The sequence below is a fragment of the Micropterus salmoides genome, unplaced genomic scaffold (genome assembly GCF_014851395.1).
Source record: "Micropterus salmoides isolate LMB-PRFRI ecotype aquatic unplaced genomic scaffold, ASM1485139v1 Ms_hic_scaffold_9, whole genome shotgun sequence".
NCBI classification, from domain to species: domain Eukaryota; kingdom Metazoa; phylum Chordata; class Actinopteri; order Centrarchiformes; family Centrarchidae; genus Micropterus; species Micropterus salmoides.
The window spans coordinates 31,444,251-31,581,532 of record NW_024044681.1 but is presented as its reverse complement, the minus strand read 5'-3'; the positions used below and the strand labels follow the sequence as shown (position 1 = coordinate 31,581,532).

General features: G+C 40.8%; 6 protein-coding genes across 10 annotated transcripts; 4 read left to right on the top strand and 2 right to left on the bottom strand.

The window, feature by feature from the left end:
• Positions 1-17,102: 17,102 nt before the first annotated feature.
• pdzd3b (PDZ domain containing 3b) lies at positions 17,103-24,964 on the top strand. Of its 3 annotated transcripts, XM_038708159.1 has the most exons (12): positions 17,103-17,252; positions 19,195-19,341; positions 19,563-19,587; positions 20,076-20,140; positions 20,243-20,454; positions 20,554-20,758; positions 20,839-20,975; positions 22,311-22,515; positions 22,605-22,801; positions 23,048-23,257; positions 23,353-23,559; positions 23,653-24,964. In XM_038708159.1, exons 3-12 carry the CDS (start codon positions 19,568-19,570, stop codon positions 23,686-23,688), a joined length of 1,494 nt encoding a protein of 497 aa, XP_038564087.1. In that variant the 5' UTR covers positions 17,103-17,252; positions 19,195-19,341; positions 19,563-19,567; the 3' UTR covers positions 23,689-24,964. The 3 variants fall into 3 exon arrangements, with proteins under 3 accessions (XP_038564087.1, XP_038564086.1, XP_038564088.1); XM_038708158.1 differs by lacking the exon at positions 19,195-19,341 and having other exon boundaries at positions 17,119-17,252; XM_038708160.1 differs by lacking the exon at positions 17,103-17,252 and having other exon boundaries at positions 18,680-19,341.
• Positions 24,965-25,285: 321 nt separating this feature from the next.
• Positions 25,286-27,133, top strand: atp5l (ATP synthase, H+ transporting, mitochondrial F0 complex, subunit g). The gene is made up of 3 exons (XM_038708161.1): positions 25,286-25,443; positions 25,842-26,002; positions 26,929-27,133. Exons 1-3 carry the CDS (start codon positions 25,392-25,394, stop codon positions 27,025-27,027), a joined length of 312 nt encoding a protein of 103 aa, XP_038564089.1. The 5' UTR covers positions 25,286-25,391; the 3' UTR covers positions 27,028-27,133.
• A 4,155-nt stretch (positions 27,134-31,288) lies between these two features.
• Positions 31,289-36,085, bottom strand: ftr82 (finTRIM family, member 82). Its single transcript, XM_038708605.1, has 7 exons — positions 35,374-36,085; positions 33,875-33,970; positions 33,464-33,697; positions 33,204-33,363; positions 33,058-33,114; positions 32,797-32,862; positions 31,289-32,695 (listed from the first exon to the last, which is right to left on the bottom strand). Exons 1-7 carry the CDS (start codon positions 35,962-35,964, stop codon positions 32,175-32,177), a joined length of 1,725 nt encoding a protein of 574 aa, XP_038564533.1. The 5' UTR covers positions 35,965-36,085; the 3' UTR covers positions 31,289-32,174.
• A 3,699-nt stretch (positions 36,086-39,784) lies between these two features.
• On the top strand, positions 39,785-45,119 carry ftr83 (finTRIM family, member 83). Of its 2 annotated transcripts, XM_038709321.1 has the most exons (8): positions 39,785-40,484; positions 40,973-41,068; positions 41,255-41,488; positions 41,833-41,992; positions 42,143-42,199; positions 42,969-43,037; positions 43,733-43,811; positions 44,240-44,373. In XM_038709321.1, exons 1-7 carry the CDS (start codon positions 39,909-39,911, stop codon positions 43,783-43,785), a joined length of 1,245 nt encoding a protein of 414 aa, XP_038565249.1. In that variant the 5' UTR covers positions 39,785-39,908; the 3' UTR covers positions 43,786-43,811; positions 44,240-44,373. The 2 variants fall into 2 exon arrangements, with proteins under 2 accessions (XP_038565249.1, XP_038565247.1); XM_038709319.1 differs by lacking the exon at positions 43,733-43,811 and having other exon boundaries at positions 39,791-40,484; positions 44,240-45,119.
• A 2,836-nt stretch (positions 45,120-47,955) lies between these two features.
• Positions 47,956-55,964, top strand: ruvbl2 (RuvB-like AAA ATPase 2). The gene is made up of 14 exons (XM_038709311.1): positions 47,956-48,067; positions 49,174-49,228; positions 49,386-49,441; positions 50,163-50,304; positions 50,486-50,615; positions 50,700-50,766; positions 50,994-51,100; positions 51,196-51,289; positions 51,483-51,701; positions 52,372-52,490; positions 52,806-52,925; positions 53,018-53,147; positions 53,328-53,442; positions 55,590-55,964. Exons 2-14 carry the CDS (start codon positions 49,174-49,176, stop codon positions 55,613-55,615), a joined length of 1,380 nt encoding a protein of 459 aa, XP_038565239.1. The 5' UTR covers positions 47,956-48,067; the 3' UTR covers positions 55,616-55,964.
• An 11,878-nt stretch (positions 55,965-67,842) lies between these two features.
• On the bottom strand, positions 67,843-130,077 carry spns2 (spinster homolog 2 (Drosophila)). 2 transcript variants are annotated; one of them, XM_038707736.1, is made up of 13 exons: positions 129,626-130,077; positions 110,525-110,590; positions 95,995-96,131; positions 92,309-92,460; positions 90,235-90,301; positions 87,347-87,483; positions 86,280-86,432; positions 85,790-85,979; positions 83,441-83,506; positions 82,789-82,887; positions 79,248-79,411; positions 76,457-76,493; positions 67,843-71,294 (listed from the first exon to the last, which is right to left on the bottom strand). In XM_038707736.1, exons 1-13 carry the CDS (start codon positions 129,855-129,857, stop codon positions 71,280-71,282), a joined length of 1,515 nt encoding a protein of 504 aa, XP_038563664.1. In that variant the 5' UTR covers positions 129,858-130,077; the 3' UTR covers positions 67,843-71,279. The 2 variants fall into 2 exon arrangements, with proteins under 2 accessions (XP_038563664.1, XP_038563665.1); XM_038707737.1 differs by having other exon boundaries at positions 76,447-76,493; positions 129,626-130,076.
• Between the last annotated feature and the right edge of the window lie 7,205 nt (positions 130,078-137,282).

Sequence of the window (137,282 nt, the reverse complement as noted above, 5' to 3'; positions counted from 1 at the left end):
TGACATAATGTCCATTTCCCATAGGCCTTACCAGACTCAATCACAAGTCATATGATTATACCATGAACATTTATTTACACAAAAAAGGAATAAATCTGCATGAATACATTTATTTAGTTGGAGACACTTTGCCGTCATTAAGTATTTTCCTCTCAATAGTTAGCTACCAGTAAAATGTCCTCCCATCAAGACTGCAAGGAGGGTGGTTTTTTAACAGTGAATAATCAACTTGTTTAAATTATTATTACAGCAACACAGCAGCATTAAGTTGTGTTTACAGCTGCAGAAATCTAAATTGAGACCAAATCTGACAAAACATCTCTATAATACGCAGCTGTACTTGGATGTCTCCCCATGGTCATGAATAACTGATAACTCTATAATAAAATTACATAAAGACTTTAGCTAATGGCATTAGCTGAACAGCGAAATGTTAAATTTACATTTGAATGACCTGTGTTCTGTAATTTAATGAGAGGTATTAATGACCAGCTATAGAGCCAACAAGCATAATTTGTGGCCCTCTAATTTAATTTTTCCAAATGTCAAGTAGTTTTGTGAAACTAATTGAGTCTACTAGCCTAACCAGCCACAGATACATTTTACACATGTTTGGTGACCAGTGCTCATTTCAAGGCTTGCTAATATGTGTAGCTCCACTGTCAGCAATTTGCCATAACTGAGTCCTAGCAAACACAAACCACAGTTTCAGGAATTGCTCAACAAAACCCTTTTATCAATGACAGGACACACCCTCTACCCCCAGCCCTGCCCCACCCACATTCTTTCACTAGTGTAAAAGAATGGTTCCCTTTCAATGACATTGCGATAAATTACCTTACAGAACAAGTGTTACTACTGGCTATGAGGAAAGAACTGAAAACTAGTCGGGAGCAAGCTTTCGCCATAGTGGGTGACATCATACAGTAACGTCATTGTAACTCCCATGCCTCTTATCACAGCCATTGTCCAGTACGGGAGCCTTGTTTATTCAAACACCAGACAAAGGGAAAGAGCCTGCAGGGAGAATATACTTGTTCCTTGACACTGAAAAAAAATCTGCTTTAAGTAATGAGTAGCAATAGTTTGCCCTAGGGTTGGACAATTAATCGAAATATTATCCTAATCACAATGCAATATCCAAATCACAGAAGCTTTAATTTCTTGATAAAGATAAAATGTGTCACAGCAATACCATTTTAAATGTAGCATTGTGCCCCGTCCTACAAATCATGTTCATAATCACCAAACGCACAAACTACCATTCCCAATAAAATCGTAACTCATCTCGCAACATCTGTTCAAATAATCGCAATTTCATTAAATATCGTATAGCATATCGTTAAGCTCTAGTTTGCTCTATCAGAACACTGTAAAAACTGTCGTCTTCCTTGAAATGGACTTGCTAAACATGATTTAATTGTCTGAATTTCATTAAATCATCTCTCTAATCTCTGAAAACCCTATTTACGTCTTCAGCACAAGAGGAAGGTCATCCTTTCTTATTACACAATAGTTTTCTAGACAGATTTACGTGCTCACTCTCTAACATCTGCCATCTATTCTGGGATCAGCAGGAAGCCCTTTGATTCACATGAAAAGCATTCGTAAAACAGCAAAGAGCAACGCAGCCTAATCACAATAAATATGGTACTACTGTCTGTTTACTATGGAAACCTCATAGTAAAACACTACTGTGATATCAATGAGCAGGAAATTGGGTGAAAGCAGGTCAAACCAGTGGAGTTACTACCAATATGGAAAATCATTTAGTCTAGCCTGCCATTGCCTTGGTGCTGCTGCTTTTAGCTTAACTGTTAGCACAAGCTTTTACGGGCAGATGCTAGCCCAAAACCTTTCAATACGTCAACGGCTACTTTGAAACTCAGTAGTGAGAGGAGAGCACAAGAGAGACTGGATAGCAATCTAAGGGAGTGAGAAGGAAAGTATCATGTACATTCTAGCATGAAAATCAAGTGAAAATCTGGTGAGTGAGTTTGATAGTTCACAAAGGAAATACTAATGAAAACAAGAAGAAGCAATGTCTAAAACTTTGAAAGGATGAGGAAAGTATATGGAATAAAACTTAATAGAGAGAAAATAGGACAGTAGGAATAATCACTATACGAGTACCTGAATGCTAATGTTGCCAAGACTAGAACAGCGAGCCAGTGCAATGGCAGCAACAAATTGCAAGCAACAGGCCTAGTGACTCACTATTACAATGTATTACTATCATTAGTGCCTTGACAAACCATTAACTCCACCTCTCTGCCTCAATCCATTCTAATCATTTCCAGAACTGCACCTTCAATGACCTGCCATTACAGTAGGGCATGTCCCAAATTAGTGTCTCCACAAGGCAAAATGTTTGCACCAGAGAAAGCAAAAGTGCCACACAAATAAGTAAAACTATGTGAGCCTCACTGAAACCTCCAGCCAGCTAGGTGACCTGAACATTTTGTAAAGATAGTGGCAGGAAATGAGTAACATTTATTGCTAACTCACTGGATGTTTTATTGAAGATTTACAGTCAAGTCAGCATGATGAAAAACTACTGCTTTGCGGAAATTACTTGACATACTGTATGCCACCGTTACTGATAAAGTATGTCCTAACTGACATTTCTGTACGTGTTATCAAAGTCTACATAATAAAATTCAAAAAGCCAATGAGAAAAAAAAATCAGTTGCTGTAACACATTCTTCTTTGCCACCAGAAAAAATACAGTGGCCAAGCGTACAAACAGTCACAGCCCTGATCTATGTCATACATGGACTTGGTGTAATAAACATTCACTTTGAGGGCACAGCAGGAGCCCAGATCATAGGGCAGGACATTCTGAAATGAGCTCCATTCACAGTGTGATCAAGTGCACTGCAGAGAAGAACCAAAACACAGCTTAAGTACACACAAAGCCCAACCTTCATCAGGAAATAAGAATGAATGGGAAAATAAGGCAATGAACATCCCCACTCACATACATATTTAATCGGGGGCTAGGCTTATACCAGCGAATACAGCACCACCATGTTTCTTGTTTGCTGTGACTATAATACTAAGAAAACAAAACAACGTTTAAACAAATGATAGTTTATTGGTACGTGTTCTGATTTATTACTAAACAATGTTTCCTAGTGTCTGAAACAATGTAAGGGAAACCTAAGTACTACGACTAAAATGTGAAAACATTTACTTTGACAAAATAATTTGAACATATTATTTTTCTTTAGCATGAGCATAGTTGAGTAAATGCCGCAATCTCAGGCCTACATTTAATATAGGTTCCAAAATCCCAAAACATTGTTTATGCAACTCTTGCTCAATACAAATAACTGATACATCATGCAGACCAAATGATAATATTTTCTTGCGCATTTGCTGATCCATAGCAGACATCCATCTCAGAGGGCACTCTCTCGTGAGGACGCCAAGTCAAACAGTCCCGTTAAAAGCCATAAAACTGAGCTGATTGTTGCTACTGGATCTCTGAGGTAAGGAATCAGCTGCCAGATTTAAACTTTTACTAATGACCCCAAGGAGTCCCATCTGTTGATTTAACCTGTATGCTCTTCCTTCTAAGGAAAGCTGCATTTTGCTCAGCAGAAAAAAAGACCTGTGTGTGCCCCGCACATGTACAGTTCAAGGCAGTGCAGGGAAGGATGTGCTATGTAATGTGCTGAGGCTTGCAGCACTTCATGGCAATGCTCCACAACAGGAAACCAGGGACCCATTGTGTACCAGGACTGAAACAACAGGCCTGCCCAGTGCTGCCTCCTCCACCACCATGTGACACTGGTGGGGGACATGTGACCAGCACTGGGGTGAGGAGCAAGAGGGCCGCCTCTACAGTTAGATAAAGAGATAAAGGGTGTGGGGTGGGGGTGCATGGGTTTCTGGAGCTTGTCCATCTCCACTCTGAGCCAGTTCTGCTGAGATGGTTTCTGGAAATGCAGTTTCCTTTTCCCCCTAAATGCACGCCTTATTATCTTACATTTAGGCTGCAGAATGTCAAGTGTTCAGCATATCTGTATCCTCCCCAGCCTGTCACGAGATATCAGCTTGTTACAAGCACAGTTCAAAGTGCAACGTGCAAGGGCATATTTAAAGAGCATGGCAAAATGAACGAACAGTGGGGATGTAATGGCAGAGGCATATCCCTCAAATTACATTTTTTTATCAAACACCACTGAAAATTTGAATTATATGGATTTAATAACAGTACAGCCAGATTTCAAGTCCCATCTTTTCGGGGCATTCAGGGAACTGAATTATTTATTTTTCTTAGGACTAGACGATATGGCCATAATGTCATCACGATAAAAAGTTTCATATATTTCGATATCGATAATTATCAGAATAAGTATCAAATCGTTATTTCTTTCGAGTTTAAAGGCTGATTTACAAATTGCCCAGAACTTTCACTTTCCTGAGTGAAAGTTGAAGAAACCTGATGGTTAAATGTGGTTTTAACTCTTCTTTATGCCAAACCATGGATCACTTCACAAATATGAGGTAAAACATTTAAAACAATTATTATAAAATCTTTGTTAACAAATAAGTAAAAGCTTCTTCAGAGCTTTTTCCTCAACAAAATATCTTAATAAAAGAATGAAGTCCTAATTCGTGAATGTGAAGTGAATAAATAAAAAATGTATTGAATATTTATTGAACATTTGTTATATTGTTATTGAAAAACATTAAATCGCAATAATTGTTATTGTTTTATTGTCCAGCCCTACACTTTAGCTCATATTCATTCACATTCTGGGCAATTTGTAAATTTTGCTCACAGCTTTCCTTAGACAATGAAACAATGGTGCTGCAATCATACATAGCTCATCATAATCATCATCAACTACATTCCAAAACATGGTGTTTGAGAAAATGTATTTTCTGAGGATGTCACAATACTGTGTCCACTAAATGAAAGTATTGGATGTTTGCAATCCAAAGATAGGATAATCATTTTATATTTGCCTTTGCCATCAAAAAGTTCTGATAACTTTGGGTTTATCGACAACCTCTCTGATTATCTGCTTATGGGGCTAACACTGTTGGATGAAGTAAAATGTTTTCTTAACAGAAAGACAGCCTACAATAAAAAAAGGAAAACTCCTGTAAATGGCTCTCATCATGAAATCTCGTAGCCTTTACAAAATACAAACTTTGTGTATGATACCCCACCATTGCTAGACGTTACGGGAGACTCTAAATGTGAACTACATATTGTACATTTAATAAAAAGGTTCTTGGTGGGTGTTTTGTAACTGGTTTAGTCAAGAGTGTTAATCGATAACATGTTTTGTAGTCACAGCATATTATTGTGTATACTATACAAAACATCCATAGATGCAGAGAAAGTAAATCCACAGTAACATGTCATTATGGACTCGTATGTGAAATACTGTGCTGACTTAACAGTATTTGATAAGCTAAAGCTTTTCCCTCCTCAAATCATCTATTTGGCACAAGAAAGGAAACCTGGCTTGTCAAACTCTGCTTACTAAATACTATTTGCAAAGGAAGCCTTTGTCAACAAAGAATGGGCACCATGTTGTCATTACATAAAAAGGATCCAAGAGCCACTTTTAATGATTACAGACAGCCAACTCCCAGGTACGGATGGATATCGAGGACAAGTCTTAAAGTGATACTGGTTCCTGATTAGGGACGGGGATCGTTAATTTTTATTGACACTCTTATTGAGACTGCTTAACGATCTGATTCTTTATCAATACCACTATCGATACTTTACTGTTATTTAGTGATGGTTATTTGGTAAGACCAGACCCAATGGGGATGAGGTAGGCCTGCATGATATGAGGAAAATATTCAATGTGCGATAACATTATATATTGACATGAAATACCACTTGCGATAAATAAACATATGTTGAAGTACATTAATTCCCTGGTTGTTTTTAATTTAATATTTTAAATACAGCTAAATTTTGTTTCTAGAGCAGCAACATTAATGTTTACAACAGCAAAGTAACTCAATAACTTTATCTGACATCACAAGTAGTGAGTGACGTTTAGAAAGAACAACATCAGCCTGTATCAGTTCTTCCTCTCTCGCTGGCTGCAGGTAACGTTACTAGGTAGAAGGAGGAGCGGCTGAGTTTTTAAGACTACAGACCAGTCTGTGCTCCAGACAGACAGCTTTCTATTTGGCTTGTTTTTAACATTTGGCTAATGCCAAGCTAGCATTAGCTATGCTTGTAATAAAACATACAGGATGAGATACTGAGGACCGAGATGATTAAATTAACCCTTTCTACATGTTTAACATTACCTTACAGACAAGTATCGTCTTTTTACTTGCAAAGGTTTAATTGCACGTACTTACATTAACGAGCGTAGCTGTCATCAACTAACGCTACAGTAGTTTGGAGCCAACGTTAACTTACACTCACCGTATTCCACCGCAACGCCGCAGCCTCTCGCACTGCCGCCGCAGTCTATGGTAGGAGCCGACAGTGAGCAGGCAGAGACTGCAGCCTGATGATTTCCTTATCCATTGAGTTTCAAATTAAATCAGATTTGACACTCAAGACATAACGTCACATCATAGGACCAGCAAGTCTCGGTAGCAGTATCGATAAGCTCGAACCTTATTGATTTTCAGGTTTTGAGAAATTGTGGAACCGGGTCCTTTTGGAACCGGGTCTCGATCCCCATCCCTGATTGATCAGAACTGTAGCACTTATAAGTTCCTTGGCAGTATTAGGTGCTGCCATTCGTATTTGAACGTCATTCATTTAACATTACATATTTTTGGTTTGACTGGATAGGAGTCTCCCTGATTTTGAATCATTGATATCATATTTATCATAAAAATCAGGGAGACTAATTATTTCCTGTAATGTGAAAGGAACAGCAACGAAATATTGAGCAGAAACCCGTAATAGCCAATGAGATGTGAGCTGACCGGGAAGCGTCACCAACCGTATGTTGTGTACTTGCTCGCACTATAGAATGTATAACCCATGCTGACTTAGTCTTCTCAGCCACGAGTTCATCCATAGATTGAGTCTTCTTTTTTGTTTGTTTTGCTGTGCAAAATATGGCAAACACAAGTACAAGTGTCTATGTTTGTTGATTTCTGAAATCACATTGATTATGCGAGTTCCTGTAAGAAAGTCCCTGGAAGCGCCAAGTGTGGGGTCCTGCATCCTCACAGAATCATCTAGTGTAAGAGTTTTTACTATTAAAATAATAAGTAATCTGATACATGGTATTCCACGTTTTAAAATTCTGTTAAGATTTGTAATTCCGCTAATGTGCACCAGGCATGTTACAGATATTTTACTTCAGTTCAGTTACTAAAGTTCCTTAACTGGAGTCTACAATATACTATATAAATAGATGATGTATAAAATGCAAGCTATGCAAGTTGACCGGATGACAGACACACAATTGCAGTTGCAATTTGAGGGGGGGGGGGGGGGGGTTGAGTGAAAGCACAGAACAAGGTAAATGCTTGCTTCTAAGCTGCCAAAGCCAGCTGGCTCTGTATATTAGCGCCCTACACTAGATCCAGAGAAATCTAATACTGAAATGTCAATTAGATAATCATATGTGTAAGCTTTATCTTCAAACTGTGGATACGGTAAATGATTAATGTGACTCTACTATAGCAATAAGCTAGGAGAACTTCCTTCCTGCTTCCTGGGAGCTCTTGTGAGGAGCCATGCCAGCATCTTATAGTACCTGACAAACTGACAGCCCATGAGATTAATGGATAGACATCTCCTCAGCACAAACCAATCAGAAAATACATTTGTGATTCTCACAATTTATCCTGATGTAGATTTTAGGTCATTTCTGCCAGCTCTAATATTCTGCATGATCTGCTCAAGGGATGCATTCTGTGAAACATGTATGAAACAGCATATGCAGGTCGTGCATTAGTGATATGTGCAGGAAATCCCTTGGGAGTTGATTAGTCACACAAAATGACCTTGTGACGTGCCAATGACATAAATCAGGGAAAGCACACTTCAGTCACAGCCTGGCAGTTAATATCACTGACAACTACAGTGCGGTACTGTAAGTAATCTGAATAAAATGCTACAAGTTATTATGCGAAAAGTGTACATAAAATTAGAAAATATCAACAAGTGTGAAGGTCAACAAGCTACTAGTATAATTTCACTGCAAAGATCTAGTGTCTGGGCTTGCTTGCACAACCCTTTCCCTTGGCTGAAGATAAAATATTAGTTGAATATTAATGCACAGTACCCACAGTAATTCACCACTTGTATTTTGCTCTCCTTTCACTCCCACTCCGGCAATCAAAGGGACTTAACAAAAGGAGTCAAAAATAATTCCATAATCATTTTATTGTAACTGTATGCACAAAAGACCTCTGCATAGCTTTGTGAAGCTCAATCTCCATACAATCTCTTAGGCCTACACATATTAACTCATCAACTGCTGTCACATAAACTAAGATGGCAATAACAGACTGCTGTGTTACATTGTGACTTTGGTGAATTGTTGCACATGTCTATTGTTTTAACATTATGGACAGCACTTTTTGAACAAGAAGTAGTACCATACAAGTACCTTACTCAACCTCACTATTCTAGAGGATTTGTAAGAAGGGTGATAGTTTCGTAGTAGCAGGAGTAAGATATAACATCAAAAGGCATGGGTTCAAATATTCACTCTGCTGAGCTGTCACTGAGCAAGATACTGAAAGTCACAGTCAACTCCAATGGTACTGACCCTGACCTATGACCCCTCATCAGATCAGTGTCAAAACACTATTACTTATTCTAAGTGTTGAGACAGAGCCTCATATCAATGAAGGAAAACTACATAAACAATATGAAAAGCCTGAAAGACAAATAATTTCTCTACAATTTGTCCAAAGTAATCAATGTCATAACATTGTGAGGCCCAAAGCTTTATGTTTTTTGCCTGGGCTAGAAAAAAAAAAGTAAAAATGACTGATGATGAATAAATTATTCTCTTGAGGCATCCCGAACAAATTTCTCATTTGAAGCTAGACTGCAACACAAAAAGTCATTATAATTTATTCATTACATCTTGAAAGCCAGAATTACAGAATCCACAAGCTTAGAGAGCAATGAATGTTTCCACTTCCTCAACCTGACCAAATGGCAGTTTTATTGGGGTTGTACTGAAGGTGTGGCCATTTAAACCAAGAAGTGAGCACAGAATAGATAGTACATAGAGCAGGACAATCAAGGAAAACACCTTGTCTAGTTTAAGGAAATTGTAATACCAGCTTTAGTACCGTATCAAAGGGAGATTTTGCGCGACAATAGAAATAAAAGTCATTCTCAGTAAATGTCTGAGCCTCAGAGAACTTTGGAAAAGTCATTCAACATGGGTCGGACCAACACACCACATGACCGTTTCTACAACCATCCAACGTGATATGCTGCTGGCGTCTGATAATCACTTTCAAAGTTATAGGACGACGCATATTTTACAACCTGTCAAAGCAACATCAATAAGTAACCTGTAAAAGTAAAATTATTATTTTCACTTTTCCATTAAGCAGTCACATTACTACGCGATGACACGTGACCTACAGAATGCGACTCAGTAGAGGCAATAAGATAATGAATAACTTATTACATTTACAGCTATTCTAATAATCATCCTCGTTGCAGTATTGACATGGCAGTGAGCATTTGTGTGTACGTTAACGTTGCTCCGGGAAAACAAATACTTTTTCAGAGAGAAATTTGTTCACGGTCGATACACGAGGAAGGATTATGTTAACACAACGTTTCTGATTACGAGTTAATAGCAATATGTAAAGTATATACATTCTGTTTGTGTATTGCAGACTATCGTCATTTATATCATGAACAAGGGTGGCTAGCGTTAGCAAGAAGGCTAGATGCTAACTAAGATAAACGTCATCCACCCTGCCAAGCTAGTTAGCATAGCTCGCTTAAGCTAACTTAGCTTGTTAGCAATCCTTAACTTGTGTTTGAAAAGTCTCTGGAGACACTGAGAATCTCGTAGTGATTGCCACTTCAAGTCTAACTTTACCTAACAATCTAACCGTTCATTCATCCGTACCTGCAGGTGCTCCTGAAAGCGAATAGGCAGGATCTGAGCCATGGCGGTTCCTCTCTCTCTCCTCCGGGTTCTACTAATGCTAACAAACTACGGCTTCTTCTCTCAGATCCTAGCCGGACAGCCAGGGAGCCTCTGGTCTAAAGTCCAAATGAATTTTTTCTAAGCTTTGTGTAAAACGTACTGTCCGTGTGATAGTACTTTTTTATTCGTCCCTAAACTGTTTACTTGCGGGCTTTCCCTGGCTAACGACTGACTGCCACTACACCGACTCCCTGGACCTGCAATGGCGGTGGAGGTTGGTCAGCAGAGAAAACATCCCGGAAATGGAAGTGCATTCAATAAGGCGGATGAATATGCAGTCTAACTTTTTTTTTAAAGTGCATTATGGCTTGTATAATTACTATTTAATTGGTAAATCTACAGTGTATGATATCCTCTTTCAAATACAAAACAGCGTCACTAGACTTCAACATACAAGTCTATAAGAACAAGTGTAAAACTGGAACTATTTCTTTCTATTCGCCCTTTGATTTTTGCCACATCATTCGTCTTTCTAAATTCACGTCAGTCCTACGTGTTGTACACTTGTTCCTCTCAGCCAATCAGAACACTCTGAACCCAAGCCAGAAATTCAACGTTATGTTGCGCTCAATAACATCTAGGCCCATTCAACATTAATAGTTGTATATAAATTAAATTTCATATGCTCTCAGTCAGCATGCCTCGCATTCGCTCTTATCATATCATAATAAATCTTGCTAAACCTTGATTTATTTGCCTTTCGTTAAAGATTACTGGTAACCATCCATAATTCACTTAAAGGAATGAACTTTCACCCATAGTGATGATTTGGACCCACATTGCTGTCAAAATGTAAATGACAAACCTTTTCTATGTACATAAACATGTGCATGCAGTATGTATGTGGTAGTGTCCCACTACACATAATTTACCATTTATTACACAGGAAGACAAGCAGGCAGCTTTTTTATGCTGACATAGTTGTCCTACGCCCACTAACATTGTCATGGCCCCAGCTTCCAATCAAAGCAAAATATGCATTTTTTGAGAACCAAATGTATCTTCTTACACCAAAAATATAACTTCAAATGTTCGAAATAAGAATCAGTTCATGTCATTCTCTCAAGAAAATCAGAGAATAAAACTATAGGCTATAAAATAATGATCTTCATTGAAGTGTGTAAGCAGGATTTGTGTGTTTTGGTCAGACACATGCAATATCTGCTGGGTGGAGTGTGCACCCAAGTGATCATTTCCCTTTTTTACAACCACAATTTCTGTTGGCAGAGGATGTAACCTTATTGCTCAATGTAAAACTGAATGCTGGGAAAACCATGCCTCATACTAGCTGACCTTTTAGCAGAGATGTCATTCTGTTGAGCCAGCAATTATGGCCTCTGAAGAAAAGAGTGGTCTAAGGAAAATTAGCACATGATATTTGTTGATCTCTGTAATAGTTGGGGAGCGTAAAACTACAAACCAGAATACTATACTATAGCAGTTTCATTGTGTTAATATCTACTGGATAATAACAGTAAAATTAAGTCATTCTAAAAACATTGGTACAGAGATGCCAGACACATGAAAGAATCAGATCAGTACCAAATATCTACTAGCAGTGCAGACATATGTTTTATGTTACAGGTGTCTAATTGAGATTAATAATCTATTTTATAAGAGTGTCCTGGCCAAGACAAGCAGCAGCACAATTATCAGGGTTGCAGACATAAAAACATTCATACAACAATTTACAATGAAAATAAATAATAAATTACAGGACAAACATTTTCGTCAATATTCGTCACAAGTCATCACCATCAGGGATCAGTCAAAACATCTACAGCCAGATGTGCCTACCAAGTCATTTTACTTTAAATGCATCCAGTGGGACCAGCTCCCAAGATTCAGGCAATTTAGTACAGACTTTAGGGACAGAAAGTAGGAGAAAGTTGTGGAACCAAAAAGACAGGATCTTCCCATGCTTTTCTCATGGATGTAGATCTTTAGGTAAGATGGAAGGAGACCAAAAACAGCCTTATAAATAAAAGTATGCTAGTGGTCAAGTCTATGGGTGGACAATGCAGACTATAAATGGTGCAATGGTGAGTAAGGGCTTTAAAATATGTGATAAACCTCAGTGCTCCATGGTAGACAGTGTCAAACGCGTGTACGCTTTGCTTGGATGCATGCATGTATATAACATTGCCATAGTCCAACACAGACATAAGCAACTAGTCTCCTTTTGGCCTCAAAGGAAAAACATAACTTGTTTCTAAAATAAAAATCCAATTTCAACTTCAGCTTTTTCACAAAATTGCTAGAGGCGAACAAGTACATCAGGTCTAAACACTCAAAAGTGTAACATCAGTCTTGTGCATTTAGATACTTTCACTGCAGATCCATTAACAGACAACAAATCAAGTTAGTTTTAAAAACATAAGTGAAATGTCATCAAATTGGGCTAAGAATTGTGTTATTACTTTGTTATTCTGTGGTGTCATAATAATGAATTCTCCAAAGAGCATCTGTCCAAGATCATCACAGTCAAACTAGACAACATCTGTTCTGATTGTGATTGTGATTCACCCAGATGGATCCTCTGGTCAAAACTGCTCAAACAAAAAAGCCACATTTCACAATCAAATGTGAGGAAGTGTTGGGGGTTGGATGTGTAAGTTGCAAAAACATTCAAGAAAGAATTCCTGCATCGTAAACGGAACCTTATTCATGTTAAAGGAATACAGAGTGTTCAATTATCAATTATTGTGTGTTTTATCATTTAAAACACACATTTATCACCAATGTTTTTGCTACAAATCTTAGCCCACTACATTCAAAAATAGAGGATTCCCCCCTCTAAAAAGCTGACACAAAAACTGGCCTTAGCACCAAATGTATAAATAAACCACCTGCAAATAATGTCTGAACAAGCAATCATGAATCAATAACCAAATAACTGGTTTCACACTCCAGAACATAAATGAATGAATTTCAGAGGAGACAAGTCTGAGATGCTGAGATGACAGAGGATTGCATGGAGCAGTTTCCCTGTTCTTTTTCCTCTGAGACTAAATTGTTGAGATTTGTTTTCCACTTGGGACCAAGCCTCATAAACCTGGACCAAACCAACTGTACAATTTGTTTGCTGATATATAGTTTCAGAGGCAGAGGGTGTGGTGGAGGCAATCCTGAATAGACCATTCACGCTCCTGTTGCCATGGATTCACAGACCGAGGAAACACAAGACACAGACACTAACAGAGAAGCCATGTGTGTGTCACGATAAAAGAGTGGCCTTTGGACTCTCTGCAAGGATGTTACACAGGCCCACATGAGGCTGAGATTAGCCTGAGGCTCCATGCAGTACGAAGGGCAGTGTTGGTAGTTCTGCAGCATTTGCTCTGGTCTTTCCTCACAGACTGTCTATCAGGAAGTCCTCATCTGTATTTAATGCATCTCATCTCCGGTAGCTCCAACAAGGAGTCAAGTGAGGTCCACAGAAGAGCAGCCATGCTTGGACTTGAGAGATGTGGGATCAGGCTTACAAAAAGGTAACTGTCTCCATTACAGATTTTTGACCGTTAGTACACTCCAGTGCTTTGGCAAGGATTTAGGCACAGATGGGAGCTCTGTGTCTTCCTGTGGCTGGGAGGATCCCAATAGGGATGACTGAGCGGGACTGAAACTTGGATCCAGAACCAGGATTGAAAAGTCCCATAGAAGTCCTCTCTCTCTCTCTCTCTCTCTCTCTCTCTTCCTTTCTCTTTCCTTCTCCTCTCTGTCATTCTCCACTTTAAGAAGGTGGAGGTCAGGGGAGTGCCATCACACAAACATACTGTGCACAAATACACTTTCTATTATTTCTCTCTCTTTTTGTTAGTCATTTAGCAGGTTCAAGTTCATTCAGCTTCCTCTCTCATTGTCAGGTAATACCACTATTGTAAACTTGTAAACAACATTTTGTCTATGCGCTAAATTTAACTGTAAGACATGCTGGGGATTTTTTTAAGGATTCTTTAAGGATTTAAATCCACTACAGCTCTCAACATTATCAGTACTCATCATCATCATCATCATTATTTATTTATTTATTTTAACACACTCAAAAACACACTTTTACTGTTTTATTTACTTTATTTAATAAACTGTATAAAATGAATTGTTCTTTTGTATTTGTTTTATAGCTTTGGCAATATTGTTGTTTGACATTCATGCCAATAAAGCTGAATTGAATTGAATTGAATTATTACTATTATTTATTCATCATCACACTTCTGTCACATACTGTAGTATACTTTACATAGTTCTACAAACTTTTATTTTTATGTTACTACATTTTCTATTTATATTGTTATTATTTGTATTCTATTTCTTGAATGTCTTGTCACATGAGCAAATGTAACAAAACAAATATGCCCTTGGGGATCAATGAGGTATTTCTGATTCTGATTCTGTATAATGCTTGCAGAAATCGTCTTCAGTCACATATTTTCATTTCTTTTTCACAAAATCACAGCATATTGTATCCTAACCTTTGAACATCAGTTGCGGTGAAGTTACTAATTGACTGTGTGTGGGCCTTTGCACGTTGCAAGAATAGTTTTTCATGGGTTACAAATACCAACCTAAGGAGGGACCTGTTGCTGTCTTTGCAATTTGGTTACATGTATGTATGAGTCAGCTGCCCTCATCATAGTAAAAATCACAATTCAAAACCAGTAGGGTACAGTAGGGAGGTCAAACCTGTTCTCCCAAATAATAAACACACAAGAGATTTAGAGCTTGTGACTGACTTAGCTTGATACCAGTTTTAGAACATGATCAAGTAACAATAAATACATGTTCCTTAGCATGTTTAATTGAAAATATATATAATTTCAACTGAAATGGTTAGAACTGTTTTCAGTGTAGGTTTTATTTAGATTTTGTTGCCATCTAGTGGAATGAGGCTTCAATTAGATATTGTTGACTTTAATCAGATACTGTTTTGATTTGCTGAAGTCTTGCATTTATTCTCACATTCAAATGAATGATTCTATCATAGGAACTGTATGTTTTTGGTGCAGTTGAATTTGTACAGCACTTGTAAGCATGATGATAAACTGCATATCTAATTCCTGAAATATACAATAGTACCGTGTGCTCAACAGGTGGCACTGAATGTCTAGAATACTCTACTGTCAGAATCTTGGTGAACTGACGACTAGTAAGCGTCTCACCTTCTGTGGCTTTGTGACCTAATCAATGCACACAGTGCTTTCCTAACAACATCTGAATACTTGCCATGCTCAGAGGCAGAAGTGCCAGTTCTGTACAAGCCTATCTAGTTTATCCTGAATTGCAGCAAGTTCTCCTCTCCAAAACACCTAACTGCCTTGTAAAGGAATCGCATATTGTTAATAATCAAGCAACCAAATGTTCCAATCAGAGGTGTATTTTTAAAACATCATCAAATATAACCTGTAATTTGAATCAAACCAAAAAGGTTTTCTGGACACCAAATTAATTACTGCAATCACATTCATAACCTGAAGGAAAGGGGGCGCAAATTAGCTTTAGCCAGAAACCCTTTATGCTACAAATTTGTCCCAAGTTATTGTAACCTGTTACAATGTGTTTCTTTTGCAATGTCCCTGACAAATAAAAAAAGAAGAAGAACAATTCAGGTTTGTGACACTTTGGTGACACTTGGCATGGTGGATCTACACACACATGCACACACAGCCATACACTCACAGTCCTGGGTGGAATGTTATTGAAACTGATCAAATAAACCATAATGGGTGCTGGGATTGTATTAAAAGATAATCTCTCCACATAAAACCTTTTTGTTCGGACAGAGGTGCACATACTGTCGCTGCCTAAGTTCATGGGAGACACTCTCAGTAGGTGAGAGGTCATGCCATGAGCATGTGTGTGCAGTGGGAGGCGCAGTTTATGGTATTTGAGTTGTATTTGGTCAGACATTATTAATAGTTACGGCTAAAATCTGGGGCAGATATTCCAATTTTCATGTTAAAACTATGGTGTTTACCAGGAATGTTGATCTTTTACTGTTGTCTTTTTCGAGGTTTTAGCACACAGGAAAGCAGATCGGAGTTGAGGGTCTTGACTCATTATCATTTCTGAAAACCTGAGCTCATATAAACGTTCAAGATGCTGGAAGTCATCACATCCATCTCCTCATATCTCCTGTAACGATGTTTTCCAGAGAAATGTGAGCAACGATGCTGACAAAGAAGCATCGCAATCAATTTAGTTAAAAAATGGGAGAAAAATGTGATGAAATGGCCTACTTAATGACAGCTTTATTGTCATTTCCGCATATGTATAGTCAGGGGAACGAAATTTCATGTCACATGGACTACAGTGCTAAATAGAACAATAAACAATAATCAGTAAAAACGCACAGGGAAAACACTGGGTGGGGAGCTTGTGCAGTGAAATATAAAATGCACTTCACAGTATAAAAAAGCAGATGTACAAAATTATACAGGAGTGCAGACATGCTATCGAGCAGACACTATTGTACATATTAGAATTATAAACACCACTGTACACCTTAGACAAAACTATGAATCCATTTAATAGCTCCTCTCTCCAATACCTTCAAGTGAAATAGACATGACTTATTTGATTTCTCATCACTCTCCGTCATCCTTCTTTTATCTGTATTTCCAGTATATCAGTTCTTAGTCATGCTCACCATGTGCATTGGCAACAATTACCTCTGCTGAACTGCAAATCACTACTCTGTTATTTTTATTGGAATGTTGATCTGTTTGTGCAATTTGTCACTGAGTGTTTGACCTTGGCGCCGACAGTCAGGCTTGTATGTGACTCTCATGGGAACAGGCACAGATAGTTTTTTTCAGAATAACAAGATGCAAGTCATTCATTGAGATAGCACTGTAAGGAACAGTCTTTTCATGCATTTCATACTCTTAGTCAACGGTACGATACAAAGCAGAAATTACACACAGGTATGTGTGCTTCAAATTTCACACAGATTAAACATTAAGCCTGGTGTCCCTCAAAGGGAGGAGTCTCTCTGGGGTCAGAATACATTTTTGAGTGTTCAGTACTCCCGCGGTTGTCACTCTGTGTGGTGTGTGACTGATGAGCTGATGGGTAAGAGACACAACATGAGATCAAATACAGGTAACACATTCAAACCTTTCACAATGTCCTGATTTTTGTTTTCCAGCTATCTTATTTGAGCTGCCTCATCCATGTTGTCCTTCTTGTCTGTGTATTTTACTGTATTTCTACATTTTGTTTTGATATTTTGAACTCTCAGTGTATTTCTCATGCCTGTGCCCTCTTTTTTATTCTGCTGCATTTAGGATCAAATTTAAATCACGTCATTGTCTATGTCTTTGTGTCTAATGACATTTTGAATGGAACACTTTACTTGGTTTCTATACTTGTTGAACAAGTAGACTGTTTGAACAGCACTTCCAAGTACTTAAAAATGTATTTAAAAATGCTGTTTTCCAGTTGTGATCACCATTTACACCCACAAATTCTCATCTTTATGAAGTAAGGTTGTGATTATTCAGCAGACCCGGTTGAAATTCACCAGCTTGTTGTTTGTTTATTTAGGACAACTATGCCCGAGTACATTTAAAACAAGATTTATGGTGGGGAAAAGCAAACAGTGATCCATTAGCACACCAAAGTGCCTGTGGTATAAGCTATTCAGGAGAGGGGCTGCTTAGCCGTGTAGATATGATGTGTTACGTTATTGCAAACAACGGTTTGTTTTTATTTTAGTGTTTGAGACATTTTCAGTCCTTCTAATGGCCATTGTGGTAGGATGACAACCAGGAACAAGTTATTTTTGTTATTTATTTTTATTCAACTTTTATTTATACAGGGTAGGTTGGCTGAGCAAATACATGCTCTTTTATGGCAAAGCCCTGTCGTCAGTTAATAGAAACATAATAACAAAGACAGACAGAGTCAACAAACACACAGAGAGGTAGGAAGGTGTGTTTTTGATTTTTGATTTTTTTTTTCATGAAACATGATTCCATGAGGACACTGCACTAACAGCAAAGGCAGGTTTTCCAGGATTGGCTGTGGTTCAAGGCTGCTGGAACATCAATCAATCACTGGAGCAGCTAATAACAGGCCACTGTGCCAGAACAGCAAGGATGATATATGGCAATTTAGCAACTAGGGAGATAAATAAGTGCCACTAGTTATTATTTCTCTCAGAGTTGGAAGGCCAACCAACTTTATCATACAAAGTGCAGTGGTGAGTGCAGTAATGAACCTGAGAGCAGAGAGGTAAATGGAGTCTTTAGCCTTGAGTCAAGGCAGCAGCCTGATGACATCCCCACAATCTGAGAGGAAAACTGCTTCAACAATCGTTTCACCAGCTAAAATGGAAGCTGCTTCTGTGTCTGTACACTAAGCTAATTTTCAGTCACAGTTTATGGTTTACTATATGATGTTTCAATGTTAATTTCTCATGAAGCCAGATGCACAGATATTGGCATTCTGTGACTCTAAAAATAGGAAATATGTATGTTACTGTAATCTGTATCTTTGCATCTAGAGAATTGCATAATTGTGTTTTATTTTCATTAACGCTAATTTAATATTAGTATGTGCATCTTGTAGTGCATTAAAGTGCATAAATTTCTGTATGGCTAATTGGAGAGACAGAGTCAGCAACACAATATAAAGCAATGTCATCTGCGCAAATGGGAATTGCACACTCAACTCAGATATATATGATTAAAGCGTTCAAATAATGATTCAGCCCTTCATGTAAGAGGAATGTTTTGGAAAACTTTGAGGTGTCAAGAACTGACTATTTTGCTTGAACAGCATTTAAATTGTTCTTGCCCTTGATTGACGCTTGCTCAGTGCATGATTGCACAAGGGTCAGCGCTGTGTGTATCAGAATGTTTTTTATCAGAAGGCTCAAGTGTATTTTTCCACAGCCAATGTATCATTATCTCAGCTATCCTGGTGTAATAATGTAGCCACCAACCACAAAGAAACAAAAGTTTTGATTATCTGTCACATATTCATCAGACTTTTGCAACTTTAAGGTTTTTTAATGTTCCTTAATCCCCTCCCTGTTTAGAGAGGACAAAGACTAAAGATAATCACAAAAGTCAAGCCCTGTTTTATGGTGCCTCTGCTGGTATTCAGCACATATGTCATCCAAGGCTCAAATAAGCTGGTACCTCACAAGTTTAGCAGACAGAACCACGCAGACGTTCACAGAGCTGTAAGTTCAAATCAATATATCATAATGCAAATGAAAGTTAATGTTGATGATGTCTGTTTTGTGCTGCTGCGTCGAACATTGTTATCTGTTGAAAATGAATATGGTAACCACATCACACTATTCTACCAAATATGGTAAATATGTATGGAAATGTGTGAAGTTCACTACCTAAATATTATGCTCCGACAGCCATTACATTTATTTGATCTCTGTTTTTTAAGGTTTGATGGAAATAGGTACAACAGAGTAAGTACGCTTTTCATCTAATTGCTTACAACAGTGTTCATACATTCTGAAATAGCCTTGTCATTTTTTCAAAGTCAGGTCAAACTGAAATGTCAACACTATACAGCTACCAATAAAAATAAAGTTAGAGACATTTAGCCTGAACAGAATTACAGCATTCACGTACCCCCCAAACCATATAACATTAATGTTTAGTATATGCTGCTTTGCAATTATAAATGACATGGCTTGACATGCCAGTGAGTAATCTTTAAGATTACTAAGATAAGATAAGGCCTACTATGCACAGATAGATTTATGCCGTTGTTATTGTAATAATAATACTAACAGGTGAGGTTATGCAATTAATCTGCACTAAAAATTGTAATGTAATTGTAATTGATGCAAATTATTGATTATGTTGGTTGAAAATTAGAAAAAAATATATACTGCAAGTCAGTAGTTTTACCGAACACTTATGTCAAATGTCTCTACTACTCCTTTTGCAGGAAATTTACATTTAATCCTAAAGAGGGAATAGACAACCCAGTGATGGTCATCACAGACGACGCAGGTATCTTGCACACACATTTCTCATGATCTTCTGTGTTTCAGACCTCATGATCTGAAAAAGTTTCTAAAGTTTGACAGCACTTTTCTGTCTCTTCCTGCTCAGACTCTATGTCGACACCCAGCCCACATCTGTGTGTTCTTAAACGAGAGGAAGGGGAGTCCTATGGCTTCCATCTGCGAGTGGAGAGGGGACACCAGGGTCACATAATCAGAAATGTTGTGTCAGGAGGGGTGGCAGGACGCAGTGGACTTAAAGATGGAGACAGGCTTCTGGAAGTCAACAACTGCTTTGTTGACGATGTTCTTCACTCAGAGGTAAAATGACCTCCCTGCATTATTGAATTGTCAGAGGCATCTCCAAAGAACTGATGGGAATCTAACAGCAACTACTGTATTTCCCTTTTTATGAATCAGGTGGCTAGGAAGATAACGCTAAGCAGACACCAGTTATGTTTATTAGTGTTGGATGGGAAGAAGTATGAGCAGGCTGTGTCCCGTGGTGAAGACCTCCGAGGTCTAGTCATGGCGTATAAGTGCGAGGGCTACAAGCCACCCAGACTCTGCCACATCATCAGGGATCCTGTGACAGGTCTGGGCATCAACTTCACACCAATGGAAGGTAATCACGAGTTCAAGGTACGAGATTAATTGATGTCGGTGCAGTGTTAGTCAGTTGCTCCTCGTGTTTCTGCTCTGCAGGAGAGAAAGGTCACTACTCTGTGAGCCTGGTTGCAGGAGGTGCAGCTGAAAAGGCAGGGGTGTGTAAAGGAGATCACCTGGTGTGGATGAATGGAGCAGCAGTGTCTGATCTCACACACTCTGCACTCAGCAAGATGGTATGAAGTCTTTTTATTAATAATTATTAATTTGCTGACATTTACTCTAAAACTGGTTATTAAACAGGGACGTCACTAGGATTGAACGGGGAGGGGAGGCTTGCAAAATCTTTGCGCTCGCATCTTTTGTTACTGTCTACTGTCTTTGTTACTGAAGAAGCCAAGATGTTAAGTAAAAAGCAACAGCCATATTCTCCTTTTCCAATTCCTCTCTATTTAACAAAAATGACTTAAATGCTATCTGTCTGCTCATGCAAATGTGTGATAATGTAATGACATATCTAATTCCTCTCTCTATTAGATAAGTTGCATGTCTGAAAAATGCTATTAAATTACACTAATTACTGTTACTGCACTGTAGATTGGTTTAATCAGAGTGTGATTTTGCTCTGTAGTTTGGCTTGCATACAAATACTTTATCATGTAAGCTGTTGATAAGGATCCTATTTAGTGTGGCTACTGTCGGAATTTAATGACCTGATGGCGGAAGGTATAAAAGATTTGGAGTATGTATGCATGATTGCTTTCATTTTATTATATTATTTTATTATGTTATATTATATTAATCTGTGTGTTTGTATATCTGTGGGTATATGATCATGTATAGCCTAGTCTACATTTACATCTACATATTTATTTAATTTATTAAAGCCAATAAATGCAGAAATTTAAGTGGATCAGAAGATATCATATAATAAATATTATAAAATAATTTAGTTTAGGATATGCCTTGGTATCTAGACCTGCCAACTGCGGCCTACTGTTAGAAGAAAAAAACAACAACGCACATTTCCTTAGATCTGTAGACCACTGCTGACCTCAGAATCAGCTGCCCTGCCAATGTTCTCTCTCTCTCTCTCTCTCTCTCTCTCTAAATAGCTTCCAATATCTGGTCAATAAATTGAAGGATATACTGGTACAACGGCATTAACAGGGACACTATGACATTTACTGTAGTTTTCACTGACAACAACATTGTTAGGCTATATAGATAGGTTTTATCAATGGCGTTCACGCTACCTAGTGTTTTCCATAGTCAACTAAAATATCCTTTCCTTTCTTATCCCTTTCCATTACATCAAGTAAATGTAGCTAAAGTTAACCAAGCAATAGTCAATAACAACTTACAATTTCACTCTGTATCACTCATTTGTTGAATCAATCTTCCTTCACTGTGTGTGTGTGTGTGTGTGTAGCTGTGTGCATGTTTGTAGTAAGTGTAACGTAGCTTGGCAGCTCAGCAGCTTGGCAGATACAAACAATAGGTCCACTAAGAATTACCAGATTGATGTTCTCCAGCCTTGTCTGGCTGTAACAAATAATGTTTTGCTGCAGATGAAAAAAAGTGGCAATCACATCACCATCCTAGTGATTGACAGTGAGAGTGAGAAGACCTACATGCGACAGGGGATGCCCATCTTGCCCACCATGGCTGTTCCACACAACCTGCCATATAGAGCCAGAAAACTCCACCTGGTCTCTGGGCCTGAGGGCTACGGCTTCCTGCTTCGGCTGGAAAAGGCGCCATCAGGACGCACATGTGAGAGGACAAACAGAGCGTAAAACTCAAACACAAGCATTCCAGACTCTAGTCTTCGACTAAAATATCTGTGTATTTTCCAATAATAGTTAATGTTCTGCGTAAGATGGAAAGTGGCAGTCCAGCAGAGAGGGCAGGTATGCACGATGGAGAGCTGCTGCTGGAAGTCAATGGACAGTCAGTGGAATCACTGTCACATGAGGAGATTGTAGAGAGAGTGAGACTGAGTGGACAACAAGTCTCCCTCACCACCATCACTCCCCAGGGGATGGAGTTTTACACCCAGGTAGGCATCACTTTCCACATGCATGGAAACACAATTTTATTTAGATTTTATTTATCCAAATGCTTGAGATGTGGCTCACCCCAACATTGTCCAAGCTAAACAAAAAATGATTTATCAGATGTTTCTTTAAACAGTGGAGATGAAGATATTAACATCAGTAATATATTTGGAAGCTACATCTAAACGCAATTCATATCAGATAAGAGTCAGGGTTTACGGTTTCTTTCCTTATTTTTGTTTCTACAGTTGGGTCTATCGCCTCTTCTTTTCTGTGAGGATGATGCTGATGAGAGAGAAAAGGAGAGCAGCGAACCAGCCTCTGCAGCACAGCAGTCCCCACAAAAAGAAGTAGATGGCTCTTGCAAGCCTAGGCACTGTTCTCTTCAAAAAGGCCCCGTGGGGTTTGGCTTTAACCTGGGCTGTGTCCCAAAGCGTGCTGGGACCTTCATTAGCCAGGTGGGGATGAAGTGCTGTATTGCACTCGGTGAACATTACCTCGTTACTGGAAATTTTTGTCGAATGTGTTGGTAGATTTGTTTTTTCTCCTGTAGGTGGCATTTGGGGGCTCTGGGTACAAAACAGGATTACAAGTGGGTGATGTGGTGATGGAAGTCAATGGACAAAATGTGGAAGAAAAATATCTGGAAGATGTGATTATGCTTGTGAAGGAAGGAGGACATTTTCTTACCTTACTAGTCATGGATAAAACTAGCTACAACAAGTTGAAGCAGACTAGCTCACCTACCAAAGATTTAACAGTGAGTGAAGTAAAAAAACAACCTAGTACATAATCTATGTTTCAATTAATCAGTGAACATAATCTTTACCTCATTTTCTTGTTTGTATCTTAGCAGGAGGATGAAAATTATGAGATTACATTCCTGTAAGCAACAAAGATGCTCACACAATTCTGAAGACATTCTTCCAGACCAGACTGCCAACACAAGAGACTTCAGACTGAGTTGAACAAGAAAACTCAACTTTTGTTGTTGTTCTTATATTGGCTGTGGAGGTCTAATCTAATCTAATCTAATCCCGGGGTTTCACAAAGGAATCCACGTGATGAAACAGATAAAATAGTGTCAACTCACAAAGACATTTTGTAGTGTGATATGAAAATGTCTTTTGGTTCAGTTTTATAAATCTATAGATGTAGAACGTTTAGTTTTAAACAAAAATTGCCACACATGATCACAATCAGATAAAATACTGAATAAATAAAATGTTCCACAGTGTAAAGGACCATAATATCTATAAACCAAATTTCTTATTGGACTGAGATGAATAGAACCCAGTGCCTGTGTGAAAGAAGAAACACATTCGACACCAAACACATTTTCATTTTGAAAGTGTTCAGCAGTTATGTTAAGTACTAATGATAATTAAGGAAAAACACAGGTATGGCCCTTTAATTTTACATAAAAAGTGTAAATTGTATTGTTTTGGATGTGAGTGGAGGATTATGTGTATGTGTTTTAAGAATTGAGAATATAACTCAAATGTAGCTAAAATAATATGAATATGAATATTCAGAACTGTTTGCCATGTTGAACTCCCATAAATGACATAAACACCTAAACACATATTACAAACACACAAAATGGCAATGTGAAAAATTAATTGAAACATGACATGATACAAGTTTTAAACAATTGTGAAAGTGCTGATGTGAAGTGTTAAAGCACAACGTATGTAATCAAGATTTTCATGTAACTGATCTGACCATATACACTAGACATCTGATTGTCCATGACATCATTTGGTGGAGTTGGGCTCTTGGCTGAGATGTGATCTGATGGACAGATCATGCTCTGGGGTGATGACCTTGTCCCTCCCAAGTATAGTCTGTGTGCTGTTACTTTCATCAATTTCCCAGTTATTTAGCCTGGAAAGGTATAGCCTACTAGACCCAGAATGGATCTCATAAATTTCCTTAATATGATACGTCATTGTTTCTTGTTGAATAGCCAATGTTTAAAGGGTATTATGATATTATAGTATACTACATTATAAAATGTTTGCATATGCAGTCTGTATAAGCCGATGAAAACTAGTCTGTGGCTAACTCAGGAGCATTTACATTTTGTTTGGATGTTGATTAATGTACATGATCCCTTCTGAAATAAAGAACAAAATAAATTTATAAATACACTTTAACCCCTATTTACATGTCTAATTAATGTCCTTTTGAATTATCTTTATCTAATGTATTTAAATACTGTTTATGATCCACCATAACAATACAGATTACTGCGCCCTCTAGAGGCCATTTGGCAAAATGTAACTTGTGCATTGACTCATAATGGATTATCTAACTTAACTATAAGGCTAAACACTGTGAGGAGAGTGGGAATATAATTATGTTGAAATCTGGGCGTCCAAATGTTGTATGACAAATAAACATGTCATCATATAATGTAAACTACAATTATACAAGAAGAGTATATTTCTTAACAAATGTTAGCACCGCAGGCTCTTTCTGTACAGGCACTTCTGTGGTCAGCTGCAGTCGCGGGTCCTGGTCCTGGAGGTGACATTCACTCGGCTAGCAGGAGCCGGGGAAGCAGTTAGCATCGACAAACACGTCAACATGGCACAAGCAGTGCAAAAGCTGGTCGCTAAAGTACCTACTCTAGTCGGCGGTAAGTTGATTTGGTGGCTATTAAGTTACAACATGTATCCAATAATGGGGAACTTAAGTGAAGGTAGGATCATCCTTATTGACAACATCTAACGTCACCTCGGCCGACGTTGTCAATTACACCCGACACCCAGCCATCAATTGAATGAAGAGTCTATAACGTTAGCTAGTGCTATTCGGTGCAGACAACACTGAAATGAGATTTCACGTTGTTTTATTTGCTCTGTCTACGTTCCTTTTCTGCTAGCTGGCACGCGTTATTTGTATTGTTTACACTCAATTAGCATACGCCCTAAAGCTAAGTGGCTAACGCCACTAATCAGCATGCAAGGGAGCTCTGCTGCTCAAAGCTAACTTAGTTGCAACAGAGTCGTAATTGCAATGTTTGTTCTCTCTTAGCCGCTGTCACCTACTCCAAACCCCGGCTAGCAACCTTCTGGCACTATGCCCGTGTTGAACTTGTCCCCCCTTCCCCTGCCGAGATCCCCAAGGCCATCGAGGGGGCCACAAACCTCATCAAGGGTGTCCAGACAGGACGTCTCGGTCAGACAACAGTAAAGGTGCGTGTGCTATTACGACCTTGTTGTGTTTGATTGTTTTCTGCGTGTATAAAGAGAACTTATGTACATCTCCAGTGATTGGTTAAAAATATGCCATGCCATATCATTAGAAAACACAAGCATCTAAATTATGTTTTTTTTTATGTCCCATACCGACTTCAGAGCTGGTTCTCAAGACATGTCTCCTACATTCATACAGAACACTAGACTGTAATATCTGTAGGGAACATTCAAACTAATGAGAAGTGGATACTTTATGATATCCCGAAGACTCTGTTGCCATGAAGGTTTCACTACCATGGTGAACTGTAAACCAGTGTGCAGTATTCTTCAATTGTAAATGTCATTCATCTCAAAGGTTTACAAAAAATATTATATTCTTAATCCTTGTAGAATCAATGGAGGTGAATAGAATGTTTCAGCATTAAAATATACCATGTTGTGAAAGAATACCTTGGTCACTCAGGAGACATCTCTGAGAACTGTTTTCTTTAAAAGAAAAAAAAAAAAACTTATATCAGAAAACATTTTCTTATGAAAATGGTGGAGACCAAAATCTCAGCTGTGCAGCTCACAAAACCTTGGCAAATCAGCTAATGTGATCTACAGTACATAGATCACATCAGTCTATAGAAAAAAGATTTTGACTATAATGTACTATGGGTTTAGAGGTTTTATAGAGTGGAACTTGAGGGGATGTTCTGCAATCTGAAACACTTGATCACTGTCAGTGATTAAGGACACATGAGAATTTATTATGTCATTTTTCTGTTTTCTTTGGTAAAGTCTGCTGTATGAAATGAAAACATGATTTAATCAATTCTCCAGAAAAACAATGACAGGAAGATCATCTGTGGCTAATCTTAGATTTAGCTTGATGCATTTCTCCAGAAGCAAATCTAATTCAATGTTTTGTTTCCTCACAGGATGCTTTCAGGAATGGACTGGTGGCCACTGAAGTGTTGATGTGGTTCTACATTGGAGAGTGCATTGGCAAAGGAGGCATCATTGGCTATGATGTCTAAATTTAGGACTGTCGAGCTTCTTTTTTTTTTCTCTTGAGCATTGTATGCTCAACTTCTTGCAAGAATCCTGGGAACCAATAAACAGATGTCTATTGTCCAAAAAACATCTTGTTTTGTGACTCCTTGCATTTAATGACATGCATTTATTTAACAAATGAGTGTGACAAAAATACAAAAGTGTTTTTGGTATTCATAGAGTGGACGATGGCTGGATTCCATTTAGCTGCTTTAGTTTCAGGGGTTTGGTATAGTACATGCTGGCTCACTGTCGGACAACGGAGATATCATTATTTGTATTGGTAACATCTGTGTCTGCTGTGAAAATGACATCATGGGATGACTGTGATTAGACAAACTGAGTCTGTTACAAGGACCCTCCTGTGGGTTTTACTTTATAATCACATTCTTGTGGAAAATTGTCTGCTGAGAAAACCAGGAGACACATATACACACATAAAATAAAGGGAACACTTAAACAACACAATGTAACTCCAAGTCAATCACACTCTTAAATCAAACTGTCCACTTAGGAAGCAACACTGATTGACAATCAATTTCACATGCTGTTGTGCAAATGGAATAGACAACAGGTGGAAATTATAGGCAATTAGCAAGACACCCCCAATAAAGGAGTGGTTCTGCAGGTGGTGACCACAGACCACTTCTCAGTTCCTATGCTTCCTGGCTGATGTTTTGGTCACTTTTGAATGCTGGTGGTGCTTTCACTCTAGTGGTAGCATGAGACGGAGTCTACAACCCACACAAGTAGCTCAGGTAGTGCAGCTCATCCAGGATGGCACATCAATGCGAGCTGTGGCAAGAAGGTTTGCTGTGTCTGCCAGCATAGTGTCCAGAGCACGGAGGCGCTACCAGGAGACAGGCCAGTACATCAGGAGACGTGGAGGAGGCCGTAGGAGGGCAACAACCCAGCAGCAGGACCGCTACCTCCGCCTTTGTGCAAGGAGGAGCAGGAGGAGCACTGCCAGAGCCCTGCAAAATGACCTCCAGCAGGCCACAAATGTGCATGTGTCTGCTCAAACGGTCAGAAACAGACTCCATGAGGGTGGTATGAGGGCCCGACGTCCACAGGTGGGGGTTGTGCTTACAGCCTAACACCGTGCAGGACGTTTGGCATTTGCCAGAGAACACAAAGATTGGCAAATTCGCCACTGGCGCCCTGTGCTCTTCACAGATGAAAGCAGGTTCATACTGAGCACATGTGACAGACGTGACAGAGTTTGGAGACGCCGTGGAGAACGTTCTGCTGCCTGCAACATCCTCCAGCATGACCGGTTTGGCGGTGGGTCAGTAATGGTGTGGGGTGGCATTTCTTTGGGGGGCCGCACAGCCCTCCATGTGCTCGCCAGAGGTAGCCTGACTGCCATTAGGTACCGAGATGAGATCCTAAGACCCCTTGTGAGACTATATGCTGGTGCGGTTGGCCCTGGGTCCCTCCTAATGCAAGACAATGCTAGACCTCATGTGGCTGGAGTGTGTCAGCAGTTCCTGCAAGAGGAAGGCATTGATGCTATGGACCAGCCCGCCCGTTCCCCAGACCTGAATCCAACTGAACACATCTGGGACATCATGTCTCGCTCCATCCACCAACGCCATGTTGCACCACAGACTGTCCAGGATGCTTTAGTCCAGGTCTGGGAGGAGATCCCTCAGGAGACCATCCGCCACCTCATCAGGAGCATGCCCAGGCGTTGTAGGGAGGTCATACAGGCATGTGGAGGCCGCACACACTACTGAGCCTCATTTTGACTCCATGGGTTGATAAATTTGATTTCCATTGATAATTTTTGTGTGATTTTGTTGTCAACACATTCAACTATGTAAAGAAAGGAGTATTTAATGAGATTATTTCATTCATTCAGATATAGGATGTGTTATTTTAGTGTTCCCTTTATTTTTTTTGAGCAGTGTATATAACTAAACAAAATTCTGTCCTTCCACTCACTTAACTGTTGCACACCCCATCTCCTCCTTAACAAATGCATTGGATTTGCATTTGTCTTGTTTATGCAGTTAAAAGCCATCTAGATATTTACCTATCTATATGTTGACCCAAGTAGCTAATCAGCAAATGAAATGGCAGCAACTCAATGCATAGACATGTAGACGTGTTCAAGACAACTTGCTGAAGTTCAAACCAGGCAACACAATGGGGAAGAAAGGGGATGTAAGTGACTTTGAACGTGGCATGGTTGGTGGTGCCAGACAGGCTGGTCTGAGTATTTCAGAAACTGCTGATCTACTGGGATTTAAATGCACAACCAACTCTAGGGTTTACAGAGGACCATCTGAAAAGGAGAAAGCATCCACTGAGCTGCAGCTGTGTGGACAAAAATGCCTTGTCGATGTTAGAGGTCAGAGGAGAATGGGCAGAGTGGTTCGAGGTGACAGAAAGGCAACAGTAATAACCACTTGTAACAACCGAGCATCCGTCTATACGTGACAGCCTACCTGAGTATTGTTACTGACCATGCCCATCCCTTTATTACCACAGTGTACCCATCTTCTGATGGCTTCTTCCAGCAGGATAATGCACCATGTCACAAAGCTCAAATCACCTCAAACTGGTTTCTTGAACACGACAATGAGTTCTCTGCACTCCAGTGGCCTCCACAGTCACCAGATCTCAATCCACCGTGGGATGTGGTGGAACGGATGATTCATATCATGGAAGTGCAGCCGACAAATCTGCAGCAACTGTGTGATGCTATCATGTCAATATGGACCAAAAGTCTCTGAGGAATGTTTCCAACACGTTGAAAGTATGTAAGAATTAAGGCAGTTCTGAAGGCAAAAGAGGGTCCAACCCGGTACTAGCAAGGTGTACCTAATAAAGTGGCCAGTAAGTGTATATGTACAGGTGCATTTCAGAAAATTAGAATGTTGTGGAAAAGTTCATTTCCCTCCCATATTTTAAGTCAAAAAGTGAAATATATCAGGCCTGTTTTGGTTTTAATCTTGATGATTACAGTTTATAGCTCATGGAAATCCATATCTCAAAATATTAGAATAAAGAATGATTAATACAGAAATGTTGACCTTCTTAAAAGTTAAAAAATTCTGAAAAAGCTTAATTTATGCACTCAGTACTTGGTCGGGGCTCCTTTTGCACAAATTACTGCATTAATGCGGCGTGGCATGGAGACAATCAGCCTGTGGCTCTGGTGAGATGTTATGGAGGCCCAGGTTACTTTGATAGTTGCCTTCAGCTCATCTGTGTTGTTGGTCTGGTGTCTCTCACTTTCCTCTTAACAAAACCACATAGATTCCCTATGGAGTTTGGGTCAGGCGAGTTGACTGGCCAATCAAGCTAAGTAATACCATAGTCAGCAAACCGGTAGGTGGTTTTGGACCTGTGGGCAGGTGCCAAGTCCTGCAGGAAAAGGAAATCAGCTTCTCCATAAAGCTTGTCAGCAGATGGGAGCGTGAAATGCTCTAAAACCTCCTGGCAGATGCTGCATTGACTCTGGACTTACTAAAACACAGTGGACCAACACCAGCAGATAACATTGCCCCCCAAATCATCACAGACTGTGGAAACTTTAAACTGGACTTGGATTCTGTGCCTCTCCACTCATCCTCTAGACTCTGGGACTATTCCAAATGAAAAGCAAAATTTACTTTCATCTGTCATCCCTGTTGCTTGTGCACCTTTTCCTACCACACTTTTTAACCTTCCTGTCAACTTTCCATGAATATGCTTTGACACAGCCAGCCCTTTCAGCAATGACCTTCTGTGGCTTACCCTCCATTTCTGTATTCTATATTATTTATTGGAATATTTTAAGATGGATTTTTGATTTCCGTGAGCTGTAAGCCGAAATCATCAGGATTTAAAAAAACAACCCTGAAATATTTCACTTTGTGTAATCAATTTAGAACATATGAAAGTTTAACTTTTTAAATAAAATTATGTAAAAAAATGAACCTTTCCATAATACTTAAATTTTCTAAAATGCACCTGTATATTTTATACAGTACATACATTATATCATAGTAACGGTGGTCATTACAATTTTATTTCGGTTCAATTCCTGTAAGCAACCGATAGAGGGAGCTGTCAGTATTGTCACTACTCAGGTAGCGTTAGTACTGAAAGTAGAGAGCGGTTCTATTTTCTCATTTAAATCCACATTTAACAGATCTATCATTTCTAATCCAATGAGACATTTCATTTGGCAGTGTAGATGTAGTAACATTTAATCCATATGTTTCTATGTATAGATAAATAATAAAAAAAATCACAAAATTCATGTAGCTCTTTATTTAGAACTTGCAATGAATAATTTTGTTACAAAACAAGTCTTTTCTTGGTATCAATTATACTCTGGTTGTCCATTATACAAGTAAATATACATCAAATTAAATAGGGGTTAGTTCAAGTGAAGTAAAAAAACTAAAACTGTAAAGACTCTCAGCAACTATCAGATGATATCAAAACATGACAGTGAAATGACGATGAAATATTCTTCTGGATGTGTTGGAACCATAATAATACCTGTAAAAGCACCAATATAAAGCTTGTTGTATTAATCATACCGATCGTAAGAGTGTAATATATTTGAAATGAATTATGCAATAATATTGGCCAACAATGTAATGACCTATCATAAAAAAAAAAAACAGGTTAACTTACTGTACACTCACTGTGCTTTATAATTACATCATCACTTGAAATATGTCACACCCTTTGTGAAGTAATATGTAGTGTAAAAATGTATTCTGTGCATGTAACATTAACACGTTTAGCTCACTGAGAGGCGAGCACATGCGTGCAGACATGTTAATATGTAATATTATCAAGCAGTTATTATTATATGCAAAAAAAGGATAACACTTGTATTTATATTGTGTTTGTGGGATTATGTAGTAATTATGTATTTTGATAATGTCTTGTAAATGTGATTTAACAGCAAAAATGCAAAACATTGTATAATGTAAAAAGTAAAAAAAGTAAAAAAAAACAGTATATACCGCATTTAAGAGGGATATTTTTCTTAAATAATAATGTAGTTTGGTACAGTTTCCAAATTTTCAAAAATACGTATTACGAAAAGCATTGCTGTATATTATGAGAAGCACATGGAAAATATGTTCAGATTTTCAGATAAGAGCTCAGATATCAGTGTTCATTTGATGTTGCAGATCTTGACTGAGGTTCCAACTCCAAAGCCTGGATAGAGGGGCTCAACAAATTTGGTCTCAAACCTGTGCAGGAGGGTCATGGTGCTGCCAATGCTATAAAATGCCAGCACACCCGCAGTGTGGTCCAGGTACACGCCTATCCTGGGGGAGTGGGGGGCGTTGATGGCTTTGTCCACCCGGTTATGCCAGGCGGAGTAACCTGTGTCAGAACACAGGAGACTCCAGGATTTGTCGTTGTAGCCCAGCAGACACAGTGAGCCTTTGCCCTTCCGACTAAGGCTCTTGTAGGCCACTCCAACGGAGAACTCCCCACTCCATTCGATCTCCCAGTAGAAGCGACCTCCGGACAGGGCCTCCCGGCACAGCACCTGGGCAAAGCTGTCAAACCTCTCCGTGTTGTCTCCGTAGGGCTGCAGGTCCCTGGTGCGGATGACTTTTCTGTTGTTTTCAGAGATGTAAAGCTCCTTGTAGGCTGTGCTAGGGTCCAGTTTCAGCTGGCAGAAGTCTGAAGGAGAAGAAGCAATACATTTTTATAATATTTATTTGGTAACTGAATTGTGTTAGTCATCAACTGACATATTTCAGGTAAATACACCAGATACTTACATTTCACAAAATCTGCTCTGCCCTTTGGCTCTGGAGGAGGAGCGTTGTCCACTGCCATTTCTTTGCCTGAACATGAACAATCACTGTGTTAGGTCAATGTGAACTGCATACACCCACACACATGCCTTTAATTCTTTTGTTGATGCGTTTTTGCAATTTTATCATTTATAATTGCTTTGTGGTTTTTCCTCCAATAATATATGGCGACTACATTATCAACCTAAATAATAATTAACTTCCTACAGACGTGACAGCGCTCACCTCTGCTCCTTCTGTCCAATGTTCGACTTTCTGTAGTGTACACTGGGACCTCAGTCACTGTAAGACAGAACACATTGATAGTTAGCAAGTTTGTTGCTTTCTGGCCATCATGTAGAAGTATTGTGTTTCTGCTGTTAAAGTCAGACCTGACTTGGAGATCTTAAGCAGCTCCTCTCTGCCAAACTCCTCGAGGCGTTCCTTGATCTCAGCCACAGCTTTCCTGACAGCCCCGAAGGAGAAGTCAGGGTTCACCGTCACTCTGGGTATGAAGCTGTCATCAGTGGGGGTGCAGAGGTAGTTGAAGTTCTGATGAGAAAAGAAAAGCAAGTGTTGTGAGTTAACACCATCAAATGGCAACTCCAGATGTATTTCTTAAATGTATAGTTGCTCTAAAGCTGTATGTTACCTGCAAAAAATGGATGTGGTCATCGGTGCTGTACAGCTGCTTGAGGCCGGACTCTTTTTTCTTAAGTTCATCAATCTCTTGTTCCAGCCGCTCGATCAAAGCCTCAGCCTGGTTGAAAGCAGCCTTCTCATTGATACCAATCAGCTTGGTCACCTCTGACCTCATCCTCTCAATGGCGCGGATCATGTCCTCAAACATCTTCTGGCTCTCCACCATGGCTCTGTGGGCCGAGTTCTGGACGGAACAGCCGAGATGTCAGTGTTTTACAGAAGACACTGCAATAGTAAACATCTTACAGCAATTTCTTGCATGGAAATACATGAAATTTACTGGTTGAAATATTAATAATTAAGAAAGTTGGTTGGTGGAAAGATATAGTATATCTATGGATTATCAACACATAATCCTCACCTTCAGTGAATCTGCAGCAGTCTTCAGTTCCTCCAGCTCCTTCATCCTCTCCTGGCATTTTTGTCTAATCTCAGCTTGGGAAACTCCCAAGAGTTTCTGTAAAATGAAGGTATGTTACACAGCCATCTATTTCACTGTTTTGTTAAGCATGAACTCTACTATGCTGTCTGGCTTTAATAGCTTCCTTTAATTTAATATGCAGATTTTGCATACTTCTTCAAAAGCTGCATTCAATTCAAATTATAACATGTAGTCGAACGTCATGCTGTTTAATTGTGTGAGATGTAAAGCCACATGTTGGTTCAATGAAAACATTCTTTCTCATCAAGGAATATCTGGGGAGGCCCTTTGGCATGTCTACTAAACCCTACTCAAAGAATCTTCTTAATAAGGCCAGCTTTTATCTCAGAGGAAGAGGTGGGGGGGAAATCTGTAATGGAATTCTGGCCATGTGAGGAATGTGAATCTACCGCTGCCTGACTTTTAAAAAGATGTTTCAAGGTGCACACAGCACTGACATGCAGAATAGACGGCTTCTAATTCAGCTTTTACTCGAGCCCACCAACCCATTCTTCAAGATAAGCTTGAGGAATGTGGGGAATCTAGGGAGGGTGGGGTGAACATGAGAGGGGGAGGGGAGAGAGCGGGAGACGGAGTGAGATGTGTGAAACTCAGGTTGTAAATCGCTGTATGAGAGAAACCAGAGTCCCTATGTTGTACAGAAAACAGCGGGGTGAATTATTACCTCATCATACCCTAAAAACTCTTTAGCCCAAATTCCTGGCTACCATAAAAACACATAAAATCTATAGTTCTCTGAACACTGCAGCTTTGTACTACAGTATCTGTTGACATCCTTATCTACTCTACATTGTTTTGGGCAGTGTGACTGGTGAGTCATTTGAATGTGCATTGCTGCGGCTACAAACACTGTGATTGGTTGAGCATGAGGTGTTGAAGGCCTTGACTCCCTGACATTCCAGTATCATTAGATGCACTCCCACAGGTGGGAACCAATGGAGCAGAAGGAAGTCTGCAGTTTCTGTGTATCTATCCCACAGATGGAACTTTCAGAAAAAGCAGCTTTCAGAGAGCTGGATTTGTTTTGCCAGTGAATGCCAGTTTAGCTGATAGCATTGACGAAATGGGTCAAAGTACAACTGCCAGTCGTAGTGCAGGGGCAGGAGTTGGGAAAAACACCCTGTTTGCTTTCACTCAAAATACTCAAATCACTATATATTTCCTATGGGTCAAGGTTGTGCCTCTTTTAAAAGGTTCATCTGTCTGAAAAACACACTAGAATTGTATTAAGAGGTGAGTTTCATCTTGTGTTTTCTCTTATTAAATAGTACACTGCTCATCTTTCTGACATAATACTTTCATTCTCTGAGAAGCTGATTGAATGTGACTTTTCTAATAGGTGTACAATATTGTTCTTGTGCCTTTGAGAATTTAGTCCATTAAAAGGAGCCATCAACAGAGACAGGAGGATTTCTTACCTGTTTCTCGCCCCTCTCTGCCTCAGCAGAGACAATGTCATGGCCCCTGTGTTCACTGACTGTGCAGATAGCACAGATACACATCTGGTCTGTTCGACAGAAGAGCTCCAGGGACTTCTGGTGTTGCGGGCAAATCTTCCTGTCCAGGTTTCCCAGCTCATCCACCAGCTTGTGCCTTTTGAATGTGGCTGATTCATAGTGTGGCTTCAGGTGCTTCTCGCAGTAGGACGCCAGACAGTTAAGACAGGACTTCACAGCCTTTAATTTCTTTCCAGAGCAGAAGTCACAGGGGACATCACTTGGTCCAGCATAGAGGTTCCCCTGGGACGTGTTGAGGTTGAGGGTCAGACCGCTCTTCTTGATCTTCTCAGCCACCATGCTCAGAGTGGCATTTGGTCGCAGTACCGGCCTCTGGGTGAATGTGATCTTACACTGGGGACAAATGTAAATCCCCGTGTAGTCAGCTTCATTCCAGTAGCCACTGATGCAGTCCATACAAAAACTGTGGCCACAGGGGATAGCCACAGGGTCCCTTAGGAGGTTTAGACACAGAGAACAGCTGAAGTAATCTGGAGTAGTGTGATCAGCCATTGTAATGGACTCAAAACACTGTCGGAAACAGACAGAGAATGCCAGGAGCAGTTAGAAATTTTGTCGAGTGTGCCTAGGAGCCCGCCCTCAAGAGTGTGGAACAACCTGCCAGAAACACGACCTACTTGTATTTCTGAATTCCAGAGGTTATTGATTGAAAGCAGACAAGGCCCTCCCCCTGTGTTGAGAGTATATCGAGCCCTGCCCAGTTCAGATAAGCAGGTTGAGCAAAGAGGGAGAGGGAGAGGGAGAGGGAGAGGGAGAGGGAAAGGGAGAGGGAGAGGGCGGGCAGACAGGAGAGGTGAGAAAGAGAAAGGACAGAAAGGAGCGAAAGAAAAAGAATGAATAAAAGGTGCAAGAAGTTGCAACAAATGTGCTAGAAAAAGCTCCCATTTTCCTCATGGTATCCTTTTTTCCCGAAGTTCTCATGTGGCTCATCTGTGGATGTATTGTGCACACACTTCTCGGCAGCTGTATTTCCACCTATTGTTGTCAGACAGAATTGCCATTGTCTTAAACCGGTTATAGTCCGACAAACATAAATGTAGCCTAAGGTACTGTAGGAATTTAAGGGACCACCCAATAATCAAACAAAGACGCTGTGAGCTCAAGCAGAGTTTCAAAATCATATCAAACATCCCGGTTTGCTCCTTTTATCATCACAAACTTGTTCAGGGTTGCAGTATTTGCACTTTGTCCAGTCAAACCAGTCGATTCAGTTTTACTGAATCGACTGGTTTACTGACATTTTTTTTCCACGTTTGTGCAACAGAAGGAATATATTCATGGTTGGGTTGAGACACCAAACGGAAACACACGTGCACAGTGCGTGTACACATGCAGAACATTCCTTTCAGGTGCAGGGGTGTCATTGCAATGCATAATGTACATATTTGTGTGCGTGCTTCACTAGAAGTTAACTTGCATTATTTAATTCCTAGAAATGTCTCACTCATAGTTACCTAATGTAACCCTGTGACCCCTGACTCATTCTGCAACTTGAAGTGCCTGCTGACATCATAGACTCTGATTAGCATTTCAATTAGGCCTAGTCTATTGGTGTCTACCAGTAATCCACAGTATTTCTGCAGTGTTTTTCTATCTTTTGTTCAACATCAAAGTCCCTAATGTGCAGGAATTCTTGCTTGAAATAAAATTTGTGCAATGTATTTTGCATTTACTGTCTGATGCATAATCATGTAACAAAAAAGAAAGTGTATTTAAGGTTGTAAAAAGTACATTGGCTGCACCTTCACTTGTGGTGAAACTACACTAGGTAGTTTCACCACTCCATATTTGGTCCGGTTTCTGATAAGCCAGTATTTCCTTCCTTCCTCCAGAGTAAAGAGGGCACTCTGTGCTTACAGATTAACTACCTGTTGGTGGCAAAGACCACCGCCAAGGGACAAGACTTTGAATATATCTTGGATTTATTTTGGAGTTTCTAACTCATGATAGAGGACTATACAGTGCATATATGACCAAAACCTCTATTTATTTGAGAATTTATGATTTAACAACAAGCCTCGCTAAAGGAGTAGCAAGTTCCAGTGTTCTTTGATGAAGCAGACAGAAACTTCAAAATCATGGATAGCTCAGTCTACGTTTAAGGAGAAAGGTCACCCTTCATCAAAGTTCAGTGTGCGTGCTCACTGCAAGGCGAGTGCAGGAGAACACAAATGGCTATTTGATCAAAGGAAATAGGGACCCACATTACTGAGTGTGAGTAATAAAAACAGGAAGACACAATATTTAAGTGTGTTTTGGGAAATCAGTTGACACATTTGTTGATGCTGGCACATACACAAGAGTACTGAAACAATGTCCTACTAAAAACCGGACTACTGCAAAAATAGTGGTCCTGTTATTTTTAAGGTATCGTGACAACAATTACCAGATTTGACATAAAATACAAAATGGCATGGTAAGATTTTGTGTGCATTGTTTGTGGCTTGTTTTACCTAACCACTGGACTACGAGTCCTTGTCCTACAAACCTGCAACATGAGGAAGTTCAGGGAAAGCATATTTGCATTTTGTATCACATGCTTTTAAGTTGAGCTAGGGTCATATGTAAATAATGCACGCTTGACAGATGTTCATTTAATGTTTGTTCTCATAAGCCTATGAAACAGATTCTTAGGTGAAAGAAATGTTGAGTTGGTGCAGCAGAAGTCAAGGAGAACCGTTGGTGGCTCAGATAACAAGGCGAACAAACTAAAAAAAATAAAAAATAAAAACATAAAAATGTGCAAAGAGAGGAAAATGCTTTTCAAGACAATAATAAAATGTCTTACTCGAGATCAGTTTTGAGGCCTGTTGAAATGCAATTTAAATACTGTTGATATGATTAAGACAATAAACTTAGATAAGCAGACAAGTCACTAAAACTCTGGAGAGTGACTAAGCTCAACCACATACCCCTATAACTGATATTATTTTGTTGAATTTGTCAGTGTCATTGGAAATAGAATAAGACTTATTGAGTTCACATGTAAAGTAGGTGCAATGAATATTAAATATGACTATTAACTTTGTAACTTTGTATGTAATCATAATATAATTCTCTATTCTTACCTTTTGAAGGTAAAAATTATTATTTGAAATTAAAATCAGTAATTTGGATCTGGAGGACTATGACCCCTGTCAGTGGAATCTTTTGTCAAATAACATGCTACATTTAGTCTTTCATGTCAGCCGTGGGCACTGTTGTTGACGGACAACAGACCCTATAATGCCTGGCACTGGAGCTCGGGCCCTGCTGGCTCTAATACAATGGAATCTTTTAAGTAGGCTTTCTTGGCCCTCCCGTTATCTGGGCTATCAAGTGTAGTTGCATTCCTATCTCCATTTCAACAGCCCCGAAACTCCATCTTGGCTGGGAGGTGTGTTCACTGTATGATGAAATCTACAGAGCAACATACTTAGCTAAGAAAAGTAAACATTCTTATAACTGCTTTGGTTTCAAGCGACATATTTTCTTATTTTAGACAGTATTACAGCTGACTTGCGTAAAGTGCGTGTGTCCTTTCAAACATCATAATAAAGCAGCGTAGTGCAAAGTTGATAATTAACTGGCTATAGGTGAGGTGAAGGTTAGGGAAATCTCACTGGCTGGCCAAAGGAATTGAATTAACTAAGGCCAACAAAGCGGTTAATTTGGCATTACTACACTTCATCCAGTGAGCATACATCACAATGAAAAGAGTCACTGTTAATGCTGCTACTGACAAGACACGACAGCTGACCACCAGAAAAGGGGTTGTATTATTATTAGTCAAAGTGCAGAAAATAATCTCTTTAGCTTGAGGTCAGTTTGTACTGCGACTTGAGTGGGTATCCTCACATGCCCAAAGGAACAGTCTGTCTCCAGGCAATCTCTAACACTCAGCAATTAGAGTACACTCAGCTGTAGAGAGCGTGACACACCTGTGGTTTCTTCACGCACTATTGTTTCATAGAGGCCTACTTTTGAATGTATTTCTGGGATGAAAATACTCATTGATGGCATACTCAACATTGTTGTATAACTGTACTTTTAATGTTGTTTTCAGCCCTTTCCTGCTCAAAAATGTATTAAAACCTTAAGGCCTATATTGTCCTTTTATTTTATTTTATTTTTTACAGTGTTCTAAATAAAATAAAATAAAACATTTAGAAATGACATACATACATACCATGGCCAAAACTTGTATCTTACGGTCACACATTCGATTCGTTCTGCTTTCATTCTGTAACCAGTGGAGGCATTTACTGTGTACTTTTCTGGCCCCACCCTTGTTTTATTGGTTTCGGCTTAACCAGTTTAGCCTCCCTCTCTGTTTACTCTATATAACTTGCGTCCGTTGCACCTGTGAGCTCACTTTGCCACTGTGCTGACACAGGTCACTGCCTGTCTTCGCGGCATCTTCACTGCATTAGAGGGAACAGCACTAAACTGTCTCCATGTCGTTTGAGCAGGACACCTGCTACCTGTGTAAGGAATACCTCAGGGATGCCGTGTCAATCCCGTGTGGCCACATCTTCTGCTCCATTTGCCTGAAGACATACTGGGACCATGCTGACCACACGGGCTCGTACCTCTGCCCACAGTGCAAGGTCAGCTACAGCAAGCGGCCCACCCCGAGGCGCATGGGAGGCTCCCGGCAGTCCACCATCCAACGAAACAGCGACTCCTTTCCACCTCCACCTCCGTCCCCTGACTACAACTACGCAGGACCCCAGGACGTAGGTTGTGACATCTGCGTTGGCAAGAAGCACAAAGCCATCAAGTCCTGCCTGATGTGTCTGGCCCACTACTGCGAGAAACATCTCAAGCCCCACTTTGAGTCAGCCACTTTTAAAAGGCACAAGCTGGTGGATGAAATCGGCCACCTGGACAGACAAATCTGCCCCCAGCATCAGAAGGGTCTGGAGCTGTTCTGTCGCACTGACCAGATGTGTATCTGCGTGCTGTGTACGGTGAAAGAGCACAAAGGTCACGATATGGTGTCTGCTGAGCAGGAGAGGTCAGAGGAACAAGTAAGTAACGCTTCAAACGCTTCAAATTCAGAGTGACGGCGCAGGTTTTGCAGACTGTCACAAGCTGAGCAACAAGCGTCGTAAGAATGTTAAAATGTGGTTTGCTCAGCATGACAAATATTGTTTAACGTTCTCGAAACCTTTGTCTTTTGTGAGTCTATGGTGACACATACATATCAAGGTTCTTTACCTAGTGTCATGGTGGCAGGTGCATGACAGAGCCGTTTACAATAGATGAAACAAGCCCTTAAGCCAACCCCTCAAGCACCCGCCCATATGAAAACAAGACTGCTATCAGCAAGTACAGCTTCCAGTGTCAACTTTGACCCTTACATTATTATTATTAAGTTATCTTGATGTTTTTTATGTTATCTTGTTACCTACAAAGGCATCAAGTAAATCTTGATTAGACTATTTTGTCAGTCTGAGTTTCTGTATCTTGGAATTGCTGTCATTACCATTAACAATGTCCGTTGTGTTACTCGTAGCAAAGGCTGGGCGCCACCCAGGCTGAGATCCAGGAAAAGATTCACGACCGACTCAAGCAGATGGAGGAACTAAAACAAGCAGTGGACTCACTCAAGGTTTGTGCAACCATCATCCATTAGACAGATAAGACCAGACCAACCCATACGGATTGAATGAAAAGTTAATGTTAACTACAGAGACAACATTCCTTCATGTAGGAGTGACGACAGCTGCTCTCGGCGTGCTGGTATAACCAGTGTGACGCCGTTGATTAATGGCACATGTGCGTGTTTCCTGTGCAGAGTTCAGCCCAGAGAGCACTGCAGGAATGCGAGAAGATGTTTGGCGACATGATGCGCTCCATTGAGAGGATGCAGCAAGAGATGACCAAGCTGATCTCCTCCAACAAGCGAGCCGCACTCAACAGTGCAGAGGGCCACATGGAGCGTCTGGGCCATGAGATTGCGGACCTGAAGAGGAGAGACAATGAGATCACCCAGCTGTCCCGCACTGAGGACCACATCCACTTCATCCAGGTAACTGACAGCCTCTCAAAAGAGTCAGTGCCACCATCTCAATATGATAAAAGCACAATAGCACCATCCAGCTGACCTGCGCAGGGTGGCAGAGGGCTAGCGCCTATCCTATCAAGTTTAGACCTGGACGGGTCACCAGTTAATCGCTTGTGTTGCAAAAAACATCATATGTAGTACACCATATAAAATATAGTCCGATTCTGCATCTCACTGCTAATTTCAAGTGTAAATGTGTACCAGTTAATGTACCATGCATTACACCACAAATGTACTGCATGGTGCACAACAAAAACTAATTTAAAGTTTCCCTCTTCATAGCTGCATTGCTGTTTTTTCCTTATTAGAGCTACCACATGCTGATAGCCCAGAATGAGGCTGAGGAGTTGCCTTCAGTGACCGTCAACCCTTACTTCAACTTTGGCCCGGTCAATAAGGCCGTCTCTGAGATGAAACAGCACTTGAATGAATTCAGCAATGAGGAACTGGTTAAGGTAGCCAAGACAGGTGAGTGGAGAGCCAGCATCAAGAACGTGCTGTTCAAAAACACAGAAAAACACAAAATGATTTTGAATTGTTCCTCTGGTATCAATCTGAACATGTTATAAACATATACAGCTGTAACCATGTCAACTCATTCATCTTGTATTTTTGCAGTTAACAAAATGACCTTCTGTCAACTGGATGAATCCAAGAAGAGACGGTCAATTAAAAGTGAGTAATAATAGTACTAATTCTGTCAGACAATCCATAAAGCCAACACAGCTACAGCATTTAGAAATGCTTTTGACCCAAAATGAAAGTTAAGCATAATTTGACCGGGAAAAGTTAAATGTCCTTTGTCCTCAACAGGGCTTTGTGCAATCCTGTTTAGTGCTTGGTCATGGCTGGAGCATAATATTCATTAAAGCATAGCCTGAGGTCACTCAGCTGCCACATGGTTAAATGTTTACTTTGATTAGGATGTCAAACTGCCAGCGAGTTCACATTAGCACACTCGTCTAAAGTAGAAGTTGCATGTTCTGCTCTGGTCAGTCCGGATCAGGATTTCGAGATTTTATGTACAGTCACAGTATTTGGGTTAATATAACAATAATATCACCACTGCCCACTTCACACCGGTTTTCTACACTTACAAGAAAGTACTATTAAAAATAGTTATTGAACTTGCGGTGTTTACTCAGAAATGTTGAGCCACACTAGGTTACTTTGAATCAAACGGTTTTCAGTTGGATCAACTATGCAATAGATTTTAATGGTAGTGGTTTTTTTTTAGTGTCTTTACAAGTTAGTGGTTCTGTTTGGGTTGACAGTGTATTAGTCTTCATAGGGGTAATCCATGTATTGAGCAGTTATTTTTGATTCATTTTCTGTGATTAATAAACAGCACAATGTACTAGAAAGTAATTCTAGATCGTTCAAAGCATTATAATGCATTACGTCACTGGCACTATTTCTGATATGATTGTCTTTACTTTCAAAGGTGAGGAAGCTGTCATGTACAAGTCTCTACCAGTCCAGGAACCTCAGCACAGGGACGATTTCCTGAAATGTGAGTCTCAGCTTCTCTGATTCTGTTTTCTTGTTTTCTGCACTGACACCAATCCCACAAATCCCTAATGATTTTACTGTATGAGGAAAATTAGGCTCTGATGAGGTTCTCTGTCAGACCCTGTGGCAGACCGCAAAATCTGATATTTGGACCTACTGTATATATGTGCTACAGTGTTGACAGAGACTGTGATTGACTTATATATATCATATATGAGCTGGCACGTACACAGCTTTGTGATTTTACTTCAGTTCACAGTTCACAAGTGCTCCCTCGATGTTTAAACTGAGTGCGTGAAAAAGCTGATGTTCAATAACTAGTCACATTAGAACCAAAGCAATTAACAAAAACTTCAATATACATTAAAATATAATTATTGTCATTCAGAACAATCATTGTATTTCACTTTCACTCTGAGTGATCATCCTTTGAAAATGCATGATATTTTTTTTCTACTATTATAAGAATATTAATATAATATAATATAATATAGTTTTAGTCAAATTGTCTGGTGCCAGTTTTCACTAATATCTAACAAAAAACAAACAAACAGCTTTTAGTCTTTAAGGTCACCAGAGTTGGGGTTCAAAGGATTTGAGTCACACCTTTCAGTTACAGTTAAAAATGCACTTTATTAGATGGACTTCTGTTTGGGGTAAAACTCACAAACAGTGTTGATACCTCTGGCATTCCAGATAATAGGCCGGGCAGATCTAGCCGAGGCCACCGGGTGTCCCACCAACTGTGACCCGTAGAGGTGGAGGCATACAGCAGGCAGGTGATATCTAACCCCTGGGATCATTGTGATGTGTGAGGTGGTGGTGGAGCAGTGGATAAGGCACATACCTTTGATGTGAGAGACCTGGGTTCAATTCCCACTGTGACACATCCACCAATGTGTCCCTGAGCAAGACACTTAACCCCTAGTGTTCTTCAGAGGCGTGTGACCTCTGACATATATAGCAATTGTAAATTGCTGTGGATGAATGTAACGTTTGTTTCCAGTCAGAGGCTCTCCCATTTTACTTTCAAATCTTGTTATAGCAGAATTTAGTTAAAATGGTGGTGTAATGGTGAGGGGTGCTTTCAAATGCTGTTAAACGGAGACTTTGTCCATTTTGGGTTTCCTCATTTACATTTATCCCAAACAAATTTAGTAAATGCTTCCTCTTGTGAAGTAAATGTTCGACCTTTCCTCCTAGATGCTTGCCAGCTGACTCTGGACCCAAACACAGCCTACAGACAGCTCTACGTGTCTCGAGGGAATAGGAAAGCTGCCCTAAAGAGAGACCCCCAGTCCTACGGTGACAACCCTGCCAGGTTCGACTCCCTGCCCCAGGTCCTGTGTATGGAGGCTCTCTCTGGAGGAGCTTACTACTGGGAGGTTGACTGGAGCGGTGAGGGGGCTGCTATCGGAGTCACCTACAAAGGCATCAAAAGGACGGGCTACGGAGACACCTGCCGCATTGGCTACAACCGCAAGTCTTGGAGCCTCTTCTGCTCTGATTCCAGCTATTCAGCCCGCCACAACAAAGACCAGATCGAGATCAAAGCACCCTACGCATCACGTATAGGGGTTTTCCTAGACCACACCGGGGGTACCCTCTCTTTCTACAGTGTAGGGAAGAACATGTCTCTCATTCATCGCTTCAAGGCCTCCTTTAGTGAGGCTGTCTATCCAGGCTTCTGGGTTTGGTACGAGTCAGCCATCACCCTCATCCAGCTGTAATCATATAACACGCCTGCAATGATCAACTGTGATTCAGTTTTGTAATTGATATACAGAACAAAAACATTACTTCACATTATCTTACTCCTACATTATAATTCTCTGTTATAATTCTTTTATAAGATTTGATACTTTGTTGTTTGTTTTTGGACTATATCCAGCATGTGTTGAGTATCAGGGGAACTGTTCTTGATGACTGTGAACATTCTGCAAATTGACTTCAATCAGGTGTTCAAAGTGAATGAGCATTTACATTATCATGTGAAATAATGAAGACTTTACTTGATTGAAATGTGCCATTTGATCATTTATATGACTTATTTAATCAATAAACATTTTATAACAAGGATGAACTGTGATATGCTGTTACATTTTTACTTCATACTGCTGCAAACTTTGTCTCCACAGGCTAATAACCTCTCAGCCTGCGTGCCGCACACTAACATTTGAAGCTTGGGATGGAAGAAAACAGTTCATTCATTCATTCAAGCTTTACCTAATCAGATGCAATGCTATCCTCTAAAAAGAAAAACTGAAGGCAGTCACAAGCAATTAGGTTTATAGAATGCATGACAGCTTTAACAGCAGTTAAGAACTCTATGTTCCAGTTTGCTGGTCAGTAAGATCCCAAACCACATGTACCATGCATGCCTCAAGACCAATAAAATGTGTTTGCATTTGTAATACCACCAACATTCAAAATAACTTAAACAAAATGCATCTGTTGTGAGACAGTTCAAGAATGAGAGAATAAATTAATCTGGCTTTGTCTGTGAACAGCAGTGTTGGTTTTGTGGAGGTCTGAGAGGTTTGGAAGGAGCTATGCAGGAGTAGGTGAGGTGTGACTGATGGGTTCACAGATGGTTGGACCTCATCTAGCTGCAGTTTTAAATGTTTGTGGAATGCTGAACTAAGTCCGGCTCTAAAGATCTTTATCATTGTGTTACTCATTAAACGTCTGGACTCAGACAGTTACAGTATTTACTGAGGCATTAGTGAGTTTGCATTTTTTTTTCTTTACAGAAATAGCTGTAAAAGTGGTTCCACTTGATTACTGTAGGAGAAGAAACTAATTTCACTGGCAGAATATTAGAGGTCTGGAACTAGAATAATGACAAAGCATGTTTTTTATGTGTGTTGTCAGTGACATTTTCCCATATCTGACCCTTTTAACCATAATCTCCTTTAGTTTCTACTTGATATTAACAGTTCAACCAAAACTTGCCATGAACATCAAACAGCTCACTTATATAGGACAGAACACAAAATGCAAGCCAATGATTAGACACCAGGAAACATCACAGCTGGTGACACTGACAAACAAAGGCTCTGTAACTTTCAGTATCCTTCTCTTGTGAAGTGAGTTTGTGGAATCCTAAAACTGCAGCCTCAAGGGAACACTTTGAAGATAAAGTAGAGAGGATATGAAAAACTCCTCCAGAATCCTTAAGGTTATGGTCAGCTAGTCAGGTTTGACATTGTTCAATGACATTTAATCTCTGGAATTACATTTTCCACAATTTCTCTGAACAAAGGGGGCGCTCTGAAAGACAGGTTTCAGACATGCATTACAAAGGTACAAGGTAGATTAATTTATCATTTTACAACACAAGGTTATATAACAAGATTATGTTGAAGTTCCCTTTATGCTACTCACAAAACAAACTGTATATCCAAATATGATATACAGTAGATGAGTGAACATTTTAAACCCTAGAAATAAAACTATTTGAAAGGTGGAGCTGTGCTGAGGATGAACTGAGGAGTACCACAGCCTTATGGAAGAAGCTGCTCTGTAGTCTGGTGGTATGACAGTAAATGCTTCTGTATATCTTTCCAGAGCTTTCTACACCAGCGTGGAGATTTTAGATGACCGTGCCAGGTTCTCTATGCTAATTCTCAGAAACCGAAAACTGTTCACCTGCTCCACCTCAGCTCTACTGATGTAGACAGGAGTGTGCGTCTTCTCCTTCTTTTTCCTAAAATCATAGATCAGCTCCTTGGTTTTGCTGACGTTGAGCAGTAGGCTGTTCTCTGTGCACCACTCGGTGTGATTGTCGATCTCCTCCCAATATATATCTCATCATTGTTCAAAATCCGGCCGATGATGGTGATGTCAACTGCAAACTTCACAACAAATTTCTCTCCATGTCGGGGGATGTAGTTGGTGGTGTACAGCACGAACAGGAGGGGGCTGAGCACATAGCCCTGAGGAGCTCTGGTGTTGAGCACTAGAGTGGAGAAGGTGATCGGCAATCTGAACTATTTGGGGTATGTTAGTGAGGAAGTCCAAAATCCAATTGCAGAGTGTTGTCCATTAATCCAACCTTTCTGCTTAGGTAAGGATTTTATTGTCTTAGAGATCACCACATCATCAACACATTTGCTGATGTATGATGTTACGTTTTTTTTTTATTTTACATTTTTATATATAAAATATTTATATTTTATAAAATATTTATATTTTATATATTTAAAAGAATGTACTGCTGGCAAAATGCAGAATATTAATTCCCTAAATTGTCCAGGTGTATCTGGTGACCAGTCAGGCGTCAGGGTCAATTTGCTGTAACTTTGGCTGTTGCAGCTGTTTTGCACAGAAATTCTTAAATCTGTAAAATCACCTGTGAGCCTTGCGACCTCTAGTGGGGAAATGTAAACAGCACCGCACTCTGCACTCTGGAAAAACATATACAGTATATCCCCTTGTATCCCCCTGTATGTTCATTGGCTAGACAGTACTGGTCCAGTTTACCTAGACTAAGTAGGCTTAGACATCGCAAACACAGACCAGAGGCTACTGATTGTAGGATTGGTTACTTAAAATAACAAGTCACGCTATTACCTATATCTCTGTAGGGTATATGTTTTGTAAGTTTTATGTCAAGTGATTGCATACGCTGTCATTTTGCACCACCAAGAATTAAAGGAAACCCTTCATATAGGCTACTTAATGACATATTTTATTTAGTTTTTAGATACAGTTATTTTTAATTTGGACAACGGGAGACATGGTCTGTTCGAATGAAGAAGTTAAATACAGGTACATACACTTCTTCGGGAAATCTACACAATTAACGTTAGTAGTTGTAATTTCATAAACACACACACACACACACACACACACACACACACACACACACACACACACACACACTTACCAACCATGGAACGTTAGAGGGCAGTCAACCTCAAAGCTTATATCGAAAAAGAAGGACTTGTTTCACACGGACACAATTACCCTGCGCACCATCAGAAAGAAGCGCCGCATTCTCACATTTTCACAAGTGTGGCTGCACAGGTGAGTTTTGGTTCATACGATAACTGTCATAAATACTTTAGACCTTGGTCTTTCACACCCTGATATCGTAGCATGTTTACTATCGTTTGAATTATTGCTATTAGCTCTAGTATCAGATCTTCGCCGGTGTAACGTTATAATAGCTGTTGCTAAAGACAGAAAACCAATGAATGGTGCTAGCTAGTTTGCTAACATAACATTAGCTAGCGTTAGCATTATACTTTGCTGTGCTAGCGCTGTCGAGAAGATAGCTGGTAAGATTTGTGGATCCCGCATGCCATTTGACTTTAACTCATGCCCAACTGTGATGAGTGTTTTATAAAAAAAAGACATATATGACGAACTAAAAGCCACAAAAAAGTGGTAAACGCTCGCCCATTGTGTTGTGGGTTGCGTTGCAGCTGTCACTATGACAACCGACTGTTAGTTAAATTTAAGCTCCAGCTTGTTTAACACTGTAACTACGGGTGAAACCTGACCTTTACAAGGACATAACGTTAGCCCTGGCCTAAGGCACTGACAATTTACGTTCAGAATCTGGATTAACGAATTGCAGAATTCGGTGACATTTAATTTGATTGATAATCAGTGAACTGAAGATCTCAAACTTTATCAGTGTACTGTTTGGATCACTTAATAAATGCTTCTGAGCTGCTTTAAGCCCTGCTATAAGAGCATCTCTCTGTACTGTTGAAGCAGAAGCCTGGTTCTCTTTGCCTGGCTCCAGACCTGCAAATCTACCAAATCCACTGCGTTGACAGTTCAGTCTGATATCAGGCAGTTGTGGCTTGAAATCAGGTGCATTAAGCCTTCGGTTGCACAGAGCAGAGATCCTTATGAACCTCCCATGATGACTGCTGACTTAAATTTTTTGTGTCCCATGAGGGTTAGAAAGACTTTACCTTCAAAGATTTGAGTCTTTGTTGGAATGGTCATCAACTTCTGTATTTCTTTGTTACACTGTGATTACATTTTCCAATAGCACCTCCTTCACCTCAGACAAAGGTATTTTTCCAATAATGAGGGAAAGAAAAGCTGGGAGGAGTATTGATTGTTTGTAACTTTCTTTTTATATTAAAGATAGTTCTGCTTTTACCTAAATACAGATGGCGACAACAAAGGTTCCAGAGGTTCGTGACATCACACGGATCGAGAGAATCGGTAAGCATCCACATTTACACTGGGACCCTGTCTGTTCATGGATACAAGTTAAAGATTGCTAAACGTGTTTTGTGATAGATCTGCCTTAATGTATGTTGATGCATGTGGTACCTGGTCTTTACTCCCTCTTCTAAATGTGTGTTTATGTTGTGTTTAGGAGCACACTCTCACATTCGTGGCCTTGGTTTGGATGATGCTTTGGAGCCAAGACAGGTAGCGTTAAGTCTTCATTGGCATTCATTTTCTAAAGGGTTGTTTATAGATGTATTCAGAGTACAACTCTGTGAGGAAACCCTGTTTACTTGGATTCCAGTATACGCTGTAAGGCTAGTTTAGGATTATAAGCAGAAATGTTGTGAATTCAACAGATATATAGGATTACAGCCCAGAATGATGTGTGTGTGTGTGTGTGTGTGTGTATGTGTATGTATGTGTGTGTGTGTGTGTGTGTGTGTATATATATATATATATATATATATATGTGTGAGGAAAATAAGTATTTGAACACCCTGCTATTTTGCAAGTTCTCCCACTTAGAAATCATGGAGGGGTCTGAAATTCTTAGAGAATAATAAATATAAAAATAAATAAATAGTTAAAAAATCATACATTGTGATTTCTGGATTCTCTCACAGTGGACATGCACCTACGATGACAATTTCAGACCCCTCCATGATTTCTAAGTGGGAGAACTTGCAAAATAGCAGGGTGTTCAAATACTTATTTTCCTCACTGTATATATATATATGTGTGTGTGTGTGTGTGTATGTATGTATGTATGTATGTATTTATATATATACACATACATACATACACACATATATAATATATATGTGTGTGTGTGTGTGTGTGTGTGTGTGTGTGTGTGTGTGTGTGTGTGTGTGTGTGTATCAATATGTGTTGAATTTTGCTTCAAGTTTCTATTCACCTGCAGGTGTCTCAGGGGATGGTTGGCCAGCTGGCCTCCCGTCGGGCAGCAGGGGTCATTCTGGAGATGATTAAAGATGGCCACATTGCTGGCAGAGCAGTACTGATCGCTGGCCAACCTGGCACAGGAAAGACTGCCATCGCTATGGGTAAGGGCCACATTGGAAGCTTTCCAGAACACAATATCATTTAATCATCCTACCCTGGAAGTCCTATTGTTACCTGGATTGATGTAATTTGCTCAAGTTATATTTTTGTTAAAGCAAGAGTTCCTGCTCCCAGATTCACTTGCTGAGTTTATGTTCAGCTGAGATTTTGTTTTCTTTGCAGGCATCGCCCAGTCTCTTGGCCCTGATACACCCTTCACAGCGCTGGCCGGTAGTGAGATCTTCTCCCTGGAGATGAGCAAGACCGAGGCGCTCAGTCAAGCTTTTAGAAAAGCCATCGGAGTGAGGATCAAGTGAGTGAGCAAACACGCTAATTGTGTTTTGTAATTCTCACTGTTTGAAATGAATGACTATTCACAGCGGGGTTTCTTTTACAGAGAAGAGACAGAGATAATTGAAGGAGAGGTGGTGGAAATCCAGATTGATAGACCAGCCACTGGAACGGTAGGCTGCTCACCTCACATGCTACAAGTAGACTCATAACTTACAGTCTTACTTCCTTATTAATTCAATGCCTTTTAAAATATCTTAACAGAACACACTATTTGAGTTGTGAGAAGGCAGTAAATGCTTATATTACAGGAAAAAGGACATTAAAGCAAGAGTAAAACAATGCACACACACTACTATCATTAAAGACACATTTATGCATATTTGTCTTTGTGTCTCAGGGTGCCAAGGTGGGCAAGCTCACTCTAAAGACTACTGAGATGGAGACAATATATGACTTGGGCAACAAGATGATTGACAGTCTCAGTAAAGAGAAGGTTCAAGCAGGGTGAGTTCACCTCTTGTTTGTTGATCTTCACATATCAGGATCTCTCGAGATAGCCACACGTGATCTAAACTGTCTTTCTCTATGTTTTCTCTCAGAGATGTTATTACCATTGACAAAGCCACTGGAAAGATCAGCAAGTTGGGCCGCTCCTTCACCAGAGCCAGAGACTATGATGCCATGGGAGCTCAGGTATCCTGTCACATCAGTACAATTTGACAGCTGGAGTCATTGGACTTGTGGAATCACGAAATACATTAGCCTGAGCTTATTTAAAATTAATTATCTAATATAGCCATAATCCTTTTGTAGAGCAGTAATCTATTTAATAGGACAGTTTAAAAAAAAAAAAAAAAAAAGTTATTGTATTTCTTTATCCTTGTAGACGCAGTTTGTACAGTGTCCAGAGGGAGAGCTGCAGAAGAGGAAAGAGGTGGTCCACACAGTGTCCCTACATGAGATTGACGTCATCAACAGCCGCACACAAGGCTTCCTGGCTCTCTTCTCCGGAGACACTGGGGAGATCAAGTCTGAAGTCCGCGAGCAGATCAATGCCAAAGTCTGTGAGTGGAGGGAAGAAGGCAAAGCAGAGATCATTCCTGGGGTAGGTTCAGCTGTGTGTGTTTGTGTGTGTGTGTTTTAGGGATGTCGGCTGTCCCCGACTAAGGATTTACATAGTTGAATCAGAATCGTTGAGGCCTATAGTCGAATCAACTATATGCACGTTGCGGTTCCCCGCTGGTCTATTTCATGTAGCCGGCTATTTAAAAACAATATAATATTCTTTGTGTCATCAACTGTGATAAATTATCTGAAAGTCCCGCACAACACCAGTGAAGCTGGAGCTCTGTCTCTTCAGCAAGTGTTAACACACACATACACGCTACACCTACACATGCGCACTGACGACCCAGGGTTAGGGTTAAAATTTTGGATTTATTCACGCACTTTATAAACATTTATTGAAAGTTTTATTCTTTTTACATGTTTATTTACAGCATTAAACATTGAAATGTATATTGTAATAGGCTGTATATTAAGTTATTGGGAGAAAACTGGTAGTTCTATGTAAAATCTGACGCTGAGCTCCCCCATATCGCCAAAATGGCATGATCCTTGTTTCACTGCGAAGCTTCAACTGTGAGATTGACAGTTGAATCAGGCTCCGCCCATTGACGCATTGAATCTTCGACTATTAGGGGTCATCCCTAGTGTGTTTATATTTGCTTTGTCTGTGATTTTACTTCAGTAATTTTCTATGTTTGTGGTTCCAGGTATTATTTATCGACGAGGTCCATATGCTGGACATGGAGTGCTTCTCCTTCCTGAACCGTGCCCTGGAGAGTGACTTGTCCCCAGTTCTCATTATGGCCACCAACAGAGGCATCACTCGGTACTATTTAAATCTGCATTTTTCCTCCCATCGGATCATTTGAGTCGTCTTATTTTGCAAAACCCCAATATGGAATTTTAATGTCTGATACAATTTTTGGGGCAATTTTAATTTCTTACAACCTGTATATGTGCCTTTTCTGACTCGTTAAAACTATTGACTTAAAATACTATGCATAATAATTAATTCTTCAAATCTCTGAATAGTCTTTTGTAACTTTTCATCCTAAATAAACATTAAGAATAATCAGAAATCATATCATATTTACCAGAATATTAAATATATAACTAAGTATCAAGTTTTTTTGTGTCTCAGTATCCGTGGCACAAACTATCAGAGCCCTCATGGCATCCCCATCGACCTGCTGGATCGCCTGCTCATCATCGCCACCTCCCCATACTCCGAAAAAGAAACGAAGCAGATCCTCAAGATCCGGTGAGAGTCTGCGTTTATTGTCTGGCAGAAAACTATGTTTGCTTCTTCCCAGCTTTGTAAAAGGGAAGTAAAGCTGTGTTATTTTATTTCAGGTGTGAGGAGGAGGATGTGGATCTGAGCGAAGAGGCTCACACCGTCCTGACTCGCATCGGCATGGAGACGTCGCTGCGCTATGCCATCCAGCTGATCAGCACTGCTGGACTGGTGTGTCGCAAACGCAAGGTAGGCTCTGTCTGATGAAGCAGATTGTACTGCTGTAGCTCTAACACATGAAAAAGTTACTGTTATCAGCTTATATAAGCAAGTTTTTAAAAATCCGTGTATGGATTATATTTCAGTAGTTTAGTCATGAATTCCTGTCGCCTCAGTGTTGATGTCATCTGTGTGTTTTGGCTTCCTCAGGGGACAGAAGTTCAGGTGGAAGACATTAAAAGGGTTTACTCTTTGTTCCTGGATGAGGCCAGATCCTCTCAGTACATGAAGGAGTACCAGGATTCCTTCCTCTTCAATGAAACAAGTGAGTTTGCTGTTCATCCTCTCTGTCCCCGTTAGTGGTTGAATTCCTTTTCATCCCACGCTGCAACAGTTCACACGGATGCTGCTTTCACACAAACACAAGTTAAATCAAAGTCAAACATTGCATCAAAATGATGTCGCCGACTCCTACCCTGGGGCACCTGCTGTAAATTGCTGCAGTCATTAGAGATGATTTCAGTTTTGACATGCTTAGTAAAACTGCTCTCCATGGTGCTGTTTGGTTCTGTAGTTCCACAGTAAAGTAGAGAAGCGAGAGAGAAAAGGGAAAATAGTAAATGATAATGAACAAATTCCAACTCTTGCACTAGTAGGCTCTATCATGTCATTCCTAAAAATAAATAAAAAAAGGCCTTCTTGCAAATGCAAAACAGGATGTTATATCTACAGACGGGGGACAATTTTAAAGATTTAAAAAAACCTGAATAAAAGAGTGCAGTAAGTATCACATACAGATGCCTCTGTGCACCAGGGCTTATTGAATAGTTTGGTTCGGTAAGTATGAAAAGATGTGAATGAAATGCTGCTGCCTTAACAGTCATTAGATTTCAACTGTCATTTAGATTCCCTGATTAAATAAAGGTTTTATATTAGTGCTGGGTAGTGTTGTAGACCACCCAGACCGAGACCGAGTCAAGACCAAGACCAGTTCCCCACATTACATGACACACAATAAAATGTGGAACGAGATCATCTCAAATTGATCTGAAAGATCCACATTCCCATTAAAACACCCACATACAAACACTAAGAACTGAAATCAACGTAAGCATCTTTATTCAACACTCGTTTTCCACGCTTACCATCGCAGAGAGGGGTGATCATTAACGGTAACAACATATTTTTATTTAGGGTTATTGGTTGCATTTAAAGCAATACTTTTTACATCCAATCAAAGTTAAGATGTTAACAAATATATCAGACAATACAAACGCAATTTATTGATATTCCCAAAGTTATGGTCTTGAAATATAATCCCGAGTCCTCAATGTCCAAGACCGAGACAAGGCCGAGTACAAATGCAGACGAGACCAAGACCATCAAAAAGTGGTCTTAAGAACAGTCTCGAGTACTACAACACTAGTGCTGTGTAACGATTGGAATTTTTAATCGTGATTAATCGCATGATTTTCTTGAGATTAATTGCATAGTTACGCACACAATTGAATAATGAATTCTAAAGTAGTGTATTATGCACTTTATTACAATTTAAATGTACTGCTACATACACAAAACTGCAATATCATGTGGTTTGTAAACACTTTAAACAAATAAGGTGCTTTTTACCAGCATTCCCTTTTATACAGTAACTATAAAATATTTCTAATAAATCTCAACCTAAACATTAATGTAATCAAATCCAATATTAAACCAAAGCTTTTGCTCCTGCCGAGGCATTACCTTTTATAGCTTGGTAAAACAAGTTACCATCAGAGTTGGACTGTGAATAGTCATTCATTTCAAACAGTGAGAATTACAAAACACAATTAGCGTGTTTGCTCACTCACTTGATCCTCACTCCGATGGCTTTTCTAAAGTCTTGACTGAGCGCCTCGGTCTTCTGAACAGGTATGAGCAGGCATCTTATCAGGAAGCAGCATAAACACTATGATTTCTACATTGAAACGAGGCAGTCGTCTTATGTCATGTGTTCACTCGGTTAAAAACATGAAATGACGTTACAGGTCGTGGTGGATATTTTACAAGCACGGACCAGGTTACGTGAAAGCAGCATTGAACACACAGGGTGCAGATGTTGGTTTTGGTTGTTTGATAGGCTGCATCATTAACAAGCATGCGGCTCACCTGCTGACGTGATAACGGGTCGCGGGTTGAAAAAATACGGGAAAAAGATGACAGCGACGCAATAATAATGCGTTAACGTGCCCAGCCCTATTTTATATAGAAATGAGGGGATGGTGTTCCACAGACTGGGCAAGGAGCACTGAAGCTGTTCTGGAGGCTCGTGGTGGCCTGCCCTCCCCACTAAGACACTTCGTGTCGGTTTTACCCTTTCATTTGTCACCCATCTATACATTTTTAAAGGAGGTGAATGATTTATCTATGCAATATATACATATCCTACATTACATGCTGAATAAGCAAGATGTATCTGTTCTTATATTTCAGAAACAACTCAAATGGACACCTCATAATGAAGATGGCTGCATTGTTTTCTTACGTTCTTACTTAGGTTTTTATGTTGTCGATCGCCCTCTGGGGCTGGAGTCAATGGGAACTGGATTACTTCTGCATTGAATTACATCAAAAGAATTCAGATGTATTAAATTCACTGAATTTCCTTACATTTGTTGACCTTTAATGCGACATTGTTTGAATTCAAATTTATTTACTGAAATTTGACTTGACTGTATTTACCATTGTCCTGTTCATCGCTGAGGCCTTGTGGCGGGAATATTCATTCCTATACTGTTCTTTTGTTTGTTAACTTCACATGGTTTATTTTTATGAAAATTATTAAACAGGCTTTTCTAAGCACCCTGAGATCATTAGTCGTCTTATGTGTCTCTGTCTCAAATGCTATAAAACTGATTTTATTTTTGAGAAAACATTAATTGAAACATCATAACACAAATCCTTTTATTTAAAATTATTTGACATGACATGAGGTGTTGAGAACTATATCAAACCCAGACTATTGCTTGCATAGTATACTGGCCCATATACACAGTGATCCCTAGAATCTAAGAATTAAACATTTCTGGAATTAATTTGTGTGGAAAGCTAAGTAATGAGCAAAAATTAAATCATTACCTAAGTAATTGCTGCAATTTTGCCCCATTTTTCTGTTATTAGAAAAAACTCTTTGAACAGTGGCATGCTACATGTGATTCGAGCAACGGTCATTTATCAAACGTGACACTGCCGCCATCTGCAATCTGCATGTAAGCGGTGCCTGCGAATGGCTTATGTGGAATGAGCCCCAGGGTGTGAAGTACTCCCTTCCTAGTGCGATGCCAATGCAACACATGAGGGATAAATCCCAGTCCTTCAGCAGTTTGAGTTTAACAAACCCAATGGGTGTCTTCCAAAGCCAAGTCATTTTAGTGTGAGCTGCAATGGAGTGATACTAACACAAAGATGAGGTTCATCCTAAAATGACTTTTTGGAAGCTCCCCACTTGATTTGTCTTATGCAAACTACTGAAGCCTAATTTTAGCCTCAGCTCAACTTAAAGAGTATCTTAACACCAGGCTGAAAAGCAGTGTTTCACTACCAGCCGCACTGTAACCACACCCAAGTACACCTCTACATCACTGCAGTAAGGTGGTGAGTTAAAACACTGGAGGTCAGCACAAATAAGATTTTTAGGAGGTGTTAAGTTACTCTTTAAGAATGCATTTTTGATCAGTGGATGTTGTGCCCCACCTCTTCCAGTGGAATTGTGTTATAGGGATTTCTTCACTGTCAGTATGGACAGTAGGATGGATTACAGAGACCAAAATCAATTTAATGTACATAATTGGCATGTGAATATTATTTTCAAACAGACTGAAAAAAATGTGCAACAAATGTCTAAGCTCCGGGCTCAATGTTTTAGGCTGTTAGTCTTTGTTCTTTAAATTAATTTGGCTTATGAGACTGGAGACAACTTTGAAACACCTCTTCTCTAGAGAAACGGGTCAAAATACCTGACATGATGAAAAACTGACTGAGAGTCAAGGTTAACGGAGCATGCTGAATATGACAAGTGAGCTAGGTGGAGAAGTTTGTAGTAGTTTGAAATTGCTGCCACAAGGTGGAGCTCAAAGATCTCTCTTGTTGAGGTCTTTTCTACAAACAATAAAAAGCGCAAACTGCTGAGATAAATGTGACCCTTGACCATACATTTCACTAAGCAAGTCAAACAGCATTGCAGACAGTCTATAAATACCTTCCTGCAGCATCATTGTTTGTATTAAAGCCGCCTTACTGTATGACGGATGCAAGCTCATACTGGAAATGATTGCAGCTAGTCCACACCTCAATCTCACACCCAGTCTCATACATTGTATGTGCTGCACTGACACACACACACTGGAAAAGACTTCCTCACACCAAGATTCTTCTGAATTTAGATAATCAGATGCTTAGGAAATCCCGTCATACCAACCTTGTTTATAGTGTTATTACATTCTGTTTATTTTTCTATAAGTACATAATTTTTATATATATATAGTGTATGTGTGTGTGTGTGTGTGTATATATATATATATATATATATATATATATATAAATATAAATAAAATCTGTTTAATCATCTGAAAATGGTTGCCTTTTCAATTCAGATTGAAAAATTGTTCATAGGTACTGTACTTTGCAAATGACATTTAGGTAAATTTACTTTTACTTTCAATTAATCTGCATTTCTATTAAAACAACAGCCTTACTCCCTGACATGAATATTACCTACGGTCCTTAAGAAGCTTCTTTTCACTCATAACCAATTAGCAAATTAATCACATTAACCTGCGTATGGTATGAGTACAGCGCAGACTTTCTCCTGTGTGGAAATGCATATTTAATGTTGCTGGGGGGAGAGAGTTCTGTGTGGGTTACCCTGCTGCCTACATCCCATAAAATCCCCTCAGTCCCACGAGTCTGCTGTTGGCTGCTGCCTGCCACCGCATCTGATGGATTCACTGCTTGGATTAAAGCTGGGAGAAACTTCATGAGGGTTCAGTTGTTTGTATGTAAAACAGGGTGTGTGTGTGTGTGTGTGCGTGCGTGTGTGTGTGTGAAACCCATTTAGTGACTGTGACTACCATACACAATTGTTAAAATCTTAATCAGAATGTAGAGAGCCGATACTGCCCCTGTCCCCTAATACCTCTCAGCAGGATTACACCAGTCCCCATGTATTTAATATCTGTTCAAATTAACATGACCTGAAGACATATCTTTTTCTTCCGTGTCACTGAGAATCCACATCATTGTTTACAGATCACATTCAGCTCAGACCCTCTGGCTGTGAGCAGGTTTTCTTGGATTGGTTCCCACTTCTTTGTCTACACACCACTGTCCACAGGCCCACAAGGCTGCGCAGCATGCTAACGTGTTGTGGCATTTTGCCAGCTGCACAGAATTGGGTGACCTTTCTCAACCACTGTCAGGCCATGCTAGCATTCTGCAAGTGTCCCCATCACAGAACCTGGCCCTTCCATCTCTTACAGTTTTTCTCCATTGCTTAAACACTATAACCAGGTGATTGAACTAAAATTTCAAAACCATAACTCCATTTTTCAAAAAGAACACCCATTTCTCTAAACTCTACACACAAATCCCTTCATTTCTCATTGCCTACACCATGCGGTCATTGAGAAAGCACTGACATATAATATTGTTCAACTTCCCAGGTAGAAACACAGTCATAATTGATCTCACACATATTAGAACCTTCAATAGATTATCTATCTATAAATAATATAAATGGCGAGAGTCAGTTCATTCAGTTTTGGAACAATGGATCCAGAGAAATCTAAAGGAAGAGGTGCAGTACACCAGAGAGGAGGAGGAAGAGGTGGAGGAAGAGGAACAGTAGGAGTTGGAAGAGGAGATAGCATAGGAGGAAGATGAGGAGTAGGATGAGGCGCAGCGGGAGTAGGGCAGAGGAGGAGGTGGAGAGGGAGGTAGAGGAGGGAGGAGGTGGAGAACAAGAATCTGTCCCAGACCAAAGACAGGATGGTGGGGCTGAATAATTTGTTGTTTGGTGTATTGTAAAATAAAACATGTGCAAATGTTTACATTTGTTGTTCCTTTTGTTGTGTTCATCATGTGAAAATGTTTTTAAGGGGGAGAGCCACAAGCCACATTACTAATAACCAGTTTTTGAAGTATTGTTATGAATTGACCTCACCAGTGTGTCAGACTGCATTGTAGTGTGTGTGTTTTTGAGGACTTGTGTGTTATGTCTGAAGGCAAAGTTTATTTTTTCAGCGAGACGGAATGGTTTTGAGTGGAGAGCTTCATTTTGACCTGAAAATAGGATGTTGGGGGAATTGGGTGAGAAGCTGTGGATTTGTGTTTAGAGTTCTGAGAAAAAGAGGCATCATTTCAAGAAATGTGTCCAAGCAATGGAGAAAAACTGTACTGAGAAACACTGAGATTTGTTATCACCAGCCAATTTAGTTCTATAGGAAACACAGAAATCAGTGAAGGACCTTTAACACACATCCAGTAGTGATATGTTTGATGATTTTCACCTGGGTCACAGTGACAGGCAGGAATGCTCTCCACACTATTGCCTGTGTCAGAGGTCATTGGACATTCTCGTGGTCTCATGAGCCTCCCAGTATGAATGTCATTAGCTTAATGGATCCATATCAAAATCAATTCCATCACTCATGAAATGAACTGACGTGATCAATTTAACTGATTTACGAAATTGTCAGCCAAAGCTAGGATCAACACATACGTTCACTCGTCATCCTGGATTTGAGCAAATGAGAGTTGTTTTGAAATTCATTATTGTCACAATACCAGAATCAAAAATGTTGCCTATATCTGTAGGATCTAATCATTTTTTTTCATGATTTAATGATTTTTTTTTGTTCATATAATAAAAACTAAACACAGTCCCAGTTTACTGTTAGTGTATGTGGTTACAAGTATTCAGGTGTTTTACAATGTGACTGGGAACCTAGAACTGGCGATATTCCCTGCTGAAAGGCAACTTAGCATGGAAAGTGATTACACTAGAACTTGTGCTGATTCCCACTTTCCTGTTGTCTTTACTTATCTGGGGTTTTAAGTTACACTTGACTCTTGACTCTACACTTGTCTCAAGCACCTCTCGGATATGTGTTTATGCAGAGGTTGACTTCTCAAAGCAGATGTGACTTAAGTGTCAAGTGAAGTCACATTAGCTTTCAGTGCAAAAAGACTGAGAAACCCAATTAATGGACACTTAATATAAGAACAGTATATATTCATCTGGTACCAGCACCTTTTCTTTGCTCCTATCCTATATTTATTATTGCTTCTCTCTTGCAACATTTTCTCTTTTGATGTCACGTTCCTTAAATAGGATTTTAGGATTTAAACACAGTTTGGAATGTGGTGCTCATGAATGGATAGAATTCATGTCCATTTCCTGAGGTTTCCAAGAAAAAATAAATCTTTGTCCTCTCTCCGTTACTGCCATATGTGAAAGAGCTCGGCGCTTTGTGTGTGATTCCTGTGGTAAAGTTACGGAATGAGGTCAATGGAAGTGCCTCATTCTGTTTATGCTTTCACATATGGTTGTTAATGTGTATGTTCTTTGATGTGAGAAGAAACAGGGTTAAGTGACACAATGTATTGATGCTACATTAGAATGTATACAAAGTAAATTCACGAATTATTTGAAAATAAAATACTTGAATAGAATGCATAAAATTGAATATAAATACATCATGCATGTTGAAATTAGAAAATTGGATTGACACTTTTGCCAACAGTCTTCATGTTCTTCTTTTCTTGTGATAGGCCTATTCTTCTTTAAGGTATGAATTCACAAGTCATTCCAGTTTGATCCGAACGTTTTCAGACTTTATTAACCATTTTGCAGCACAACTTTTCTGGGTGGACTGATCTGAAGGGCATGCAGGCAGTTTCACCATCATTGTCTGACAGAATGCAGTGCCTGGTAGGTCACCTACCATCATGAATAATCTATTGACCTCATTTATCACTTATTCGAGTGCTCCGTCAATGACATTCATTCATTTGTGGTTAACAGCTCCCTGCTCTCATTCCTCTGGTTGTATAAGAGGTGAGGAAAGTGAGAGAAAACAGCTGAGCATGACAGAAGCCTGAGAGGGGCAAATCAACTTAGTTCAACTAAGGGTTTGGAAAGAGTAATGCTTGGATAATATGTGATTTAAATAAAATTCAAAAGACAGATAGACAGTGTATATGTTTATTCATGTAATGAGAGAGGAACTAAAAAAGGAAGACAATGCTGGTCCTGGATTTATTTTGTTGCTCGATGCTTTACTAGTTGATGACAGAGGCCCTGATTCATGAGGCGTGTGAGGGAAAATTTTATGATATTCACTCATCTGCACTAGACAAGAGCAGATTAAGGTGTTAAGATCTTGTTAAAAGGTACTTTTAACCAATCTGGAATAACATTCACCCTCTTAGTTTAGTGTGTTAGCATGCTAAAATTTGCCAATTATCAAATACAAAGTACAGCTAAGGCTGATGGGAATGTCATTAGTTTTGCACATATGCGGTCATGAACCAAAGTATTGAACAAATTAATTTTGTCCTGATGATGGTGCAACGTGATAATCTGCAAACTTAAGATATTGCCAAAGTGATTACAATTCATCCCGAGGAGGACAAGAATGTCTGGAACAAATTTCATGGCAATCCATCCAATAGTTGTCAAAACCACAAACGTCAACTTCACGATCGCGGTAAAGGAAAAGTCGGGGTAATCCTAGTCATCCCATGAGAACCATAAATGTTTGTACAAAATTGCATGCCAATCCAGCCAGTATATGTTGAGATATTTCACTGGATAAGACTCACCAGATACATTAGAATTTACCCTCTGGACACAATAATTGTCAGTAGAACATTGTATTGATTCAGCCATTTATGAATTATTATTGCAATTCATCCAATAGTTGTCAAGACATTTCACAAAAATCTCAAAATGTCAACCTAGGACATAGGACCGTGAATATGTGTACCAAATTTCATGCCACAGAGGTCATGCCTACCGACAAACAGACAGATGTAAAATGTGTTTTTCTGACATGTGGGTCTGATGCTTGTCTGACTTGTCTGTTTAAGCACAGAGAGGCTTTGCTGTAATGATTCACTGGTTTAAAGAATGGGAATTTGTGCATTGTAGGTATTTAGCTTAGCTAAGCTGCAAAGTATTAGAGCAGAACTGATTCAGCCCAGTTGGACTGCACTTAATTACCCAGGGAAGTGCAATATTAGCTGTATGTGTAATGTATTCCTGCATGGAAGCACTTTTAATTACACAGCACAAAATAACACAGTACCCTGAATTAATGTCTTTATCTATCCCTATTTAATGACGAGAAAAGCTGAAATTAAGTCACTCGACTGCTTGTTCTGTTGCAGAAGAGGGGTTGCATGTGTGTGCATCTAAAATTCTGTTAGTGTGTGTGTTCTTGTTCTTTTTGTGTGTCTACATACTGTAGGTCTAAAATGTAATTTGCTCTTCTGCTTCCATTCACACAGAGCTGTTGCCATTCATTGCCTCAGCCTGCACTCAAACACAAGTCATTCACAAACCTGCATCTCTGCCTTTGCTTCATGTGTTGGACACATGAATGCAGATGGTGCTGTGCACACGTGGCCGCATGCATAAATAGACTATGGAAGTTTTTCTGAATCAGTTTCTGCTGCAGTGGAAACAGAAGTTCTAAATATGGAACCATGTGAGCTAAAAACAGCAACTAAAGCCAAGTAACATCATTCACTCTTTGCCGAGTCAAGCGTAAACTCATGATTAATTCAAAAAACTCTGATATTCATAACTCAAACTTGCTGCACCCGTGACACAGAGCCCGCCGTGGCACATAACAAGTGCAGTTGCGGTAACACTATTCCACTGTCAATTTACATTACATCCTCGTTAGTAAGCACGCAAATCCAATTAATTCCTCTTCGCGTTGGGGACCTCGCTGGCACAGTTTTAAATGAAGCCACTGCTTGAAGGCCTGATGGGAGATGAGGAGTGATCATTATAACTGGCTGTAGGGTAATGACATCTTCTGCTAGCGTGGCTCCTATGACAGCAGGGCTGACCATTACTTGCCACTCATGTCTTCTCGAGTGGTTCGCGTTGGTTCCTTCATTGACATTGCTCAGCCCACCATGAAGCACATCTCTTATTCATTCCACATGGGCAGACAGCAAAGAGGAGGAGGACGTGTTCCTCTGGAACATGCCAGTCTTTTTAATGACACAGTAGAGCCATGCATTAATGCAGAGTTTGACAGCTGAAGGTTAGCTGGCTCCTCTGCTGACCATCCAAGTGATGCTCAACAGTGGGAAAGGAAGACAAGGAGGAAAATCTCTCTGCTGGACGATGTTCAATACATTTACTGATCAGTCAGTTCAACTTGTGTTTGTTTTTCTAAAACAGCTGATAATGACCACCATGTACTTTCTATTAGTTATACTGTTCTGCCAATTTCACTACTCAAGATGTACCTCAGCTGTATACGTTTATAAACAAGAGCATCAACAAATGTTTAGAGGCTTAAAATTTGGGCAATAAATATTATCATCCCTCAGATAAGTCAGTAAATGAACCTTTAATATGATATTTTATTCATCATTATGAATTCAACATTTCCATTTCTAAAAAACACCAGAACACACTCGAAGTAAGAATAACATGTAATCAGCCCCAGCTCATAGTTAAAATTTTGCTTTTGATCTGAAAGCATTACAAATCTAACGTATCTTGAACTGAAAGTTGACTTTATCCTTAATGAGCTCATCAAATTTTAAAACAACAGGCGACTGTGAGTCAAAATGCACGGTAACATTTCAAAAATGCATGGTCTATACCTCCAACTCATAGGAAGGTTTGAAACTCTCGCACGTCATTTGGTGAGCAAGGCACACGGTGGGTTTCACAAAAAGGGAGAATGACACAACAAAATGTCAAAAAACTAAACCGCAGTTTTGAGTCAAAAGTTGGCAGCAACAACAGACACTCACTTATGTGTTTACAGAGCAGTCAGCATATTTTGGGCATTCGTCATTTTGTCCACAAACAGTTTCTGGCAAACATGTTCTCCTTGTCTTCATGTGTAATTATATATAAAAGAAAAGCATCTTGATTTGACTCATAGGATATAAATGCAATAAAAACACTACATACTGTAATATGAAATAGAAATATATTTCTTTCTGTGTCTGCTATTTACATTTTCCTGGTTTCCCACAATGCAGATGTGGTGTTTTATTGCCATCTGTGTTTGTGGTGTGCAGGGTGTCAGCTCCATCGTGTCTTCTTGTAATGACAGTGGTTGAAAACTTGGGCACGTCCCTGCCTCAAGTGAACCTTTAATGAAGCAAAGAGTTATTTTTGCCTTTTCCCCTCAATTGCACTAACAGCCTGGAGAGTCATTTGTTGTTTTCTTTTCTCTGTTTCTCCCTTTAATCTCTTGTGTTCAAGCCCATTGGCAGCAAGGAATAAGTGCTCCACGGGCCAGTGAATATCTTAGTTTGTCACTTTGCATCTTTCTCTTCACACGGTACAGTGTGTACTGAAGTCTTTGCTCATTTCATCAATGTTTCATCCCTGTTTTTTTCTTCTGTAGAATACAAAAACCAAAACAAACAAGAAATGCTCTGTGAACTCAAAAACAAAAAAAATTATATTCAAACGGTTAGTGTAATAGGTTCTCACATTCACCTACAGATGACACTATTTTACATCAACTGACTCTGGCAACATGACATGAACGCCTCACCAGGTGCGACCGGGGACTTCTATAAAGTTTCCACCACACTTCCTTTAGTGAAGGTTACTGTGTTTCTACAGTTGGGAGCGGGCTGCAAATGTCGGTGGGTGTCAGCAGAGAGAGGTGAGAGATTCACAGAGGAGGTGTGATACTGCAGACTGCAGATACCTCCTTTTCATGGGTACAGTCTTTTCTGTTTGAGATGAATTATCCTGTCTCCCTTTCTCACCCCGACCTCTATTTGTGCTGTGCTGGTAACTCTGCATTAATCATCCGGTCAGTCTAGTTACACGAACGCCTCTGCATGCAACCACCTCTAAAAACACAGACAGTCCTACAGAGAGTATGGCAGCGATGACATCTGTCTGAAATCCCTTATTCCAGCTCAGGAGGGAGGGACATATCAGGAAGCCACACATGTATCAAGTACTTCTTGTTGAATGTACAGATTCACTGAAGAATGGTGTGTTGTGGGTGATGTTTCTTGACAGACTGTTATTTTAAAATCACAGAGTGATTAAATATGATTGTGGTTGTCACCGCAACATAAACTTATTGTGTTCTAATTTTATAATGAAGAGCTTCCAAGATGAGTCAGTTTCAAGTTTTGCTTTGTGATAGAAACCATTTTAGGTCTTTAATTTAAGCCGTTACATGTTTTTAACTCGTTTACACCCATCACCCTGTTAGGCAGGGTCTGCCTAAAATGAACTGACTATTTCTGATCACTTGATGAAGTAGAACATAAAGTGTTTAAGGATTTATTATGTTGTTGGGCTGCCAGAATGCTTTGAAGGTTGGAAAACAAAAAAGCTGGATTGTTCTTTTTAAAAACGAACACAATAACCAAAAAGATGACAGTTTAATCTCTTGAGACATATATTACATCTCCTTACTCATGTAAGTTTTAAACGTAGTGGCAATCCATCAAAGTCATACATCACAAAACACATGATCACATTCAGTATTCAAGTATTTTCAGTTTTATTATTTTATGATCTGAAAGCTGACTTTATTCTTTATGAGCTGAGTAAATGTCAAAACAACAGTGCCACTGTGATTGAAAATGCACGGTAACATTTAGAAAATGGATGGCCTAAGTAATGCTACTTTTAAACTCCAAACAATCTGACATTTTAAAGCTTCACATCCACACCGGCGGCTATTTTTCAACCTAAATTTGCCCTGCGTGTTGTACAAAATTTGTCCTCTGTGGGTTTAAGTGGCAAAGGGCAAATGGAAATTCCAGTGCTCGCTAGAATGGCTCCCCTTTTCCTGTCTACGCCCCAGTGTTTCCTGCCTGCTGCATGACTAGGTGTGTTGACTTTGAGATTGGAACGCCTGACTTTGGGGTACGTACTGGTCTGACTGTGAGAAAGGGTGTTTCTCTGGGTCATCCATCGACCAAGCACTAATTCTCCACTTTGAGCTTCCTATGGCTCCTATATAATCTTCCCCTCTTCAAACTGAGGGCATGTCGGATACAAGGATCTGTTTGACATGTAGCTCTGCCTAATTAAAGGCCTCACAGCCAACATCTCAAGTCTTCTTTTGTCACAAATGCAGAGTATACTTACTCTTTGTGTTTGTACAGCCCTGTCATAGACAAATCCATTAGTGCTATTTGCTGCCATGTAAGGTAATTCTGCCTTTTTTAATGAACGTCAGCACACAGAGGGCCTTTAACTGTGGACTTCCTAACTTCCTGCAAACGTAAATATTATGTTATTTTTCACTGCATCCACAGCACGGATGGAGCCCTGTGTCATGTCTGTGATGTGTCTGTAAACCACTCTGGGGACTGCAAGATTACTTTACAAACCGAGCCTCACAGAGGCCTGCTTGACTGCACCTGAACAATACAGTAGTTCATTCATGGACTAACTCCGGCCTTCTCTCAGTGTGATAAAAAACAAGTCTTTGTAAGTCTCTGGAATGACGAGGAGAGGAGGAAAAAGTGGTGTGCATTTTAAAATAAAAGAGTCTATGCATTTATGTAATACCTTTGACCTGACTCATCTGCACCTCTTCACTGCAGTGAATAAACTCAGTTCTCAGACAATAGATAACTTTACAATAAGTACACAAAATACCGGAGGCAACCTTTACTTGCAATATTACCTCAGGAACTGAGAATACTACTCACCAAAGGTCCTGGTGTAGATGGTTTTACTCACTGCTGTCCACAGGAACAACCATCAACTGTCAAAATTGTGATTTTCATCCAAAGAATCTCCTATCTCAAAATGTTTTTCCAATGTAAAGATCTTTATGGGTTTAAATGCTTTACGCTAAATCTAGTTTGCCTGCAGAAGGCCATAAGAACAGACTTGGACATACTAGGTTAATGAAAGATTAATTCATGATTAGTTTATTGATATTTGTGTATCAACACATTGACCACTTTCTTCACAAGTTCCTCCTGATTAACTTGAAATAGCTGCTGAGCTGGAAATGAACATGACCCTGAACACTGAACTAAACCTACTCATGAATCACAGTTCTTTGACTGTAGTGAAAGAGAAAAACCTGCACCTGAAACGGGACCTTGGAAAACAAAGAAAGAAAAGTGCTGTCTATTTTTCAGGTATCAGCAACAGATGGATGGACTATGGACTATGGTTGTGAATATTAACTAATATGTGCTCGGAAAATGATGAGAACAGGAACTTAAGGAACTTACATGTTGGCATAGCACCAACATTTGTGGTATGTGGTGCACAACAGCATATCCCTAAATATAACACTATATATAAGATACTTCTGTAGTGTGAAAACTAACATGTTTTCAAATTACCACTGGCCAGACTTGTTTATGCTCAGAAATGTCTCCTAAAATAGATCAGGGTCCAAAAGACTTCTCTTAATGGGGACACATTTGAATGTGATGCATCTCTGACAGACTGAAGAGAAACAGAGACAACACGGTGGTATGAAGTGATTAAATAGGTTTATTTCATTTACAGACATGTACATTTTCTATCAACCCCCAAAGGGAGTGTCACAGTTCAGTTCTAGAATAATATCCTTTGATTTCTCTGACACTTCTCTTGTATTGACTTGCTCTAAAAATAAAAATAACCTCTGATTTCTGCTCAACATCAGAAAAAGGTTGCTTTATACATGATTCTTGTATGACAAGAAATAGCACATTCTCAATACATCACTTCAGTGATTATTAACATATAATTACTCAATACACTGGACTTATACTCCTAAAGGATTGGTGCTAAATAAACTAAATTTGGCAAAGTGAAACTTAATTCATGACCCATCTGACCAGAGCCAATGTCCCTTCTGACAATAGATGACAACATGTCAGCACTCACTACAAGCATGAAGGGACAGTCCTCCATGGCAGAGGCTGTTAAGTTGATGCTAGGCTATGGTTCAAATAAATCCCTGAACATTAAGTGTGCAAAATGGTTTGATCAGTTGTTCTTAAAAAAGAGAAAAACATTTACAAGAGCTACAAAAATTAATGCAAAAGTATTGCACCCTAAACATGAGACCAATACGTTGTCTTCTTAAAACCATCACATTGCGGCTCCTTTTGTGTGTAGTATGTGTGAGACGTCCAATTTATGATCACAGTAAGCAGGATGAACCTTAGTGATGTAGAAAGGTATTGTGTTGTTTCATTGTGATACAAAACGATGAACAAACAGGCATTTCTAAAACCCAATGACACATAGCAAAGTGTAGTATACTCAAACATTAAACTTCCCTTTATAGATTATTCTTCATTATGGTAACAAACAAATAAATACATTGCATCCAAGCCATCATTTACAATATATTAAAGTTGCTGCGTTATATAGCTATATATATATATCTATAGAAGTTATTTAAAAAAGGACTCATTTGGTAACATATAAAAAAAAAAAGAAAATCAATAAAAGGAAGGTAAGAAGCTTAGTTCATTAAGAAGATGTAGGTGTGTAAACACGTCAGGTTGGACAGAATCACATTCAGAAAGCTCCACGCAGTTGGAGGGAAGCTAAAGCTAATGATCTGGCAACAAGGACACAGCCCACTCAGCACCCCACACACAGCCAGTGAGTCATACTCACACATCAATGCTACAAGAACCACCTCAATGTTTCCCTTTATTCCTCCACTAAGGTCAATCCATCCTTCTTCTGTGTTTTCTTGGAGGTCTGCAAAGTGCTTTTTTGCCCTTTATGCACACATTTTAAAACCTTTGACTCCTTAAGTGGCTTCAAGGTTTCAGAAAAATTGTATCCACCAGGTAATATACAACAAAACGGTCCTTCAATGTAGTTTCTAATTAAGATTTTGCCTAAAGCTTTGTATATACAAGCAACTATAGCAGACTTTTTCCTTCCCTGTGGGAGTTTGCATTCAATTTGCATAATTACAAACACGACACTGTAATTAATGCAGAGTGTGATGAAATCAAATCCAGGTTTTGTTTATTGTGTACGCCTGGTTCTTGTGTTGTTTTCTGGGGCAGGTATTGAAGGGGATTCTGTTGTCTGCTCCTGCAGAGACATCTGAGGACATACTTGTCTGGTTTCAAAGGGAGATTCCTCGCTTATCTTCCTAATCAACGATAAGAGCTCGCAATCAGTCTAACCTGGGCCCGAAGGATTTCTTTTTCCTGTCTGGGATTTTGATTTCCCTCAGTAATAACCTGATGACTGTGACTCCAGCTCTTCTCAAATGTCCTTTCTTCTAATCGTGGAATGGGATATCTACAATTGCAAGGGGGAAAGGTCTCTTTTCACAATGTCTGTTATTGTAACCAGTGTGGACTGGACTGGACTCCATCATTAAAAGGGACTCCCTCTCTGAGTGGGTGTTGTGTCCAGAAATTCAAAACCAACCATCAGAGAGCTATGACATTAAAGGGAAACCTAGCTCACTGATAAGGCAGTGTGGATAAAAAGGTTGGTTTCCTTAAAAATATCTGTATTGCTTCTCATGTCCACAAAAAAAAATAAAATAACAACAACACAGGTGTTACTCCCTCAAAGTCAAAAGAGTAGCATATCATTTAGTTTTGGGAAAAGCATGTACATTATAAATTATAAAATATATAATCCAGTGTCCGCTTTAAATTGCCCGAGTGCATCATCATCCTTCTGAAACAATCATAGGCAGGAACCTCCAGTTTTAAATCCAACATCACTCATAAAGAAAAAAAATCTTAAAAATCAAAAGAAACCTTGTGAAAAATAATGTGCATAAATCTCTAACCTCTGTCATGTTCTCTGGCCCTGTCTGCACTGACCTAAGTGCTAAAAGTTAAAAATAAAAAACATGTGGGGGTCAAAACAAACAGCTGTTGATGTGAAAGCTCCATTTTTTTAAGGCTGATTCACTGACCTTTGGACAGTAACACTTTTTGGCTCTTGGTTGATGGCTATATTTACATGCACAGCCAAATTGTGCTGAATACTGCAATCCTCATGTAAACACTGTGTTTATGTTAGAAGTTCATGTTGTTAAAACTGTGATTAAGATGTGCAGAGTAATCTGACATTAGTCACATTATTGGAGGCATGTTTGAACAGATACACAACACTGTGAGAATGACATTCCTGCAGTACATTTTAACGAGTTGCATCACTTGCCCCTCATAACTTGAATTTTACAGCTTCTGTCCGTTTACAGGCTCCAAGTGTTGAAAGCAAGGGCAGATTGAATTGTGAAAAATTTGCGTTGGAGCAACAGAAACACCAATGGAGCATTATGACTGCAGTTTACAAATGATGCTCCTTCTATTGTCTAGCAAATAGAAACAGCATATTTCTAATTTCATAGCTAAAGGCTGAATTATAGTGTGCATGTAAACATAGTCAGTAACGGTCATGACGTTTGATGGGGGGTCAGTGCAAAGTCTGAAGGAATGTAATGACACTATGGCACTTGGTGCAGATTAACAGCCGATGTAGCAGACACACACATAAGAGACAGACCGCTGGACAGACAGACAGGCAGACAGACAGGGCAGGTTCATGGTCAGCATTCAGTAGTATGGCATCAGGAGTTGGAGGGGTCAGGGGAATTTTGCCACCCCACCTTCTCCCTGGAAGGTTCAGTGGATCCTCACAGACAGAGGCGATTGGGACACCAGCTGCCGGTCAGCCGGCTTCTCACTAGCCTGTGATTTAGAGACATTTCAAGAAGGGGCAAGACGCTCCCTTGTTCCAGTTCTGAGCAGCCTCTATGAGCGTGTAAAAAGGAAGAGCAGCAGGAGTCAGGAGGAGGAGGAGGAGGATCGTTGTGGTGACGACAGTGAAGAGAACATGGGCGTGGTTTAAAAGAAATGGATCAGCTGCCCTCGCCTTTTATCTCCATTTTGTCATCCTTATTGAGTTTGGTTGCTCCTTTAGATGGCTTCTCATTTGGTTGTCACCTGAAAGAGAGAGAGAGAGAGAGAGAGAGGGGAAGAAATAGTGTGGTTAGAGTCCGGCTTCACCACAGGACATTCTCATGTAATTAATGTCGAGGTTGAAAGCTCCTGGGCCATCTGTTAGGACCTCCCTGATAACGCCTGCACACCAGGACCAGCCTGTGACCTAATTATTTTCCTGCACACAGCATACCAACACATAACGGTTTGTTTAATGCAGACTCCTTCCCGCACTCTATACAACAGTAAGCTATAAGCAGCAGTCACACACCACTGTCTCTCCAGATGTGCAGATTGGGGCTTTACATTAGATGTTGATGTTACTGTGTTTCTGCCTCAGTGTATATACCAAATATGTTACTGAGCATATACACAAAGATTAATCAAGGAAAGGTTTTGCGATGTAAAATAATGTTTCTGAGAGTTTCAGCAAGCATTTCCGAGAATACAGGATGCATAAAATGATTTTAATAAATACTACACCACTGACAGAAAATGTTAAATTATGTCTATCTAATTTATTGATATAAAAGTGCTATTGTTATTGCAATGTGCCAGTGGTGGAAGTGCTATTCAGATCTTCAGATCAAGTAAGAGTAGAAATACAGAAATGTAAAAATACTCCATTAGAAATGGAAGCAGTGCAAGTCCTGCATTCAAACTTTTAAGTACTCAAAAGTACAGATGTAGTATCAACAAAATGTACTCAAAGAGTACTCATTATTCAGTGAGTGTGTGCCCTCAGTGTTCCTATATTTTATGTATGTAATATTAATATTCAAAGGAAAGAGTTAACTATATGTGTGAAGTACATTTTGTGTAAAGGAGTAAAAAGTACAATATTTCACTCCAAATTGTAGAAGTATAAAGTAGCATAAAGGTAACGTAAAGTAATTCTAGTATCAGGAGGCGTAACAGCCAAAGACTGCAGTTGATACAAAACCTGCCCTTGACTGGTTATCTGTGAGTTTTAGAATTGATTTTAAGATTGCACTGCTTGTTTATAAAGCTTTGAAGGGTCTGGCTCCTGCCTATATCTGTGATTAAATAACTCCCTATGAGCCTGATCGCTGCTTGAGATTGTCTGGCAGAGGTGACCGGATTTGTTGCTGTCTAGACCCCTCAGCTGTGGAGACCTGGCGATCTCAGGCAGTCAACTCACTTTGTTTTGACTCAGCTTTTTTTTTTACTTATGGTATGTGTTGTAGTTATTTAAATTATTTTATCATGTTTATTTCTTAAATTCTGGCTCTTACTTCCTTTATGTGTCTCTTTTGTGGACAAAATGTGGAGGGGAGGGGGAAACTACACTCCAGTTGGAGATTAGGCCATTAAGCGTTGACGGTGCCAGGCTTGTGATCTCTTTAGACTGGATGAGAGATATGGCAGTGCGTCCCACTGTTTGTTGTGGTCTGTCATTACGGTGCCATGGATGCTCCAGTACACAAACTGCTACTACAGTAAGATCAGTGCAGGGAGCTCGGCGGTGCAGTGTTCCGAGCTAGTGTCGCACACTCTCAAACACACATATGCACACCTACAGACCCACAGAGACGTGCATACATAGACATATACATAAACACATGTGCATATATATACATGCAGACACACTGATGTGTTCCAGAAAAACAACAGCAACACATAACAAACAAAGGTAATAGCTTAAACAGGACCATTCTCAAAAACAAGGGGTTTTGGTTCCGTAGATGCAGATCCAGTCCTCTCTGGGATGGACCATTTTCCTCAATTATTGGTGTCAGTTGTTGCTGTAAACACTGTGAATTGTTTATGAGCCAAATTTGAAATTAAAACCTTCAAATGCCAGCGTGACATAGAGATATTTAGAGTTGTCTTTGATATGTGCAAGACTGGCCTGCCTCCTCACTATTACTGTATGTACACTGTTGGCTTCTCAAGCAAAGGGGAGGTCTGATTGGTCTGGCAGGCAAATACGCTCTAATCAAACCGACGTGTAGTGGTTTTTGGCTGGGAAGACACAAATCATGACGGCCCGGATGACATAGCTGTGGATCTGACTGGCTTCTCATTTGAGGATGGATGGAGAAAGCAGTAAATTGTCTGGTAAATGACACCAAAGACACATTTCTGTAAACAAAGCACTGCTTGTGTTCTCCTTTTCCACGTACTCATTAGATTATGAAGTAGGAAGTTCTGAGAGCTGGTGAAAAGGTCACTGCAGAACCTGGCTGTATACTGTGTCTATATGTGTGTGTGTGTGTGTGTGGTCACCGCCCTACCCAGCACCATGTACCCACTCAGCACCGCTGACGGAGGACTCATTGCTTTTGCTGAATGATAAGAGAGTGAAGACGGAAAGCATGTGCCGGCAGCTGTACAAACACTTTTAACAGATAAAGTTTGGACAGCGGTGACTAAATCAGACTTTTGCCTTGTGATGTGAATTTCCTCCCGGAGTAATATGGGGATTGTGGTTACTGAATAAATGAGTGTGAAGCTCCACTGTCAGATCTCACGCTGATCTTTTGACAGCCCCCAGCTTGGGAATGTCCTCTAGTTATGGTGCGGTGCGGGGTGAATCTGGTCAGCAGAGGCCGATTCCTCCTGCAGAGGAAGTTAATTGGATCTCAGTGTATCTGATCTCCGTCTGGGATTGCATCACAGGAGATTAATAGCTTGCGATGTATAACAGCTTAGGTGATAACTGCTTCTCTTCATCCTCATTTATTCAGTCGTGTGTCTTGTCTCTCCTGCTCTAAATTCCTCTCCTTCACTTCCACTACTTGTCATATTCCAACACTTCTTCTGTAATATAAATTTTCCCCTTAATCTACTACTGCACATCACAGTGGCACCATATACCTTCTGGCACCTCCCTATGTTTCTTTCTTAATTGTTTCTCAGAGCAGCATGTTGTACCACTGGGAAAAGTGGTCAGAGTGAGTGCGAAGGGTGAACACTTGTCATCGGAGAACAGCTGAACTGTGAACTGTATTGATCTGAGAGTCAGACCCAAGGGGGGAAACATTGCCTGTCACTGATTGGATTATCCTCCACAACAAATGTTCAGAATCAATCACCATAGAGCGCCTCTGTGGTTCAATTTAGAATAGAAATGATCAGTTTGCAGGCACATTGAACTCTGGCCTCATGTAGCAGTAATCACTGTTCTCTATAATTAGCCCCTTTTGACAGCAGCGAGAACATGCTTTAGCTGCTGTGTGTGACAGTGAATGGATGAAACCGTGGGGCCGAGAGTACAAACTGCCACTGAAACCTGATATATTTGGCAGCCATGTGTGAGCCTTTCATGTCACCTGTCATTAGTGCATGCTAATGTCACCCTGCCACTGGTAATGACATTGCAGTACTGACAGTAAAAGAGCATACTGTCAGTTTTGCATAATTGTGGCCCATTAACAACAAATTATGTATCCTTGACATTTCTGCCAAATATTTTCCAAAGCACACGGCAACTTTTTAGATTGATTTCTTGCCTTCAAGACTGCCATTGCCTCCTATTCATCAGTGCACAATGCAAATAAACTTGCAGAGTTTCTGAGTTGCTTGTGATGGGTAATCCATCATACTATTACTCTAGAGTTCTGCCAAAGTTAGGCTATGTACAAAGTGCACACTCAAGGACACTTTTTGGCACCGATTTGAAATTTGAGACAAACTTCACCCTATCCTTTTCACAGTATCCATTTTTCCTATTGTTTGTCTTCTAAGCAACATATATTCTGAATTATTATCTACATTCTGAATTATTGTACAGAGTAGTTTTTAATCTTTGTTTTTATTTTGTCGCCTAAAATGTGTGGCATGGGAGGGGAGGCTAGCACTGCATTTCATTGTCCAATTCCATACTGTAATACAATACAGCACAGCACAATGAGACAATGAAGTATTAACTGATTTATAATAGATCGACAGACCACCAGGATGCCTCTGAAAGTACATTTTTTTATTTACATCTATTTATTCTATTTTTTAGAATAATATTTTTTATTTTATATATAGTAAAGCGGATGTAACTAAATTATCATTTCCTTCGCCTGCAGGAATCTGCTCCAGTTTTTCCACCAAATAGACTGCCTTCTGCAGGGAGATCGCACTGCTTCCTGAATGGAACTCTAACCATTCTGTAAGAAATCCTACACTCCTCGATTTCCTCGTTTTCACAAGTTGCTGCAATTTTATCATGAGAAACTCTAATTAGAGCACTTGTCAGCAAGCTTTGTTTTGACATATTTTATGCCTTGCACACCAAGAAATAAACTAATTTGCATTTTTTAGGAACGCCACCACAAAATACGAAAGGAAGTGATTTGTTTGTCATAAAGTCATCACTCTTTTTGTGCTCTTCTCCATTTCACATTGAAGAAACACATAGAGCATTATTGGGATGTGAGGATAAATCAAGCCAGCTGTATAAACATTCATGACCTATTTTTGTGTACATATAGTATTTTGATAAATATTTAGAGGACAAATAAGCCCAGACAGGGTTACAAAGAAATGATTAGGAAGGGGTAAAACCTTGACCTTTTGGCTAGACATGATAACCTTTACAAATAAGTCACAACAGATTCCTTGTTTTCTAATCAGGGAGTCAAAGTTTAATCTTGTTATTCTGTACAGGCAACTACAGTAGCTCCCCATTGTCCTACAGTTCAGAGTTGGCTGGTGCGCTGCCAATTGTCGTGTCTTTTCTTTGCTCAGTTAATAATTAGAGAGGTTTTGCACCATGTGTGTGAGTCTGATAAAGGCAGGAAGGAGGGAAGGCAGCCCAAGTCTTGATAAGATGCCAGATAGTTGGTCAAATAACCACCACTCCAAGAATGCCTTGACACTCCCTGAGTACAATGGGATAGGAAATGTATCACAGATCAATCATTTGGGTATCATCTTGTGTATCGCCTCCAGTGTTTCCACTGTCACAAAGCTTTGGATAGCCTCAGCTCAATGTCCCGAAAAAGCTTGTTTTCAGATCTCTGTGCCTCCTAATGAAAGGAGCTCTAAATTATGCCAGATAATGAAGATGAAGAGAGCCCTATAAATGCTAATGTTCCAAGACTGTCTTTCTGTTATCAACCACTTAAACCGCTTGCAGAACTCCTGATGTGAGAAGCATTAAAGTGTAAAAGCATCTTTAGGACAAAAGGCAATTTACCTGGTCATACCTTGACTGAGGAGAGTGTTCGTGCCGATTGGCTCAACCTGAGGAAAGAGGGATAGTTTTAGAAATTAAGGCTGCACAAAGAACTTCCACACAGATCTTCTCAAACTACAGTCAACTTTTTTTATTCTGTTTTTCCGAATACACTCTCTTTTTTCCCACCATTTTATTCCCAATTTTTCCTAGGTCTTCCAATCATCACTATCTGCTTCTCTGATCCTTCAGGCTGCAGTGCTCAGCCTGCCTTGGCCTGCAGTGAATCTGTACTCTCAAGATGCACTGGCGCGGCAGATGAGACAGTTCTGCTGTCACAGATCCCAAGTGTAAATGTGGACTGGGTGAATGTGTAGGGGGGGCAAGCTATAAATGGCAACCCTGCAGCCAAATAAAGCTAACAACCTAGAAATAATAAAGCACTCTTTAAGGCTGAAAATAGAAAGGTGCGCTCCAGTGAGTAACTCATTCGGCTCTGCATCTTTTATAAATAGCACTAAGTATCTGAAGACAAACTCAAAGGAGGGGGGAAAAGCAGCAAAGCTCTCTGTAAAGGGAATTTATAAATTGTGGGCTTTATAGCGTGAATGAATATATAAATATCACAGTCATGAAACAACCCTAGTTGTGGATGTTGTCATCTTTCTTGGTCCCCAGTGTGCTGTTTGCAGCATTTTAAATAAGAGCGGCAGCTGTTTAAGTCTGAGTGTTTTCTTCATTGGGATGTTCAGTACAAATCTGTACAGCTATGTAGAGGCCTCCAGAATACTATGTGATGTATGCAACAGTATGTTTGCCTTGGATGTCATTTGACATGCTGGTGTATGATTAACCCATCTGTAGGTAGAGGCATGCAAGCAGAGGTGAGAGTGCACAAGGAGAAGTTGAACTATTCTGACAGGACAGTTCTTGGTAGATACAGAAGTAGGAGAATTATGCTTTTGATGTTAAATAAGGTAGTATAAAGTGTATTCCCTGTGCAATGTCCTGACATTAAATATCATACACTGGATACCTGAGTGTAGTTTAGGAAAAGGTTTGATAAATTTATTAACAATTATAACTGCGGACTTAGTGTTTATTACAATGTATTAATGACTTATTAACATTTATAACTGCAGACTTAGTGTTTATTACAATGTATTAATGACTTATTAACATTTATAACTGCAGACTTGCCTGCCTGTTAGAAAGTGGCAAATGTTTTCCCTTTATTAATAGATTAATGACTTCATTAAAGACTCAATAGCCAGAGAGATTTCACACCCTGGCAACCCAAAATGTGGTCTTATTAATGACTTATAATTGACAATAATAACTTAAATAAAGCATTAGTAAATGATTTATTACTGATAAAGGAAGCCACTAGCTAAAACATATAAACCCTCCATAAAAGGTAATTTATCATAAAGCCGTACCAAAAGTTTAGATGCTTTGAAATGTAGTAGCCACTGTAAAACATCATTACTCAAAAGCTTCACACTTCTATCTTAAGGATCCTATTTGTGAAAAGGGTCATACAGGAGCAACCTAAAATGCCTTCAAGTGTCTCTGTTTCATATCTGAGACTTTTTTTTAACTCCATATATTAGCTTTGCCCTACAGTATGTAGTGTGAAAGTCAAGGGGTTGTGGTTAGATATAGTTTGAGTGAACATGTGCCATCTGCTAACACAGAGTAATTATGTGGTTAGATAACTTGAACCACATATTGGACCACAAACTAGTATCTATTACTGGCACGACGGCAAGAGTGTGACTTTTCTTTTAGTCACTGTTCCGTATTTCTTTTTTCCCCCCTGGACCAGATCCAACAGAAGCCACAGCACAGCTTAGTGGTGCCTTTACAAAGACCCCTTTAAAACTGTATATTCACATTACACAGAGGAAATATTAACGGCTTGGAAGCTTGACCCCGGGATTATAAAATGCAATAAATCCAGTGAAACGTTAAGTTGGCAGTTTAGGCTGTCCTCAGTACATATGATTAAAAACAGGCTTATTCTGGATAACTTTTACTAAAATTTCACATCTCTCTATATGAGGGGTTGTGGCGTGGGAACGACCAGCAACTTCACAGGGTGAAAGTAACGCGACTACAGACAGGCGTCAGACATCAGACTGTCATCCTGTCCCTCATCTCCAACAGGAAGGAACTAATTTCTGAGAGCGTTGGCACCATGGGAGTAAGTTTGTGTGATAAAAAGTAGGAAGAAATTGTCAGAAAGAAACAAGAAGTCATGTCTCACCCTCTGAAAGAGGATGCGTGTGTTTGTTTTAGCCTTTTAAGGCCATGACCAGCTACCGTGCCTTTGGTCTTTAGTGTTTGAAGGAGGAAAATATGAATGCATCAATAAGAGGGGCGGCAGCTGGTAAAAAGTCTAAGTACGTACACTTTAACAAATTGATGGCTAGAACAGCTTGTGTCAGCTCTGGAGCACTTTTAGCTGACTGGGACTTTCTATTGGCTCAGGGGCCTTTCTGACTCTTGCAAGGTTGGCACCATTGTTGGCATCGCTTGTCCCTGACACACAGCGAACCCCAGCATCAGGTTTAAAGAGCATAGCATTGTTCACACAAGTGTTTAACCTCTCTGTGTCTGTCCAACACTCAGAATAAAGTCAATATTGTTGCTGCTTCTTCATCCTCTTGCACTGAGGTGGTGTGTTCGGATATTTGGACCTCTTACTCAGAACGTCAGTGGAGGACATCTCAAGCCAAGTATTAAATATTTAAAGAATGAATGACTAAATAATAAATGAAATAATGATGAGTTATTCAAACAATGTCTGAGTCACTTACTGTTTCTCTGCCTTCTCCCTGTCATCCAGGAAAAACAGCGCAGTGGCCAAGAAAAACATGCCCCCCAGGACGATGATAAAGGGACAGAGCATGAGGGCATAGCCCAGACTGAGGAACCGCCACAACGCTGACGTAGCGTAGCTCTGCTGAAGGGCGTCGGAGATCTGCAGCCAGGCACGCCAGCACAAATACACATTGACAAACACACACCCACATCACCAAAACCACCGCACGCACGCACGCACACAGACAAACACAAGAGAAGAGAGATTTTATTCGGATTAATCATCCAGCAAGTATTTAATATATCCTGCCATGCTCTGCAACACTACTTGACCCTATGCTGCTCGTACACTCACACTTTACCAGAGCAACTTCTGCACGTTTCATCACAGCAACAGATAAAACGCACAGCATGATGTAAGACACCCTGTTTTTGTTTGAAGCGAGGATTTCACAGCTAATAGCTCATATTGCTGTTGACGGCTTGTGTTACATTGGCATTCAGTCTGCCATGCGTGGCGCTGAGGAAAACAGCAGCTGTAAAATAGTGGGTGTGAAGTGACCATTTCTGCCTCCCAGTGTTGCTCATAAGGCGGCTCTCAAACACACATACATCACCGTACTGACGATCGTGACGGAGGGGAACGCTGCTGACAGTAGCTTTAAGCAGATTGTGTGGAACAAGTGGGGGCTCCTCCTCTGTGTGTGAGTGAGAGTGTGAGCGGCCATGGGTCTCCCTGGCACAAGCACATTGATTATATGTTAGCGTCAGCAGAATGAGATGCTCTACGGGGAGAGCTTGAGAACTGCTGACAGGAGGATGTTGGAGGGAAATACCGTGTGTACAGTATGTGTTCATATGTGCATGTATAATACAGAGAGAGAACATTAGGAGTGATCAGAGAAAGAGAGAGGACGGTGGAAGAAAACAACTGAAATACACGTGTGACAAAATCTGGTGCACGTCCAGCAGCTGTGTGTGTGGCCAGTGCAGTTGTATTTTGTCAGGTACAGTAAATTGCCTGCAACTTGCACCGTACAGCTTAGCTAAAAATACAGAGCAAACTGCTGCATGTCTAATTGTCAAGCTGGCAGGCATGTCTTGAGAGATTGCTGAGAGATTGTTCCTGGCGTTCCCTTGCCACCCACTCTGCCTTCAGCCGTGTCCCACTCCGGCACACCACAGTATAGGAGAAGTCCATTATGTGTTTCTCTGGGGGATTTGAATGTGACAACAGCCTTGGTCTACGTGCTGATGGAGGGGGATCTTGGCTCAAGCTCAGGAGAATTTCAGACGCACTAAAGCACTCTCCACAACAGGAAGTGGCAGTTATGTGGCATTTGGGCACCGATACCTGCAGGCGTTCCCACAAAAGGCAACTATGGTGCTCTGGGAACACCACATTGGTTGGTAGAGTTGAGTACATCCTCTGCAGATCTGTTTGGTGCACATGTCAATACCCAATTGTGAACCAAAAGGACCGACTCACCCGCTCACTTTCTCCTGTGGTTGCTTAGCAATAACCACCAGTCTGTTTTTCTTGATATTCCCTACTTTGCTCATTCACAGGACTTGTGCCAGTCTGCATGGATGAGTGTATATCTACCCGCACTCAGCATGTGTCACGACAAGTCCATCACACTCGCGTGCTAAACCTCAGGAACTGAGGCACTGAGTGGTGACGCACTTGGAGCATTCTGGTCCTTGTTGATCAGGGGTGTGTGGAGAAATGAGAAACCCCCGAACATTCAGTACGTCACTAAGAGGAGAGTCGTGACCCCAAAGGCTTGATGGAGAACCTGGGTGACTGGCTTCCTGTGGGGCCATCTCTGGGTAACTCTGGCTGGCAGTGTATGTGTGTGTATGTGTGGGCTGCATTATTCTGACATTTGGATCTTGCTGGAATATAACCAGAGCAATTGTATTGATGTTCCACATAATATGCTGTATGTTGAAACTGAAGGTGGAGCTAACCATTATTGTCATTATCAATTCATCATTTCATTTTCAGCTAATTTATTTGTTTAGTCTATGAAATCAAGTCATCAAAAGTTGTGAGAGTCCACAGTGACATCTTTCCATTGCTTGTTTTGTCCGATAAACAATCAGAAACCCAAAGCTGTTTAATTAATGATATGAACCAGCTCTACGAAGCAACAAATCCTCAAATTTGAGAAGTTAAAAAAAACAAATGTTTATGATTTTTGTTTGATTAATGACTTAAATGCCAAATCAGTTCTCATAATGGCTGTCAATTATTTTTCTGTGGATCGAATAATAATCCATTAATCAACTACTCTTTTCAGGACTGGCTGCAATATTTACATATAAAATTATAGTAATCCAGACTCAGTCTTTTAAAGTGCCGTATCTCTGACATAAATGTGTCAAAAAGAAGTTTGTACAATATAAGATGACACTGTGTTTTATTTGATCTGCAGAAACTTTACATCGCCAGTAAAGCCGGATTCTGTTTCTCAGAATTTGGATTGTTTTTAATCCCAGTTTTATTTTGTCTTTTGAAGAGCTTGTCAGTACTTGTAGATAACTTACTGCTCCTTTTATCTGGCTTTGAAAAGAGTTTAACATTTCCATTTAGGGGAAAAAAAGACACTTTCAATGCAGCTCGACGGACAGCTGTGTCTGTTGCCAGCCTGCCAGGCCCTGACAGCGGATCCAGAGGATCAGTTTGATTCACTAATCAAAGACTTCCACTTTGCCTTTGTAAACATGACCGAGGCTGTGAGCCAGCGGCACAACAATGAACAGCAATGTAAACGCATGACACTAGGGCAGTCACTTCTCTCCCAGCGATTTACAGGCACAAGTACATCACAAATACTGATTCAAAAAGTTAAACATTAGCACTGCAGCTTGTTTTTGTGTGTTGTCTATGCAAAATAACCCATTTTACCTTTCTTCTTGTATGCTCAATGAGGCTTAGAAAATGTTTACCTCCATGGAGTTACTGTTTAACTTAATCCTATCTGTTTGGAATGAGAGGAACGCAGCTAGACAGTCTGAGGTGGATCCTGTTTCACACTCCATTGAGTAGCGAGCAGCACTTGTATTCTGGCCTCCTGGATGCTATTCTTTGGATGTATGCGCGCAGTCTGGATGGTGGGGGGGGGGGGGGGGGGGGGGGGGGGGGAGTGTGACTCTGACCTTGAGGGGCCTAGTAAGAACCACTCTCTCCTCTCCTTACCAATCAAATACAGTAACACTGGCCCTTCCGTCGAACCTTCAGATTTACAAGAAAACACCACTGACAGCCTGACGAGCAGTGGTGAAATCACAACTCTGTTCACCAGGCCTCCTGAGACGTGCGCTAAAAGCTCCTCTTATACCTCACTTTGCCTGGCCCACTTAAAGCAATAGCTGAACTGGTATCTGAATGCATCATGTGTACGAACGGGGCGCTCACAGATACGCTGAAGCTGTACGGTCCAGCTGGGATTTACAACCTGGGGTAAATCTTAAATATATTCCCCCTCTCACTCTGATCACCACACAGAACTGCTTCTGGGAGAGTCTTACCAGGCCTATCAGGTAAGGACTTCCTGCGTCACCCAGGAGATGAGAGGTGAAGCTCTGAAAGGCGACCGCCGTTGCTCTCCGTGTGGGGATAACGACAAACTGCGCGGAGACAGAGAGAAACGAAGGGTGAAAAACACATGACATCGTTTAAAGTAATGAAGAGACAGAGGTAGAAAGATTCACTCAGCCATGTTAAAACAACTCCTGCAGTCTTCAGTTATATAGGCAGAGCCTAGCTCATCGGATCAGAACACCCCATGCAGACCTGTCAGTCACAGTAAAAATGTCACTAATGGCCTGCTCTGTCCCTACATACTCACCGCAGTCTCCATCCTAATTACAAATTAAAGAGCTGGTACACCCACCCTTACTGTGAGTCTAATTTCATTTGGCTCACTCGACCACCTCTTTTCACTTTTAGATACCAAAACTATATCAGAGAAAAGGCTCCCCTCCATTTGTTTCCATGAAGAGATGAGTGATGAATCAATCTTGTTAAAGACAGTAATTATCAGCTCTAGCCAACAAGGTACAACAAGGAGTCCACTCACACATTTCACAACTCAAAACTGTGTCTAATTCGATGATCGCCGTTTGGTCTAGCTGCAGGAATTTCCAGTGACCCAGTGGATAAGTATAGGTTAGTACTTACCATTAAAATGTCTGCTGTTATGGCCCAGTTCAGGAACAGCAGCGTCTCTCCGATAAAGATGCAAACCTAAATAAAGAAGAAAACAATTGTTTATTTAGTGGCGCTAATTAAGATCAGCCAATTTCCACTGCACAAAAGACTGGTAACCCGACGTGAAGCCAAAAGAGGAGGCTGCAGATATTGCTACCGTGTGTGGGAATCCACTGCTGAAGAAAAGTGCTTCGGTCGCTGTGGTTTAAAAACGTGTTATTATGCTGTGTCCAATTATACGTGGAGGTGGAGGCCTTCATTTTGGTGCCACTGAGCCATGTATTTAGCCTACAAACTGAAAAACAGCGCAGGATGATAAGGATTGCTAATTCTTTTCCCAGTTGTATATTCAGTGTGTGGAAACATTTTAACACTTTGCTAAGTTTTACATTTATTACCTACTTCTGAATGGGAGTAACAGAAAATGTAAACTTGAAATAACATGGTGGAGTTCACATACAGTGTACTATGTGTACATGTAGGCTACTGTATGTACACGGGCTGGTAGCAGCTGGTGTTGCTATTAAGCCACTTTCTTAAAAACAAACCCAGAGGGATTTGGTTGCAGTGGAATCTCATGTATCTGTACTGGTTGGTTTAGTTTGGCACGGTTTTACATGACTGTATGTTTCCTGCTAGGGAATAACCCCTCAGCCAGTGTGCCGGGGCCTACAGTGCAGTACAGAGAGCTACACAGGATGCCTGACAGCGGAGATGTAAACAAGTCTGTTCTGCTGTTCTGTTGAGCAGCGAACCAGACACCGTGACCGACATGTTGCCTCTTAGAAGACAGAAGCCCAGCCTTTCCTCACATTAGCTGCGTGTTGACGAGACAACAGCTGCGAGGGGTCAATCGGCCTCGACAGAGTAGCACCGACTGTTACTGCCATGTCACGCCTCATAATATGACACATCTGTCAGTGCTTCTCCATGAAACCTGAGCTGATCACTTACAACTGCTGCTGTCCTGTACGATGATTTAATATTGTACAGTAGAGTAGAAGTGAAGTCATATGTTTGAAGTTACAGCCTGTTCTGCTGAAAGCACTATTACTGTAAACTATTACTATTACTGTAAACTGTATGTTTTAAACAACAAAATACTTTATTCTTTGGTAAGATGTAAAACGTCTGAGAACATCAACCACCTGCACCTTTGTGAACCAATACAAAGATAGAAATCTGGTGTCGCTCAAGGGCATCAGCAGAAGCCCTTTCTGTCACACGGCATTTGTCTAAAATTGAGTTAGACAGATCTGTAATCACGTAATTAATATGGATACTTGTGCACTTCAGGTCTAATTGGCTGAGTCATGGCTCTGTCAAACACCTGATAAATGTGAGCCTTTGACCTCAAGGGAGTTCATATAAATTTGAATTCATTAAATTAAAATCACCACTTACAGAAGTAATTATTTGTCATTTAGTAACAGCTGATGAAAACTACACTATGAGCATGGAGCAGTTAACTAACAAGGTTATCATTTACTATTGAAGTGGTTAGTTATTGTTTGAAAATGTTTGAAAAAACATCCTGAACAGACAAACAAGCGTACATACCTCAACACCTCTCATATACTGTATATGGTAAAAAAAATCAAAGTCAGAGGCCAGACATGTCAAGGTCAGCCAAGGTCACATATTTACGATACGGAAGCCTGGTTGTTATGTTCCCTTACAAGCATGGGAAATATTTTCCATCTATTCTAGCTTTCCAGTATTATTACTGCCCAACTTGTTGAGAGCCAGTTCCTATTCCTTTGTCTCCGATAAGAGTGAGAAATGTGTGTTTGGTGAGTCCAGCAGCCCCAGAGTGCATTGTTTCAGTTGCACCCTTTCCTGTTTCACAAAGCAATTAGACACACAAGAGCTCTGTACATTTGCCTGAGATTCTAAACTTTTGGCCAGGCGAGGTATGAGCCTCAGCTACCTGCAGCAGCTCCAGAGGCCATGTCCATCTAACCTGCAATTTTGGCTTTTCATCATGAGGAGCAACGCCCACTCACTGCCTCTGGGCTTGAAAGGAACTGGCATCAAGCAAGGTGTCCTCTTGCTGCTTTATTCTCGATTCATGCATTAACCCCACCCGATGAGCTTTTGCTAAGCCTTCTCTTGTTAGATTGGTTGCCCTTTTAATTCTCAGCTCCTAAGGCTAATCCACATTCAACATACTAATATTACTTTTTGTCAGAGGGACATTTTTCACTAGGGACCTGTCGATTCTTTGAAGTAGGGAAGCTACAACTCCATTCGCAGTTCAATTAAACTTCCGCTGCTGCATATATATATATAAAAAGAGTTACAGGAAATGAGTCTTACATAAGCTCCTACGATGCTCTTCTTGGCAACCACGAAGATGAGGCAGATGAAGATAGCCGAGCCCAGCATGCTGACAGCGCACACAAGAGGGTCGGCTCGCTCTGTTTTCTTGCGGCACAGGCGTGTGGTGGCCGCCCCGATGACCACGCCTAACAGACCCGTCACACAGGTGATTGCCCCGAAGATTAGGCTAAACAGGAGAGCAGAGACAAGAGGAAATAACTATTATGTGAAATATATATCTTGCAAGTTTTTAGTTTCAGCTAGGATATTTGGATTAAAAAATAAGCATGACTTATTACAACATTTGAATACTTCCAAAAATAAATAGAGCTATAATACATAATGGTGTAAGTCCACTTAAACCCAGTTCATCCAGCATTTTACTTGTGGTACATAAAAGGATGCTGGTATCTTTATCTTTTACAAGGTTTCAGATTACGCCACTGGTTGAAAACCCGCTACCTGTGTTTAGTCATTGACCTCTCACCTGTCTGTGCTACTGCAGATTTCTTTTGTGCAGGCCTCTGCTGTCTTCTGCACCACCTGGGCTCTGGCCAGGTACAGAGGGATCCACATGCCAAACGCACCTGTGGCAAAGGACACCGCCGCGGACGCCAGGGAGGAGAACACGTAGCTCCGGCTAACCACGAAGAAACACACGCACACACACAAAATCAGATGATTATCTGGGGAAAATAAACAAGCTACTGTTTTGTTTTTGTCGCACAATCTCAAACATCTCTCTCGCTCTGACTCTCTTTGTAAAAACCCATCTAATAACAACAGCAAACAGATAATAAAGGAAAACAACAAGAGCTTAGGAGATGGTTGGACAAGATTTGCATATCTCAAAGGTGAGAAAATGAGAACTTGGAGCAGCTCTGGTGTTAAATGGTAAGTAAACTGAAATGATATACAGTTAAGGCTGACAGTTTTATGTAGGAGACAAAAATAACCCTATTTAATGCTTTCATGTTTCCATAGGTGGTGAATGTGGGAGACTGTGTAGGCTACAGCTCAAAGTCACAGGGGTTGTAGGTGATGAATATGTGGTTGCTCTCCTTAAAAAAAGTCCCCGTAAACCTGCATGGCTACATTGCAACAGGTATATAGAGAGCATACATTTTTCTTTTTTAAATGTAGCCCACAGGTCATATAATAACAAGGGCCCACAGTGTCCATGGATGCAAAGCTCCCTTTACAGTTCAACAGTATTGTAGAGTGGTGAGTGAATGATTCTGCTTCACTGTGTCTTGTGTTGACATTTTCATGCCTCTAATGGATACTATAGGCTAACATGAATGTATGTGAATGAGTGTATATGTTCATATCTAAGATAATATTCATTATCTATGAATCTGCTATTTTCTTGATTGATCGCTGATTGGTCTCTAAAATATCAAAGAAATGTGAAGAATGTCAATTACAATCTCCTACAGCCCAAGTTGATTTTGTCAAATGACGATTTTGGGTCCTATACTCTTCACTGAAGAGGCACACAGGTCAGTCTCCTTAAACCTGGTGTGTTCCCTAAAGCCTATAGGAGGGCCTTACTTCTTGGCGAGCGCCTTCATGTCACAGAACCAGGAAGTGCTCCTCCGGACTCCTATCTGGTCCGCGCTGCCTCTCTTTGGCTCAGGCACGAAGACGAGTATCAGAGATCCCGCAGTGATCCCTAAAACAGGGGACACCTACCGGGGCAAGAAAGACCTATGAGACCTGAGATTGTGTTAACTCATCACACTGGCATGATATTCAGAGTGGGCGGGGCTCGGAGGGGTTGCAGACATGAGATGCAGGACAAAGAACAGTGTGTTTACAATCTGAATAGACGGCCACTGTGTTTGCCGATACGCCTGACATCCTATACAAGCCTTCTGGAGCAAAGAACATTCCCTCTGCTTACTCTGTTGGCACTGCGTGTGTGTGGGCTTACCTATGTGAATGAGCATACAGGACTCAAAAAGAGCGTTTTGGCTTTGAGTGCTGCTTTGTGAGCTCTGCACCAAAGTGAAAACCTCATAAGAGCCCATCTGTTTTTATGCTCACTATCATCTTTTATGGGTTATGAGGTTGTGCATGTTCGTGCATGTGTGTGTCTGTGTCGGGGAGACTTACACAAAAGGCAGGATGTGATGTGTGGGAGAGGATCTGTACGAGTAATACAAATTGCACACAAAAGCAAAACCAATTTCATCTGTCAGGGAAAATCCATCATATTATATTTTGGAGACCATTTATATTCACAAGTACTGTGAAACTTGTATGTGTGTATATTTGTATGTGTGTAAGTGTGTCCTCAAGTTTTTCCACTGGGGGAGTAATTCTGATGTGCCTGATGTGGCTCATAATGGGGCTGATAATGCAGCTGAACACAGTAGTTATGGTCTCCAAGGTGTGAGGATTACACCAACAGTAATAATTTCCTTTCCTATATTGTGTTTTTTTTTTCCAATCTTCTTCTGCTTGTGTGGAGCAACTTAATTGGATCGGCATCTACATCAGTATCTTATAATGTTCTGTGAGAGGTAGCTTAACCGAAGATGCAGAGCTCATCTCAAAGAAAATAAATATTAGCTTTTTTGCACTCAAGTCCCCTCGTAATTTCTCAACAAGACACCAGGATTCTGTGACCTCTGACCTTGGCTCCCGCAGGGCCCATTGGACACTTCCTGTATGGACGGTTGGCAGTCAAACAAATTAACTACTACCCTCTCCTGCTCCTCAGTTCTATGCACTGCCCTCTGTTCCTTCTCAGCGTCCACCTTTTTGCTAAACAAGGAATGGATTTGGAACACTGGTGGGCAAAAACAAGCGGAAGCGCTGCTGTGTTTTTTCCTTAAAGCAGGATACTGCTGCACAGAACCCGTTTCATGTCTTGTTATTTGTTTTCCTCTGCGTGCCACACCGGTGATTAATTGGCTTTGAGACTGTTTTATTGGAATGTCATTGTGACTGCTGTGGAACAAACTGCCCCACTCTTTGTGATTTTTTTTTTTTAATGTTCCAGCAAGGCAAGACGAAACTGACATCCTGTTTCCTCAAACCAAGTGAGCTGTCATGTCCAGGAATCTCTTCCACCACGACATGCTGACAGAATGTTTAATGTCTTCCTTTAAATGTCAGTCGGTTCATAAGAGGAGTCAGGTCATTATTTGTCTTAAGGATTTTAAAAGCTGAGCCTGAAGTGAGCGGCTCATGGGGAGTCCTGTTAAGACCGTTCATTGGTCCTCTCCATTACTGCTGGTATGCCTTATAGAGATGTTCACTTCTAAACGTTTTGTCTCAAGTACTCAGTGCAGTCCCCATAAAAATGTGCTATGACAATAGTGATTTATGCCCCTGATTTAACACCTCTGTCTGCTCAGTGTGCTACTGCAACAAAACCCACTCCAGTAAGGATTCTTTCTTGAAGCAATACCCTGTCAAGGTGGGACATCTCAGCAAATTTCTACAGATATATTTCTCCTGAGACTTGAAATTAGCCTTTAATTAAAAGGGATCCAGCTTAATGCTCTTGGAGCACCTTTCGGGGCATTTTGTGAGCCAGTACGTTACAAATGTGTCTGCCAGGTCAAATTGAAACCTGTTCTGCTCTCTATCACTGCCCCGCAAAGAGGCTTAGTGCCTTCTCTGGTACACGTTTTGATTTCTTACAGGGGATTTTTGCCTTCTCTGAGCAGCATCTTCTCCTCAAATACTTATCAGAGCTTGGCCGTCACTATTTCCCGTCCGTGCACTTTCCTTTGTTCAACATTGTTTAAAACAGACATTGTTGTTGTTGAAAATGCAGTAGTAAGCTTGAGGTGAATGTACATGCGTTTCTATATGTGTCCTGGACACGGCCAAAATGTACCTTTCCCCAGAGTGAGCAGCTAACAATACCAAACGCTATGTTTCATTAAGTTCCTGCACTAAAAAAGTCTTGGGGGCACTGACACCTTGTTTTTTCACAGACACTGACCCTGCTTCACCGGGGACGACCTCGGCAGGAAGTGTAATGAAAGATAAATGTGTTTACATCGACTGAGAAAGAAAAAGCTAGCATCAGCCTTGATCTCTAACAAAAATTCACTTCCCGTGTAGCCATCGGATCAGAACTGAACCACCGAGACATACGGCTGGAACGCATCTCAGAAGATGTTGAGTGAGTTGGATTTTTAGAAACATTTTTAGGAAGGGTTCTGTGGGAGGCTGGAGGCAGCACTACTGATGTGGATGTGTGCGAGAGCCTTTAGCTCTCTCTGCTTTGTCACTTCCCTACAATGTCAGGGACCGGACCACTTGTTCAGCCATGTGTGTCCCCTCTAGTGCTTCTGCCACCACTGACCCCACTGACCCCAGATCCATGACAGGCCTTGTCATGAAGCCCTGCAGGAGGGGCTCTTCATCTGTCTTTGAGTGCATGTTTGTGTGAATGATGATGATGATGATGCCCTTACCCTCAGTGCCCAGTGCCAGTCTCCTGCAGCCACCTTGGCGCTGGAGCCCAGTATGTAACCCAACCCGCTGCAGAGAGACAGAAAAACTGCGTATTAACAACATAAAACCTTTTATACATTACTCTGAACCTGCTCCACGGAGCTTTGTCAGTCTGTTATATATTAATAAAGTATTAGTCAGTGTCCTGAGCTAGCCATTTTTATCACTTAAGCTTACACCTACACTACACACATCCTGTTGGTAGTGTGATTAAAGCTGTGTTGAGTGGGTACTGTGTGTGTTTGGGTACTTGACAGCTTATGACAGTGTAACTGATCAAAGCACCCATAGCAACTTGGCTAGTTGGTCTATTTGTAGATGTGTGATTTGAGCATGTAGTCACGTCAGACGCAAACAGAGCTCAGTACTGACCTGGTTGTCTGGCCGAAGGCTGTGTGTCTCAGTGTAATGGAATTTCACGCATTTTACCTGAATAAAAGGGTGTTTTGTGTGTCATAAAGGGAAAAAACAGTGAAATGCTTTGAGGGAAATGTCGCTATATCTGATCAGATCAGATAAAGGTGCCCCTATGCTGTGATAAGCCTCTGCTGCTAGATAGCATCAGCATGTAAAGGACAGAAAGGATTCAAATAGTAAACTGAAGGTGTGAGTGGCAGAAGACTGATAGTTATGACCTGAACTAGAGCTGAAATGATTGTTTAAATAATCAGTAAGATTGATGATCAAATGTAATGACTCTACAGTTGGTTCTTATCAGCATTGGCTGCTAAAGAGGCAAAACATGTTTAACTGGTTTTACACATACACACAGTCAGAGTAAAGGGGGAAACAGTCTATGGTTGACTTCCATGATTAGGTCTCCAAAAATAACATGGGCAGTATAAACAGGCTCAGACAGCATATGATATTTCCAGTGAGTGACTAACAGCTAATCTTATCAGAGTCCACCCAGAGAGTGTTTGGAAATGTCAACACCAACAATAAAAGTTAACCATGAAAAATACGCTCACATCAAACACTGGCGTCGCGGCCAAGTTTAAAAATTACAGGGAGAAAAAAAGGGCCGGTGAGGGGGTGGGTGAGCAGGGGAATCCATTTCCTGTGAATCCGGTCTAATTCCTGAGGTCATTTCCTGGAAACGCTCATAACAACCTCAGTAAAGACAAGCGGGGGACTGGATAGGATGTTTGACTGCACCTTACTGCGGCCCACTCTTTTACCTTCTATTGTCTTGAGTTGCCGGGCAGTTTACTGTGACCCACACATTTTGGCAGCTCAGAGGGCAATTCAGTCTTTCCTTACCTCGTTTGTCCAACTGTCTCCTGTCTGGCATTAAAAACTCATATTATTAGTACACAAAATTAGTTATATAACCACAGTGGATTCCTCTGCAACAACAAATTTAAGAGACATGTCATACAGACATTTAGTGTAATGCTAATGTTTACAGGTTTGGAGAGACTGCGGCACGTCCTCTTTACCTTGCAGTTCCAGGATGCATGCTGGAAAAAAGCACAGCATGCGGCAGATCTGACACACGCTGTCAAGGACTGCATATAACGGTAAACCTCAAGTGGCTCCTGCGCCGCATCCACCGGTACATTCATCTTTTATTACTTGGCTTTGTTTGTTGTCTCCCTGTGGCCCCTTTTCTGATTGAATGAACTGAAAAGGCTGGAGATTTGAGCTTAATAAAGCTTCCCACTCCCACAGCCCCACGCCACATCTCCAAAAAGCCTCCCACCCTCCGTTAATCTACGCACAGCCAATTGTTAGTTCTACTTTTCTTTCTGCAGAGGGCTTGAGCTCTTTATGTGGCTGCTTCTGAAATAAAAAAGAGCCACAAAGAACCCCCGACCTTCTCTATGTGAGGATAATTTCAATTATCCATGCAAATTCTCCTGATTCCGTGGTAGCTTTGTATTTAACATTTGAAGAACTGACTGGATCAGATGAAATCATTAACGGATTTAATATAATCACCAAGCTATAGTATCATCTCCCAAAATAAATCATATATCTTGTTGTTTCCCGGTGTCTGCTTCAAGAATACAGGATCTGTCTGGCTCTTACCTTCCCAGGGGGATGGCCAGGTAGAAGACAGAGAGCATCATGGTGCGGCTGTTGTTAGTGAACAGGTCTCCTATGATGGTGGGAGAGATGGAGGAGTAGCTGGACTCTCCGATACCCACCAGTCCCCTGGAGAGCACAAACAGCCAGTAGTACTGCAGAAAGAGGACAAGAGAGAGACAGAGAGAAAAAAGATATAAGACTTGTGTTATCAAGCTCAAGAAAGAAACTTTCTGTCAGAGCACAATGTCAACCAAACGGCCATTTTCTTCTTTCAAAATTTATATTCCTCCAACTTTTCATTAGAGCAGATATCAGTCTAACCATACCTTTATCCCTTGGAATATTTATTCAGTAACAGATCAGATCTGTATTGTTACAATCTGTATTGTTACAGTCTCACAATGTGCATACTGTACAAGATACAATTACTAGCTTTCAGCCTTTAAAGTTTACTGATTCAGTAATGATTCACCACTTCAGTGTTCTAACGCAGGTTGAAAAGTCCCATGTTTTTTCTGACACATCTCATCAGAGGTAGATACTCCTGAAACTGACGTACAGGACTAGACTATGAATAAACACACATCACTTACTTGTGATGTCGTCACGTACACGACATCACAAGTAAGTGATGACTCTCACAAGCTCAATCCCACATCCAGGCTATCACACTGAAATGTTGGGATTTTGTTGCGCATGGTCCAAAAAGTTGGAGGTTTTCGTGATCAACCACATGAATTTTACTTGAAATTGTGAAATTGCGTCACACGAGCATTTGAATGTGTTTAATCATTTTTAGCTGTATTAAATTACCACGGCATATTATCTTCCATCAGATGTAATAAATTGCTAAATGCAAAGATGAGTACTTAAAAGGCTTTAATAGGAGCATGCACGCTTGCGGGGGAACCTGTGTAGGCAGCTGGATTGTTAACTGTTTCCATGGCAACCACTACTCACTGGATACGGACTCCCATGTCTGCTTGTGAAGCTGCAAAGAAATCTGGTTCCCCCCACACACTGGAATGACGCAAAATGCAAATATTGGCCACTAATTGCCGTATTGTCTGTGAGTATCATGAGAAAAGTGTGTTGCATGTAGAACTTGAACAACTTGTTAAGGTTGCAACTGTTTTTCATGGTGATATATACTGTAGGCATTTTATCCCTTATTGTTTTTTCTCATGTTCACATTTCTTTACATTATGCGGGATATATTCCTTTATATGCCAGCACATGGTGGTACCTGATGATGTGAGACTGTGGTGTGTATGTAAGTGTGATAAGGTTACACTCTGTAGGGTTTGTCAGCAGTAAAAAGAGATTAATGAAGGCGCTGTAGGTAGCAGTAGCAGAGCGAAGACCACCATCACTCCAGGCTTCATGCTTGTGTATGGGATGTCATGTCACGGGGTCATACACGTGGCCATCAAACATCCTCTGGAGACTACACCACACACACCTCACTGTAAGATGACACTTAAGTCCTGCTGTGGTATTTTCCCATATTATTTTTCAATTATATGTTAACTGTTGCCTTCAACTGTTTTTTCGCTGCTTCTCCTTTTGTGTTATATGTCAACTGCTGTGTTTATGATTGCTCACCACTGAGCGTTCACTGCTGTATATCTTTGTGTTTGTCACATTGTTTTGAATGATTTACAGTCAGTCTATTTTCCTCTTTTAACGGCCCATCGTTTAGTGGGATCATGATGGCAGTTCTTTTTGTTTATGTGGTCACCAGACTCATCACCGCTTGGAACAGAAATGCTAGGAGCAGCGGCAATAACACAAAGCAGCAATGCCAGGGAAGCGCCACAAAAATGAGGTTTGGAAAGTGAAGACTACAAAGAGATAAAAGAAAATAAGGTGGTTTAGGAAAATTTACTAACTCCAGCTGTTTTGAACCTTTTTTCACGTAAGACTACAGCCATTCTACTGGCTCGTACATAGACACAACAGTGCTTTGAGCTAAATGCTAATGCCAGCATGCTAAACGGATATCATCACTTCAGTACATATTATCTATGAGGTTTTCTATAATTAATTTCTTAAATTTATACTAATTATAGAGAAACATGCCATACTATATTTACTCTGATAGGTCACACCATGAGCTCAAACCTCACATTTGAAACTGCCTTTTAGCTGAGAGTCACAATCTGAGTGCAGTATATTTTCAATATTTACACTGGTGTCACACAAAAAATATTACAGCTAAAAAGATGACAATCATCCAAACAATTATAAATTGTCCTGAAAAGAATAAAGGATAATCAATCGATGCAACCAGGCTTTATTGCAACAATAGTAGTTCACCGGTCATTATTCTTGTCTCACCCTGAGATGAAAGTGAATGAAATGAGACATGCTTTCCATTGCATAACATCATAAATAGACTGCCTCTAATGTGTTTCAAATTTCATACGACCTAGTGATCGTTTTATGACGATAATCTGTTGTGGTCACGCAGAAAAAGGGATTCAATTTCACTTCATGGCAGCGGCAAATTTATATTACATAAGATCTGAATTCCTATCTGCTGCAAATCCTTCCAAAATGCCCCAGAGTGTGTTAAATGCATAATGATAGGACTCAGTTGTAAGTACTCGTTAACATTTCATCATATGTCACGTCGTCATTTCATCTCTCATGGTGACAGTGCCGTGGAGCTATTGCATAAGAGCCTTCTCTTCTTGTCTCACTTGACTGCCACACTCAGGAACATGTCTTGAGGATGAAGGTAAAGTTTGGGACTGCAGGATCACTTCCCATTTCCTCATCAGTAGTCAGCGGCCTTTGTAGCATTTGTCAGAGGGCAAGAGGCCCTTAATTTCATCTTATAAGCTATGTATTTCCTGCTTAGGCAAATGGCTGCCATCTTGTCTCCCAGCTGACATGTCTAAAAGCGATTTAAGTCAAAGGACGCCCTCCTGAGACAATCAACATCTCTGAGCTGTCATTCCGTTGCACAGCCCTAGGCTGAAGAGCTACGGCAGTGAACAGGCTTACTCACTGGAGAGACGACACTGCAGGACTGCATGATGCTGCTCTGCAAACGTGCCATGTGCTGCATAAAGTGGACAAACATAGATTTTAATGCCACATATCCCTGCCAGTTGATCCACTCAGATTGTCAGTCTGTATATATGTACACGATAAGATGCCCGCGCCCTCCACACACACACACACACACATGTACATGTACAGAGCCTTTTACTGTAATGTGATGGCTACTCTCAGCGGGATACCCCTCCCTCACATCATCGACCCCGAGAATAATGTTATGGTTTCATGCATCCAACCCCGCCCAACACACAGAAGCTTTTGGAGATATCAAATCTAAATCCACTTGTCAAGGGGCAGAGAAACGACAGTCTTATCTTCTCAAGCTTTGTAATTGAGACAAGTCTGAGGCATGGGCCTTCATTAGTTGATTGGCTGGCAGCCAGTGAGAGAGAGAAAGAGAGTGGGTGGGAGACATAAAGAATGTCTACAAAGGCGAGTGTCTGACTTAACGAGCGTGTCATTTCATTTCACTAGCCTTAACATCAAGCATATCCAGACCATAACGGAATAATTAGCTCATCAGTGTAGACCGCGTCACAGAGACGGCAGCCTAACAGAATAATACTGGAGCTCTTGAGTTGCAAGTGTTCTACGGTTTCCCACATGCGATGTCGTACCTCTTTACTGATGAAGGAGCTCAACAGAGTAACAATGGACCAGAAGAAAATGCCACAGCTCAGGATGACCTTTCTGTTGAAGCGGTCGCCCAGGTAACCAAAGATGGGAGCTGCCACCATGAAGCTGCAGATGAAGACTGCGGACAGAAAAAAGGAAAAGAGAAAATGTTACTTTGCATATAGTGACGGAAAATGACTGTTACTGATGTAGACATTTGTTTTTCAGGCTTGGTATTGCTTGGATTTTGCTATTTTCAATATCATTTCAATGTGTTACTTCATTACATTTTGCTGTAAAAATCCTCAAATTCCAACTGGAATGAGCCAAGTATTTCAGCTTTCAGGCCCACTTATTAAGCCCAGACCTGCCCAGATTGACTGTGTGATACCAGTCAGCCAGAGACACAGTGAAGGACTGCCAGAGGACACCTCCATTCAACTCCAACCAATTAGGATTCCATTACACTTCGTCTAAATTTACTACAAGAAACCTGGCAAAAGAATGTTAAATCCAGATGATACAGCACTGGAAAAATGTCACTGTGAACGGTGATGTGGGTTTTAAAGCATTCAATTTGTACTAAGAGAGACAAGGAAAAGGAGTTGTACTAATGTGGTGCCCTACAGTAGGATTGCAGGAAAAGCTACAGTTGGAATGTGGCCAAATACAGTAGCTGTTGAAAGAGATAGAGGGAGAGAAAAGACAGAGACTGGATAATATGTTGTTTGTTTGTTGAGATCAAAAGAATCAAAAAGGTGGTGGAGGAAATAAAATGTCAGGGCTTTATGTATCACTGCTGGAATTACAATAAAACTGACCAGAAGCAAAGCGATTAATTGCAAGATATCACATACCAGCACTGATTCTTTCCTACTTTCTGTCAGGGAGATGGCCGTGGCGGCTTTGCGGCCATAAATAATTCCTCCATCTAAATTTCTTACAACCAAACATATGTCCCAGTGAAAGGAGCACAAGTGCTTAAAGTGTGTTCCCCTAATTGCCCCACTGCTGACTGGACAACTAAGCTGCGTTCTCTTTTTTAGTCAATATTTATGAGGAGGACCAACCCAAACAGACCTGAATTTTTAATGCCCTCAAAGCGAGTTTTGTGTCTTTGCAGAGGAGAAAGGGCAGCGATGTTACTCTTGACAGCGGTGAGGGGAGCTTGGGAGGCAGGCTGGAGTGTTTTGACACATCATCAGCATAAACATACAGAAGAGGAAGGGAGGAGAGGAGATGAGAGAGAAAAGAGAGGAGGGGGATGTTATATAAGACACGGGCATGACAGTCCCACAGCTGCTGAGGCCAACCAACAGGATAAGGGACAATAATCAGATTATAGCATAACTGTAGTTTTGAACATGTGATATTATAGTATGATAGCAAAAGGAAAAAGATGTCCTTTTGTGACCCTATTCTGGGGGAAGTGTTACCCAAAAATAGAGTAAAATCAACCATATTACATTACTTTGTGCCAGGTATTTAAGTCCGTTATAGACTGCACTACAAGTTGCTATTTAGTTGTTTATTTCGTTTTACTGATGATGTAAAGTTTTTGTTGTCTTCCTCTCTCACCTAAAAACAACAATAGATATTTTGCACTATATGCACTATGCTTAAATCAATATAGCGCCAGTGATTCCCACATTCTGTTATTCAATGAATTCCAAAACAAGGAGTCAACACCACTGGCCCATTTTCAGACCTACAAACAAAAACTAGACTTTTACATCACCACAAAGGCAAAATAATTATTTTTTCCATATTTGTATTATTTCACTGAAAACACTAATATTAATAAACTAATACTGGCTACACTTAAATGCCAACACTACTTAATTGTTGTTTAACTGATATTATGGTAACAGACGAATATCTTCCAGTGTGACCTCACTGTGTCATTTTGAGAGAAAAAAAAATCCCACTTCAGAAAGTGATGTGTAATCTAAGATCTTATTTATATCTAATTTGAAGTATTATCAGTGAATCAGTTTCCACTTGAGTGTTGGGATTACTTCATCTGCACATTACTAATAATGAGTCTCTTCCACCTCATCTCTACAGTATGGCTCATTTTCCATTCTTCCTCTCTGTCACTACTCTCCTGTTTTGCCTCTCCCTCTTGTTGCTTGCACCCCCCTCCCCCCTTCTCTCTTTTTCTGCAGCCTCCATCATGAGCATGTATGGGGCTAAGTGCTGCAGGTCTATTGTGTAATGCTATATGACTCCGCTGACTGCTCAGCGCATGTCCAGCTCAGCGCATGTCCAGCTCTCTAAAGGGCTATCACCCTGCAACCACAGCACTGCTGGAGAAACCTCATGCACAAACACACACACACACACACACACACACACACACACACACACACACACACACACACACACACACACACACAAACACACACACAGCAGTAGGGTGTTCTGCCTAGATAAGATGAGGGAGAGGTCCACAATCACCCACCACCAGCTGGGTTCCACGTGGGTTTTAAAAGCCAGGGGCCCAGAGATCATTACTCTCACTGTTAAGCAAAATACATATCACATCATTAACTGGCCTGTTTCACTAAGCCATTAGCAGGACCTCACATCACTATATCTTTGTGTGTCTTATATCATGTTATTTTGTGATTTGTTGATAAGATACAACACTTTCTTAAGGCTCATTATCACCTCTTAGCAGTGCCAGCCGGTCTTGACAGTGTGGTCGCATGCATTTAGTGTTAACCTTGCGGTTTATTACAGTAACTGTGCTGCTTTCTTAGGAAGGGAAAGGAGCCTCGCGTTTATATTGGTCCAATACCTTGCATGTTTGGTGTGCTTCAGTGTAAGACCTTGCACTTAAGAGAAAGACAAAACACCACCTCCATGGTAGAGAACTTAGCAAAAACAAAACAGTTGTCTGTAATAGCATTTTTAGCTTTAGCATTTGGATCAACATTCATGTCTCAAATGTTCTCAAGAAGCTACTTTGAACTGACAGAATAAGATAAGGTGATGAATTACCATCACACTTGAAATACAAATAAAATGCTTTCTTTACTTGACAAGAGGCATAAGGGGATTTTGTCAGGTTTGTTTTATTTTAAGCACAGACAGGTACACCCACCCAAGACAATATGGATTCACACACTTGGTTCTTTTTCTTTCTACAAAAATGAACAGGAAACTTTTATGGTGTCATTTTGAAGTAATTAATCCAATGTTACACTGTATAGATTAGCCAATTGTGCATATACAGTATTGCGTAGGAACAAGCTGCATTGTATAAGACGTGCCGTCTCTGAGACCGGATGCACACTGATATCTCATGTAACCTCAACTCCCAGGAAATGCCCTGTCACTACAAAGACTGTCTAGAAAACGATGCCACTGTTCTCCTGTCAGTCTTCTTTAAAGGCGTCAAACCTACAAGAGCCCAAATAAAGAAATCTGTCATGTTTGGAAACAATGATTTCTTCCTCCGTGTGCAACTCATTTTGAAGGATCCAGTTTGTTTTCTTTAAAAGTGACAGAATGCGCAAAAACCTGTCCATGAGACTGCGTCACATGTTTTTAATGGGATTTATTTCAAAGTCAAAAGGTTTGAAAAGGCATCATGTGTTTACTAAATGTTACGCATGGAGCGTAGTGTAAGGTATGTTTGGCTTCATTTGAAAGAATGGACTAGAAAGTAAATGTTTTCGGCCTATTAGGAAGGACAAACAAACCATGGCAAACAATACGTCTTTACCAATGCCAGGTCACACCCAAAACTCTCAGTGCAAGCAATGAAATTTGCAAGTCTTGATAGGAAAAGCTTAATTATTCATGACTCAATTTGCAAAGGATATTTCAAATTTTGCGGTATGATACACCTTAAATGGCTCTGTTGAACAGGTACAGTAGCTGGTCAAAAGTGTATGAATAGAAAGGTTTGTCTGACATACAGTAAACAGCTCTTGAATATGAAACACGTATAAAATGTTGCCTGTCCCCACAAGTCACATTCCTACGCTGACCGCTATTGTCTCTTTGTTTCTTTTTGTTTGTGCAGTGGAACACCACAAGTCCACATGTTTGCGTGATCTCCACAGTGGCATCAGAGATAAGCCCTGGCTAATCACCAAACATGGCAATCTCTCATAAATAAAGTGCATAATGTAACAAATATTGAGCAGGAAAGCCCTCTCAGTGGGCAGTTGATGTCTGGAGCAGACATACTCTGTGGATGTTTACGCTGCAGGCCAAAGGGGAGGAAAAGTTTTCATAACCTCATTTAGAGAACAATGGTCAGCTTTGACTACTTTTTCAGGCACTGGCTGACTCATGCTGCATTTTCAGTGTGGTAGAAGAATTTCCTTTTATTATGAAGCTTCAATTGATATGAAACACCTTTGTTTGCATCTAGGAATAAACAAAAAAAAACAAAAAAACCTTTGATGGATTAGATGACAGTTTATCATTAGGCTTATGTAACATACACCGTTATTAGCTTAACAAAAACAGATTTCTTTGTTTTATCTCTTATATGGGGTGGTGATGGCGCAATGGATAAGACTATGTCTTTGGTGTGAGAGACCCGGGTTCAATCCCCCCCTGTGACCCATCTACCATTGTGTCCAGAGGCGTGCGACCTCTGACATAAATAGCAATTCTAAGTCTCTTTGGATAAAAGCATCAGCTAAAAGAATTAATGTAAATGTATATCATAACTCCCTCATCTTCTGCAATGAATAACTGTCAATTCCACACCAGCGGCAGAAGTTAAGAAAACAAGCTGAGTGGTTAATTAATGGCAAGGACATTTGTGACTAAATTATTATGGATACTCATAACAATACTGCACAAAACCACACGGTAAATATGGAGATGATTCCCTGTGACCTTACTGAGTTGTTTGAACAATTAAAGTAATTCATTAATGTCGCCTTATCTGACTGCAGGGACCTCTTTGAGGCCATTCTCGTAAAAGTGGTCTTGTATTTCACAGCCTCTATAGAGTAGATGAATAAATCATTATTCCTTCTAATCTATTTCATTGTCTTTGAAGTCAGAAAAACAAAAGTCTCTAGAACTCTCTGTGTACTTCTGACAGAATAAGTAACAGCAGTCCAGTGAATAACCCCAACATTCCCCACAAATAATACAATGAATTCTAATTTCAGTTTTATATGTGGTTCAGGTAGGCGTGCGAAACCTGTTCTGGTGTTTCTTCAAAGTGGAAATAAGATGCTGTGCATATTTCTCACAGTGTCTCAGCGAGCAAATTACCATTACATTTAAGTCACATTCCATGAAAGGACAATGGCTTTGCGAGAAGTCTAAAAGCAGACACAATAACAGGTATGCCAGAGACACTGGAGTCAGGTATTTAAAGGTAACATTGCTGTGTTGTCAGTGTGATGTGAGACACAGGTGAATCACGCGCTATGTGTCCGCTGGTTACCTCTTTCTCATGTGGCTGAGGCCCTGGACAAGCAAAAGACAAGTAGAAAAGTAAAATGTGTGTTCAGTAAGGTGTCTGGCCTGCGACACAATCATCATATCTTTTATTATTCGGGGGGACCTAATGAAGTATTTCTCCTGGTGAATTGGTACCAAAGCCTTTTATTGCTGAAGCATTATACTCTAAGAACTCTCTTTCTTATGGTTCAGTTAGGTAGTCTGCAGTTGTTGTTTTTTATATTATTTTGTAAAACATTTTACAGTAAAATAACCTCTACATATTAGTATTTAAAGACACAGTGACAAAACACATTAATTACCCTACATATACACATACATATACTGTACCTACATGTACAGTGGAGCCTCTCAGACGCTTGCTTTTTGGATAGAAAGTTATAAAACTGAATGTAACTCAACTCATGAACGGAATACGATTGAGAAAGCTGTACTCCCCACTGGTAGACCCCCAACACACACACACACACACACACACACACACACACACACACACACACACACACACACTGTTCTCCTGCCACATACAGAGAGAGACTAGAAACACAGGACATCCAGCTATCGCTTTGATTGGCCAGCTGAACAAAACCACCTGGGATGACTCACCCCCTATGATTCAATGCCACTGTGAATAGAGTATCAGGAGGCGATGCAGACACACGTATGTTGTGTTTGTATGTGTGTGTGTGTGTGTGTGATTGATATTCACTGAGCCTGAACAGATACATTTCCCTATGAAACACTAGTTTCCCCTGAAGAGAGCACCTGTGAGGCTCTGCATCCGGCTGTGGGATACCAAATGCTCAGCAGCCCATTTGATCACTAACATAAAGGCATTGAGACACTTCTCTGGTTGTATGTGGAATATTTCACATTTCTCTTGAAGGTGACTGACAGAGATTTAGTTAAAAAGGCACCTTAATCCCCAACCAATGCAGATATCCACAGAAAGTATTCTGCTGTTTCAAGTGCCCCCTACCTCTGAGGTTTGACTTTGAAGTAAATATGATTTGTCACAGATTCAAGCGCTCCTGCTTGAAAATAAAAATCGATTTTCATTTAATAAAGAAATCCAGTGGTCCAGAGCAGCATAAGCAGAATGCAAAATGGAAGAAAAACGTTTTCAGGGACACATTGGATTCTTATTAAAAATGAAAATTATTTATGAATAAAAAGAAACTTAACAAAGTAAAAATAGTAACATTCAGCAGTACCTATATGTATAAATTACATCATCTTTAAAGCCAGATCTCATCAATTTGGATCTATGACAATTCCTGCTTTCCTGCCCTCTGTTTTTTTTAGGTTTGAGATTTTCGTATTTACCACTGTAGCTGAAGGCTCTGTCATCCTTGCAGCTGTGAAACCTGACAGTCAGGACAGTCAGTCTAACCAAGGGACACCAGTTCAAGGAATTTGAATGTCCGCCAGCTGTCAGAGACAGAATTAGAGGAATAGGAGAAGCACATCCTATCCACAGGTCTGGACATGTCTCTGGGCGTTGTCATTTGGTGCCATTTACAGCAACGGCAAGTGTCACTTTGACCTGTTCGCTGTGGGCGAGGTGTGCTACTAGGTGTTTGCGTTCAGCACATCACAAACACGCCACTCCACCTTTGTGCATTTGCCCTTTCTGCCATTACAAGGCTATCTGCTTGCAGCAACCTGAGGCATTTTTATGAAGAGTAAGCTATGGATGAGTAAAGTCAGTCAGTAAAAACAGCTTTGTAACTCTGTAGCTCTTGTATATTATATGTCTAGGCTATATATAAATCTAATATCATACATTAATCAATTTCATAATGCTTTGATTGCTATTGAAAGGCTATTGCTTCACAATAAAATTGTCAATTGTGCAAATTACTGCTTTAAAGCCCAGTTGGTCCGAACTATTCAGTTACTGTGAGATTTTGCTGCTGCAATTTTTGAGCGACATCTCTGTGCGTCACCATGGTATTTCTGTGACTTACCTTAATGATGATACAATACATTTGTCATTTAAATATAATGTGAGAACCACACTTATAATTCCCGCTTAAGGTTACCAGTTCAAACCTTATAACCTAATACAATACCTAATACCTAGTGGTATGTAGGGTTGGGTTACCAACCCTACATACCACTGAGGATCTCGTCACACAGAATATGTCTGGCGCTCCAACCCTATGTAACCCTTCCCAGTAAAGGAAGATAATACCATATAGTCTATTACACACAAAAGTGCCCCTATGCAACAGAGATGCATAAAATAAGTTAAAGACAACTGATCAAAAGACACCAAATAAATGAATCTATTGGACTATCATTACTGTGCATTTGGCATGAGCTGCTGGCTGACACATCTTTGACAACACCCACTAAATCTGTGGCAAAACAAGATTCTGTTGTAGCCTTTTTTTCCCCCAACAGCATGGATCTTTCATAATAATAGCATTTCAGTGATAATTCTAAATGAGAAACTTTTTTAGTACTTGTGGTATTAGAGCCTGCTGTCTCTACAAAAGCCACGCATGGAAAACTACCTGAAGCTTTCCACTGGGACGTGTGAAGCAGCTGAGTGAATTTACAGGTAGAAGAATCCTCAGTGTTTCCAGGATGGAAGACAGACAGTGTAACAGTAAAAACAACAGCGTGAACACTGCATGGAAACACAGTTATTATGTGTGTAATTTATATATAGATTTTTAATGTGTGGTTAGCAGATCCTCTAATTACCCATGTTACAGTATGGTATTACAGACAACAATTAATCAGTATAAAGCAAATGTGCAATTATAGTCATACAGAGGTTGAAATGGTATGGTATTTGGAGACTTACCAGCATGTATTTATTTAACTGAATGCAGCATGGAGGTTTGCACCATCTCTGATGTCTTATTTTTAACACAACACTAAATCTAATGCTGTTTACTAGAGTTCTGGGTCTCATAAAAGACTGTTGTGTGTCCATATGGAGCAGAATAATTTGCTCTGCTCTCTGCCAGCTCGCTATGATACTCAGATAAAATTGGAATAAGAAAAAATCAATATGCATTACTACAAAGGTTAGAATGAGATGTTACATATATTTTATTATCTTGATCTTGATGCTACAGACTGATAATAGACTGCAAAAGGAAGAAATACACTACAACAAAGAGTGCAATAAGGAAATTAAGAGCAGAAGTTCCTGTCATTCAATCAATCAATCACCAATCAATGATGTCTGGTGCGCTATGGCAGCAGTGTGTTGTGTTCTTTCTATGAGGTGTGCAATACCTGTTATTTTTTCTTCCTTTAATGATTAATGGGACTGCCTGTGTTGGGTGTGACACATAACTTTGGTTTGAGTTGGACACCAGAGTCGACCAATACATCTTAACTGAGACATTCTCATACATCTCTGCCTCCTGGATTCCCCTTCATGTGACGCCCCAAACACCTCTGCATTCCTCAAATTTCTGATCACCACTAATTCTCTCTGAAACCCTTCCCTTCAGACTTCACCCGTGTTGGATTACCAATGAGCTGGCTTCTGTTTGAAGAGCACTGCCTGCAGCCTGGGAAATACCCATGCAGCACTCTAGCGCCTATTTCTGTCAAACTCTGCAGCTAATTCCTGCAGAAGCTGCCATCAAGCGCTACCTTAATGCCAACTTAAACCCTTTTTTATTTTATTAAATCTTTCAGCTACTATGAGAGCTGATAGCTCGTCACTGCAGCTGCAGCAGATCTCTAGCTACCTGCTCAGTATGAGCGCTGCAGCTGGGGAGAATTACACGCTGCTACAAATACCAGGCAGGGCTGGCAAGAGTGCACTGGAACATCATGTTTTGCACATTACCAGCACATATCATAAGCAAACACATATGGTAAGAATAAAGAAAGGTGCTCACTTGGGTTCTGAAAGCATGAAACAGTAGTGAGTTCCAGACTGTGATCCAAGCTGCAGCATTAATAAAAACATGTAGTTATTTTTTTCCCAGGGATACTTTGCTGTGGCTGGTGACATGGCACAGAGGGGAGATCCAGCGGAGCACTCGAGCACAGGGCGAGGAGTTTTTCTTTCCTGCAATTTTCAGGCAGTAACTACAGGGGCAGGCAACTTGATCACAAGCCCTGGCTGAAATGACAGAGGACCCAGCTTGTCTGTGTTTGTGTTCTTGTGTGCTACCCCTGTAACTGGGACTAATGGGATGTGAAAACTAGGTCTGACACACACATGCAGGCGCAAATTGCTCCCACATACACACTCTTTTAATAATGAATGAAAACTGACCAAATGAGCGAACCGCAGCCCTAGCTTTGACCTTGACTTGCTGAGGTGTTTGACTAGGAGTGGTGTGGAGTGTGTGTGCTGGTGCGTGTGTTGGTGTGTTTCTAATTGATCTGTTGATGTGACACGGAGCAGAAAGAGCGGAGCAGCCTCCCGTGGCGTCAGCCAATCGATTGGTGTTCAGCCTCTTTTTCGGAGAAGCAGGAGAAAATATCACCATAAATTTGTGTTACCATTAATGCTTGCTCTCTCTCACTAAAAAAGATGATGAAATAACAGACCTATATTTTCAAATCTGTGACTCTACCACAATACCCCCAGCTTCCCACTGTTTCTGTGGTAATTAAACACAAGATCAAGCAAATGATCTGATAGGACATTTAATTGGCCTTAAAATCCTGATAGGATTGGCACCCTTCAGCAGTGCTATTGGTTAGTCGACAGGAAGTGAGGGGGAAGGAGATGGGGAGCAGGGTGCCAATCATCGGCCAACAGCTGCCCTCCTCCGAGACATGGCCTATAAAAACAGCCTGAGATGGAGACACACACACACACACGCTGTGATGTCGATGCATCATCAGGTCATCGTTCTATTCTTGTCTCAGTAGGAGAGAAGCTGCTGAACACCATCGCAATGCAATTATTTGGCTTTGGGAATCAATAGTGGAGAAGATTAAACCTCGCTGCCATGCATGACCAGAGGGAGGAAGTCACAGGTGGCTCTTTCTTCTCCCTCCACTTCACTTTATCCCTCAGTCTCCTATAATTCCTGTAAGGTGCCAGTGGGAGTGACAACAAGGCAACAACAGCTGCCAAACTGCTGATAGAGAGCGAGAGAGTGACAGACAGAGAGAGAGAGAGAGAGAGAGAGAGAGAGAGAGTGAGAGAGAGGAGGTACCAAGGGATACCAACAAGGGCAAGAGACAAAATAGCAGCAGCTGTGAGTGGCCAAAACAGCTGATCAAGCACTGAAAGCTCAACTTCCCGCTGTGTCGAAGGAAATCAGAGAGGCCTCCATTCAAAAGTAGACATTTTTCATTGACACTGACCATACCTTAAACCTACACAATTGGCCACACCTCTGACCCAGTAAACAGCACGTCCAAGACAGCCACAGCTACAGCATGGGATAAACCCTCAGTGGCCAAAACCTGATATCTAGTGCAATGCTGACTTCTTGCGGTCTAGGCTTAAAGCTTTTTGTGTGCTGTATAAGTCTGATGTGCTCAAACCATAAGTCTTACAGCACCTGTGGCCTCATTCCTTACAGCTCACATACTGGCTGAATGGCAGACTGACACCATGTTAAGACTAGGGCAATGTCAGTTGGTGTGTGTGTGTGTCTGAGTGTATGTGCTGGTGTCATGTTTCAGACAAGGTGGGCAGCCACACACAGAACAGGGCACAGACAGTCTGCGAGCTGTTTTGAGCACCGGCTCCTTATTAAGCCGCCACCTCACTGTACATCCAGCCTGGCTGACCCCAATAACTCTGCTACCATGCAAAACCAGTGGTGGATAATTACTACGCCGGCTTCCATTGTAAGGGATAATTCAACCCATTAAGACTTTTTTCTGATGTGCCTCAAAGCACTTGAATACAATAACCATAGCATGTTAACAGGAGAAGAATACCTTCTCACAGATTTCTCTTACTGGTTAACAAAAGAGTTCTAATCCCCTCCCCCAACCAAAGGTAATACCATCCAGGTGAACCCCCTCTCCCCTTCCTCTCTTCCATTAACCTTTCGTGCCCTCCCTACCCTCGGGACCAGTCCTGTTCACAGCTGTGTGTGACTGTCACTCACTTTTCAGATAGCCACTGCCCGAAGGCCATTAGCACAGAGGCCTGTCATTTCCATGGGGAGAGCAGAGCTCAGGCTGTCCTGGTGCTCTGACAGGTCTGCTGAGCTTAGATGAGACCATCTCCACATGCTGATGGACGGGCCGGAGAGCTCCAGTCTCAAACAGCATGCCTTAACCCAAACCTGACTGACAGCTATGAACACCCCGTCCTCTTACAAGAAGAGCTAAGACCTCAGCTCTTCAGGCAATAATGACTCACGTGCACACACACATGCACAACAGAAATGAGCACATAGCTCAAGTCAATTTGTGTTGTGTAAGCTGCTTTTGAAAGTGTTGGTGTTGCCAAATGACAGAAATAACTGGTGTTTCGGAGGCTGAGCTCACCACAGGGTATTTTCCATGTGTTGTCCTTTAGCATGAAAACACCAGTTTACACCAAAGAGTTTTCATCTATCCAGGCATTCAGTCTATTTTTCTGCCAATGGGAGTGTGATAATTCTACTTTATTTTTACTTTACTTTTCTTTACTACAAAACAAAACTTAAAACAAGTTAGGGAGAAGCACATCCCTATGCAGGATAATAACATACTAAATGGTTGGCTTGTTCAACAATCAGTGCAGCAGTGCAACAATCAAAAGCAGGTCTACAGGGCTCATCCTCAGTCAGGCCAGTATTTCCCAAAAGCAAACAACTTGTCAGAAACTTCTAGATATGAGAAATCTTTCATTCCAGTAGTTCTGACCAAGAGCCAAAGCAAAGGGTCAGAGCTTTCCTTTGCTCAAAGTGAACCAGAACAGAGTTCATAAAGTGATTCTGACTCAGACTTATGTTTGTTCTACAACTTGGATCCTACAGTGTGTGGTCAGTGGGAGGGTGACCTGGCAGTGGAGAAAGAGAGAAAAACGCCCGCTGCCTGTAAAACACCTACGTTGGCATTTTGCGTTCCCAGGTGGACGAAAGCTGCCAGGACAGAGGGAGCGAGAAAGGAGAGAAGGCTGAGCCGGCCTGGCCTGCAGGTGCTCACAGAGGCAGGGATTGTTCCCTCTGGAGATGGAAGAGGGGGCTGGGGGAAACCGGAAGGGACATGTGCATATTGTAAACATATACACGCACAAACTGAGACTCTCGCTTCCAGCACCCTGATTACATCAACCTCCTAACTTCTTCTTCGCACTTAGGCTCCCTGTCTGGGTCTACCCGCTCTCACAGCTCAAGGCCCAGACACCCAGCATTCCTCAGGCCAGTGAGAGAAAGAGGTCGCCTGGGGATCAGGGGCCAAGCGGAGTCTGAACCATGACAGACCCGGGACAGGCCAGCCAAACCAAACACACAGCAGCCCTGCGTTCAGCCTGGCCAGCTGGTTGCTTTTCAGAGACCTGCAAATGCAGATGGTACAGAGGGTAAATCAGCTGCACATACTGTTTGTGTTTCAGCGTGTGAGAGTCTGTGCCAGTGGTGGCTGTGTGAATAAACCAAATAATGAGCCAATGCAAACACAGTTAAGAGTCAAACACCCTTCACAGTTTCCTGTTTCTTGTTAAGATTTCAAACAAATCTCCCGGAGCAGAACGCGCCGGTCAGAACAGACATCAACTGGAAAGTTCAGAGTGCTTTCACAAATTCAGGCATCCTGTTGATTATAAAAACTAATAAAACGTGTTAGATTCTACACATCAGGACCATTGCCAGTCTGTGCAGGCATCGCATGAAAAAGCCTGATGTGAAACTGATTGCTTTGAAACACCAGGCTGACTATTTAATTTGTTTGACTTCTTCTGCAAAAATGCGGGGAAAAGGAGATGGAGAAAAGTTCATAAAGGAGTCGCTGATAGAAAATTGAGTGAAATATAGATTCTTCACCCTACAGTGAAACCAGGGGGGAATGAGATTTGGAAATGATGAAATGGCTTATTCACTGAAAAGCCAACAGAAATTAAAACACAGATTTCTTTTTCCTGGTAGATATTTTTGTCCTCAACACACCATTCAGCTCACCTAAAGTTAGAACATCAAGTGAAGGGGTCAAACACTGGGTTGTATTCTTTCCCTCTCAAACTCAAACCTGCCTGCTTGCCCTCAATGGCACTTTGTGTGCAAGTTTGTTGGTGTTGAGTTGAGTTTGAAGGCACATGGAGACTGGGTCCTGTCCTCCAATGGGAGGGCTGTGCAAGGTATCTCCCCAAAAGGTGAATTCATTGGGCTCTAGAGTGGAACAGGAAGCCCTGCCCTGAGCCAGAGTCCTCAGACGCTCCGGGTACATTCATGCAGGCTTTCAGGAGAACTGCCTGCCTGTGTTTTGCTTTATATTGACCTGCCCTCCTGCTGCTGCTGCTGTGAGGGGATCTCACTCCCCCACTTAAGCATATGATACAGTGGTGCAAAGTAAATATAAGCTGCTTCCATTTGAATATATTTTGAAAGTTCTAAAAAAGTGGTGGAGTATGCTTCCAGTTACTGCATTTTGCATGATGATACAAATAAATCCTTGCAAACATTGAGAGAGCAATTTCTCTTGTAGTTTTAAAGAGTGTTTGCAGTGTTATATAAATGAGAGGCAGGAACCTTGAGCCATTTTTGATTTATTTGTCTAAAAAAATTGAATTGGTTTCTGTTTAAATCCTAGATTTAGAGGACCTTAATACATATAAAGAGAGGTCTAAGTAAACCATTAAGAGTAAACAATTAAGAGTTGATTATATAAAGTAACTCCATAATGTCTTGTATTAATACCTATAAATTGTGCTGTCAATATCTTCACCAAAGAAACCCCCTTTTACTGTTTGAGTGTAAAATAAAAAAAAAGGCAAACATTATGACTAACTTAGCTTGTATTTCTTTACAGCCAATTTTGCCACAGAGGGCTGATTGGGGTCGAGACCTCTGCTTTTCATCGTTCCATCCAATTTAGCTAACATGAAAATATCCAAGTTACACAATAATTACCCTCGTCACGCAGATAATGTGTTTAAGTCTTGAGCTAAGATTTTTCACACTTGTAATTATGGGATTAAAGGAGACTTACCTGTTTGCAACAAGCCGATTGCACTGTCTGATTTATCGTAATGCCGCTGGATGTCAAGCAGAACCCCTGCAAACAGGAGGAGTTGGAAAACATGAATGTGGTTTCAAGAAACAATAACAGTCATAATCACAGGCATTGAAACACGGACTCCCATTTGACTTATAGCTAAAATATTTTGGCTTTATTGCAATCTTTTGTGGCTTGTGATTAATGCTGGATATGATGGATAGAAAGTTCTCATTCACTTAAAATCCCAAAAGCCATATAATATCCTTGATAAGCGCTCTCTTGGCTGCCACTGTGCTAAACTTAAGTACATGGCTACAAAGATGCGTGTTATATACAAACAATTTATGGTGTAAAATTGCTAAGCACACCTTCCGTTAAATACTCAAAACCACTTCCATAACACAAACGCACTTTCTACACCATTAGCTTCCTGCAAACACCTCTGGGGAGCAGCCACAGTGCAGTGACTGGAGTTCCTTTTGACTTTACCAGATGACACTGCAAATTAATGTGAGTTCAATATTTCAGGTGGCTCTTATCAGTCGCACAGACATACAGCAGCACCATAACATCGCTCCACTGTGAGAAACCCCATCGTCTTTGAAGTCATCTTAATCCTGTTACTGTAATCCAAGAGCAGTTATGCTGGAATGGAGCAAACTCACATACTATGCATGGCTGTAATGCCTTAATGAAGTGAATGGGACCTGCTGCTTGGCCAGGGGACATGTGAACAGCTGAATATCTGCTTATCACAACACACTTGTGTTTTCATAGCGTGCAAAGCATGCACAAGAAATCCCATAAACTTTTTAACACATCATAAACATCAGAGGACGAAGATGAAGAAGAAGATCAGAGGGTGATAAATTAGGGTTAAAGAAAACCCCTTTATGGCTACCATACAATTCAAAGCGCCATTAAACGAGAAGCAACAAGTCTCATCAAATGAATTCTGCTCCTCTTAAGACCACCAGCTTGGTAAAGTTCAAAGTCTTGTTTTCTAACTGAAAAGAAAAGAGAAAAGGAATAATGCATCTCTAGCCTAGAAATCCTTGCAGTCCAGATGCAATGCAATGTACTTGGTAGTGCTAGCTGACTCTCTGTGAATCTGGCAGGCTGGTCCTGGGGATTGCAACACAGCTCATGAAAATGGAACAGCAGCATGACTAACATTTTAAAAAGCTGTCTGCCTCTGATCTGTCTGCTCCTCTCCTCTAAGCCCAGCAGACCAGTATAACCTAGCACAGCCTGACCTCTAGACTAGTGCACCTAAGTCTCTGTAACTTTCGGAAACAACTCACGCAGAGTGTCCTTGTCATCTCAGGGGTTTTTGCCTTGGAGGATGATGAGAAAGATCACAGCTAAGTAGGCAAATTACTGCACAACAGAGAGACACAGCGCATTTCAAAGGTGGAACGATGCAGAGGCAGGTGCAGGTTGGACCGTGACTGGGAGCAGAGACATACGTCAGATTCCTGTCATCTGAGTCAAACCACCTGCTCACATTCTCACACTACAGGCAGCATTCTTGTTCAAACACTACACTCACAACTCTTTGCCTTGTTTCTCTTTCATAATGATGTGGCTTTAAGGTATCACCCGGTTTCAGTGAAACCCATAGTTCATTCACATACACTATCAATAACAAGGAAAATCTGAATGTCTCATATTAGCATTCCCCAAAAACACATACTTTGATTTGCTTACAACAGAGGTAATCAAAGTGTGAGGTGGGCCTCCCCAGGGGGCTCCAAACTGTTTCAGGGGAGTCTCAGTGAATGGAAGTGAAAAAATATTACATTATTTATTACATTAGTTATGAAAAGGAGGAGACACAGAAAAGACAACACGTGTGATTTAGTTAAAGAAAGAGCTCAGAGATACATTTTTAGGGAACTGTTTTTCCCACTTTATCAGAGTCAGAAACTACTTAATGTCAGACCTTGGTGTATTAGTATTAGTAGTCTGAAGTCATGTCAAACAGCAATATTAGGCTATCTTGGCTCAGTTATTGAATGTTTATGGGATCAAACAATAGTGTTGTAGTGCTCAAGACTGGTCTTGGTCTCGAGACCGGTCTTAAGACCACTTTTTGATGGTCTTGGTCTCGATCTTGTCTCGGTCTTGTCTCGGTCTCGGACATTGAGGATTTCATTTCAAGACCAGTCAAGACCATAACTTTGGGAATATCAATAAATCAATAAATATCAATAATTGCTTTGCATTGTCTGATTTATTTGTTAACATCCTAACTCTGATTGGATCCTAATTAAAAACGTGCTGTTACCATTAATGACTGTCACCCCTACCCGCAATGGTAAGAATGGAAAGGGAGTGTTGAATAAAGATGCTTATGTTGATTTCAGCTCTTAGTGTTTGTATGTGGGTGTTTTCATGGGAATGTGGATCAATTTGAGAAGTACATATGATATTGTTTCACATTTTATTGTGTATCATGTAATGTGGGGAACTGGTCTTAGTCTTAGTCTGGACTTGGTCTCAGCCCCTAAAATCTTTGTCTTGTCTCGGTCTCGATATGCTCTGATCTTGGTCTTGGCTTGGTCTTGGTTTGCACGGTCTTGACTATAACACTATCAAATAACATAATCATGATTCCATATGCATCCAGGAATTGAGCGAAACTAATCAACTTAAGGGGGGGCCCACAGTGTCAAACTATGAAAACCCCTATGCTAAATCACCTCTGCTTTAACAGGTAGTAGTTGCGTATCTTGTGAGTATTTCTCACAGCAGTCAGAGCACACAATGTGGCAATTATGCAGCAACTGCCTCAAGGTAAGACTCTATTTACATTTACCGGCAGGTAAATCTCAGTACATATCCTATTTAAGTTAAGGCGAATTATTAGAAAATACATTTTATGAACCTCTGCTCTGGGATGCTTTTAATTATCTTGCCCAAGGGATGCAAATAAGAAAGCAGGTAGGGGTTTGCAAATCTGATCCGCCACCCTCCACTCACACACAGACACAAACACTTGAAACCACTTATAACCATAAAACACAAGAGGTTATCATCCCCACTTGGCCAAGACAGACAGGTTGGCTGTGACAGCAACTCTGTCCCCCGTGTCAAGCATGTCAAACAGAAACAACAGTGTTTAACAGTGTACTGTCCGATTGCAGCTGCACTCTAATTAGCCTGGAAGAAGTGCACACACACACACACACACACAAACACACACACACACACATATACTAACACATACACACAGCCTGCTGGGAAGGGGATTCCTATGCCAGATGGTGGAGCGTCCCTCCTGGACAGAGTCTGCATATGTCTGAGCCACACCCGTCTGCACTTACCACACAATTACCAGACAATTAATAAAGGTAGAGTTGGCAAATGTTATTTACTGTAAGGTTAGGAAAACAGAGCTGTGGATGTTGGATAAACAAGAGCTATAGCAACTGTGTGATATTGTCTTGTTTGACAACTCCAACAAGATAATGATGATTATATTCATATGAATGAATATAATGTATGAAAAGTTGTACGATATACAAAACATTCTTTGTTCCTGCAGCTAAATGAGGACCCGTTTAAATAAGTGGTGGAAGTCGGATCAAAGCAACAGTTTTTATTGTACTAGATTCAAATGCAATGAGCTGTGTAATGAACTGTACTAATCTGTAAGGGATTACAGAGAGCCAGCAGCTCTGTGTTTGTGTAGTAGCCTATCACAACTATCATCTGTGCCCTCAATGAGGCCTTTTAATGCCTGGCCATCAAACTCTGTCCTTTTGATTTCTCTTTCATTCTGTTTTGCTCTCCCCTACATTTCCCCTTTTCTTACTCTTGTTCGTTTCAAGCAACAGACTGACTGGACTTTTGATGAAATTTGACAGCCACGTCTTACTAAAACAGAGAGATTCAGTAATGTTTCTGATGATGAGGTGCCACAACCCTCGCCCGGACTGGCAGTGGCCAGCCTAGTTGCCATGACAATGTTGTACGGGCACTCAAAGAGATAAAGGTCAAGAGACCACAAAGGAACTAAGCTTTCCAAAATCTCCAAACTGCCTTTTTCTGATGCTACGCTGGTCATTAAAGTTGCAGCTCACAACGCAGCATCTGGAAATCCCAAGTAAAACACCATCGCAACAGTAAACAGAGGGACATTTTACATTATAGGCACATAATAGGTCACCACTGTGGTTGTGAAAGCATTGCAAATATAACCCCACTGATCCATTTAACGGAACAATGTTAATGAGTTTCTCAAGTCTCAGGCCTCCAGGGGTCTGTGTTCATCTGAGCATGATGCCAAGCAAGAAACATGGAATGTGGATCTTCCTGACAGCACACAACAATAACAACTTGCATCCTCATTCAAGGTAACAGCACTCACGCAGCTACTTTGTAGGCGGCTCCCTTTGAGACACACACACACACACACACACACACACACACACACACACACACACACGTACACTTAGTATATTCTACACTCCCTCATTTTACCTTTATACCAGTGAAAAAGCTTAAAGAATTGGGTAAATGATCAATTCATAAAGTTTTGTCATTTATTTAACATTCTGACTCTGAATACACAGCTGCCCGTTCGTCCATTTGCTTCGGGTTCATTCAAATTTGTCCACTGACTTGTTCGTTTAACAGCACAATCCTGAGCCACATTTATGTATTCTTTGACACTTAAGGACACCTTTCATGAATTTATTGGGATTCGGAACTGTACGTACTGTGTGGATGGAGACAGTTGCTCCCTGCAGTCAAAACACAGACTTGACACAGAGTCGGGGGCCAGTGTGGAGCTGACACTTATTCCACCCTCTCATAAAGTCTGCCTTTATGACCACTTTTTTTTTCAGTGCAGCTTATGAAGAAATGACTCAAATTGGTGAACGTTTCGTCGCCACAAATGCTGCATTTAGAGCAGTGAACGGTGAATGATCATTCTTCGATATGAATAGTACTTTCTTTCAGTTTTTGGTGTTTCCATTATAAGGCTACCAGACTGTTCACTCACTGTACGGGCTAGGATTTGTTAGTCAATGTAGATCACTGCAGCTCCAGAAAACTCAGACAAACATCTTTTTCTTTGGCATCATTTTTGCAAAAAACAAATCCCAACACATTTGAACTATGACTCCAAATAACATAGATTGAATGTTAATTTACCCCAAATTTTCAGTTAAAGAAACAATGCTAGAATGACCCAGAGGAAACGTTTCAGTGAGGATTCTGCATGATGTTTTTGCAAGACCAGCTTTCGTGCAGTGACGCACACCGCCAGCATTACTCCTCTGGGACCACTATACACTCACAAATACACCATAGGTGAACACAAACACCACACCCCAAACAGTCACACACAAATATGCACACACAGAACTCCATCAGCTTGGAGAGGACAGATTTCATATCGAATCCCCAACAGAGACTTGAGGATCTCTGACCCCCCTTGGTTCTATTTCTGCACATAGAAACTAGGCTAAGAGGAAGGAGAGAATAGCAGTCCAATTTAACAGTGATGAGTGCTGGAGAGAGAGAGAGGAGAGGAGTCATGACGACCAAAGAAATAGGCGGTTGCTACTACCGGGTCAGTCGGGGTTGGATTCATTGTTTAAAGTATATGTTTCCATAGTTAAAATAAATAGTATATATATATGTGTGTGTGTGTGTGTGTGTGTTCCCCTTTCCCCTGGTTTCACTGCGTGTGTGTCTAAGTGAGAGGGAGCCAGTGGATGGAAGTCATTCATTCTGGCCAGAGTGAGACGGACAGCGGTGAACCACTCTGCTGATGTGGCCAGATCCTTCCCCTTCGTTCCTGCGAAGGGGTGATCCCTTTTCATGTGTTAACCCCATCAGTATATATAGTCTGGGAAAGGAAGAAGGGGAGGGAACATAATAAGTGAGGAGAAAGTGCATCTTCTCTGGTTGTTCTTGTGACCAATTTTTTGGATTTGAGCGAGTGAGAGACGGTAAGAAACAGTGAGGAGAGAGAGCAACAGAGTGCAGAGGCAGGCCACTCTGCAGAGCTTCTCAGACTGCATCGAGGAGAAAGCTGACCACAAATATGCCCGACTGTGGCCGGCGGGCTCCTAACCGACTGCTCTCCTCCCTTGCCATGTGGCTGCAGTGGGCGGGGAGCACTTTTTCCATTCCACTTCCTTTCTCTGCCACACAGAAAGGAAACGTGCCGCAGATGTCTGGGAAACCGTGTAGAGCTGCCTGCACAAGAGGGCTTCAGAGCTTGTACAAGAGAATAAAATCAGCAAGAGAGAGTGTGAGTGTGCTAGAAAGTTCAACTCTTGCTTTCTTCTTGGTACTGAGTCAAACACACAACTTCATCCAAATTCAACTGTACTGTGAGAGAAACAATAAACTACTATCCATCTGACTGTAGAGTCATATTGATGTCAGGTACCCTGTGGAGTTTTTAACCACTAGTAGTGCTGTGGAGCAATGTTTTTATGTTTGTTGTTTATGTATGTTTTTTGTGTTTTAGTGCAAAACACTGACGAACTTATGCGAAAAATAACTTTTGTTTGTTTACAAGAAAGCACCTAAACCTGTATGATATGGAGAGTATACAATAAAGTTAGTTCATATTCAGGATGCTGCAAACCTGATTATAGTTTTATCTTTGCACATTCATTCAGTTTAGATGTGTCATTGTGTTTTTATGTGTATTGATTCATAATTAGAACAGAACTCCTGCCAGTGTGTGAGAATGAATACGCTGTTATTTCAGTGATAAAACCACTATGACATTTGAGACTGCTTTCACTCTAATCTTCTAAATTTGAGACCGCCAAACTGGGGCGAAATCAAATTAAAGGCCTGTAGGTTTGCCAGCCTTGCCAATTTGATTAATATGGCGTTTTTTTTATTCCTAATTTTTCTTTCACTAATCAAAAGCTTGAATTCAGCTCAAGGGCTGCGGTACATTAGTCCCAGCCAGTACGTGCTAAATATTTGATGGTAGTGGAGAGGACGCATGGTGAAGCGTCAAGGGAGCACACTAAACCTATAGCTCATCAATAATACATCCAGGACTAGACCACTTGTTCGTATGAGATAATGCATTAGATGTACTGGATAGAGATGCGGTGAAGCGAAGTAAAGGTATTTGAGATGAGATGAGTCTGTCTGACTGCCAGGGGATCTCTGTGGGCTGCACTCGTTCACACCAGCATCTCTCAGGAATACTGAACAGCAGTTGAACTCAACCTTGAATGTGGACCTGGAGGAGTGTTATTTATGTGGAATTTTGAAAAGGAGCCATGTTAGCTGGAGAAAATCACTGAGAGAGGCTCGTCCGATTATGTGTATTAGAGAAAGTATATGGACATTAACAAAAAAATGCCCTGAGGTTTAGTTTCAGTTTAGATGGGTTTTGGGCAATTTAAATATGGTCTATGGTATCTACAATGGCATTGTGCCTTTTATACAAAAAATACACTTATATATATTGTCTGAAATATTTATTAGAAAGCAGTAGAAATAAAGAGCTCTCATGTTTTCAGACAGTCGGCATGATTTCCAAAAGCCAGCAATCTTACAAACACTTTGTGTTTGTGCACACTAATGTGCTCTGATGCTGCTGCTTATGACACAAGACATGCAATGGTAGCAAATCCGTGGTGCTTTATAGCAGTGCTTTAAGGTAAATGCTAACATCGGCATGCTAACATGCTCACAATAACAACATGCTGATGTTGAGCTAATAACGTTTACCATTATTCATTATTCATATCACCGTTGGTTAGTATGTTAGCATGCTGACTAGGGCTGAAACGATTCATCGATTAAATCGATTAATTTGATTACTAAGAAAGCATTGATGCAAATTCTTTGCTTCATTTAATCCATATAACTATATAGCACACTGTTTCGCATGGATATTTATTACTGTAGCACATTGCGCTTGTGATTATGATGGTGCTGTTTGCAAAGAAGAGGAGGAGAGAGAAAACAGCGAGGGACGAAGGAGAAAGTGTCCAAAGTATGGGATTACTTCAAGCTAAAAGAAAAAGTACTTGTTAAACAATGCATCGATGATACGATGAAATAATCTGTAGATGCTTTGAGTATTAACTAAGCATTAGCTGCAGCCCTAATGCTAACATTTGCTAATTAGCATTAACACAACATACAAAGTACACATGAAGTTGAAGGAGACATGGTTTTTCAGGTAGGCCATTTGGTCATCAATCAGTAAAGCAATGAACGAAGCAACATTTTGACCTGATGGTAGAGGCGCTAGAGGGGAAATTGTGGAATCAACAAAGTTGCTAGAATTCATCCCCTGGGGAATGTGAATGTTTGTAACTAAATGTGTGCCAATCTATCTTCTAGATCAAAAGATATTTCACTGGATAATTCAAAACTTTGACTGTCTGGTGACACTAAGTAAAAAGTCAGGGGAACTTAAACATTCATCCTCGGTGGAAACATGAACATCTGTACAACATTTCACGGCAATCTCTCCAACAGTTGTTGTGAAACCACCAACGGGAAGAACCAACTGGTTGGCCGACATAAAATTCACCCAGAGACACACATATGTGCTCTTTTTAATTATGGAAATGTAGGTTATGTCAATGTAAGGACATTCTGCCTATTAAAATAGCATAAGAGTTCACTTTTTCACTTTATGTGTGTGTGTGTCAGTGTCAGCACAAGTGAGTTTGAAAAATCCTGTCAGTAATCCCAGTGCTGTTTTACATAAGAGTGTAGAGGATTAAAGACATTATGTAGAGGGGTTTTTTTTAATGAGATTTCATTTCTCATTTTCTTTTCTGGTCTCTCTGTGATTTTATGAGGATGTGGGGAATCCACTATGTGAGGTATTGAAACATCTTGATGCATAATTATCATAAACTGTATGTACAGTCAGACAAGCTTTCTTATTATACTCATTTAGACAAGGCATCTTGGATTTTCTAAAGATAAAAGAGTATGCTCTAAAATGCTGCTGATATATTCATCCAAATACTTATTATTTTACCTGTCTTGTACTTCTAAAAGTATATAAAAATATATTGTATAAAATATATTTCTGTGCTTTCGGCTTGACAACTGACTCATCTACTTCATCTGACTTCCCCTTGATTCACACACAGTGTGAGCTGGAAAGCATGGCAATAAGATGTCCACAGGCTGTCAAACTGACTGTCTAAGTACTGTTTCTTAAAAAAGAGAGGGTGCAAAGTGACCCCAAAGCAATGATAAAAAAAGAGAAGAAAATTGGTGAAGATTTGTATTTTCAGCTCAATTTAGCCTCAAACAGCTATAGCGCAGCTATTTTCTCTGGATAATCATAGTGCTCAGGCTCCATAAAATGGAGAAATCGGGGGCAATAGGGGCCCAGATGGTTCCATATGGCTATTATGTATGACACAAAAAATCAAAATATTTATAGTTTATTGTGAATTTATTTTTTATCCATTCAAAAAGAGGTGAAATTGGGTGAAAATGGGGAGAAAAAATTAATTAAATCATAAAAAAACAAAAACTACGACACATCTTCACCTCAACGGCACGGGCCGCTAAGCTCACATCAACAGTCAGCCATTAGGAGCTGAATGCAGCTCAGGTTTCTTGACTCCGGCACTGGGGTGTCACCGCATCTCTGCCATGCCATTTAGCGTCCATTTTGTTGCTAGGCTGTTTGGATTGTGTGGAGGCTAAGTATGACTGATGAAACAAGGAAGGGCTCTCTGCCTTATGTGCACAGTGACAACATCTGTCAAAAATTTGTTTGTTTCTACTCCCACACACGAATCCTGATTCTCCCACGGCAGGCAGGACTACTCCATTTGGGCTGTAACTAATTGGACATATCTGTCACTCCTATCTAGTACAATTGGCTACATTTGTGTGTATTGCCATGTCTTGAATCTAACAACTACTTTAATGCTATAACAACTCCTGGGAGTTTATAAATGTATAAATATGAATGCCAAGCATGTTTTTTCCATCTTAAGGCTTCCTCTAGTATTCCCAGCACAATTACAGCCAGCGGAAAGACCAATGAGACATATAAAAGCCTTTTCATTGTGCGTGCTGTCAAGGTGACCTCTCTCTACGGCTGTACACACATAACTGAAAAGCAATCCTACCAATGACACTGTCACAGTGTCTTCATTTAAGGGGGAAGCCACTAATTTCCACCTCAATTTCATCCTGGTTATGGCAAGAACAGTTTAGTTGAGGCCACGGGGTTCATCTTTCATTGTCTCATGAATTAGATATGCATCTCATTACTTCCACTGCTGTTTCATCAAACACTCTGAGAAACCCAAATATGTCTTTTTGCACAAACTCATAAAAAATTACCTCAGAGGTCTGTTTTAATCTTTTGTGGCTCTCAAAGGGAAATTATTATTAAACACAATTTGATTTCTTTGACAATGTGTTTGAACTCATTTTACATCATAGAAAGTATGCAAATTGAACTCTTTAATTTTTCGGTCAGATTTCTCAATTGTGAGGTGTGAGTGTAATATAAAATATAAATAAGTTTGATTTCTTCTTTGCGTGGGAAAACACACTAAGGCATCTTCTTTGTTCCTCTGACTTCCTTTACATACCAAGCCTGTTTAATTAAAGAAACCACATACCTGCAGCACAATACACAGCCTCAGGCTTTGTACGCACATCATTAAAATATACTAAAAAGTATTCCTAAGATGTTTGGCACTACTGTGCTGCCCAGATACCTCAATCAACATCCTGAATGACAACTTTGGTTACTGCAGCAGGCTGCGGTCTTGCCTCCTAAACATCACTGAATATCTAAGTCTCGTACAAAAAGTACCATTTTTGCCACAACTACCGCCACAGATTCAGCCTGATGTATAATGTTGTGTGTTCAGTGTTAAAAATACATGCAATCCAAATACAGTCATTTCTGATGTGGTGTGGTGACAGGCTGCCTGCAGATTTATGTATTTAAACATGGACCAGTAAACATTTATTGTGCTGAAGAATCAAAAGAACGCTGTAATAACCTACCATGGGCAGTGAGGTGTAACCAACCATTCTGGTGTACAACTGCATTGCAGAAACAAACACCTAAACTCAGCCTGTCATTGTCTCAGAAGCATACTCTCCCACAGTGCAGCCAGAACAAAAAAAACACAGATGCGAAAGTCTACTTGTCTGCTAATCAAGCTGTGCACTGCTGCTTAGCCAGAATTTAAATGAGAGGCTGGACTGATTGGAAAAGATAATGTGATGCTGCCAGACTTTAGCCCAACATTAAGTTTAATACCTGCACAATATACATGTTGTCCCTGTGACGGCACAGATGTCTCAGAAACAGAAACACAAAACCGATGACACATTCTCATAGGAATCCTGAGTGTGAATGTTTTACAGCAGAAAAACACACTAAGGGCTGTGAGTGTGTGTGTGTGTGTCCACCTCTGACCCAGGCCATTAACAAAAAGTCTTTGACAGAGGTCAGCGCCCTCATTCAACCCTCGTTCTTCCCACAAACACAGTAACACATACGCCAAACACCGTAATGAAAATCCTGCCGCAGTCTCATCTAGCACAAATGAAATTTAAAAAATAGCTGACGAAACATGTGAGGGAACGTACAAATACACACACACACACACAAACAACCTTATCCTGGGCCTGATTGGTGGATATATTAGATTACATAATCCTTCTGCCAGTCTCCTTTATTTACTCTATCACATGTAAATGGGGAAAAGATAAAAGCATTTCCTCAAGAAGGAAAGCTTTTCAAATATAGGGCTGCTGTAAATAAGCACTCTAAATGTTTTTTTAGCAGCTGTGTGAGCTTCCAGGAGCTGAGAACTAATATTACTGCTAGCTGCAGGTCTGCTTTCACAACAGCTGGCTGTAACTTCTGCAGCAAGCAGGTCAATATTAGATTCCAATCCTCTCAAGAACAACTTGTTAATGTGTGAGAGAAATATCCAATTTCAGTGTGTCTCAGGACATTACAGTTTCATCACTGGTAACAAATTCCAAGCTGCTGGTCTGTTGATCAATATTCAGTGTCTGTGTGTGTGTGTGTGTGTGTGTGTGTGTGTGTGTGTGTGTGTGTGTGTGTCACAAGGATAAAAAATGGATTGCATTGTGTTCTATTTCCAGTTCTTCATCGCATGTATCAGTGTGTTGTGTGTTGAAATGTTTGTGAATGTCAGAGTGTTTGGGGTGGCTGGAAAAAGGGGAAATGTACAGTGATGACCGAGCAGAGAAAAAGTCAGTTTGGACTACGTGTTTTTGACAGTAACTAGAGAATAACGCACAGTGCTATTTTTGTATTCTCAGTTTTCCCTGTACATTTCCCATGTTAAAATTTACAGTGATAATCAGAAGAGATGGAATACAGGGAGTAAGGTAACTAAATGCTGTTCCTATCACAGTTCGAAAGCAGGTATGAGCTGTTATTTGACAGTTTGTCAAACACAGAAAAGTGCTCAACACATCCCAAATCTCTCCTCCTTCCTTCCTGCGATCTTGCCTTCTGCCTGAAGAAAGAAATTCCAGCTCTTTCTTCAGGTAAACTGCAGATTTCTGAGATAATGAGACAGGAAGGGAGGGCTTTTTTAACATGGTGGGAAAATTGTGTTGGGAAAGGCCTGGATGGAGACCAGGAGAATCCATACCCTTCAGCTCATGACTCGTCTCGCTGTCACTCCAACAAGTCTTATAAATGTCTAACTGGACGGAACTTAGCAGATACCGTGTTTATCTCAGGGCTGTAATCCTAAAGCAAACTCTGTAGTTGGAGGACACAAACACCAAAGAAAACACCGCCGCCCTGTCCTTGTGTCCATGCACGCTCTGTTGATGACAGAGGGGAGGTCAGTGATTATCAGGCTACCACTCACCTTTTCATGTCAAAGATCAACAGGCAGCTTGAGCAAGCACTGTTGTCTTTTACAAGTTGACTCGTCAAGCTACTGGAAGTTAAAAGATAAGAGCCAGTTAAGAATTTAAATGATAAGAAAAGCCACTGTATTTTGAAACAGCCACTCAAGATTCTGGCCTGATACTGGATTTTGTAAATAAAAAATGATTGCTCTTAATGGATTAGGCAGGTTTTTTTGTCTGACAATGTGAGCCCCCCCGAACAGAATCAAGCCAACTGCCAATTGCTAATTGAGTTATGACTCAAGTACAATGTTAGACGCAAATTGCAGCAATCAGGCGTTTTAAATCACCTTACTGGTAAATGCCAAATGTGGGCCAAACTACAACAAATAGCTTCCAGTTGTTTTTTAACACCAGCATGTCCCTTCCAACTCATGCAGTATCTTTGCATCTGTCCTTCCGCCTCGCCCCTTTAACTCACAGTTTGAAAAACTCTTTCTATAGCACGCACTGCACAGAGTAAAAATACCCTCTCCAGAATGCAACACATGTAATAGCCTCATAGCTGTGATGAGTGATGTAAGATGCAAGGTTGGGGTGATGCCAAAATAACAGCTGTACGGAGGGGAAGAGTCAAAGAGTCACAACAAAGTAACCATCAGCAAAGCCATGAAATGCGCTCATAGCCGAGGGGTCGTAGGGTGAAAGCTGTGGCGAGGGAAGTGTGTCTGCTGGATGGTAAAATCTGGAGTAGCCACATGAAAGGGCCAGCATTGGCAGAGGAAGAAGCTCTGTCTAATTCCATCCGTTACTATTACAGACATCGGCTAAATCTGAGCCTAAAGAACACACAGACTGTTTTCTCACTGGGAGTGGGAATGGCTACCCAGGATATAGACATAAAGAGATTACTGTGATATCTGTGGGAAAGCAGTCTGGAAAAGTCCACTTGGTAGGATATCATGTAATTGTTAATGACCGCATTTAACATCTGTTGAACGCTGTCAATATTTTGCCGTCAACAGCGAAAATAAAATATGTCAAGATCTTGAAAGATGTTGAAATATAGTGTAGTGCTGAAGTGAGGATGTTGTCTTTCAAAGAGACGTTTCATACTGTACAGCGCAGTTGGTCTAATTCGAAACAGCTCAACATCAGATGGAAAAGTATGGTAAGAAAGAGGCAGCAACCCTATAAAGAAAATTACTAGAGGCCCCTCTATCCTTTTAATGCCTGTGCCGTTGTTTGGGGACCTTTAATGTGAACGCTATAAAACAAGAGTGGGTGAATTAGGGAGAAGAGTGGAGGGTGAGACGACCAACAGGCAAAACCCAAAGCAACTCGAGCATGGCCCACACAGCCTCTCACACAGTTCAGTAGTGAGAAGACACTTGTTGTAGGTCTAATCCTGACATATTCCGCTGCAACACTTCATGTTACTGAGAAGATCTGCAGTGACGTGATTCTACCAGCAGCTAAAGAATGTCACGGAGACATTCTACATTTTTGGGTTGCTCTGCTGTGACAACCGTTATCTACTTTTGTATTTGCGTAGAATTTGTCTTCCTGAATCTGAAACCTACATCCTCAAGCTCCTCTTTTCCAGCCTGTGTGGAACTGAAAGTGGTTTTGAGCACTTCCACCCCAGAGCTGTGACAACAGACAGGAAAACATGTAGAAGACATTTAACCCCTGTGATTGCTTTATGTGGAAATGCTAATGCAGAGGAATGCCATAGGCTTATGTGGACAGTGATAATGAGTAGCGGCAAAGGAACTGGACAAAGCTATCAGGAATGAATCTGCATAGCCTGTCAGGCTGGATATATTGCTACATCTTTCTAACAGTTTGACAAAGAGCTTGCCTTAAGAGGATTATTAACCACATGGTCATCTGTGTCTATAGGCAAGATGCTGAACATTCGCATGCAAGGGTCCCGCACTTGTCCAGTGGGATAGCTTACGTTGACTGGAAGAAGCGCTAATCTGCAGCTCCCCAACATTTCTGTTCACCACTGATTAGGCTGCAGTCAGTAGCCCCCAAATTGCCCCTTTTCATGGCTGAAAAGGGGCGTGACTAGGAGTGCACACAGGGGGGTGGCTAGAGTTAACACCCATCAGAGTTTACTTACTTATCAAGTAAATAACTCTAAGTGCCGAGTGTCTGCCTCACATATCCTCATATTCTCTTAAAAAAAACACTTAATCCCCTCTTTATGATAAGCTGTCGAGGAGCTTGGACTGTCTGCCGTGAGACTACAGAGAGACCAACAACGGGGATTTAAGGTTTCAAAGCCAACTCAAATTAAATTAAACATAGTGGTCCTCTAAATCTCAGAGCTCTTATGCACTCTAAAAAGCAAATGGAATATAAGTGGCTGTGTGTGCTTCCAAAGGCCAGACACCAGTGACCCAACCTGAGCATCGTAACTCACCCAGCTCTGCTCGGGCCTCCACTCCAATCTTTGTTGGATCTCCATCTCATTTCCCTGCGTACTGCTATTCTGACAGCCAGTAAGAAGTAGGTGTGTGATCAACCTCATCGGGACAACCTCAAATATGCCAGACGCTCCCCATATCTGCCTCATCGACAGTCGTAAAAACAAGCACAGGCCTCTGAAGGAGCACTCCAGGTCAGGTCTGACACACCAGCTGAACAGCTGAGCCTGATGTCCAACTCACTGCGTAGAGTTTATAGCGGACTGCCGTCTTTCAGCACCCCTGAAACTTAATAGCGACCTCCTCTGTGCCTGTCCACACTTGGATTTGGCCCATAAGCGTGTCAGACAAAAACCAGATCACTGTCTCTTTGCCAATACCACAACATAGAGCTATGGAAATTGCAGAAATTTGAACTGCTTGTAGCCCTCTGATGATCCCTAGCTTAACACACAACATTACAAGAGTGAAACAGATATTCTAAATGCACTTTGAAAGGGGCAGTTTTAGGGATGGAAAAGTTGAAAGGTTCATGTATTAATTTGCTTACATTACAGTAAATTTCATTCCCAGACTGAAAGTAACTCACTGTTGGAAATCTAAACAATACAATCAATATTGAGATAGTTTTTTTGCTCATTCTAGTGCCATACTGAGAGCTAAAACACACCTTCAAATATGCAGCAGTTTAAGTTTCATACAATTACTTTCTTTTGAAGCCGTCCCTCCTCACAAACTGGTGGCATTAACTATTCAAGCCTTGTATAAAATATATTGGCAGTACATCTACCAAATCCAGAACAAAACGACCTCCCGTAAAAAAGAAAAAGAAAAAAAGAAAACATTATTCCTTCTTTTGCGGTTATCGCCATCATTTTGAAAGGATGTTGGAATCGTAAACGGCAGTTTGATTGTGGTGTTTTTTGATGTGTGTCTGCCTTCACCTCTGACACTAGGGGATTAACAGAAAGACCTAAGTCTTAGACCCTGCCGCTGTGCATTGCTGGATGCACTTTTCCCATCATTGTTGTGGAGCAGAATAGCCCCGGTGTCTGGAATGGTCGCCCTCTGTCTCGGTGACAATGCTTTAGTGATCCACACACACTACAGTAATGGCTGTTGGTACAAAGACCTTTTGACGTTGGAGGGAACGGCTTCGCTCGTGCTCAACGCTGGCCGCATTCTGCGTCCACTTCCCTCTGACTGCCTGCCACTGCAGCAGCCAGCCCCTCCCCTCGCAACTCCCCTCTCTCATTCAGCTACTCTTGACATGGTAAGAAGAGTCTTTTCTAGTGTGTGTGTGTGTGTGTGTGTGTGTGTGTGTGTGTGTGTGTGTGTGTGTGTGTGTGTGTGTGTGTGTGTGTGTGTGTGTGTGTGTGTGTGTGTGTGTGTGTGTGTGCACCCATGCTTGCTAAATTGACATTAAGATCTATGAGTTGGGATGTGCTTTGGGTACCTGCTACTGAAAAGGTTTGAATGACAACAAGAAAGCCCCCCCACCCCCTACTCCGAAACCCACTTTGAGAAAACACAGTGCTACCAACGCAGCTTCCATCACCTAATTACTACTGCAATGTAGCTCACACAGCAGGAGAGGAGAGAAAGGCTTGAAGAGAGAAAGAGAGAGAGAATGGTAGATCAGCTCATGCCGTATGTGTTAGCTGTGCTGGATGTACATGGCTGCTGGTCTTCATTCAGTGTGAGCGTCCGACGCACATGCTGCTCATGCATAATGCAAAACAGTCCAGGAGCGGTCAGGTGGCAGGGAACACAGCCTCTCCCCCCACGAGGGTTAGCCCAGGCTGCTGCAACACCCCCCCCTCGACCATCCCCTACTCCCATTATCCTGCTCTCCCTCCCTCCTCCTTTTTCCCACTTTCTCCTCATCTCTCTTCAGTCACTCGCACAGCACAGCCAGCGCGCGGAGGGTCCAGCGATGGATTTTCTGCCTTGCAATTCATGAGATATAAAGAGCAGGGACGGCAGTGGCAGGACCATGATGGAGAGGACAGAGGAGAATAGTGTTGTTTTTAAGCCCCTTAAAGCAGCTTAATGATGGGTTTCCTCTGATCAAAGCGTGAGTAGGTGTTAGGATGCAGGAGCACAGATCGCTACTGTAGAGGGAGACTGACTCTTCCATGACTAAGGATGAGGATGTACCTTGCTTTTCACTCTATCTGCAGTGATTTGGCTTGAAGATGCTAAGATTAGATATGGCACATCAACACGTTCTGTAGGTTGAGCAGCTAAAGCCTACCTGCTGTAATGATCACTCAGCCACCCAGGACTTCGTGGCTTGACTCATTACAGCTGACAGACTGAACCTGAAGCCTTCGGCATGGTGAGCCGTAAGCATGTGGCTACTTAAGTGTACACATTGTTCTGTCTGACTTAGCCACTCCTTATTTCTGCCAGGGGCTACAGAGTGAAATCATTACAATTTTATCCTGATTTATCGACTTTAGAAATCTTAATCTCAGATAATTATATGCTGTGTTGCAAATAACATCTGAAGAAGTGAAGGATACAGCCACAAGTAAAAATTTCAAGTAGATTTCTATCACATAAGAAAGCAGAAACTTGCACTTTAACCAGGATGGCATTTCTTTGTACAGAAGAGCATACTCTCCCCATGAACACACTTCCCTCCATTCTCCATGTTGCAGCAATATCTTTAACCCATTCAGTGCCACAGTCCAATGTCCACGGGTAAGTAGCCTAAAAATCCAGCTACCAAGTTTGAGTAAAACTAAGACCTGACCTGATGTAACACATTTTAAATTTGAGTGATTCATTGCAACAATATATTAGACAATTCTTGCTTGACAAGGAATCCCTATAAATGAACTACAATTAATAAAAATCTGCAAAAGCACCTTCTTGATTCCCAGACACACATGGTGTGAGACTAGCCTATTTTAATAACTGCCTTCTTACAATACAGAAACAAAAAAGGCCAGTGAAATCTACTATTGACTTTTGTTTTAACATAGAATTAGTCATCTTAATCACCATAAATGAATTTATCAATTCCAAAATTGGGGCTCAAGCAAAAGCACTTTTCACATTTTCACGCACTCCAACACTAGAGGCTTAATTCCCATCTGTACACAGTGTTCAGTTTTAATAACGCTATAGTGAGGAAATGCGGACGCTCGAGGAGGATTAAAGCCACATGGCCTCATCACAGCATCACACGAGCTGCCGCACAAGACGCAGGCTGTTAGATGTTGGACTAAATCGCTCCCAGAAAAGGGCGAGGAACTAATGACTGATTCTTGATAGCTCTCTCTCTCTCATCTTGCAGTCGCTGAAGCTGGTCTGACAGATGAGCCCAAAGCGACATCGTACACACACACACACACACACACACACACACACCTACACACCTAGGCTACAGTGCGAAAGCATGCAGTCAGATCCGTGGATGGAGAGTCAATCACCTTAATTGATTTATCTGTAATTATCTAACAGCCCCGGGTAAAAATCATTACTGTCAAGCATTTTCTTGAGTGATAGTGAAGACATGTAGCCTATCTATAAGATTTAACCACAGCGCACACAATCTACAACCACGAACACAGGACTGTGGTTATAGCAGACTGTCCACTGCGCTACGGCAAGCCCATTGTTCCGCCTGCCTACAGCTGAGGTGAGCTGGCAGCTCTAAAAGACTCAGCTCGCAATTAGTGCATGTACAATCACTCCAACAAATGAACAACACCACTCTGCTTTGTTTGCTGGAGCCCGTCAGATAAATAAGAATATTCTGATATAGAAAGAGAGAAGTCAGGTCTCTTACCGGCTACAGTGTATCTATCCATGTAATTGAGGACGTTCCCAAAACTGAGGATCCCGGCGGCAGCAGCCGGTGTGCGGCATCTGAGCAGCGCGGCGCGGAATTTCTGCCCCGGCTTGCACGGGTGAAGGTCCGGGTTGGATTTCAGTCCGGGACTCATGCTGCCCGACAGCGTGCGCACCTCATCCGAACTGCTGCAGCCTTCAATCTCGCATCCATCTCTATCCACACACATTTTCTGGCACGGAAGATCCAGAGCAGTAAAGAAGAGGTAGAGAATGGAGAGGAAAACAGTTCAACAAGGACCAGACTCAGTGATGGTCTGTGATTTTACTTGAAATTAGTCGCAGTTAAATTGTTGTCTTGACTGTTGAAGCGCACGAGCTCTTCTTGGGATCATATTTTTCTACCAGTGAGCAGTGACGGACGGGCTGTGCGCTCCTTAGTATTTTTTCTAAGGACCAAGCGTTATAGTGCAGGGGGTGTGACCTGGCTGTAAAAACTCCTCCCCTGAAGCCCTGCAGCGAATGATGGAGCCGCACCTGATACTGTGGTGCAGATGCCGGGGAATTGCAACTGGAGTGGAGTGCGGTTGGAAAACACATTCTGTTATTTAAGGAAGCTGGCAGTGGTGGGAATTGGGTGGGTGGGTGCCACTTAATTTATTTATAGCCTATATCAAATAATCATCATCGATTTATTAGTGGGCAATGACTGCTGACTGAAAAAACATTACTGTTATTACTACTGAATAACTGTAGGCTGAGAGAAATAGGTCATGAAAGTATGTTGCACAGACACATTTAGAAAACAGAGAAGGCTGGGTCGCCTGTGGTGTGCTCATATTTTTAGTATGTCTATATTGTTGTGTATATTCTTTTCCTCCACATTTATAAAATGTCAAAATGAGACTGACTTAGTTTAGGTCCCCAAATCATACTGACAGTCATGGCATTTCAACAGTCTCTGATGAAATAGTTAAAAATCAACCAACATTGACCAAAGTGCTTTACAGAAAGCTTATTATAGATTATTAGATTAATGATGACAATCAAATAAAACACAGACATAATAAAGAGGATATAAGTAAATTAATGAAAGTGTATAATTTAAGATAAAATCATGTAAGCACAACACCATTGTCGAGAGATCAGACAAATAGAGTGCGACGAGTCATGTCTGCATGTGAGATCAGCCCTGGATTTTAAATGGTAGTGTGAAATGAAAAGCAGTGATAGGTCATCAGATAGGAGGGGTCTGGAACCTGTTAGGCCATGCAATGCTTTTTTATGATCTCTCATCTTTGTACAGGTGAGGTATCTCGCTGCTGCATTTTGAACCGGCTGCAGGCGAGACAAGGCTGTCTGACTGACTCCTACATAGAGGCAACTGCAATAGCAGAGATGAAAAGAAATAAGAGCATTAACTATGGACTTCAAATCCTTAATAGAATAGGAATTATTTTAATGGGGTTAAAAGTGATTGAAGGTGGCAGAAGCTCACAATGACAACATAGTTGATTTGTTTATCAAATCTGAAACAGAAGTAAAGATAACACTGAGATTTCTCCCTCAGGAATTTGCATTCAATGACAGAGGCCCAGGAGTGTTGATTGTGGTGTTGGAGTAAAGGTTAATTAAAGATTAGGTGTAGCTTCTGAACATACTGTATTGTGAAAAACAACTACAGTGTGGAGCCTTATGTCAAACAGTATATTACCACAACTGCAGAAACAGGTAGCTTTACTGGTCTCCCTGAAGAGGAAAAACCTCGTCACGTAGTTTACATGAGACTGAAAGGGAAGTCATTACATGTAAATCATGATCACTCTTGTCCTTCATTTCTGATAAATTCTTCTAAATGGATTGTATAAAAAGGGTGTAGGTGTACAGGAACTGCTGTCAAGGTGTGTGTAAAAATCTAATATTTCACTTCAACAAAGTCCACTGGTTACTGGGCTCCGACACAGAGTCAGCAGTGACATTCAACAGTTACTGACCTGAAGCACCTGAATCTCCTTTAATGTTTTGTATTTTTATAGTTTTCATGTTGACTGGCTTCCGCTTAAGCAAGTCCGGTAACACGGACTGAATTTGGAAAGTCAGCTTTTTATTTTAATGCTCAAAATGAATGCTCTACCAAATTTAAAACTATTATTACACACCTCCCTGCTTCAACATGTAAGTGATTTTTCTCATATGCGTTCATCCTATTTATTTTAACTTGTATGTAACACGGCATCATTGCGAATGAGGGTTCGAAATGAAATATCATTTTTTGTTAGATGCAATTTGTGAGAAAAAAAAGTGTTTTTGAAAATACGCCCCATGAAAAGTAATTCCAAGGCAACTACTAATGTGGATCTCAATTCAGGATAAGCTATAAACATAACCACAAATGCACACTATTTACATGGAAATTAGAATCGGTCCATACTCCATTGTTCAATCAAACGAGAAGAAATGAGAGTAAAGTCTAAAGTCCCATGGAGCTTGTCATTTGGGGGCAGATATCATCTCATCAGACATATCGTCTCAAAATTTAGAATAACAATTTTCAAACCCAACAATTACAGCCAAAAAATGAAATGAAAATACATTTTACAGTGACACACTCATTCCAAAAGAATTCACGGAGGCACAAACCTTTTATGATTATCTCTTGATTATAAAACAATACCATCATATATGTATATATTTTATTTCATCATATTTTTGTGGTAAAAATTAAGGAATGCCCCACATTTTAGTGATTTCAAAACACAATAACCAGGAGGCACCATATTCAATCTTCTGTGGTTCACAATATTCAGGGAGATTTGCTGAGCAAGCAGGCCAATAGCTGCTGGGGTATTTCTACTGTGACTCTGAGACCACAGCAAATACTGACTCCACTTTGGGGAAAACGTTATCTAAGAGAATTCTACCTATTACTATATCTCAGTTTGCTGTCAAAACATCTGTCCGACCCCGAGCTGCTTATCAATCTGAGTCTCCTGGTTGTCTGCTGGGTTTTAATGCACTGCACATATTTGAGAGGTGTTCACACAAAAAACAAAAGCAGTGGTTTAAGCAGTCTTGTCAGTGGACCCCTAAATTGACATAAATTAGACCACGGACCCCAATTTGATAAAATATTGTCCCAATCTGAGTCCCCATTCTAATAGAATTTTTGCTTTTAGATGTTTTATTACAGAAAGGATATGATAGAATACAATTAAACTGAATAAAAAAACCTATTCCACTTTTCATTGGGGACCCCCTGGACCCCACTATGAGAACCACTGGTCTAGATGACACTGAAAATAGATTATTCATGTCTTTTCAGGAGTGAAAGTTATGTGTCACTCACCTTCACAGCAGACACATTAGAACACTGATTTGTTTTACCATAAATGTCAATTCAAAAATTGGCTGAAAAATACAAAAGACTAAACTTAACAAAGTATTTTTTGTCTGAAAGCAATGAAGTTGACCATTTATAAGTCATATTTAGGGCACAGTGATGAAGCAGTAATGATTGATGAATCCTACTAGTGTTAGTTAGTCCGTGGCATTCTTGGTGGTTCCAGAATAAACCTAAAAGATGAACAGTTTTGACAGTTTCTGAGGTTTCTGTGCTCATCTGACAGCCACCCCTGTCCCCACCTTACAATATATCAGGGAGAAGATACAGAAAGACTTTAAAGACTGTAGGGACTTTGTTCCCCGCTTGTCCCATACAACAATTGGATATAACCCTCTTTTTTGTTGCTACTGTGACAGCTGATGAGTTAAACACCACTGAGGTAGGTGACAATGCCCTGTAACACTGCAAATTGTGTTGCTGTCTGATAATGTCTGAAATCTTTCCAAGCATTCACATCTCAATGGATTTTCAAAGCGATGACTTTTCATGAGATGAGCTTCTGTAACAGAGCGGCACCAGAGTTGCAAGATGACTGTGTGCCTGAAAAGGAAAATTTGCTGTTTTTTTTGAATGGCTGGGAGAGGTCCAATCCTGTATGCAGATGAGAGTTTCTGTGCCATCTGTGTTCTGTCAGAAAGGAGCCAAAACATCTCCAGCTAATTGTTAGACTATTCCATTGTGTACACAGAGCCATTTTGACTTTGCCAACACAAGGACTGTCCCCAGCATGATCAACTATATATCACAGAAAGTGGAGTGTAGAGGATTGTGTCATTCTGAACAAAGACATGCTGCAGGAAAGGTGTGAGGCAGAGCAAGAAAAGCTGAGATGTTGTTGATTCTGCACAGAGTACAGAGTTCAGTGTATGAATGAAAGGTGGGTGTGTTGCGGGGGCATTCCTGACAAGTGCAGTTTGATTTTGCTGAAAGCTAAGGGGGACAGTGGCCAATAGGCTTTTATTCCAGATGAACTGAGTAGGCTACAAATGACTGAAAAGTTTTATTCTATCATATACTTCCCTGTATAAACAAAATGCTAATAACCTGGAAGTGAAATAAGAGAGAGCTTTTTGTCAGTAGTTATCCTAGTGAAACTAAACTAAACCTGGGAGGGAGGTAGATACATAGAAGATTAGGGAGGCTGAATCCTGGCATCGGTTTGGGAGAAGGTTGGGGGCTTGCCTGGCTCTGATGTGCATGCATTTGGCATTGCAAGGGCATAAGAGTTGAGGTCTGAATGCGCTCACCAACCAAGTTGACCTGTATTGTTTTCTTTAGACTGAAATAAAAAAGTTCTGCTTGCTAAACCTAAAGCCCGTCATGGCATTTGTTTTGCAGAACTACTTTCAAAGCAATCATCCACTTACTTCCCAGCATCTTTGATGTCTGAAAATCCCCTCTGTATGAATCTGGAAAGTATGATGCAAACAGTGCAGCCTGGCGGGCTCAGCATAAAATGATCAAGCGATGCTGACAAGAATTGCTTTTGTAACGGTACAGACTGACATCCAGGATAAGAGGATACAGGAAAAGAGAAGGGGGCCAAACCAGCCAGTGGTCTCACACGGAGGGCTTAGGAAGGAGCCCCAGTAAACAGTTGTTCCTGTCTCCCTCTCTGGAGCCCCCAACTCCCCCCCTCTTTCTTCGGGATGTGTTTGATATGCTGGTCTTGTCTGTGGGATCCTGTGTGCTTTTCCGTCGTGCAGAATGGCTTGGTGGACCCGGACCTATCTCTCGCATTATTCTGCTCTGTGGCCCGGAGCCACTGAGTCACTAACCCGGCCTTCCTTCCTGTCTCAGCTCAGGGCCGAGCCTCCAGTGCAGGATGGGAGATAACTTGCTAATCGCTGGGCCCAGCGCCTGCAGGGCGATAAGGCCGGCGTTTTCTGCATTCTAACATGTGGCTGCCAGTGAAGTTTAAATGTCCCACTAACACGTGTGTCTATCAGCTGTGCTTCTGGTTAACACGTCTCCACCTCTTTATGCTCATGACGTTCACAGGAACGTGCAATGTACACAATTATATTTGTCATAGTTTTAAAACTAATAAATGCAGTATGCAAGTTTGATGAAGCAGTGGAGTGGAGTGTATTTCTGACTCTTTTCAGGTCATTAATGGGATTAAAAAGGTGGGGTATTATCTCTGTTCTTGTTTAACTTGTATATGGATGACTTCTCCAGGCAGTAAAATGTGTGTGAGAATAGTTGTGTTTTGGGCAGCACACTGGGTCTATCTGTACATTTTCAAAATGTGTATATTGATAGTGATGATCTTTTCGTGTGATTGTTGTTGGTTTTAATGTATTTAAATATCTAGTTTATCCATGGGCAATGAAAATAAAGTGAAGTTGTAGTGAAATAAATAAACAAAATGTTCTGCAATTAAAACAATCAAGGATTCTTTTGTAAATTCAGTAATCACAACAACAGTTTGCCATTTTCCTATTGTTGTCTCAGCCATGTTTACGTCCAGTTAAAAATGCACATTTCCCCTTCCTGTACCAAGGACCATGTGTCCCAGTTTCCCTGAGGACACTATGTACTGTACGTTAAAGATCTGGAAAGAGAGGATGAACAGGCAGGGGGGCCTGTTCATGTTTGGTTCAGCTAAGGTGAAAACAACGAGTTTGTGTTGCAGAAATATACTTTTCAGTGGAGATAAGATGTTCAGTGGAGTACATATTTACATCTAACAGCTGTCTCCTTTGCATTTCAACAAATGGTAACCGGAAATCACAGGTTGGTGTAGTTTGAATCCTTAATAAAACAGAATCTGGGGATGCCTTGCTCACAGTTTCGGCCATTTTCCTCAGGTTCATGTTCTGATGAGCTGTGTGATGTTTTTAATGAGGCCAAAGAGCATATCCACCACCGCTATTGCCATTAGATGTCTTGTCAGCCAGTCAGCTCTAATATTTAAGTTTTAGTATTTTGAAGCATCTCTCTCATATTTTGGTGCCGTTTGTAATCTATCATGTTATATCATACTGTATAACCATACTGTTTTCTGCCAACTAAATGAATGTTTCGAACTCTAGTGGAATTGTTCTATCCTGTGAAGAGACATGAACTTGTTCCATTTTTATTTGACACTTGCTGTCAATTCAAATAATTTGTAGAAATGATTTTCGCAGTTGTCAGACAATGAAGCGTCTAACTGGACTCATTTCACACTGGCCAGTGAGCAGGAGGAACTGGGAAAGATCTTACTCCACTCATTCATAGGAGGTCAAGCTGATAGCATTAACATAGGCCAACTTCAATAGATACTTTAATATAACCAGAAGATTTTCATGTGCCCAACAGGGAACTAAAGGCAAAAAAAACTGAACCAATTTCAATTCTCTTTAACAACAAGCTAATTAGCAACACATCTTAGAAACTGTCCACAGTGAGACTACACCACCCTTACTGATGTCTGGCAGCACTGGACCACCATTCTCCTCACATGCATTTGTTTTTGGAGCCGGAACTGTCTAGGTTTTGGTCAGTCTTGAGGTGTGGGCTCTGCCACTCTGACCTTTTCTCATCCGTTGTGACCTCCTGACCTCTGCGTCTGACAGCAGCTTGCTGTAGCTACTGCACAACCCCCCTGCTTCCCCTCCACCCAGCTCCTTACATGCACTCCCAAACTGAAGCAACAGAGTGTCTGGCGGCAGAGCAGCTGAGGATTTGAATAGATCTGGGCTGGAAGTCTCCACTCCTTGGAAGTCTGGTCTGAGGGCTATACTGTACAGCACAGCAGCAGGAGGCAGAGAGGCAGCAGCGACTATATATAGTGTTCAGGGGCAGAGAGACCGTCTTTTATCTGCTCATTTAATTATTTATTCGACAGCTCCATCCAAGTTGGACTCTTGGTCTTGGGTCATCTGTCTCATTTGATCTGTCTGGCAAGTAAAACCAGCCCGACTCCACTGTCTGCCTCCATATCGTCATGTCGATCTACATTGTTTGAATCATTTTCCTCCAACTGCATTCTTTGTGCTACTGAAAAAGTTACACCAATGCTCTGCCTAATTGGAGAAATCTGAGCTGCTATGTGGTTAAAGTTGACTTGACCAGATCTTTGTGTTGCTGTAGCTCATATTTATAGACTACATAGGTCTTTGTAATTACCCCACTGCCATGGCTGTGTCTGTGAATCAGCTCTCTCCAGCACAGTGGCCAGCAGGCCTCTGAAACAGGAATGCTAAATACATAGTACCAGAATGTGCATATGCCATTATAGGGCAAACCTCAGATTTTGCTGCAT

Bases quoted from the DNA above. Each gene is read 5' to 3' on its own strand.
- pdzd3b (XM_038708158.1), top strand. From the start codon at position 17,219: ATGGGTAAGAGACACAACATGAGATCAAATACAG. The intron at 19,588-20,075 runs GTAAGTACGCTT...CTCCTTTTGCAG, and splicing joins ATGGAAATAGGTACAACAGA to GAAATTTACATTTAATCCTA. The intron at 20,141-20,242 runs GTATCTTGCACA...CTTCCTGCTCAG, and splicing joins GGTCATCACAGACGACGCAG to ACTCTATGTCGACACCCAGC.
- ruvbl2 (XM_038709311.1), top strand. From the start codon at position 49,174: ATGGCGACAACAAAGGTTCCAGAGGTTCGTGACATCACACGGATCGAG. The intron at 50,616-50,699 runs GTGAGTGAGCAA...TTTCTTTTACAG, and splicing joins GCCATCGGAGTGAGGATCAA to AGAAGAGACAGAGATAATTG. The intron at 51,702-52,371 runs GTAGGTTCAGCT...TTGTGGTTCCAG, and splicing joins AAGCAGAGATCATTCCTGGG to GTATTATTTATCGACGAGGT.
- ftr83 (XM_038709319.1), top strand. From the start codon at position 39,909: ATGTCGTTTGAGCAGGACACCTGCTACCTGTGTAAGGAATACCTCAGG. The intron at 41,993-42,142 runs GTGAGTGGAGAG...GTATTTTTGCAG, and splicing joins GGTTAAGGTAGCCAAGACAG to TTAACAAAATGACCTTCTGT. The intron at 43,038-44,239 runs GTGAGTCTCAGC...CTTTCCTCCTAG, and splicing joins CAGGGACGATTTCCTGAAAT to ATGCTTGCCAGCTGACTCTG.
- spns2 (XM_038707736.1), bottom strand. From the start codon at position 129,857: ATGTGTGTGGATAGAGATGGATGCGAGATTGAAGGCTGCAGCAGTTCG. The intron at 86,433-87,346 runs GTAAGGCCCTCC...CTTCGTGGTTAG, and splicing joins ATGAAGGCGCTCGCCAAGAA to CCGGAGCTACGTGTTCTCCT. The intron at 76,494-79,247 runs GTAAGTGACTCA...CTCTTTCCTCAG, and splicing joins AGGGAGAAGGCAGAGAAACA to GTTGAGCCAATCGGCACGAA.
- ftr82 (XM_038708605.1), bottom strand. From the start codon at position 35,964: ATGGCTGATCACACTACTCCAGATTACTTCAGCTGTTCTCTGTGTCTA. The intron at 33,698-33,874 runs GTGAGGATTATG...TGTTCCGTCCAG, and splicing joins CTGCTGCAGATTCACTGAAG to AACTCGGCCCACAGAGCCAT. The intron at 33,115-33,203 runs GTCTGACTTTAA...TCTGTCTTACAG, and splicing joins GCTTAAGATCTCCAAGTCAG to TGACTGAGGTCCCAGTGTAC.
- atp5l (XM_038708161.1), top strand. From the start codon at position 25,392: ATGGCACAAGCAGTGCAAAAGCTGGTCGCTAAAGTACCTACTCTAGTC. The intron at 25,444-25,841 runs GTAAGTTGATTT...GTTCTCTCTTAG, and splicing joins AGTACCTACTCTAGTCGGCG to CCGCTGTCACCTACTCCAAA. The intron at 26,003-26,928 runs GTGCGTGTGCTA...GTTTCCTCACAG, and splicing joins TCGGTCAGACAACAGTAAAG to GATGCTTTCAGGAATGGACT.